The 125072-nt window shown below is 40.9% G+C and overlaps 9 protein-coding genes, 2 long non-coding RNA genes and 1 pseudogene across 18 annotated transcripts; 5 read left to right on the top strand and 7 right to left on the bottom strand.

The window, feature by feature from the left end:
• Window positions 1-9302: 9302 nt before the first annotated feature.
• LOC103469073 (xylosyltransferase 1-like) lies at window positions 9303-33353 on the bottom strand. The gene is made up of 11 exons (XM_008416563.3): window positions 32948-33353; window positions 25127-25625; window positions 22661-22824; window positions 22098-22300; window positions 18973-19053; window positions 18248-18464; window positions 17652-17828; window positions 16751-17019; window positions 12786-12981; window positions 11671-12007; window positions 9303-9793 (listed from the first exon to the last, which is right to left on the bottom strand). Exons 1-11 carry the CDS (start codon window positions 33239-33241, stop codon window positions 9471-9473), a joined length of 2760 nt encoding a protein of 919 aa, XP_008414785.1. The 5' UTR covers window positions 33242-33353; the 3' UTR covers window positions 9303-9470.
• On the top strand, window positions 22765-28143 carry LOC145552650 (uncharacterized). The gene is made up of 2 exons (XR_014088788.1): window positions 22765-22851; window positions 27383-28143. It is a non-coding gene; the product is annotated as an uncharacterized LOC145552650 (long non-coding RNA).
• A 659-nt stretch (window positions 33354-34012) lies between the features above and the next one.
• On the bottom strand, window positions 34013-37015 carry LOC145552648 (uncharacterized). 2 transcript variants are annotated; one of them, XR_014088786.1, is made up of 5 exons: window positions 35299-37015; window positions 34824-35014; window positions 34582-34719; window positions 34373-34474; window positions 34013-34282 (listed from the first exon to the last, which is right to left on the bottom strand). It is a non-coding gene; the product is annotated as an uncharacterized LOC145552648 (long non-coding RNA). The 2 variants fall into 2 exon arrangements; XR_014088785.1 differs by having other exon boundaries at window positions 34582-35014.
• Window positions 37016-37938: 923 nt separating this feature from the next.
• LOC103469086 (uncharacterized) lies at window positions 37939-41182 on the top strand (annotated as a pseudogene). Its single transcript, XR_014088783.1, has 4 exons — window positions 37939-38078; window positions 38193-38352; window positions 39211-39695; window positions 40745-41182. The product of XR_014088783.1 is annotated as an uncharacterized LOC103469086 (transcript).
• A 2472-nt stretch (window positions 41183-43654) lies between these two features.
• Window positions 43655-47140, bottom strand: LOC103469072 (uncharacterized). The gene is made up of 2 exons (XM_008416562.2): window positions 46800-47140; window positions 43655-45678 (listed from the first exon to the last, which is right to left on the bottom strand). The coding sequence occupies exons 1-2, from the start codon at window positions 46993-46995 to the stop codon at window positions 43763-43765; spliced, it is 2112 nt and encodes a 703-aa protein (XP_008414784.1). The 5' UTR covers window positions 46996-47140; the 3' UTR covers window positions 43655-43762.
• Window positions 47141-47890: 750 nt separating this feature from the next.
• LOC103469071 (RAB40c, member RAS oncogene family) lies at window positions 47891-62546 on the bottom strand. The gene is made up of 6 exons (XM_081610339.1): window positions 61478-62546; window positions 54305-54365; window positions 53375-53430; window positions 53212-53294; window positions 50818-51040; window positions 47891-50461 (listed from the first exon to the last, which is right to left on the bottom strand). The coding sequence occupies exons 1-6, from the start codon at window positions 61617-61619 to the stop codon at window positions 50187-50189; spliced, it is 840 nt and encodes a 279-aa protein (XP_081466465.1). The 5' UTR covers window positions 61620-62546; the 3' UTR covers window positions 47891-50186.
• A 2654-nt stretch (window positions 62547-65200) lies between these two features.
• pigq (phosphatidylinositol glycan anchor biosynthesis, class Q) lies at window positions 65201-77506 on the bottom strand. The gene is made up of 14 exons (XM_081610337.1): window positions 77392-77506; window positions 76199-76364; window positions 75284-75470; window positions 74683-74876; window positions 73825-74021; window positions 72936-73064; window positions 72731-72851; window positions 71683-71809; window positions 71452-71605; window positions 68334-68445; window positions 67659-67739; window positions 67228-67342; window positions 67099-67160; window positions 65201-67010 (listed from the first exon to the last, which is right to left on the bottom strand). The coding sequence occupies exons 2-14, from the start codon at window positions 76349-76351 to the stop codon at window positions 66858-66860; spliced, it is 1785 nt and encodes a 594-aa protein (XP_081466463.1). The 5' UTR covers window positions 76352-76364; window positions 77392-77506; the 3' UTR covers window positions 65201-66857.
• On the top strand, window positions 76834-87296 carry eef2kmt (eukaryotic elongation factor 2 lysine methyltransferase). Of its 5 annotated transcripts, XR_014088782.1 has the most exons (12): window positions 76896-77129; window positions 78596-78727; window positions 78893-79057; window positions 79457-79519; window positions 79601-79681; window positions 79784-79885; window positions 80240-80373; window positions 84199-84443; window positions 84659-84799; window positions 85585-85681; window positions 85764-86042; window positions 86953-87296. XR_014088782.1 is itself a non-coding variant. In XM_017306173.2 (11 exons), the coding sequence occupies exons 3-11, from the start codon at window positions 78920-78922 to the stop codon at window positions 85777-85779; spliced, it is 1014 nt and encodes a 337-aa protein (XP_017161662.1). In that variant the 5' UTR covers window positions 76889-77129; window positions 78596-78727; window positions 78893-78919; the 3' UTR covers window positions 85780-87296. The 5 variants fall into 5 exon arrangements, 4 of the variants coding, with proteins under 4 accessions (XP_081466464.1, XP_017161662.1, XP_008414780.1 ...); XM_017306173.2 differs by having other exon boundaries at window positions 76889-77129; window positions 79787-79885; window positions 85764-87296; XM_008416558.3 differs by having other exon boundaries at window positions 85764-87296.
• alg1 (ALG1 chitobiosyldiphosphodolichol beta-mannosyltransferase) lies at window positions 85286-93050 on the bottom strand. The gene is made up of 13 exons (XM_008416559.3): window positions 92706-93050; window positions 91036-91113; window positions 90863-90966; window positions 90630-90778; window positions 89851-89940; window positions 88807-88920; window positions 88493-88608; window positions 88382-88420; window positions 88243-88302; window positions 88001-88111; window positions 87583-87697; window positions 86978-87053; window positions 85286-85923 (listed from the first exon to the last, which is right to left on the bottom strand). Exons 1-13 carry the CDS (start codon window positions 92995-92997, stop codon window positions 85789-85791), a joined length of 1479 nt encoding a protein of 492 aa, XP_008414781.1. The 5' UTR covers window positions 92998-93050; the 3' UTR covers window positions 85286-85788.
• Window positions 93051-93622: 572 nt separating this feature from the next.
• c8h16orf89 (chromosome 8 C16orf89 homolog) lies at window positions 93623-100018 on the top strand. The gene is made up of 9 exons (XM_008416556.2): window positions 93623-93773; window positions 93966-94256; window positions 95139-95291; window positions 96330-96480; window positions 96587-96704; window positions 97256-97418; window positions 97626-97730; window positions 98396-98485; window positions 99505-100018. Exons 1-9 carry the CDS (start codon window positions 93638-93640, stop codon window positions 99606-99608), a joined length of 1311 nt encoding a protein of 436 aa, XP_008414778.2. The 5' UTR covers window positions 93623-93637; the 3' UTR covers window positions 99609-100018.
• Window positions 100015-113448, bottom strand: ift70 (intraflagellar transport 70). Of its 2 annotated transcripts, XM_081610335.1 has the most exons (20): window positions 113229-113448; window positions 112852-112917; window positions 111654-111863; window positions 110736-110792; window positions 110457-110592; window positions 109735-109839; window positions 109532-109660; window positions 108622-108671; window positions 107409-107561; window positions 106272-106337; window positions 106152-106205; window positions 105979-106044; window positions 105169-105245; window positions 104400-104607; window positions 104273-104320; window positions 103089-103160; window positions 102697-102800; window positions 102493-102571; window positions 101326-101455; window positions 100015-100312 (listed from the first exon to the last, which is right to left on the bottom strand). In XM_081610335.1, exons 1-20 carry the CDS (start codon window positions 113274-113276, stop codon window positions 100176-100178), a joined length of 1995 nt encoding a protein of 664 aa, XP_081466461.1. In that variant the 5' UTR covers window positions 113277-113448; the 3' UTR covers window positions 100015-100175. The 2 variants fall into 2 exon arrangements, with proteins under 2 accessions (XP_081466461.1, XP_081466462.1); XM_081610336.1 differs by lacking the exon at window positions 104273-104320 and having other exon boundaries at window positions 113229-113445.
• Window positions 113449-115279: 1831 nt separating this feature from the next.
• Window positions 115280-124811, top strand: LOC145552645 (uncharacterized). Its single transcript, XM_081610334.1, has 4 exons — window positions 115280-115418; window positions 117238-117369; window positions 121040-121169; window positions 122840-124811. The coding sequence occupies exons 2-4, from the start codon at window positions 117252-117254 to the stop codon at window positions 123102-123104; spliced, it is 513 nt and encodes a 170-aa protein (XP_081466460.1). The 5' UTR covers window positions 115280-115418; window positions 117238-117251; the 3' UTR covers window positions 123105-124811.
• The last annotated feature ends 261 nt before the right edge of the window (window positions 124812-125072 follow it).

Genomic DNA, 125072 nt, shown 5'->3' with positions numbered 1-125072 from the left:
TATTATTGCTCCCATTCTCAATCTTTTATTCATTATATTTCTATATAAGCATTTTTTCTAACTTAATTTCATAATATGGCCATGAAATGACCACTGAGTGTACGGATTAGTTGTTTGGTTAAAGGTTTAACTAAGACGAGACGCAACATACAGCGACCTCTGTGAAGCCCAGGATTGGTTGCTACATGTTGGCAGCATCAGTTTTAATTGATCGGCCATTGATCAGTTTAATGAAAGAAAGATGCCTGATTCATAACCCACAGAGCCACCAGAAGAGCATCTATGTGGGCGAATAGCAGGGACCCAGCAGGGCTTTCAGATCACTTGTCTGACGCTTCCTTGAATGCTTGTGGTGTTTGTCATCTTTGAAAACATTGAGGAAGAAATCTTCCAGGAATTTCTTCCAGGAAGAAATCTGGTGCGAGGAATGTGACGGCCTTATGTACACCGGAGTTGAGAGAAAAACTGGATCTTCCAGTTGGACAATGTCCGACAAAAGGCATACTGTCAGACAGTGAGAAGAAGGAAGTTTCAGAGCCAGTGTCAAATTACTGAATAACTTTTATTGCCAAGTTAAACAGGCTTGATTGTTGAAGAAGTAATTTTCTGTTCCTTTAAGGTCCTGACAGCAGCATTGAAGTCAGATGTTAGATGTTACTTTGCTTTCTGTCCAGTTTATGAGTCTTTCAGTAGCAACAGTCTCTCACAAACATGAAGCAGACAAAATTGGAACATGAGTTCACACACATCTTGATGTTTTACTTTAAAAAGTTTTCTTCTTCCAGATCCCTTTGAGTGGCTTCATCTGGCTTTGTATTTGGTCCAGATCAACTCTTTCCTGATCTTAGTGAGCTGCCCTGTTTTAAACAATGAATGTTCTTGTTCACTGTTCTAATCCTGTGTGTTTCAGAGACAGGTAGCATCAGCTAACACTGAAGTATGTAAACATTTTATTTTGGACTTCTTTTAATAACTGGATCACTGTAGGAAACTGGATTGAATCATAAGCACAGACATAACTCAGCGTTGCTCTCTTCTAGTCAAGCAGCAGTGAATCAGCACTTTGTTCAGTAAAGTCACTGCAGGAAGGATTTAACAAAGTGAAGGAGTTTTAAAATATGATTGTCTTTTGTGAGATGGAGCTTCGGAGCGTGACGTCACTGCTCTAGTCGGAGGGGTATCGGCGCCATCTTTGTTGCCACCGACAAAAACGACTGTATCACAGATATTTTAGCTATGGCACAAACTTGCTGCGTTATTGGGTGTAATGTCCGATCACACGACCGAAAAGGTAAAAAGATTTAAAACGGACTTTCGTTTCACTATTTTCCTGCTTGGAAACAACGCGAGGAGGCTAAGCTATCGGAGCTAATTAAAAGAAGATGAATGTTGTGGTGTCAGCAGTTGAGACGTCCTGATATCGCCTTCTCCAAAATCCCCAGATGCCTACAAGTTTGTCGAGACATTTCCATTCTGGTGAGTGTCAACCTCATTTTAATTATCGTCTTTATCGTCTCTTCCGGCCTTTTTTTCTTTCTGTTGATGACACTGAATGAAAAAAGGCTCAGCTCCAGTGCTCTCCACTGACCCTCCTTTCCTCATTTCCTTAGTCTAATGTCCAGCCCACACTACACGAGTTGTCGGCCCATTTTCACACCCTGAGACATACATTAGCCGACTGAAATCCCAGGTATAACGGTTCGATCGGGTTCGATCGTGCCGTGTGGTGTCCAGCCACATGGGCACAAAATAATGGCTACAAGTCCAGTTAACTAATTTTAAAATCAGGCATTAATCAATGCTTTACTAGAATCTACCTGTGATGTATATGGCTATAGAGTCAGCATAAAGTCCTGACTGAATGAAAATCATTATAACCTATTTATGTCACGTTAACGAAGAACAGCTGAAAACTTACCGGGTTTATCAACTGAGGTAGCAATTTGGCTCCAACTCCTCCCCTTGTCATTTCTATATTCTTTGCACAAAATGTTGAATAAACATAATTGATAGCACAAATCATCTCCGATGTCCGCTGGACTTCGGGTTGCACCGTGTCAGCTGTTTGGGATTCCCCTCCGTAATTTCCCCTCAGAAAGCACGGAGGAGAATCCAGCTTTCTGATTGGCTACCTGTCACATTCAACGGGCTGCATTGGTGCTTCCAGTTGGGGAAAACTGATTTAGATCGGAGCGGCCGCGACGATCTAAGGGGGCGTTTACACGACAACGATCCAACAAAAACGAAACTTTTGTTCCGTTTTTGTTTGATCGTTTACACGAAAACGTTTTAATTACGATCTGTGTTTACACAGTAACGGTACACATCAAAAACGTGTAATGCTCTCGCTGCGCCTAGTTGGTGCTAGGTTCTTTGAAACTGAGTGCGCATGTGTTTAAAAAAAAGTTCAACTTGAAGGCATGTGGATTTGCGTTTCCCTATCAGGTACCGTTCTCCCATAGATTGGGAGAAAACAGGCATTGTGAGCGTCTGATTAGGGCGCATGCAGTTGGAAAAAGTGGGATAACTTTGCTGAATGAAACACGTTGTTTGAGCTTTCACGGTATCCGTAGCGGGCCCCGGACTGGAAGCTGTTTATTGTTTTTACCTTGGAATGGCCAACAGTCTGTTTTTTCTATATCAATTTGATAATAGGATATTGGTTGCTACTGTTGTTGCGCAACACTTCCTTCCCCTTCTCTCTCACTCTACTTCCCCTTCTCAGAGAAGGGAGATGTGCAGCCAGCTCTCCATCTAACGGGTAATTTGAGTTTTCTAAATCTGATGGGATTTTACCCTGTTCGGAACTGAGTAAACTCTGTTTAAGCTGGCATCGAGAAAGACTAGCTTGGTTTCTAACGACCTCCCCCTCCAGATGTCCCACCCTTTTTCACCCTGTGAATTAGCCAGATTGAGCAGCCAGCAACCAGCTAGCTTCACAGAGCACACCTGTTAACGGTCGCTCTTTCTCTTTATTACAACTTGCACTTGTTACTGAACCAGGTTGGTTTTAGTGACTCGGGCGAGTCCCAAGGGTGTTGTTTTAGTTTTGGCTAAAAGCAACCTATAAAACATTTCTACTTTTTCCTCCCAGAATCAAACTTCATAGCTATTTTACAACCATCAAAGAACTTTAAGGTGACTCATTAATTGAATGTCCACAACATCTTTTAGATTTTCTTAATGTTAATTATTTTATTAGTAAGGCAATTTTGTAAGGGTCAGTACAGCTTAATTCAGTAGCAGAAATAATCAAATAAGTAAAATCAATAATCTAGCCTATCTTTCCCTAATGCTGACACTGAGAGCTAAAAAAGGGAAACTTTGAGAGAGACGGACAGAGTTTGGCATTTTGAACCCCAGAACTGGCCTGATGATGAAGAAGGTGTTGCAGCAGCAGGAGGTTCCCAGTACAGGAAGAGTACTGACTTAGAGCGGCAGGTCTCGGGCCTCAGGGTGACTTCCTCATGCGCGTAGCGGTCCTCAGCTTCTTGTCTTGCAGCTCTGTAGCTCCCTTCTCCTCGTCTCACGATCTTCCTGGTCCCACGGAAGGAACACACCAGTTCTTCCTCTTTGCCTTTGTCTTTATCTTCATCTTTGCCTTGGTCTTTGTCTTTGGGGGTCTAAACCCAGCTGTTGAGAGAAGTGCGATTTGAAGCCACATGTTGCGGGGCTAACGGGTTGGTCCCCATGTGCAGAACAGTCTCCGGCTCTGTGGCCCCGGCTCTTCTTCAGCTGCAGAGTTCTTTGTCCATCTCCGTCTTGGCTCGAAGCTGCCTGAAGGATCCAACCAAAGATTCCTCTGTTGCACCCACTTTATAAAGGGTTTATCCACCTTTTGGTGTGTTTGCATTGGCTAGCTTTGTTGCTGTGCCTCTCATTGGCTGACTGCTTGGACAGATGATCTCATATCCATCACCCTGGAGACCTCATGACCTGATGTCTGTTCTAATGTCCCCAAGTTGCTCAACAGTTCCTCCTACCTCTGTTTCCTGCCCAACCTTTTCTTAGGCAAGTTGAAGTTTAGCAATAAGGCCTTAGTCACCTCCGCTATTCTATCAGTTCCTCTTTCCCCCTGACCTTTCACCTACCATCTACCTTCAACACAACATCAGTGACCTTTAATTACAGTTGCAACATTTTACACCTTTTCAAGTTCAATGTCAAAATCACATTTATAACCTTTTTGATTTAACATTCATTTATAATGTTATAATAACCATAACTTATTAGTTACTCTTATTACAATCATAATGTGAGTTATTACAGACACTTCTGAAAAGAAACCAAGAATACCCATTATTCTAATTATCTGATATCATGTTACAGTTTCTTGTTTCACCTTTAAGTACTTCCACAAGTGTAAGAGTAAGTGTAAATATTCTTATAATCAAATCAACATCAACCACTGGTTAAACCAATATTAATTATTGGCCCAATTATAAGTTATTATTAATTTAAGTATTTTACTTTGGGTTTTATCCAATCTCTCAAAATGTTTAGATTTTATTCTTTAAAAACCTTTAATGCTTTAAAATAAGGAATGGTCTGAATTATTTTTAGCCTGATGCAAAATAGAAACTTCCCCTTTCTTCAGAAAACCAGCTCTTCCTGTTTCATGACTCTCTTTCTGCCTGACTTTGATTTTTTATGATTAAATAGAAAAAAGTAGAATTAAAGCTAAGTTTGCAGGACACAATAACAACACACACAACCAGATTCATTTTATTACCGTCTGACTCTACTGTTGGGTCTTGATGTCACCTGTGTAATTAATTCTAAGGTAATTTTATTTATTATTACTATTAAACTAAAATCTCCAGCATGGGGAAGTGGGATGAGCTCGACTTTTCTCGACACTACATGTTGGCAGCATCAGTTTTAATTGATCGGCCATTGATCAGTTTAATGAAAGAAAGATGCCTGATTCATAACCCACAGAGCCACCAGAAGAGCATCTATGTGGGCGTATAGCAGGGACCCAGCAGGGCTTTCAGATCACTTGTCTGAAGCTTCCTTGAATGCTTGTGGTGTTTGTCATCTTTGAAAACATTGAGGAAGAAATCTTCCAGGAATTTCTTCCAGGAAGAAATCTGGTGCGAGGAATGTGATGGCCTTATCTAAAAGATAAAAATATAAATATTGGTATTTAATTTAAACTTTTTGATTATGCCAAGTTAAAACTGTAACAAGTTAGAGAACTGGATTCTTTAAACTAGAATCTGCTTTAATAATGTGCAGAATGTACTGCAGTGCTCTTCCTTCTGATCTTCCTCCAATACAATCCTCACAAATAATTAAAATTATGCTGCACATTTACTGATGAAAACAGGAAAGTGTTCAGTCTCTTGATTTGTATATTTTCTTTTCAGGGGATTTTCTGACCTGTGGAGTTAGTCTGTCTGTGTCGGGATCAATGTTCTGTAGCAGCGTTACAGCGCCACCCACTGGCCCACCTTTCCTATTACATCAGCTTCTGTGGCGCTGCATCCTGACCTGTGAGCACTTTTTTTTTACTATTTACATAAATATATCACACTCATCTCTGTGCACAAGGCTTCAGTCTGTTATGTAAATATAAAAAAACATAAAGTCAGATCAAAATGTAAAACTAAATATTTTGTCTCACCATAAGAAACCCTCAAATCCAGATCTGAACTGAATATTTATCTAAATTTAACTCCAGACTAAGAGGGCAGATACATTATGAGTAACATTATTAAAAACAGGATGCAGCTGAAGTTAATCTTCCTTAAAATAACTGTTGGAGTTGTTTATGGCAGCAGGTGAGAATCTCAGCAGCAAGAACCCAATGATTTATTCCACAAAGGACTCTGGCCAACCACCAGAACCAGAACTGTTATATTTCATGTGTTTAACTCTAATCATTTGGGTGACTGAGGCTTAAAGCTAATAAAAACTAACTTTTGGTTTCTTAGACAATTTGATAATTAACAAATGTGACCATTGACATGGATACATACTAAAGCTCTGGCTCCTTGCAAACTTTTTCCTTCCACTTAACTTTCAATACAGCTGTCAGTCAACAGCCTGATTCTGGCTTCTTATGTGACTATACATATAAGTTAAATGTTTTATTAATGTTTTCTAATTTAATACATGAAGATAATTTTATGACCATCAGTCTCTGTTACTTTTAAATAGTTTTTTCCTCACATTTGTATTAAGCACAGGCACTTTATTATTATTTTATGTTAAAATTCATTAAAGGTTTACATTACGTGCCATACTTTTTCCTTCCACTCAACCTTCCATTAATATTCCTTGATGTAGGACCCAGTCATCATGCTGATCATGATGAAACATCTTTTTTGGTGTTATCTAATAAGCTAATTGAATTTTGGGTCATAATAAATATCAATACATTTATAATAACTACTGGAATAATCTGAGGAGCGCCAGTTTCAGCAGCTCTTTTACTTTCACATAAGATCTTTTATTATTTTACAAATTAGTGTCTATAAAACAAAGATTACAGATTAACAAAAAGATGAATTGGTCTACAAAATAAATAAGACATTAGTTGTTCATGCTGAAGCGTTCAGATGTGATGCACTGAGAAACACATCAGCGTCATTTGTTGTGTTTTTTATTCAGTTTTCTAAAACCGGAGCTCAGCTAAGGCACAGCACGACTCCCAGCGAGAAAAGACAAAAAAGATGGAAACATGAAAGAAAAACAATCCTCTGGGAAATCCGGTTAAATAATCACAACAGAAATCTTGGACATTTACACTTTAACTTAAAGTCTGTACATCGTTTCACTTGTTTTTCTGTAATAAAATAAACATCCATCCAGAAACACGCTTGGCTCTGAGCTGCTACATCTGAAAACCAGTCGGCCTCCAGTTTGGTCCCAGTTCCATTTAAATTACCTTAAAATAATGCATGAATAAAACATAAATACATTATGGAAATTAACAAAGAAACAAAGATCTCAACCCACATTTCCAATGATCTGCCTTTATTTAAATTCTAATATTTATTTTATTATTTTTTTCTGTTGAAACAATCAGAAAATCTGGGTTTCTGTTTAAGTTTATTGGTTCATTTGCTTCAGTAATTCAGTTCAACAGGTGAAACTCAGATTTACATCACAGAATGATGTATTTCTAGTATTTTTCATTCCATTTTTATGATTATCACAGTTAATGAATAAAAACCCCAAATTTTATTTTTCAGAAAGTTTTAAAGTTTCTTTCACAGTCATGGAGAAAACGTGACCGATGTTCACCAAACTGAAATCTCCACAAGGAGGAGAAGCCACAAGACATGACTTAAAAAATGGCTGGTGGAAAATTAAGTGGAAGGAAAAAGTGTGGTAGAAAAAGATTCACATCAGCACTTCTTTTCTCTGCTGCCCAGACCAAGTAGAGAACAGATACGATACAGAAATATGACGGAGTTTTAAGTCCTCTGTTAGGATTTAATGCCATATTCTTATTTTCTGAAAACTAAATTTTGGGATTTATTATTAAATTATAACAGAGATAATTTGTGAATAAATCTCTCCGTCTTTATCCGTCACACAATTTAAACTTTTAATGATTTTCAAATCCAAAACATATAAAGAACATCAGATTTTTAAATGTCTATCATATTGTCATCAAAACTTTTACTCATTCCATCTTAATGTGACTGTATTTTCATGGTTTGTCCACATGATGGCGCCCTTTGTAAACAATGAAAAGCCTCCAGTATTTCTATTTAAATCAGTGGGAACCGTTCACCAGTTCTGTTCAGTTTAAACCTCCTGGTTCAGTTTGTTTGTCATGTTGACGGGTTTCACTTTTCAATCCTTCCTGAACTTAAACATCTAAAATGAGTTTTTCTCTTTCTTAGTTATCAAATAAGACGAGATTTAAATCCCAGGATCAGCAGGTTAGGGCTCCGCTGGACTTCAGCCTCCCACCATTGGGACAACAGAAATACAGACATCATGGCGTCCTGAAGTCTGTGGTCGACATCATTTAATCGTTTCTTCAGCCTTCAGAAACAAAGGCACACATTTTCCTCCTAAAGAGGAAAATTATTTATGTCAACTTTTGAATAAATTAGTTCAGCAGTTCTTAGATGTTTGACTCAGACAGAGAGATTTTTTTAAATAAAGGAGATGAATTTCTTCTTGGATGGCTCACTTCAAGTCTGAAGGATTTAAAAATGGCACATAGAAAACCCGACGTTGACAGAACAGAGCAGCTGGGGAAAAACTTTAAACAGGATAGAAGAATATCCATCAGGAAAGATCAGAGGCTTGATTTTAATCTGTGAAAAAATATCAGTTTTAATATCTAAGATGATTCCTCTGCACGTGAAATGTCCCTGTAATTCCAACATATAATGTAGTAATAGCATCTGGCCAGCAGGTGGCGATCATGGCAGCATTCTTTGCTTGTCGTGTTGGAGCGCAGCAGTTCTTCATGTTAATAAATAATGTGGAAACGCTCCAGCAGGAGGGCTGGTGGCCTCCTGCTGTGAGAAAACGGCTCCGGCTGCTGAGGAGCTTAAAGGTTTCTTACGCCCAGCTCAGGATTTCTACTGGGTGAAACATGGAGCTGGAGCTCAGTGTTTTCCAGACCAGGATAAGTATGGAAAATATGGAAACGTTGGTATTCCCAGATCTCAATTCCCTAAAGTACACGGTACATATTTCACCTTTGAACTCTAAAATATTGAACAATTAACTACAGATGCTGCAATTAACTCAATTAAAAACTTCACTTAAAGTCACACTTTGGATTTAAAACTGGATAAAAAAAACAACAGAAACATCAGAACAATTTGTTTTTGTTGTTTTTACATAAATGACAAGCAGCAACTCTGCATCTAGGATCCAAATAAGAAGAAAAATAAAATAATTAAAAATTGCTCTGAACCCCCCTTCTTTAATTCTCTGAAAAGAGATTAAAATCAAAATGTTCTAAAGTTACAGTAACTGTTGGCACTGTGGTCAGACTTTAATTATCTGAAAGCTGCAAAACCCTCACATTATGAACTTCAGGAAAGTTTTTCTTAAGGCTCACAGAACATTTTAAATGAAATTATAAAGTTATTTACAGCATCTGGTCTATATTCTGTAGTTTATTTTGAGAAAAGTTTTCAGTGTGGTCACTTACATGTCGGCGCCACCAGGGGGAGCTCTTCACCTAAAAACCCAGTTTTTTTCCATACTTATATCCTGGGAAATACCAGAAATAAATTCCCAGAAATCCTGTGGAAAGGCCGGAGTTGATTTTGGCCTCAGTTCAAACATTAAATAATGTCATAATTAGACTAAACAACTAATAAATAATCATTTTTGTGAACTCGACAACAAGAGGTATGAAGTTCTGGTTCTGACATTCATTGGGCCGTATTGTCCCAAACCGAACTGGGACCAGACCGGGTTCTGGTCCTCCTCCGTTCCTGCCACCTTCAAATAAATAAATGTTTCCTCCGTCCGTCCCGCTGCTACCTGATCCGGCCGTCCGCTCTGGGCGCGCTCAGTTCGGATTTGGGGTCGGGGCTGGCGGAGCTCCACGTGGTGCGGGCGCAGCGCTGCATGACGGGGCAGGCGCTGGGGCCCAGCGAGCAGACGTCCGCGGCGGCCCAGTGGCCCTCCAGGAGCCCGTCCAGCCAGCGGCGCAGCGGCGCCCCCGTCAGGCCGGAGTTGGCCTCGGCCTCCTCCACGGCGCGGAGGCTCACCGGCAGCCGCAGCACCGGGTTCAGGCCGTGGAAGCTCTGCTCCATGTAGGAGTTCCTGGGCGGGCCGGCGTGGAGCCGCAGCGTGTCCTCTGGGTGGACAGGGGGACAAGCAGGACATTCAGCTTCTAGGCACCACAAATCTGGAACAAACTTCCTGAAAACTGAAAAACTGCTGAAACACTGACTGCCTTTAAATCAAGGCTGAAGCCCTCCTGTTTAGAGCTGGCTGATTAATAATCAATGGAATATTGATCTACACCAGGGGTGTCCAAAGTGGGTCCCTGAGGCCCGGCATCCTGCATGTTTTAGTTCTCCCCCTGGTTTAACACACCTGGACTAAGTGATGGCTCGTTAGAGGCCGAAGCAGAACATTGACCTGCTGAACACGTTAGAACCACGAGGGAGAGAATAAAACATGCAAGACGCCTCAGGGACCCACTTTGGACCCACGTTGGACCCACTTTGGACCCCCTGGTCCACATATTCGATGCATATTCATGTTTTCGGCACTCATCAAATGTAATGTTTGTTAACAGTTTCTCACTTAGAGACTGTACGACGTTTTTATGACTTTATGTTTTTATGATGTTAAGCACTTTGAACAGCCTTTTTGCTGAAATGTGCCATACAAATAAACTTGATTGATTGATTGATCCAGAAAACAAGTTTAAGCTGTATGTATTAGCTGTATGATTAGGGGCGATGTAGCTTCCCACATCTCTTAGCTGGTTTTCCACGTGTCCGTCCTTCAGCTCCCTGACCTGCGGGGCTCTCTGGGCTCCATGACGCTGGAGACCAGAGAGCATCATGGAACAAGCTTTAAAAATCTTGTTCCATGATGCTCTTTGGTCTCCATCATGGAACAAGCTTTTTAAAGCTTTAAAAATCTTGTTCCATGCTGCTCTTTGGTCTCCACCATGGAACCAGCTTTTTAAAGCTTGCTCTTTAAAAACAGAACGGCTGCATTTAGTCTGAGATTAAACTGCACTGAACGGATGTCGTCTCGGTTACTAATCAGGCGACTTCAGTAACATTTGTTGCTCTGGATTTTTATTTAGAGCGATCAGAGTAAACGGAGTTGATGACAAATACACACCACACTTTTCAGATTTTTGGTTCTGGAAACGGATAGTTTTGCATCAGCTGCACTCTGGTTGTCACGCAACAAAACGAGGGGGATTTTTTATTTCATGAGTTATGTAGAGCCGTTTGGTTTCAGTTTTGTGGAATCAGTAATCCCACTTTCTGATTTTTTCTTGAGTTCAGCCGTAGATGGGACTCTGTTCAGGCTGAGAGTTCAAATCCGTCTTTAGTTCAGCAGCTTCTTTCTGCCTGGCTGACGTCTGTCTGGTCTTTAAAAAGTCCTGCAGTTATCTGTGGACCGCCAGCTGGGGTCGAACAATGAGGGGGTAAATCAGGCGGAGGTGACCCGTGTCGCCACAGAGCGCCAGGATGGACGGATATAAATACATCTGCTGCCGACAGCTGAGGCTTGAAGTGTGTCTGAGCGGCACCGGCTCGTCCGAAGCACTCAGACATTTTCATTTACAGGTCATGTGACTTCCTGTGTGAAGTTGGACCAATCACATTCCTCCAATTAAATGAAATTGTCAAAAAATTTCATTTGTGCCGCTATCACTTTAAAGATATTATGTTTTCAGGGATCATCAAAGGTCAACCTTTCACAAAATCAAACTCATTTTGTCCCAATCAACTGTGCTGAAAATATTTATCTGCACAAACATAAAAAATTATTTATATACATTTTGTTGTTTGTGAATGTGACCTCCGGTGACCTGTGGAAACTTTTTTATCTTAATGTAGCACAATTGGATGTCTCCATGTTTCCACTGATTTTGTGAATTGACCTTTGATAACCTCTGGAGACATTTGTTCATATCTTTACAATGACAGCGGCACAAACAAACATTTTTGCGGCACAAAGGTGTGACGTGTCGCCGCTCACCTTTCTGGATGGGCTGCTGCCGGTGGAACTCGAGCGGAGCGACGACGAAGCTGGTCTGGCCCAGCAGGTTCCAGTGGTGAAGCACTCGGAGCGTCCAGACGCCGGGCCGCAGCGGCGCCGTCAGCGGCGGCCGGTAGTGGGTCACCTCGGCCGACGCGTCCACCAGGATGTCGTAGGTGGCGGCGATGACGTTGGTGGGGTCGATCCAGACCACGGTGGCGGTCAGGTTGCTCTGGCTGCGGCTCCAGCGCTGAACCGCCACCGGCTCGTCTTCGGGCCCCAGCAGGCCGCCCCAGTTCCTGAAGAGCCGCTCCTTCGGGTCCCAGTCCGACCCGACCTGCAACAACACGACCCGGGTTTGGATCGCTTCGTTTGAACTGAACAGACTCTTTTGAAACCTGGGGTGTCTAAAGCGTGGCCTGGGGGCCATTGGTGGCCCTTGAAATGATTTTGCTTGGCCCCTAACCACAAGTCAAGAATGATGAATTTGGCCAAACAAATGGAAAACAACCGATCACACAAAAAAATTGTAAATTGTCCGTTTCTCTCTTAATAGAACAGAGTCTGAAGCAACTTTTATGTTTTGGATCTTTAATGATATACAGATTTTATAAAAGTTTTATTATTGAGTAGATAAAACTTCACAATAAATAAATTTTTGCATTTTTTACTTAAAGAATTTCATGGCCTGCCAGTAGAAAAACGGGGCCAACCACACCTAGCAACAGGGGGCTGACCACACCTAGCAACGGGGCCAACCACACCTAGCAACAGGGGGCTGACCACACCTAGCAACGGGGCCAATCACACCTAGCAACGGGGCAAACCACACCTAGCAACAGGGGGCCAACCACACCTAGCAACAGGGGGCCACCCACACCTAGCAACGGGGCCAACCACACCTAGCAACGGGGGGCCAACCACACCTAGCAACGGGGCCAACCACACCTAGCAACGGGGCCAAGCACAACTAGCAACGGGGCCAAGCACACGTAGCAACGGGGCCAAGCACACCTAGCAACGGGGCCAACTCCACACTAAGAGGATTTCCTCCCAGCAGCTGGATGAATCACTGTGAAGCTGAGGTGGAGCTCAGACTGGATGCGGCTCCTGACCTGGATGTGCTGCAGCCGGTTGCTGCTGTGGGGCTGGCTGGCCAGGGTGAAGTGGTCCCTGGGGGCCACCCAGGTCTCCAGCGTCTCCATCTGGGTGGAGGCTCGGTTTGTGGCCGCGTGGCGCACCAGGTAGCCCTGGAACTGGTCCGACAGGAAGTAGGTGTGCACCGACGTCGGGTGGCTCATGGCGGCGTACCTGAGAGACAAAAGTGGATAAATGTTTCTTTGTGTTTAATTACGGGGAAATTGGATTATTACTGATCATAAAGAGCAATAATAAGGCCCTGCAGCATCTTCTGCTGTAAATAAAAACATGACAGCAAGGATGAAACCTCTGAAACATATCAGTTTCTCAGGGGCCACAATTAATTTATTTTTAAATTCAAAATAATTTTAGTGTCAATTATTTTCTTTTTACTCGATCAGTAATAAATTAAGTATTTTAATTAAAAAGACCAGAAAAAGTTTAAATGTTGTACAGCTTCCTAACTTGTTGGTCAAAATATCCATTTCAGTTTTTTCCCTACAACAAAAATAAGATCTGTGTTTTCAAACCCCTCACTGTATTTAACCCATTTTAAATACAGTGAGGTGTGATTAAGTCTTTTTGAGTAAAAGGTCACCGACGGTTTGTGGCTCTTCTTACTACGACATTAAAATCAAAGCAAAACAACAAAAACGTGGCTCATAAAACACAAACATCTAAATGTTTCTATGTAAGACATAAATTTGTTGTTGAAAATCTCATTTTATTCATTCCTGAACTCTGACCAGAGGCCACAGAAAACTACGCAGAGGGCCACAGACGGCCCCCAGGCCACACTTTGGACAACCCAGGCCAAACTGATTTCATTTCGGCCCGCATCAAGGTCATGAACGTGCTGTAAGGGCTGGTTTTGGTGAACCCATAGATAACTGTTAGCTTTCAAATGAAAACTGATTTGATTTGACTGATAAAATAAAATTTAAGTAAACAGTTATCTTAAAGATCAATTTATGTGTAGACGGCCACATAAATAGCTATGGTGGCTGGATTTGGCCCGCGGGCCTTGAGTTTGACACTTTGGACACAATGTGATGGGGGATCCCGCCCAGAAGCTAATGCTGTTTCAGAACCCCTGATCTAGCTAAAGTCATTAAAAACATGTTTTTAACTCTGGAGTGGAGGAGGGAAAGGCAGCAAATGAAGGTGTTTCCAGATGAACTGCTGCTGCTGGAGCTGCTGCTGCTGTTGCTGGAGCTGCTGCTGCTGGAGCTGCTGCTGCTGGAGCTGCTGCTGCTGGAGCTGCTGCTGCTGGAGCTGCTGCAGCTGGAGCTGCTGCAGCTGGAGCTGCTGCTGCTGGAGCTGCTGCTGCTGCTGCTGGAGCTGCTGCTGCTGGAGCTGCTGCAGCTGGAGCTGCTGCAGCTGGAGCTGCTGCTGCTGGAGCTGCTGCAGCTGGAGCTGCTGCTGCTGCTGCTGGAGCTGCTGCAGCTGGAGCTGCTGCAGCTGCTGCTGGAGCTGCTGCAGCTGGAGCTGCTGCTGCTGTTGCTGGAGCTGCTGCTGCTGGAGCTGCTGCTGCTGGAGCTGCTGCTGCTGTTGCTGGAGCTGCTGCTGCTGTTGCTGGAGCTGCTGTTGCTGGAGCTGCTGCTGTTGCTGGAGCTGCTGCTGCTGTTGCTGGAGCTGCTGCTGCTGTTGCTGGAGCTGCTGTTGCTGGAGCTGCTGCTGTTGCTGGAGCTGCTGCTGCTGTTGCTGGAGCTGCTGTTGCTGGAGCTGCTGCTGCTGTTGCTGGAGCTGCTGTTGCTGGAGCTGCTGCTGCTGTTGCTGGAGCTGCTGTTGCTGGAGCTGCTGCTGCTGTTGCTGGAGCTGCTGCTGCTGGAGCTGCTGCTGCTGTTGCTGGAGCTGCTGCTGCTGTTGCTGGAGCTGCTGTTGCTGGAGCTGCTGCTGCTGTTGCTGGAGCTGCTGTTGCTGGAGCTGCTGCTGCTGTTGCTGGAGCTGCTGCTGCTGCTGCTGCTGTTGCTGGAGCTGCTGCTGCTGTTGCTGGAGCTGCTGTTGCTGGAGCTGCTGCTGTTGCTGGAGCTGCTGCTGCTGTTGCTGGAGCTGCTGTTGCTGGAGCTGCTGCTGCTGTTGCTGGAGCTGCTGCTGCTGGAGCTGCTGCTGTTGCTGGAGCTGCTGCTGCTGTTGCTGGAGCTGCTGTTGCTGGAGCTGCTGCTGCTGTTGCTGGAGCTGCTGCTGCTGGAGCTGCTGCTGCTGTTGCTGGAGCTGCTGCTGCTGTTGCTGGAGCTGCTGCTGCTGGAGCTGCTGCTGTTGCTGGAGCTGCTGCTGCTGTTGCTGGAGCTGCTGTTGCTGGAGCTGCTGCTGTTGCTGCTGGAGCTGCTGCTGCTGTTGCTGGAGCTGCTGTTGCTGGAGCTGCTGCTGCTGGAGCTGCTGCTGCTGGAGCTGCTGCTGCTGTTGCTGGAGCTGCTGTTGCTGGAGCTGCTGCTGCTGCTGGTGTTGCTGCTGTTGCTGGAGCTGCTGCTGCTGCTGGTGTTGCTGCTGTTGCTGGAGCTGCTGTTGCCGCTGGAGCTGCTGCTGCTGCTGAGGGAAACGACGCCGTGTTTCCAGCCAGCCGCTGCTGCTCCTGCAGCGCTGCCTCCACCCAGCCTAACCACCAATCCCCACCCAAACCAGCAACAACAGCCTCCTTGTAGCAGTGGGTCTCCGCCTGCAGCGCACACAGAAACCTTGAGTGGGCAGAGACTGAGGCCTGCTTGTGCTGCAGAACAAGCGCGCCTTATCTTTATATTTAATTTGGAGTGAATAAACTCGGCCTGCGGTGAGTTTAGTGGAAAGATGCGTCTCTCCGTTTCCCTGGAAACTGGAACAGCAGCTTCTCTGAAACCGCTGATTCTATACAGAATCTGAGTCTTTATGCCGACTAACAAAAATATGGGATTTTCCACAAGCTTTTCATTTCTATCAGCAACTTCATGGTAGAAAGTGTGAAGAAAGTGAGACACAAAATGATTTATGGCATTTAAAGCAGTTATTTATTTAAATTTAGATGATTATGTCTCACAGCGACTGAAGAAATCCTCTAAAAAAATCTTACATCAGATCTGTTGTCAGTTTATCGCTAAACAAGCTGGCTGAATCCAAAATATTACTAGAAAATTAAGTGGAAGGATGACATGGGATCAAAAGTAAAGTCAATTCAGCACCAATTGGTTATATATACAAAGAATGAAACAATTATTAATGATTAATCACTTATTAAAATAATTGTCAACTAATTTAGTCATTGATTAATTGTTAACCGGAGCAAACAGACTCATAAAAGAGCATTTGCTGAAAAGCCCAACATATTCAGAGCTGTAATTATCAATATTTTTTAACCAGAACTCCTCAGGTTACATAGTTTTAGCTTCACCTGCATCAAATTCAGGAAATTTCTTTTTAAGCAATAACATGCTTTTTTTTCTTATTTAAAAATAATTTTTTTTTTTACTTTGCATCTTTTAATGTATTTCTGATGCATAAAAAGGTTTAAGTGGTTGAAATGAAGAAAAGTGCAGAAAGTGCCTCTGTCTCTTTAAAAACTCCTCTTTCTGAAGCTCCTCCTCCAGGAAGTCATCCCAAAATGGATCCTTTATTAACCCTTTAACATCGTTTTCACCACAGAGAAGTGGCTCCTATAATGAGCTCAGAAGATGTTTGCTAATTGTTGCTGACTAGTCTGAAGGAGCTGAGTGGGGGAGGAGCTTTTGCCTCGAAGGCGGAGCTACGTCCATCTAGGCGCTTTGCACATCTTAATGGTTGCCATGGAGATGAAAGGATTCATTAAATGTGCATGAAAGAATCAAGGAAACACTCCAGGTTTGTTTCTGATGCAGGAATAAAAAGATAAAATGATGGAAAGCTAAAAAAGTGGATTTAAATGATGCTGCCCCTTTATGAGTGTCTGGATAAATTAATATTTGTGTCTTTGTGTTTTGCGGACGCGGCGTACCTGCAGCTGTGGTCGCCGGGGTGTCCCTGCAGCGACCCGGCGGCGCGCGCCAGGCCCATGCGGGCGAAGGCGTGGTGGTGGCTGAGCGCGGCGTCGGACAGGCCGGAGACGCCGTCCGTCTGCTGGTGGAAGACGTTCTCCCAGTAGGCCTGCAGGCCCGGCGTGTCGGACGGATACGCGCCGAACAGGAAGGCGTCCAGCTGGCTGATGATCTCCTGGCTGACGCTGGCCTCGAACTTCCGGGCGAAGAACGTCGGCCTGGAGGCCTGCTGCGGATCAATAACCAATAATTCACCATCTATTTTTTATCCTTATTTTATGTCAGCGTGTGCACATGTGTGGTCGAGAGCATGACTTCCAACCCCGACATTAGAGTAAAAACCTCAGCGGCTGCCTAGGTCCAAAAATACCTGCAGCGGCCTCCAGAACCAGAACTCCTTATAGAACCCGTCCGCAGATGCTGACCTCAGATCTGCCAACGCAAACGCTGCGGAACCGCCTCAAAGCGGCGCTGCTAATTTGTGAATACGCGTCTATTCTGGGCTCCTCTGCAGGATCGGTTTCATCCCAGAGAGAACCACTCTGCCTCACCGGGTCGGAGCAGAACTTCTTTCTGATTTGGTCTTTTTATAGATTTTTTCTTGTCTCTTTTTGTTGAATCATTGAATATTTGGACAATTATTTCCTCTGTGGAGCTGGAAGGATTTTCCTCTCTTACTTTTTTTACCCTCAAACAGTTGTTTTGATATGTAACCATGACAACAAACGACTTGTACAATATTTTTATGTGTAACTGCTTGTAATTGTTGTATAAACTTTGCTGCCTATAAACAAACATTTATTCTGTGCTTGAAGCGACTGAGTTTGGCATGACGGGCGCCTCCAGGTGAGGCGGACTCACCTGGAGGCGCGGCAGGTCAGAGGGCTTGAAGTCGTTGGGAGAGCAGCCGCACCAGTCCACTATGTGCTTGTACTGGCACTTGCATCCCAGTTTGCGGTTCCAGTTGGTGAGCCTCAGGTTGTTGTCCACCATCGTCTCACAGTGGACGCTGTTCTCCAGGACGGTGTGGAAAAACGACTGAAGACGGAAGAAAAAACGGTTTTACAAACAAAAAGAAGAGGGAGTTCCTTCCTTCACCAGATGAGGGCGCCAGTCAGCACAGTCAGCGGATTAACATCAGGAGAAGAAAACTGTTCACCTGGTAAAGAGGGAGAAGCAAAACAAACCAGACAAGAAACTGTTTTTTATTTTCTTTAAGATTTTAAATGTTAATTTGCACTTTGTAAAACACATAATACATGATTAATGCTTAGTTTTAATTAAAACTTATTTTTAATTAGTAAACTAAACACAATTTTAGGATTACCAATAGAAAAACTGTATTTTTTCTCTACACTCTTTATTTTTAAAATAATCTACATATCCTTTGAAACATTTTCTTTTTAATAAAAACTGAATGGCTGCTGTGAGCAAAAAGCAGTGTGTTGTGTCGGTACCTCGGCCGGCAGCAGCGTGTAGCCGTAGAACCGCTTCATGTTTCTGACCAGATCGTCCTGCGAGGTCACGACGTAATCCACAAACGGCCGGCTGAGCAGGAACCAATCAGAGCCTCCGTCCACCGACACGCCCTCCGGGATCTTACGGTCTCCCAGGCGCCACATGTGGGTGTCGCACTCGTAGAAAACCCGGTCCAGGCCCTGCTTCCGGATGAAACTGGGACAAAGCAGCGCCGGTTCTTAACTCCCGAACGTTAATCAGAGGCTGGATTCATGTTTAACTCAGTGGTCTCTGAACCTTTTGTCTCATGTTGGAAATGAAAGACTTAAAACATTTCTACCTGCTCAACAATAAACTATTTTAAACAAATACAGTTTATTTTACTGCAAATGGATGTCAATTATTGTAAATCCAAAGCTGAAAAAAGGTTTTGCACGTTTGCCTTATTAATCACTTGCAAAAAAAAAAAAAATCTAACAAAAAAAAAAAAACGACTTTAAAGACAAAAATATTTTTGTGCCTAAAAATGATTGTAAAACATTTAAAGGTTGTTTGCTCAAATTAAATGTAAATAATGTCCATTTGCAGGCCAGACTTGTGTTTTGAAAATGTATTTAGGGCCACATAAAATCACTCCAGGGCCGCAAATGGCCCCTGAACCGCACTTTGGACACCCCTGGTTTAATGAACGTAAAACAACTGAAGATGGCTGCTGCGTTCCTACCGAGCGTTGTCTCTGCCGTGAGACTTGATGAAGTTCATGTTGCGATGTTTGGAGAGAAACGCCACCAGCTGGTCGTTCGTCCTGAGGAGAAAATTTACAAATTTACAAATTAGTAAAAAAATTTTAAAAGCATCAGAGATTTCACAGCTGCAGGTTTTTATGAAGAAAGGATTTCCAGGCCTCTGCTCCACCAGAACCAGAACCAGAACAGAGTTACTGCGAACTGAGCCTTTTCCTCATGTCGTTTCATATGGAGGGCAGAGTCTGACATAATTTAGCAATAAACATTTAAATAAATAAAAGGCTTGATAAAGTGATTCATGCGGCAAACATTTCATCTGAAACATAAAAATAAGAATTTTCACAAATTATTTGATTTTCCAGTGTTGCATAAATTAAAGTTTAGTTTTAACGGCATTAATTTAATATAATCACTAATCAATTTTCACTTCTATCTAATCTTATTGCTTTATCAGTTTTCTTTTTCATTTCATTAATCTTGTCTAATTTTTTAATACTGTGTATTAATTTAATTACATTTTTAAAAAATCACTTGGTGTCACATTTTATTGCACTATTTATTTTTCCATATTCTGTTTCTATTATTTGTCATTTATATTTATTTATCGTCACCTCCATGTCTTGATGGATTTTACTGGAGTTTGGAATGTTTTGCGCTTTGGAGATTTTTTTTTGTACCCATCCCCTGACTGATACTTTTCAGCAACCTTTTCTCTGATTGGCTGGAGTGTCCTTCAGTCTTCATGCTGTGATGGAACCACTGATGAACCAGTGAATGGACCAGAACTAGAACCAGCTGCCCAGCCAGCACCAGCACCATCTGTCTGGACCTCTGTTGAATTAGGTCGATATTTACATAATCACTTGTTTTATGTTACATATTTTTATTTAATCATCATTATTTTGTAAAAATAAGCTTTAAATGTGAAATTAAAGGGTTTATAAATAATTTTTTGTTCAAAAAAGCCAAATTTTGTTGATTTATTGATTTGAAAAAGTAATAAAACTAATTGTTGCTTTGTTTGAGCATCAGTGGCTTCGTCCTGGGATCAGCCGCTGCTCTGTGTGTCCTCATGGAACAGGAAGTCGGATGCAGCTTCCTGTGGACGAAGCACTTCCTGCTCTGAAACCAAAACAATCTTCCATTAAAGGGAAGTGTGAGTTTCCTTGATTGGTCGCAGCTGAGCTGATTTATTTCATCGCCTGCAGAGCGAAACGCAAAGAGGAAACGGAAAACTTTGACAGATACTTCAGAGGCCGGAGGCGACGGCGCCGCCTGCTGGACCGTCCTGGTTACGTCCCACTGCAGGGATGTGGCTCTGCTCTGTTCCGTCTCCACGGAGCAGGAATTCCCTGATTATTTCTCTGATTTAAGGTCGGGGAAATGAAAATTAGAGGAAAAAATATTGACATTTTATTTCCTGTCATTTTGTCTGGATGTTGAATCTGCATGTTTCTTCCAGCTTGATTCCCTTTTTAAAACCCGCAGCATGGAGCTGAAACGATCAATCGGATTAATCACAATTAATCACGATTAACTGATTATTGATCAACTGATTTAGAAAAGATTGTTATGATTATTAACATTCAGACTCAGAAAAAAGCTAGTTTGCTAAAAAAGCAACAGAGCAGAAATTAAGCCAAAACTGTACCAACATTTAAATACGTTTTGGATTTATAAATGTAAATTTGTCTTATGTTTGGTACTTTTAACCCATTTTTCTTTATTTTTAAACCTTTATTTTTAAATAAATCTGCAGAACGTGCTAATTTTTTTTATCTGTTTAGTCGCCAGAATAGTCGATTATTAAAATAACGATGAGCTGCTGCAGCAGGCTAACAAAGTGAAACATTTGGTCCGTCTCGCTGACCTTCGCCTGTGACCTCAGGCATCGACTGATGGTGGCGCCGAAGCTGCGGCCCAGTTATGGATTTTAGCTGGAGGCGCGTTCAGACTCTGCTGACGCCCATCCTGTGTGTGACCTGCTGGCTTTACGTCCTTATGAGGACAAACAAAAAAAAACCCAAACACAAACGAGGCGCAGGAAACGTTTCCGACTTCAGGAAAAGAGTCGCCTCCAAAATAAAAGAGTTAAATTCAGAAACAGCAGCTGCTTCCAGTGAGCAGCAACTAATAATCATGTTTAGTCTAATTTATTTATACTTTCATCTTTTTATGCAAAAGATCAATAAAATATCCAGATGCAAAAATATTAGTGACATTCAGTCATTTTCAATAAATTACAATACATGTTCTTTGACAGTAACTATTCATATTTCTGTGTTTAAAGTATTTTTTATCCGTCTGATATAATATTATTATCTTAAATGCAGGTTTTTATTAGCTGTAGGCAGAAAATAATCATAATTAACAGAAACAGTCTGTGTGGAATAATCTATCAAATTATCTTCACTTTGTGAATTGAATTTCAATAATATTCTAATTTACTGAGCAGGTCTGCACTGCAAAAACACAAAATCTCACCAGGTATTTTTGGTCTATTTTCTAACACAGACGTCTTGATGAGCTGGAAATAAAACAAAACTAACTTACAAATAACTTTTCTGCAAGACATACAAGATTGTTTTACATCAATAATTCTTAAATATTGATAAAAAATATACGGGCAGATTTTTTTCACTTAGATCAAGACATTTTTCCAACTTTTAAAGTGTAAAATCTGCCGCTGAAGCTAGTAGTTATTATCAATATTAAGTTACTATTGAAGTAAAACAGGCTTCTGTGACTTGCAGAAAAGTTATTTGTAAGTTTTGTCTTGTTTTAAGTGTTCTAAGATATTTGCACCAGAAAACAGTGAGATTTTGTGTTTTTACAGTGCAATTATAGTGGCGAAAATGGAAATCTTTCTAATCCTGTAATTATTCTTTTTAATTTTTTTGTAGATTTCTAGGATTTCTGAAGGGCTTCTTTCCATTTCCAGTGTTTTTCTATACTGATAAAATCCAAATAAAATGTTTGAAGGGGTTCAGAAAACCTTGAGGACAGAAACTAGATCCGCTCAAACCACAGAAGAAGAACCGATAAATGTTGGGTCGAGAATCAAAGCAGAATATGTTCTGAACGAGAACATGTGACCTCTGACCTGATGGGGTAGTCGGCGGCGCTCAGGTTGATGAAGAAGTCCCAGGACCAGTCGGCCATTTTGAGGAGGTCGTCCATGCTGCGCAGGTACATGGTCAGGAGACTGGCTCCGCCCCAAATGGTCGCCATCCTCCAGGGCGTCACTCTGACGTTGGGGAACCGGCCCGCCAGAGACAGAACCTCTTGGTGGAGGTAATCGGACCTCTGAGACGAACAGAAACCGCCAAGACGGAGTTAAACTGGTTGGCGTTAGTTTTATACTTTATTAATAATTTATGCAGATTTAATTTAATGAACTTAGATGTGCTTCGTAATAAAAAGCTTGGAGATATTTATTTTAAAAAGCATGAAAACACTTGGGGAGCGTTCTCTGTTTTTATATCATCTTTGTATTTTTGATTTATGGATCTTTTTCAGCCTGACTCCCCCCGGTTCTGCCGGACTCAGCCGGTCCTGCCGGACTCCCCTGGTTCTGCTGGACTCCCCCTGGTTCTGCCGGACTCCCCGTGGTTCTGCCTGACTCCCCATGGTTCTGCTGGACTCCCCCGGTTCTGCCGGACTCACCTGGTCCACGTGGATGTAGTAGAAGTGCGATGTGTGGTAGATGGCCTTGAAGAGCCGGTGGAACTGGCGCACGGCGCGGCCGTGGACCACCAGGACGAAGGCGACGCGGACCGGCGGCGAGCCGGTGGCGCCGCCGTCCCACTGGACGTTTATGTTAGCCTTACCTGGACAAGGAGGAGACGGGGTCAAAGGTCAGTCTGCATTACAGCTATACACTATAATTACACTGAAAAAACACAAAATCCAGCTAGTTTCTAATATCTTAGTGCACTTTAAATATGACAAAATTACAGATAAATAAGTTTGTAAGTCAATAATTCTTGAATATTAGATAAAGTGCCAGTTTCATTGGGAAAAGACATTTTTCCCATAAGTGAAATAATCTGTGGGTGAAACTAATAGTTTTTATCCATATTAAGGAATTTTTGACTTAAAACGAGATTCTTTATCTTGTAGAAAAGTTATTTGTGAGTTTTGTCTCATTTCCTGTGTTTTCAGATATCTGCACTGGAAACTATACAAAAAATAATCAGAGATGCAAATGTCACATGACTTTTTGAAAAGAGACAAATATCCACTTTAGTTTATAATTTTTGTAATTTTTAAAGAATTAATGTTTTATTTCTTTGTTTTAGGCTTAAAGATAAACATAAAACATGATGGATATTGAAAAGGCACAACCTGTAAAAACATTACTGGTATGTTTTGTCTTTCTTTGTTTGTATTTGGTGCAAATGTTGCAGGAGAAAAATGTAAAAATGTTTAAAAACCTGCATTAGTTATTACATCTGTACTTAAAATGTTAAACAGTTATCAAGAGACTTTGTGAAAGGTCCAGTAAATTGATCTTTATAAACTTTAGATCTGTTTTTCTCAGGCTGTATTTGGTTTTTAAAATAAGAAAATAAAAAAAAAATCATGATCTTAAAAATGAAAAAGAACAAATTAATGATTTTAAATTCAGATATAATAATAAATGGAAGTTTTAAACAAGTTTTTGGACATTTTTTCCAGTATTTACACTGAATTTCCAGGAAGAAGTGATATGATTTTAGATCCGATTAGGTTGGAATAGATGTGCCACTTTATCTTGTTTTTATGTTTATCTATTTAAAATTGGCATTTTTTTCTATTTTAAATTAGTTTAAATTAGTTTCTGAGAGAAAAATTGGGTAAAAGGTTGTAAACTGTTTTACTTTGGGGTCAAACCAAATAAAACCTGTGGAAACCGGGTTTAATACGTTCCTGAAGCTCTAAACCAGAACAAACGCTCCGTTTCCGTGTTTTAACGGCTGATGTCGCTCAGTGAAACGGGCCGGGTCGAGGTTTGCAGAACAATCGAGCGACCTCCTGGCTGCGGGCCACGCTGGCTCCAGCTGCCATCAGCTGAGCCGAACGCCCTCGACGTGGCCCGAAAGCCTAAAACCGTCTAAGGAATCAGAACCAGCGCCAGTCCTTGGACCTAATGACTACTGTGTCATCAAAGGAAGCTGTAATCATATAAATGAAGCGTGGGGCGGCCCTTACACCGAGCCATTAGTCAGCCTGTGCAGAGTAAGACTACAAACGGGTTGTTTAATTAGGGTGTAATTACCCAGCATCCTCTCTGCGTCTCTTCGTACTACAGATCCTCAAAATAGAGCTGCCAACCACAGAGATGGCTCTCTCTCTGCTGCTTCTGCTAAAAATGTTCCTCAAACGGTACATTTAGAGAAGAAGGGGGCGCAGCTGGTTTAAAACCCAGAGACCTGCTGCCAGGCGCTGCAGCCATCAGTCGGATTAATCAGATTAATCGTCAGATAATTTGGTAATCTATGTGCTGTTTTTTAGTCTAAAAAGCCATTTCCTGAAAGAACAACAAACTCAGAGCAGATATGGAGCCAAAACTGTACAAAATAAAAACACATTTGTCTGTAAATGTTTCCCCAAAACTTCTAAAGTTGCAGTTTTAACTTCGCCGGGAAATAAAATGTTTATTTTCTTAATTTAAAATTAACTTAAGTTTCTGTTCATATGCATCTTGTATTTCTAATATTACATAAAATGCCAAAGTCCTTGATTGAAAAATGTGACAATTTGTCAGAAGAATCATCAGATTAATTGATTACTAAAATAACAGATGCAGTGCCGGCCCAAGGCATATGCGTGTTAGGCGTCTGTTTAAGGCCCCCACACCACCAGGGGGCCACCAAGAGCAAAAACAAAAGATTTCAAATTTGGACTTTTTTGAGTTTTTTTTTAGAAAATGTTCAACTTTGCAATCTCTGAATCTGGTCTTCAATTTGTTTGTCTTGAATTTCTGAGTTGGAAAATCAAAAATCTGCTAGAAAAAAAGTTTGGGAGTAAAAATTTCTAGAACAAACTTGGAATTTTCTGATACTGAAAAATCAAAAATGTTTGAGTCTTAAAACAGAACGCTTTGACAGTAAAGTTTTGCCTTTTGAAACTCTGAACCGTGGTTCTGACCTTGGATCGGACAGTAGCGCGGGACTTTCTCCGGCATCAGCTCCCGCTCTTTGTGCTTGCAGTAGACCTCGACAATGCGCTGCCGGCACTCGCGGCTCTTGGCTCTGGACAGGGCGGAAATGGCCTCCTTTCCGCTGATCTCGCACTGCGGCCGCTCCCTGTTGGGCTCCGGACCCGGCGGCAGCGCGGGCGACCCGGGCCGCTTCGTCTGGAAGAAGGGGGCGTCCTGGTTGGAGCCCTGGGCCGGCGCCGGGACGGTCAGGATGTGGGTCTGGTTGGGCGCTTTAGGGAGGACCGGAGCATGCTTTAGGACTTCATTTCCCAGCATGCCTTGGTTCTTTTCCAGCTTTCGCTTGCCGTTTGCAGCGGAGAGACGCTGACGCTGCGACCGAGCTCCCAGGTTGCTGTTGCTGTCGATGTTGTCAAAGTCTTTTTGGACCGAGTTCTCGTTGTTGTTGCTGTCGGGCCGGAGCTTTGGACGGTGGGGACGGTGGACATCCTGCAGGCGGGAGGACAAAACATCAGGAAGACAAAAACCATCTGCTAATCCACAGCGACACATTACAGAGATACAGAAAATATAACTTCATTTAGAACAAAAACACTCAGAAATTTTATAGGAAAAACAGGAAAGTTTCTGAGATGAAAAGTAGAAAATCTGCTTGCAAAAATCTCAGAAATTTTGATTTTAAACTCAGCAATTTTCTAGACAAAACGTTGAAATTTCAGAGTTTGAAACATTAAAAATTTCAGAAAATTTTTAAGGAAAAAAAACTTTCAAAAGTAAAAACATTTAAAATGTTGGAAATTTTCAGAGTTTCAAAAATAGAAAATATTTGACATATTAGAGAAGCAAATTGTTGAGATGTTTTTCTTGTTCAGTATCAGTGAAACATCAGCAGTAAAGTTTAACTTTGGCTTTAAATTGTTTCTGGTCCCCATGAATATGAATGAAAATGTGTGAAGAGCCGCAGAGCATTCAAAGTGTTTGTGTTCCAGCAGCTCAGCATCGTGACCTCGATGGGTTTCTAATCCCACAAATCGCCCCATTTCTGTCTTTCCCAGAGATAAACGATGCGTTTGAGTGTGTGGGAGAAAGCAGCGGTATCAGCTCCGACCACCTGCTCCACAGACAACCTCTCATTATCTCATCTCTAATATCAGCTTAGAGGAATGCGTGAGTGCAGAGAAGCGGTGAATGTTCCCGGCTCTCCATGCAGCACTGTGATTAAAACAGGAAGAGATAAAAACCTCAGGACGAATTAAACTCTGAGGATTTATTCTCCTCCTCCTGAGCTTTCACAACCTGAAACTACAGCAGCTAACATGCTGGTCATGTTTTAATTACTCACGATGACCAAAAACTACAGACTTCCTACCAGTGGCGACCCAAAAAGGGGGCCACAAGGGGGCCATGGCCCTCTGGAAAAATCCTGCCCACCTCAAGTAATCATGCCCAGTTCATACAAACGTACACAGAATACTTTGAAATCTGAATAGTTAAAAAGAAATATAACTTAAAATTTGAAAAAGAAATGGGGGTTGGTCTTCTTTTGGACTCACAAAAGTGGAACCTTTGTATTCACGTGTTTCTGGTACACCCATGAACGTGATGCACAGCACCAGCTGGCGTTGGCTGGCGGTTGACTCTTACTTCTAAAACGATGTGATTGATCACCGGAAAATACCACTGAAAACCAGAAAATGACTAAATAAGTGATATTTTAATTAACAAACCTTTTTTGCTGCTAAATTATTGAAGACATGCATGAAGGAGCTCAAAATTTAATATTTAAAGTTTTTAATCTGTTCAAGTTCTTCATCTGATTGGAGCAAAGAGTTTCAGGAAGTTCAGATAATTCACGGAGCGTCTATAGAAATGTGAACTGTGGATGCTAACATTAGCACTAGCTGCTACATGATTAGCATTTAGATGCTATTTTAGGCTTGAAAAGCTAATTTAGCATAACTTGAACATGACAGTCGTCTCTTCCAGCGTCCAATCAGATTGTTTCTAAGGCAGAAATGAATTAAACCCCATCAGACGTCGCTTGTGCATCAGATTTGTGAGGGTACCGGAAACACGTGAATACAAAGGTTCCGCTCAGAAAAAAACAAAAAATAAAACAACAAAAACTGTTAATTACATTAAAATGTTTTACACATTACAATCAAGTCATAATTGCAAACAAAAAGATGTTTTTAATTGCAAACTAAGAGCTCTTGACAGAAAAGGTATTTCTCCTTCCTTCACAGAAAGACAAGCTCTGCGTTTTTTCCCAGCATGCCGTGCAGTCCTTGGAGACGGTCTGCAGCCAAAATACCAGCGTTTACCTACAAACACATCCGTCTTTCTTCCAACCAGAGTCGGTGTCGTCCTGCTGGGAGACGCCGGCCTCGCCTCCCAGCAGGATCCCACTGAACCACCTCAGACCCCCTGCTGGTCGACACAAAGGGCAAAAAATCACAAAACGCAGGAGAAACGAGTCCTGGAGGCAGAAAGGGCAACAAGACGAGAGACGGAGGCTTCAGGGGGAAAGAGTCAAGATGGTGGATCAGGAAATAAATGTTATTTATAAAACAATTCAAGTTAAATAGAAATACCTGAAATATTTTTATTTATACTAATGGTCTAAGAGGAGTCTGGGAACTTCTACTGATGCATTTCATTGTTTCTCTGGGTGTAAAAATGATGTGACACAGAAACATTTCTGAGTTTAGAACATATTTCTATTAATCTTTGAACAAAAAAGATAAAAAATATTCAGAGTGAACTGATAAGTCGAGCAGGTTGATGCTCAGCTCTGACTTAGTTTTGATTTTGATGGTTTTCAGACAGGAACAACGTTCTAGACAGAACAAAAGAACATTTCAACTAAAAGAACTAAAAACTTTTTACATTAATCTCAGAAACTCTGGAAAAAATGAAAATAAAAAACCCCAAAACAATTACTTAATCTGGAGATATCACAGTGATCCTTTCTTCCTGGGAACTGAGTTAACGCAATGCATTCTGGGATTCAGAGTTTTTACGAATCTCTTTTCTGTTCAGTCCTTTAATCTGGTTGAGGCCAGAAAAACTGATGGACTGCAGGTGAAACGGAAGATGTGTGTGATGTTTTGGCAGGTCGTTGATCCGTCTGATAGAACGTCAGACGGCAGCGAGGCGTCGCCTGCAGCTGCAGTTATGAAGTTTATAAAACATAATGAGCTCTTTCATCGGGCGTACACTGCCGCTCTGTAAGGCAGCGATTCATTAGAAAAGCTCCGGGGACGACGTGTTTGCACTCCGGGACCCTGAAGGTACTGAAAACAGAGCGGTTCAGACTCCGACCTGCAGCTGGAGAACCAGAACCAAACTGGTTCAAATGAGACTTCAGACCCTCGGGGGGTTTATGTCAAACTCACAGAGCTGCCCTCCTTTTCTAAAGGAATAAATCCACATTTTTACCAACATTTACGGAGAATATTTATCTGGTTGTTAGATTTTGGAGCTGGAACCTGAAGAAATCAGAAACTGACGGCTCAGCAATGATGTTTATTTAGATTTATGTCTGAGTTCAGAAACACATGAAGGCTTGGAAATGACAAACATCTTTAAAAAGAAAACATTAAGTCAAAAAAACTTGAAGAATTTAACTCACATCAGGATTTTAATGTTAAAAAGTGTTAATTTGTCACATGTAATCAAATTAAGTTGGTCAAACTTACTTTATTTACGGTCGTTTAACATTTCAGTTTAATAAGTTTTCTTGGATAAACTTAATTTGTGGCCAGTTGATGTAATTTATGTAAGTTGGATCAACTGTTTCTTTTTTCAGTGGAGTTTCTAACATTAAATGTTAAAGCTGCGGTTTGATGCCGACGGCAGATTTATTTTCAAAAGGTCGTAATGTGACGGTGAAACCTGCAGGGATTACAGCAGCGATGTTCAGGAATAATGTGAACAAAACATTAAGCAGCTTTTTAGCTTTAATATCCGTGTTTGAAGCTGATTCACCAAAAATAGAAAAACAGATTTCCATAAATAAACACTCATTGTTTTACCTCCATTTCAGTTGATATTCAGTAAACTTTCCTTAAATCTCTGGTTTTCTCCTGCAGAATAAAAAACACTAAAAATGTTTTTCTTTTCAAACCTCTGGTTATTTTATTTTCAATTATGACAAAAATGATTACAGGCGAATTAAAATCTTCTGAGTAATTAAAGGAAACGTTACTCAAAATCAGACTTTGCTGAATTTAAACTGCTTTTTATTTAATTTATTAAACTTGGGGACGTTTTTTAAAAAGTGACTCAAATTTATTCTTATTGCTGAGAAGAAACTAAACAATTTGCAAAATGAATCGTTTTCTTTTAATCTGCAAACTCTTCCCTATAAGACTGACTGCTTTATTTATGAAATATTGCATCTTAGTAACATAATTATAATTTTTGTTGATTTTATTGTATTTGATTATTTCATCCTTTGTTTTGAAGTTTGGATGATTTTTCGCTGCACTAACATCCTGACATCATCCAAACGGACGAAAACATCACATGAAAGTTCAAATATGATGCAACAAATATCGCTCCAATGCAATATCGATATATTGTTTTGGTCTAGTCAAATCACAGAGTCTACAAGCACAACAGGAAGCCGTTAAACAACAAAACCAAGAATCTTGGAAGACAAATTTAAACCAACAAAACACAAAACATCGGATATTAATGAAAACATAAAATCTCAAAACTTCCTGTTTCATGTAACTTTATTTTATCTGGACTTTCAGAATCAGTTCACCGGGTTTCTAAACCCAATCAGTGTTTGAAAGTTATTAATCACTAAAAGTGACTTAAAAAAATATTCAAACGACTTTCAACGAGCAAACAAGTATTTAAGGATTAACGATCTCAGCTTCACTAGGAAGCAGAAATCCCATCAGTCAAACCGGATCGGAAGTAATCCTTTAATCTGATCGGACCCGGCCGTCAGGTTCTGACTTTACCAACAAACCGGTTTCACTTCAAAGCAACTTTAGGACGAAACCAACCGGCCTGCAAACTCAAACTGTGGTAATGGCCTAGTCAAAGTCCAGATGTGAAGCTGGATGTGTCATAAAACTGATGACTGAAGGTTAATCTCAAAACTAATGTTTTAACTGTTTATTCATCCTATCATGCAAACAAAACTCGACCTAAAGAAACATTTTCTTTCAGGTTTTCTAGGAGTTTATTCCAGAGGAGCAGAGAAACTAAACGCTGCCTCACTTTGCTGTATATGGAGTAAAAAAAGTGTCTAAAAACCTGAAGCGTTTTCACCACAGCTGATCAGAAAAGCACCCAGACTCAGTGATTTACAGACCGACAGCAGAAATAGTTTATAACAATAAGTCATATTCTAAACACAAACCTGAAAACCTCCACAGTGTAAAACATAAATAAACTACAGTGGCTCATTTTGTGGTTCTATAAAACAATTTTCTACCACAAAGAGTCTCTGGAGCTGGAAGGCGCGACCATCTGTGGACGATCACATTGTTGCTCTTTACGTCTGCAGACGGTTAACAGACTTTTCTTAAAATGAAATATTTTTCAACAGGAATACGTCAAATGTATGTGGAGCCACTTAGGCTGCGTTCACACTGCAGCCTGAAGTGACCCAATTCCGATTTTCTTTACGTAATGTGACCTGTATCCGATCTCTTCATGGCAGTGTGAACAGCTCAGGTCGGATTCTTTTCAGAATGTGACCCATATCCGATACGTATCCGATTCAAATGCGACCATAACGTTCAGGTCGCATTCATCCGAACTGAACGTCACTGATTCTCAACAAATCTCATTATTCTGTGTCCTGATGCGCAGGAAGAAAAACAACAACCATGACGGATTATATGAGGATTAAGTTGTTAATTTGCTGCTCCGACTGGACAACAACTTCAAATATATAAGCTAAGCTCCACCGTTAGCCTCCATGTTTAGGAACACTGAGCTCTTCTTCTTCTTTTTATGGCGGTTGGCAGAACACTGAGAACGCTGACGCTATGGCGCCCTCTACTGCGCATGTGGGACACTTTCAGGTTGTTTCCCCGTTTACACTGCAGAACCCATACAGGTCGCATTTACTGGCAGTGTGAACGGCCCTGGCAAAAGAATCGGAATTGGGTCCCTTCAGGGTGCAGTGAGAACGCACCCAAAGAGACACAGAAAAGGAACCGGATCAGGTGTTGTTTGTGAGCATAAAGTGTATAAAATATGAACAACGTTCACACAGTCTGAATGATTCAGGTTTAACCAAATTCTCGTTAATATTCAGTTTAACGTGACTAATGCAAAGTGACTCTATCTGTTAGCAATGATTTGCATAAATAATATGCAGGAGAAAATGATTTTACCATTTGGGAATAAAAACATTTTGAAATAAAAGCTGTAAGTGAGTTGCACCAGCTGCTATCTGATCGTTTTTTTAAACCGAGATGAGGTTCAGAAATGCTCCATAAAGCATTTCAGCTCCTTTAGATCTAAATTTGTCTCACATCACGTCTCCTCTGATAAAACTAGAGCAGGATCAGAGGAAGAGCTGCTGGTTCGAGTCTGGACCCGTTTCTGCTGGGGGATTCCAGCTCCTCTTCAGCCGTAAACACACCAACGCACCCTGAACGCCTCACGAATAATCCCATCACTTCGGGTTTCACTTTAATGTACAGAATATTAATTTACTGTTGGAGAAAATCGACTAACAGAAGCTCTGAAAACAGAAAAGTTTGTGTTCAAACTCATTTTAGATGACAAAGTTAGAATTAAAGGCTCACAGATGGACAAATTTTTTATTTTTAAAAATCAATTTTCATATCCAGTGTTTATCCAACCCATATAAATAATAATATTAAAACCCTAAAAACTTCTGTTTTTATCTTTTATCACATTTAAACGCCGAACATTCAAAACAGTCAAGAAGCAAAAAATAAATTATCAAATTAAGAGCAGCAGTTCAGGAAAATCTGAATTAACTTAGAACTTATTTCCAATATATAGAAAATGAATATAGATGTTTAAATAAATGAATTATCTGAATATGTTTCTGATATTTGCTTATTCTTTGCTTATTTAGTTTGATGTCTCAGTGTCTGAAGCCACGTTTCCAAAAGCATCAAATCATCTGATAAATATAACCGATCTGATCAGAGAGTCAGTGATTCCAATTATAATCAATCAAAAACATCAAACAGCAAAAGGCTTTCTGAAAGTTTTAAAAATTATAATAAATTCAGTCACGTTCAGGTTAATCCTCTAAAATCCAAGCAAACTCAGAATAAAAACTGTAAAAAGTTCAACCTGCTGTTGTGATAAAAACAAAATCTGAAGCTGTCAAACATGGTGGTGGCAGCATGATGCTGTGGAGAGAGGAAGATTTCCTCAGTTTTCCACTGAATCATCCAGTTCAACCTGAGCTGCTGTTTCCTCCAGTAAAACCTGCAGCGTTTTAACAATCCGGGCTCGAAGTGGGAAGATCACAGCCTCACTGCGTAATGAAAGGACAGGAAAGTGGATCCCTGCGATAAAAAACCCTCCGTGTTTTTCCTCTTACAGTGGATTCATGTTCTGAAAACATAACACCTGGAAAACACAATCTGAATCCGCGCTGCAGCACAAAGAGAGCAAAACCTCTGAAATGTTCCGGCTTACAAAACAATCCGATGTTTAAAACAAAGACTGAATATTTAACACAGAACCAGAGAGGCGGCTGGCGCCGCTGCCTCCAGGAATAACATGCAGTCTGGCCTCAGACAGAACAGCAGCAGCATTAAACACGCGTGGAAATCATGAGTGAAACCCACCGGCTGCAGCTTGAGTCGAGCGGCCGCCTTCCCGTGCAGCGCGGCGGCTTCCCGCGGCGGCTCGTCCCTCCGCTCCGGCCCCCTCCACCGGCGCTCCGTGGCGGCTTTGTTGAGCAACCCGCTCCGCTCGTCCCGCTTCTCCCGGCTCCTGGTGCCCGCGTCCCCGCCGGCAGAGTCCAGGCTGCTGAAGTTCCACACCACCAGGGTCTGGATGAGCAGCAGCGCCGCGGCGGCGAGCAGCAGCGCGGAGCGGGAGCGGCGCGCCAGCCGCCGGGCGCACGGGGTGCCGACCATCTCCCTCCGGTTCACCGAGAGCCCCGTCCGCTAAACGCAGACAGCGGGGTGTGAATGCTCCCCTCCGCGGCCTGAGAGGGGCTGCAGGCGGGCAGACAGGAGGAGGAGGAGGAGGACGAGGAGGAGGAGGAGGAGGAGGAGGATTTGGCACATGATCGGGATGAGGAGAGGACTGGAGGCAGAGAGGAGGCCCCCCTGTGGTCATCCAGGGGTCAGCAGCGCTGATTCTTGAACTGAATGACGTCCTGGGGCAGAAATGTTCCTGATTACCTCCACTTGCCCCTCACTTGCCCCCCTCCCCCAGGTGAAAAAAAGTATACTTTAGTATACTAAATTTTAACATACTTTAGTATACATATACTTTTATCGAAGTACTTAAACTGTACTATTTTGGAACAACTAATTTTATGCTTAGTATACTTTAGTAGTATTTAAATAGTATTAAATTACAACTAATAGTATATTTTAGTATACTATACGTACTTATTTGGAACAACTTCAAGTGTACTTAAAGTATACTTTTAAGATATATTTCAGAGCTTTTAATATATTTTTGATATAATTATTATATTTTGAGTGTAATAATTCTGTCTCAGAATTATATTAAAATATATATTTAATATACTTCAAATATATTTTAAATACACTATTAATATATTAGTACTGTATTTAAATTACACTTAATTTTTATTTTTGATTTCCTGCTATTGATAATAACCTACAATTTTAATTACTTGTCAAAGTCTTTATTCCTACTTTCCTATTTTGTACATGACATGCATAACTGCACTACACTACTTACATTGTTTTAGGCTAAAATTACATGGAAAGATTAATTACACAAGATGTTCAAGGTAATTCAAATATTTTGTTTTATTACCGACATTTTAAAATTGTCCAATTTTACTCACAACGTTATGAACTTGACATAAATGATCAGTTTACACATCAAAAGTGAACACATGAACATGAAGTGTGACAATAAAACATAAAGTGAGGATCAACGACAGAACATTCCCGTTCACTGCACCTTACAGGAGCCTACGAAAAAGAACAACAGAGCAATGAAACAGAGAAAGCATTTCTATTTAAAGATAACAGAAAAATGGCAAATAAAAAAATAATACTTACAATTTTAAGACGTTGTGGACTCGCCATGTATGTGACATCATCACAACTGATGATGATTGGGACCAGATGCCTGGGGTGGAAAAACATTTCTGGGTTCTTTTCCTGTTTGTTTGAAGTAGAAAAAAAATAGTCATTAATGTCATAGAATCAGTTGATGTTGGCATCAACTATGAAGCTGTTTTAAGTGTGGACTTAAGGAGACAAACTACCTTAAAATCTTTCCATCCATGATCTGAACACACTGATCCTTGCAGGGTGGTGAGGGGGGCTGGTGGTGCCCGTCTCCAGCAGCCATCAGATGAGAGGCAGGGTTCACCATGGACAGGTCACCAGTCCATCACAGGGCCCTGAAAGCCAACAATAAATAAAAAACATCAAAGATAAATGTTAGATTAACAAGGGGAAAAATTCTGTCCAGTTATCTTTAAATCAAATCATGTTTATTAAGCACTTGGTGTTGGTAACAGCAGTTTTTGTTGTTGAAAATGTAGCTAGCTCCTCATAGAGACGATGTGGAGGTTCATCTTCAGAGCTGGTTGGTGATCTGGATCTGGTGGAGCTTCTTCTGAGACAGAAAGTCTTTAGGTTTTCTAACACCTGATTTCTCTGGCTTCCTCTTTCATCTTCATTTGCTTAGTTAGACTGCAAACATGTTGAAGATAAAATCATTGATGAACGAGTTAGAACAACAACCTCACAATATCAAAGTCTCTTTGTCTTATGGAGTTTAATTAAAACCAGGTTAGTTTATGAATTAAAGTCGCAACAAACATGCAGTTATAACATGAAGCTGAATGATTGCTATAGTAATAATCATACAAGTCACAATAAAATTGATAAAATAATTATTTAAGAAACCAACTTAAGTTATATTTTTTTACTGCGCTGTTTATAGTTAAATGAATATAATTAATAAGCAAACTTACCACCAGCTAGCAACACTTAGCAGCCTTCGTCCCTCTGGGCTCCTTTTGTGACGCACATTTCATGTCCATCGGTTTTTGTCCCGTTGTGTTGTCGTCTAACTCTGACGTCACCAGCTTGAATTTACCTAAATTAGTAACTATTGTCAGGGACCTCTCTACTGTTAAGACAATATTATGCGAGTAAAAATGGCAAATTTGAACAGCGTTTGTTATCTTCCCTGAGTTCAAGTTTTTTCTTCTCTTTGTGGCGCTTTTTTTAATAAATGAAAGTGTGCAATACCGCCACCATCTGGTCTGGAGTATGAACTGGAGCTAATGCTTTTGATTATAAGGTTTTACGTCACACATCTGAAAATTGAATGGGTACTTTCTTAAAAATTACATCATGATTATCATTTTTTTATTGTATGCAATTTTAATAAATAGTAAAATATTATTAAGGCACTTAAAAATTCATACATATTCATTCATATTTTGTGTACTTTCACAAATTAAGTATGTTTGAAGTACACTAAAGTATACTTCTTTTTCACCTGGGTCCTGTCACACTGCGCATTAATCCAGCATCCAATCAGAACCCAGCAGCTGGAATCATCGTGTTATGATTTCCCAAACAAGGTTATTATCAGAGGTGAAATACCATAAAACTGGACTCAGGTAAGAGTAGCGCTCCTTCCAGGGCCGGTCCAAGCCTTTATGGGGCCCTGAGCTGATTTTTATTTGGGCCCCCAAACCAACATATCAATTTGCTTTATTGTTCCTAACCTACTATGTTATCATTAGCATCATTTGTAATTAGCTTCCATTATGATTTTAAACATTTTATTTTGTTTTCTAAATGGTACGGACTACTTTTGGTCTCGAAATAAAATGTTTTCTATCTGAGTGTTATTATGTTGATTTCAATGCTACAGCAGAAATAAACTACATTATTCTAACTATTAGAACATAACATCCGTTAATAAACACTAAACTTACAGTAAACAAGTTTGATATTTTATTTCCCCAACAAGAACTAACTGGAATCATAACGAGCGTTTAGAAAACTAAAACATGCTGAAATTATAGATATAACATCTTTTGTTGTTGTGATTATGAATCTATTTTTTAGCGTTTCAAACTGATGTTTTCGTCAGCAATCAGCAAAATACGGCGCTACGGAGAAAACGCCAGAGTCCGTCGGTTGTTCAACAATTACTGAATAATTTTAAAATAATATTTTCTGGTGAGTATTGATCACCCAATCAATGTAAACATAATCACAACATGTCAACCTTTTTTTAATTCTGCTGTTATAAATGAACCAAAATGAAAAAACAAAATCTATAACCAATAAACACGTCAGCAGAACAGCTGTGAACTTATATATCTTACATGTTTACTGATGAGTCAGCAGCTGAACGTTAAGATCATCATAAAGCCTGTGAACAAGTTAACCTGCAGATTATTTTGTGTTTTTGTTCCAGAAGTTTTTGATGAACTAAAGCTGCAGTCAGCTGCTGCTTGTTGCTGTGTAGAATCTTAGTTTCCTGTTTCTGCTCCTCCTCCTCTTATTCTTCTTCTTCCTCCTCTTCCTCAGCAGATGTTCAAACTTCACAGGAACGTAAAGCTGCTTTAGCACTTTTCTGTTCCCAAACAGAAACTCAGAGGTTTCCAGTTTTCAGTTTGGTGACAGTCGACATGTTGACTCTAATGAAGAGGTCGCGGGGTCAAGGCCCGTCTGACCCACTTTAAATGATTCTAATTACAGTCATTTAAACAAAAAGTTTTCTGGGTTTTAAAAGTCATAATGAAAAGGCAGAAAAAACATATTTGTTGATTCTTCTACTAAACCATAGAAGAAGCTTTTCTTCTTCTATGGTTTAATAAGAACATAAATACAAATTGGCCAAAATCCATCCATCCATCCATTTTCTTTACACCCTTGTCCCTCAGTGGGGTCAGGAGGTGCTGCTGCCTCTCCAGCCAACGTTTCGGGCAAGAGGCGGGGTCACCTGGACAGGTCGCCAGTCTGTCGCAGGGCAACACAGAGACACACAACCACACACACACACTCACACCTAGGGGCAATTTGGAGAGGCCAATTAACCTGACAGTCATGTTTTTGGACTGTGGGAGGAAACCGGAGTACCTGGAGAAAACCCACCATGCACAGGGAGAACATGGAGACTCCATGCAGAAAGACCGGGAATCGAACCCAGAACCTTCTTGCTGCAAGGCAACAGCTCTACCAACTGCGCCACTGTGCAGCCCACAAACTGGCCAAAATGAAATATAAAATTATTGACAGACTCAGTATTTTATCTAATAAAACTCAATTATTGAGAACGTGGGGGAGTTTCTGTGGGGCTAAAGGTCAGGGGAGTTTCTGTGGGGTTAAAGGTCAGGGGAGTTTCTGTGGGGTTAAAGGTCAGGGGAGTTTCTGCAGGAACATCATCCAGCTTTTTGTACCGTTGGGTTGAAGAGGCAGCATCATGTGAAACTGGCTTTTTTAGCTTTACATCCTGTTAGAATGTTATTATATCTGGAGTTTTGCTTTTTGACTGTATATATATATATATATATGTGTTTATAAGTTTTACTTTCTGAAATAAGGGACATAAACTTACTGAACTTCTTGATAATATTAATGTTTTTCAGGCGTATTGGTGCATAAATCCACGTCTTCAGGTTCTCTTCCTCTGACTCAGGATCCTAATTTCTGAGCGAGTCGTTGGGATTATTCACCAGAAATGAAACTTAAACCTGGAATCTGTCCGGCCGTTTAGGTGTGTTTACTGGTAATAAACTCTTTTGTTCCTGCACATCAGAAACATCCAAACTCACTCGACTGTTTTAAATAACAGGAAAGTCCTGAAAGGTCCCATTATGTCTCTGATATTTTTATCTGGCAGAAACGAAAGTTACATCTGGCCGACCACACCTAAAAACACCCGACAGGCAGGAGAAACAAAAGTGAAACAAAGCAGGTCCATGTTTGGAGTTTCCTCCTGAAGGGTTTTATAAGAAGCGGGTCGAGATTCAGGCTGCAGACTGAGACGGACACAAACAGAGGTAAGTCACAGGCCACAAACGTTAACATTTCTCTAAAAATGTTTAATTCAAACAGGAAATTTGATCAGCAAACGTTCAAAACCAAAAGATAAAAACGGTTTGATGTTCAAAGGACATGACGATAAAACTTTTTTCTGAGTTAAAGAGAAACAAAAGCAGCAGAAATCTGGGATTTATAATTTCAGCAAAATGTTATTAAAAAGCTGTTTTTAAAGCAAAGCTGTTGTCTTTACTGTAATTGATTAAGTTCCTAAAATATTTCCTGCAAATATGAGGTTAAATTTGTTTTCACTTTCAAAAGTAGATGATGTTTTCAGAACAGGGTAAAAATTACTCCAGTTATTAAGGATATGCTGTTTATTCAGCTTTAAATGTAACATGATTTCCACATTAAAAACCATTAGGATAACAAAGCTTTTGTAGAAACAAGAGGTCTCACTTTAACAAACTTTAAGTCTCAGTATTTTGGTTAAAACATGTTTCTTATTCCTTCACTGAAGTTACTCACAGAAATATTATAAAATATAAAACTTACTGTGTAGAATGACCACATTTTAAAGTTACTGAAGTAACTTTTCTCCAGTAACTTGTTGCTCCTCTCCTCCGCTCTGCATGTTAGGCGGATCTTGTGAACATAATCAGCAGCCTGCAGGTGCCCGTTTGTTCCAGCAGGTGGCGGAGTTGTAGCATTTTTTTTAACTTTATTTTCTCAGGAGCAACATTGTTATAAAATAAGGCAAAATCTTTAACTGTCATTGAGTTTAAGAAAAACTATAGGACACAAGAACTACTCTTTTTTTTTTTTTACCATTTAATCATTAAAAACGTGAATGAATTTAAACGTTTCATCTTCTGCAGGGATTCTGACACCATCATGAGCAGAGTACAGTGGGCTGAAGTTGACTTTGATCCTCCTCCCGGAGCGATTCGGTTGCTCACCCCGCAGCCAGCTGACGGAAAAACCTACGTCATGTACCATGGCACCACCAAGGCGAGCGCTCAGATCATCCTGTCCTGCGGTTTCCGTCAGTCTAAAGACGGGATGCTGGGCCGCGGGGTCTACCTGAGCAGAGACCTGGACAAAGCCAGTCGCTATCCTATTGGTCATCCTGAGTGGGACAAGGTGGTCATCAAGGTTAAAGTCAATGTGGGGAGGGTGAAACGCATCGATCATCAGAACCACAAAATGCAGAAGACCTGGCATGACCACGGGTACGACACCGCCTGGGTGCCGCCCGACTGCGGGATGGTGAAGAGCGGCCTGGAGGAAAACTGCGTCTGGGATCCCAGTCGAATCACCATCCTTAGGTTGATTAATCCCACTGTAGTCCCAAATGTTTCAGGTGGTTACATGTAAAAACCAGCAATGATTGATGCATTTTATACAATCAAATATATTTTTATATGTTTGTATGAAGAAATAATTTTGTACGCAGTCATTTTGACCTGAAAAATAAAAGTTTCAAACTTGTGACTCTGATCATAGATTCAAATTTATCACTCTCTGACATGGCTAAAAAAAGTTCAGCTGTTGATACTGACAGCTAAAATAACGGAAAATAAATTTTATATCTGTCTATAAATGTAGGTGTAACAGGAGGGCTTTAGGACCCAGCAGGGTCCGAAAGTTTAAAAAGGGAAGCAGTTATCGATAAAGGAGTAACCAATAATTATACTTTAGAGCAGCCCTAACACAGTTTTACTCAAGTAAAAGTAAAATTCAGCTCCATACTGCAGATTTACCGGTACATCCTGCCAGGTTTTCACAGCTTGACTTTTTCATTCAGAAAGTGAAACTATGTTAAATAAAGCTGACATCAGATTGTTGATTTTTTTTTTAACTGATTGTACATCAGAAACAATCAAACTCAACCAACAGGTATAAATATTCTGGAAACTCCAGAATGTGCTTTCTTATTTACAAAGTCATTGGCTGGCAGAGGGGAGAAAAGCTCCACCTTGGTCAACCTGTAGAAAACAGGAGAAACAAAATGAAAACTAGTAAGTCCATATTTGGAGTTTCCTCCTGAAGGTTTTTATAAGAAGCCGGAGGAGATTCAGGTGAAGCAGGGCTGAAAACCTCTAATATTTCTCTAAAAATGCTGAATTTAAACAGCAAATATGATCAGCAGATGTTCATGATTAAACTTCCTGAAAGATAAAATCAGTTTGATGGTTTTATATATATTTATATATATATTTACTTAATTAATTTATTTATTGTACTAAAATCTGTTTTGGTACGAGTTTTGACAGTAAAATAGACCTAGATGAATAAATTTAGTCTCGACTGTCTCCCTCCTCTCCTGCAGGAATTCTGCCAACATGCCACATCGGTGCGACACCTGTCTTAATTCTTTTGGAGAATTTTATTTGAACAACAAACAAGCAGCAGAGGGCTGTTTCTACACCATGTACCCTGGCACCACCCAGGCGAGCGCTCGGAGCATCTGCACCTTCGGTTTCCATCAGTCTGAAGACGGGATGCTGCGTCGTGGGGTCTACCTGAGCAGAGACGTGCGGAAAGCCGGTCGCTATCCTATTGGTCATCCTGAGTGGGACAAGGTGGTCATCAAGGTTAAAGTCAATGTGGGGAGGGTGATAGCTATCACTAAACTGAACCACCGTCTGCAGAAGACCTGGCATGACCACGAGTACCACACCGCCTGGGTGCCGCCCGACTGTGGGATGACGGAGAGCGGCCTGGAGGAGGACAGCATGGGATCCCCGTCGAATCACCATCCTGGGGGTCATTTACCCCGTTATGGTCCCAGTCCAGCTTGGATATCCAGGTTGTTCACATGGCTACATGTAAAAACAACCAGTGATTGATTCATTTTGCACAATAAAATCTATTTCATATATTTGGATAATGAAAACCATTCTGCATCATTCTGACCTAAAAAAACAAAAATAAAAGTCTTAGAATTGTGATATTGCTGAAAGACAGTGTGGCTGATTAATCATCTGAAACTGCATGATAAAAAATGATATGATCATGATTCAGTCCTCTCAGATCGTTCTTCATAATATCCAGTTTGTTGTGGGATTGAGATTGAAAAGAAAATGTATAAAATTTATAGCTTTTGGTCTCCAGACGGGTCGGAAGTGGGCTGGCTCCGTGTGTTATTTAATCCAATCATGTTGAGTGAGAACAAAAACTGGACTCAGTGATTTCCTTTAAACCTCTTTGGGGCCCAGTAAGGACCTACACTGGGTTTCCACCTGTATTTACTCAACCTAAGCGGTTCTGACCCAGTTAGCGCCCGTCCAACCTGAAGGAAAACGCTGAATAGAAAAGCGTGTCGATGTTACACAAGTGGCTGTTCCAGCTGGTACATTACTGCCACCTTGTGGTGGCAGAAACACACTGCAGACAGTTGACTAACCTGCCAGGCTTATCTGACGTCGCATAGAGCAGAGGTTGTTGTCCTATTGGTCATCCTGAGTGGGCAGCACAGTGGCCTTGCAGCAAGAAGGTTCTGGGTTCGATTCCCGGTCTTTCTGCATGGAGTCTCCATGTTCTCCCTGTGCATGGTGGGTTTTCTCCAGGTACTCCGGTTTCCTCCCACAATCCATAAACATGACTGTCAGGTTAATTGGTCTGTCTAAATTGCCCCTAGGTGTGAGTGTGTGTGTGCATGGTTGTGTGTCTCTGTGTGTCTCTGTGTTGCCCTGCGACAGACTGGTGACCTGTCCAGGTGACCCCGCCTCTCGCCCGGAACGTTAGCTGGAGAGGCACCAGCACCCCCTGACCCCACTAAATGGATGGATGGAAGGGCAGAGGTTCCCAAACTGTGGGGCGCGCCCCCTAGGGGGGCACCGTGCCATTGCATGGGCGCGTCTGGATGAAAAAAAAACACGAACGTTGGGTTTTTACCTTAGAATCGCCAACTCTGTTATTCCTCCGTCAGTTTGATACAGTAGGGGCTTCCGCACTTCCCATATCTGTGTCCTGTCACTTTTATCAGCAGTTAAAGCTGTTTAATCCATTGTCAACATGTCGTAACCTGTTTTTCCGAGTCGCCTTTAAACGCAACATGAGCGCTACGACGCTGGGTTTACACCTGCTGCTGCTGTGCTGAGCTGCTCAGGTGTTAGAATCATGGCAGCAAACCAGCAAAACACTAAGAACTTTTCAGTTTTTCCCCCAAACTAACCGACTGAGTTGAGTAAAGCTGTTGGATGCAGGTAATGTTAGCTAACAGATGACTAGCTAATACCAATACATCACCTTAAGCTTAACAAGTAGCCTGTAGGCTACAGATGTTGTTGTCTATGTTCAGCTACGTAGATTAATTTTGCCCCAAAAAAGTCGATTACTCCCCCTGAACTAATTTAAGCTGATTTTAGCATATGCAGAGCTGTTAGCATACTAGCTAGCGTGTGTAACTGATGGTCAACATGCTGCTTAGGCATGTTTCCCATTCCGCACACTTGATTAATTGGTCTTTAGCTTCAGCTCTTCAGTCATTTGAATCAGCCGAGTCTAAAACCTGGAGGGCGACACCGCTGGGCTGATTTGACCTCCAGGTCAAAATCATTAGATTCAATAATCAAAGGAAAGTTGATCCAAAACACAACAGAATCTACAACAGAACGACTGAAAAAGAACAGAATTGATCAGTTGTAATGGCCTAGTCAAAGTACATATGTGCAGCTGAACAAAAAGCTGTTTTTGGACCTTGGGAGAACTAAAACTCACGGATCACGGAGTGTTTTCAGCACCGCTCAGACTTCAGAACCAAGTCCTGGTTCTGGTCTCAACATGCTTTAGCTGCTTAATCCGTTTCCTTCACAAATCACCAAATTACATCACATTTTATTCAAATTCTCTTTATTTCAGGAGTCTGGAATAAAAAAAGATTATTTTAAAATTGGATCCATTTTAAGGGGAAACAAAAAATATGATCCAATTTAAGGCCAAGAAAGAAAAATAATTTTTTTTAGTTTTAATATCTACATGTAAAATTTCTCACTTCACGAGATTCCAGTCCAGGAGGAGTTTATGGTCCAGTTCGATCCGACTGGAAGAGGCTTCCTGAACCGATTTAAACTGGATCTTATTGATGCAGAGAAGCAGCAGCTCTAGATATGATGGATCAGAACCGGGCCAGCCTAACGAGGAAGCTCACTCGGGTCTCTAGGATCAGGACCAGGTCCGTTTCATGGAAGTCTTTTACATCTTTGGATTTTCCCAACATGTTGTCTCATTTCAAACCACTAGAGGGTGACACTGAGTCTTTGCCTGATTTTAAAAGAAACAAAATCATTCACAAATAAAAGTAAGAGGAGATTTCAGTACGTTTGTTCTTATGTTGTCACAGTTTTTAATCTACATTCAGAAATGCACAAACACCAATTATTCCTAAAAATGACTAAACTTCTCCGCTGGATTGGCAGTTCTGGCTCAATCTTCCAGCTTTTTCCGGGACTTCTCCGAAGTGTGGATCTTCATCATGTGGAGCCGGACGTATGTCTTCCGGTTGAAGGTCTTCCCGCACACCTGGCAGCGGTGGCGTTTCTCCCCGGTGTGCGTGTTGCGGTGCTGCGTCAGGAAGCTGCGGTCGCTGAAGCCGCGGCCGCACACCGTGCAGACGTGTGGTTTCTCCCCTGAGTGGCCCCGGGCGTGCCGCAGCATGTTCTGCCGGAAGTTGAAAGACTTCCCACAGTAGCTGCAGCTGAACGGCTTCTCCCCCGTGTGGACCCTCAAGTGCACCTTCAGGTGGCCCTGCGAGTCGTAGCACTTCCCACAGACGTCACACACCCGCTTGCTGAGATGGGTCTTCAGATGGAGCTTCAGGTTCTCCTTGGAGTCGAACTGGTTCCCGCAGACGCCGCAGAGCTCTGAGGTGTGAGTCTTAGCGTGATTCACCAGAGAGACGATGGAGCGGAAGGTCGCTCCGCAGACCTTACACGCCACCTGCGGGCGTTTTGGTGGCGGAGACGACTCAGTCTCTTCGCTCTGTGTTGCAGTTGGGCTTCCTGGGTTGCAGTCTTTGATGTGGATCAGCAGGTGGCGCTTGTGGGTGGTGTAATCGTTGAAGCTTTTGCTGCAGAAATTGCAAGTGTAGGGTTTCTCACCGGTGTGGATCCGGCTGTGGCGCACCAGGTGAGGCCGGGTGGTGAAGGATTTCCCGCACTCGGCGCAGGGGAACGGCTTCTCCCCGGTGTGGATCCTCATGTGGATCTCCAGGTGGCCCTGCGAGTCGAAACACTTCCCGCACACCTCGCACACCTTCCCGTTCTTGTGGGAGTCCAGATGATCTGCCAAGCTCTCTGGGGAGTCGAAGTGATTCCCGCACACGCAGCAGAGCTCCGTCTTGTGCCTCTTGCTGTGATTCAGCAGGGAGAGCACAGAGTGGAACGTCAAGCCGCAGACTTTACACGCCGTCCGTGGTTTCCTTGCCGGTGGACTCCTCCTGCCGCCGTTTTCCGGCGAAGACTCACCGAGGCTGCTGTTCTTCACGGAGTGGACGAACAGGTGGCGCTTCAGGGTTGTGTAGTCATTGAAGCTGCGGCCGCACACTGTGCAGGTGTATGGTTTCTCCCCAGTGTGTATCCGGCTGTGGCGCAGCATGTTGGCCCTCGTGGTGAAGCACTTCCCGCACTCGCTGCAGACGAACGGTTTCTCTCCCGTGTGGATTCTCATGTGGACCTCCAAGCCGCTGGAGCTAGAGAAGCACTTCCCACAGACTTTGCAGCTCTCCGCCTTCACGTGCGTCTTCAGGTGGGCGTCGAAGCACTCCTCGCTGTCGAAGCGCTCGCCGCACACACCGCAGACATCCTTGGAATGCGCCTCCATGTGGTTGACCAGCGACACAGCGAGCAGGAAGGCTCGGCCGCAGACTTTGCAGCAGATCTGAGTCTTGTTCTTTTTGGTCGGGTTGAGTTTAGGAGCCACTGGGCGACGAGGAAGCTTAATCTTCAGCATTGCTACCCTTTTCTTTTTCTTCTTCTTACTGCTACGTTTGCCTTTGGACTGGGAGTTGGCCTTCCATTCTTCCTCACTGTCAGCGTCAGAGCAGCTCGTCGAGGCGCCATCGGCGGCGTCCGGCTGCGTCGACGTGCTCGGGAGAGGCTCCTCCTCTTCCTCTTTAACCATCGCCTCGCTGAACTCTGTTGAACTGCCGACGTTTCTGACAAAGGGAGGCATGAAGTTGACCTTGATGATGCTGCTGTCCTCCAGCTCCTGGCTCCGCCCCCCGGGGCTGCAGGGATTGCGGTTTGTGTCCAAGCTCCATTCCAGCTCGTTGGGCTCTTCTTTCTGCTGATGGTCAGAGGTGAAGTCCTCGTCCCAGACGCACAGCGTCAACTGGGGTTCCTCTGCAGGGAAATACAGAAAACCAAATTTAGCAATAAAAGTTGCTTCTCGACCGGCCACAATAATTCATTTTGCTGGACGATACATTTTCCCAAAAGTTATTGCGATAAACGATAATATTGTTGTTTTGAGACCGTTTTCAAGTAATATAATGGTAATGAGATGACTAATGAACTCTGAGTTCAAATGAACATGTAACACTGGAACTTTAAGACATTTCAAAATGAATAAAACAAATAAAATGACTCATGGAGTCTCTGTTTTCAAGAAGGGCTGGTTGAGACCAAAACACCAGACTCAAGACTTTTATGATCCAGTTTTTGGAAGAAATAAAAGAGTAAAATGATAAATCATGCAAATGGAAATGACAGTTTCAATTTATCATGCGATTAATTGATTTACTGCTTATTGAGACAAGCCTACCTGCTTCACATCATTAGAAAACGCATCTTTTTAACCGCAAAAAATAATCAATATTCATGTTTTACCATAAATCTACAAGCTTTCTGGAGTTAACATGTTATTAACATGACGTCTTTACAGTTGCTTTCAAAACAAAAGTAACGAACAAATCTGCAGACTTTACAGCAAGTTCATAAGTTTTATTTTAAAAAAGTGACTTTGCTCAACTGTTAAAACACCTGAAAATTATCGGGGAGTTTTAATTAGTTATCGTTTTAATTTCCTGAACGTCTGTCAAGAGAAAGTCGTTCATTTCTTTATAAAAAGGTTCACCGTGATTAAAAACAGACGGAGAATGTTAAGGTAAATTAGACTTTTTAAAAACTTATTAGACTTCTGTTCTAGGTAATTATCAAAAAACAAAAATAGTTGATTTATAACGGTTTGTAAGTGGAGTTTGGGATAGTGGTTACATAAGTCATAAAAACGAGTAAAGTCATTCTGTTAATGGAGCTTTGGCGTCAAATTTGGGGAAATTATTAACATAATTTTAGTAGAAATGAAAAAGAAGAGAAACTGGACAAAACTCTGATTCTACTGTCTAAATTTAGTCAAACAAAAATCGATAACGGGCCTCTAGCTGCTCGAGATCCGGGAATTAGACGGAGCCGCAGCTCCATCCGGAGGCCCGTGTTTAAATCCACGCCGAGAGCTCACGCACCTGAGTGTCCACCTGGACTGCCCGGAGGCTCGGCCACCACCTGGAGCATCCTCCGCTGCCGGTGGAGCTCCTGCTTGGAGAGCAGCAGCTCCTCCTCATAGTCTGAAATGGTTTTCTTCACCGCCTCGAAGATCTCATCTGCGGCCGCGGAGAGCCGCTCGTTCACCAGCACCCGGAGCAGCTGGATGCTGGACATGGTGCGGGCGGAGACACTTTAATATGGGGAAAATTGCAGCTGGGGAAGAATTTTCTTGGTGTTAAAACCGAAACACGACATTAAACTGCAGACTAGGGTCTTGTTCTTCCGAATCCTTAAGGCTGGTGCTGCCACCTGGCGTACCGGAGAGGGAACTGCAGGAGCTTTATCAAAGGTTTAGGAGACAAAATGTATCATTTTTAATCTTGGTATAGCACAAAATGAAAAAAATAAAAATAGAATAAAAAATACAGTGAAACGTTGAATTGTTTAGTATTTTAAGTGGCCCATAGATTCTACCTCCATATAAATTAATCTAAAAGAGCAACACCTTAGTTTCTAAAATCATTGCTATAAACTACAGACTCCTGTAGGAGTTCTGCAGTGTTATGAGGCTCCCTGGGATCATCTGGACCTTGTGCAACCAAAGCAAAAGCTGGGTTTGTGTCCAGGATGTGTGGGATGTGCAGAGGCTTTTCTGACCCTCGACCTGTCGGCCTTAACGATCATCTCTTTAGACCTGATTGTTCAGACCTGTCCTGTTTTATTAATGAGCCAAACCTGAAATGAAAGTTCAGTTATTATTTGAGCTTCTGAGATGCTAATCAGCTGCTCACGGCAGTAAGAACACCTTGTTGCCACGGTTACACGAAAAGAAGAGAGCAAGCAAGAAAAGGATGTAGGGAACAGAATAAGTACGAGTTGATTTTATCACAACCGTTTTCCCCCCTTCAACTTTCCACAACTATGACTATTACTGTATTACTGAGTTTTAAGGGAAAGTTTAAACGGAAACCTTTTTCATTCCTGGCGTGTCCAGCAGGTGGCAGCATTCTCCCATAAACTCATCACGGCGCAGAATAAACAGAAATGTTGAAAATAAAACAGAAACTCAGACATTCAACAGTTTTATTGTGAAAAAGTCTTTTCATACACGTCTTGAACTGTACAATCAATAATTTAAAAACATCATCATCATCATCGTCACAGACGTCCTTGTGTTTCAGCTCAGCAGCTTCTGCGAGTCATGAATGAACGGGAGTTTGTGCAGCAAAAATGTTTGTTTGTGCAGCAAAAATGTTTGTGCCGTTATTGTTTTAAAGATATTAATAAATGTTTCTAGAGGTCAAGAAAGGTCAACCAGCACCCCACCTTCTTCAAACAAATTTTGTGCTTCGTTTGTGCTGCAAAAATGTTGTTTGTGCTGCTTTTGTTTTGAAGATCTGAGTGAAATTTTGAAGGTCAAAAGGGCAACCAGCCCAAAAATCTAATTTGGTCTCAATCAACTCTGTTACGTTTGTGCAGCAAACAAAAATCATCACCATCTTTAAAATGATAGCAGCACAAACAAAACATTGTCAGAACAAATATTTGACCTTTCGTGACCTCTGGAAACATTTATTAATATATTTAAATGGTGCGCCAACGCAGCACAAACACCAGTTGTTAGATTGAGAGGTTGACCTTTAAACTTTAATATATTCAAAGCAAAAGCAGAACCAACTTAAATTTTTGCAGCACAAATGTTTGACACCAATTTGAAGAGGGAAACGTCACTCAGGTGAGCAAACAGCAGCAAACGGGTCGCGGGTCACAGATCTGTGGGATCTGTGCTGGAAAACCCTCAGAGGAACAGGAACAGCAGCTTTTCTGTAAAACAGGACAATTCCTGGATCCATTTTTACAGAATCAAAACAAACAACGAGCCAGAACCAGAACCGGACCGGGAAGATTAGTGTCTGCATCTCTGGAACAAGCAGAACCGGGTCAGAAGAAGCAGGACTCATCGATCAGAACCTGCAGGGAAACGTGGAATAAAGAGAAAATAAAGTGGCAGCAGCAGGAAAAGAGGAGAGACGAGATGAAGCCCTGCAGAGCATCTATTATTAAACAGCAAGGCATCATGGGACGGCAGGCGGAGGCGGCGATGCGGATCACAGGGAGGAAGAAGAAGAAGAAGAAGAAGAAGACAACAGCGATGGATCCCCCAGGAGATCCGATCAGACGAAAAGCAGCGGCTCGGAAAAACTCACGTGTTCCAACTCATTTAAGCACGAGCGCACTGCAAAAACACAAAATCCTACCAAGATTTTCCTCCAGTTTCTACTGCAAATGTCTGAGTAGAATTAAAACAAGGAAACTAACTAACAGGTCAGCAAGATATAGGAGAGATTATTTAAGCCAATAATTATTTAATGTAGTTAACAGAGAACTAGTTATTTCATTTATGACATGAACATTTTTATAAATGAAATAATCTGAGTGGAACTGGTAAAATCATTAAGAAATTATTGACTTAAACTCTCATATATGTTTCAGAAAAATTACCTGTAAGTTAATAAACTTGAAATGAGACGAAACTGACAACATAGAAACTAGAGCAAAAATTCTGTGTAAGATTTTGTGTTTTTGCAGTGAACAGAGAGTGAAATGTCCTGCAGCACCTGAACGCAGCGCAGAGAGGACATAAGGAAGGAAGGAAGAAAGGAAGGATGGAGACATCAGGATCTAAACTTAAAGTCTGGAAGTATTTTAACATTTTCATTCTGGACGGGAAAACAGTGAAACTCCGACTGTTTTGGCTTCATTTGACTTAAATAAATGTTTTTTCTTCATCACTGAAACTAAAAAAGAAACTAATAAAATCTGAAATTTCACCATTAAGATTCAAAGTGAAGCAGATGAAGGCAAAAACAAACCTAAAAACTTTAAAAACGGGTCAGTTTTCCCTCATTGAGGCCCGGTTCTGTCTGAACCCGTCCAGCTCCTCCGATGTTCCCAGACATCGACCCAGTTTTTAGGTTTCATCCGAGGTATTTCTAACAAAAATACTGAATCTGATCAGGTCTGAACGAGGGAGACAAGTGGGGAGATGAACCTGAAGTAAACAGAACCGTCCGACCCAGTTAAAGTCCCGTCCAGTCAGAACTCAAAACGCTTCGATTTACAGCAAAATAAAAACCATAAACGTAAAACCCGAATCTGGGATCCAGTGGAAGTGGAACCGGACTGTGTTAGTGATAAAACGTGGATCAAGGCACCAAAGCGAGCCTGGACCGGAGTCTGCTGTGGTTCTGTAGTGTGAAACGTTGGTTAGCTTATCGGGAGGAGAGCCGTGAGGTTCTGTACATGTAGTGACGCCTCTGCAGTCCGGCTCTCCGCCCCGCGGTGAAACGTCGCTCCGCCGTCTCCTAGGAGATCTTGCAGTTGCTGCGGGTGCAGTTCTGCGGCGGGCTCTGCGGCGGGCGGACGGGTTTGGAGCGCTTCAGGCTGTTGGCCTTGGAGCCGCCGGCCGGGTTGGCCAGCGAGTACGAGCGTCCGTGCATCATGACGGCGTTCATGCCGTTGGCCATGGAGAACGACTTGAGGTGGGACTTGATGGCGACGGGCAGCGGCAGCTTGTCGATGAGGTGGACGGGCGTGCACGACACGATGGCTCTGCAGCACAGGTCCTGCAGGCTGAACACTGAGGGAGGGAGGGAGACGGGTCAGAACGGGTCAGAACCACAGGACCGGATCGCTGAAGGAAGCAGCTTCATTCACACAGGTGAACCTGGCACCTTAACAATAAAATGCTCCAGAAATTATTGGAATAAATAACATTTTGAATCCAGATTCGATTAATAATAATAATAATTATAATAATACGGCCATTTTTACTGCCGTACTCAGCGAGGCTGTGGAGTCGTAAACTGTTCCCACATTAGCAGGATGAACGACCACGCAGAAAAAAAGATTTTAAAAACTCTGAACTGATTAAAGGTTTCGCTGCATGGCTGGACCCTGAGCCGCTAAACAACGGCCCCCCCTCGGCCCACTCACCTCTGTTGGGCCTCCAGAACTTCTCCATGCCGTGCCGCATCAGGACGATGCGCGACAGCTCCGTGAAGGACTCGATCACGTTGAAGTTGCAGAGCGGGCTGACCTCGAAGAAGGTCATGCCGTTCTTCTCGGCGTAGGCCCGGGCCTGCTCCGTGGGAACCTGCCGCTTGAAGGCCAGGTGCAGCCGGTTCCCGACCAGGATCCGCGGCACGCCCGGTGCATGCTGGGAGCACAACGCAGCCGGTCAGTCAGGAGGTTTGGTATCAACTCAACACGCTGCAGGTCTGTGCCTGACTGAAACACAAGACTCTGGATTTCCTCTGAAGGTTTCAATCATCTAACATCTATTTCATGGAATCTGGAACCAGCAAAGAATCGTTCAGTCAATAGGTTCTCAGTCTAAGGAGCCAAAATAAATGATGGAAAATGTTTCTAAGTGTTTATATAGATAGAAAACAAATAAATAACCAGAATTAAATGGAGAATAAGTCTAAAAACCTTTTGAAAAAGTGAAATATCCCTTCAATAGTGACAAATGATGCTCCGATGAACAGGTTAGGACGGAGCCATGGTCTATAGCTACAAAACATTTTTTCCACAAAATTCTTCCTTGATAATGAGATTTTATTCTGCTCGATTTTTTGCATCTTCAGCTATTTTAGGGCTCCGTCACTTTAAATCCAAATGAGCTGCTGCTAAGCCACGCCCCCAACTCAACGTTTACTCTCACACATGAAAATGTTTGCAAATAAATGCACAATTATAAAACCATACATTTCTGAAAAGCAGAAGTGGAGCCTCCTGCACAATCAACATGAATGCAGCAAGTGGTTCATGGATGGTAAGTCAACAACAAAACTCTCTCCTTTTCCAGCAGCCATTGTACAGCGGTAAAACCAGCTGACCAAACGTGCTGGAGCGCTGTTTGGGTTGCTAGGCAACAAACGGGAGGTTTTTGAAACGGCTCATTTTCCAGACCCCCCAAAAAAACACGTCTGTTTTTGAGAGTTGAGATCCAAATGTTAGAATAAAAACGTTCAAAAAGTGAATTTTGCATAACAAACACAGGGTTTGGCGAACAGAGAGAGCGACGCCCCCTGGTGGAGTGGCTCTGAGTGATGAGCCTTATTCCTGATGTCTATAATCATCTCTGACTGAATGATCCGGATCGTGAAAGCGTTGCTTCATGCCCTACATGACTGGGAGAAAATTAATTTATGGAAAATAAAACAGGAGTTTTGTCTCAGAGAGGAGGCGACAGGAATGTTTCACTTCCTCAGACGTTTTAGATGTTTTTCTTTAACATCTGATCCAGATGATTTCAGCTCGGCAGAATCTCATGTAAAAGCTGCAGAGCCTTCAGGCCCAGAGAGTCAACATCCACAGAGAGTCAACATCCACAGAGAGTCAGCATCCACAGAGCGTCAGGAATAATTCAGACAGGTTGCATAACCAAACTGAAGGTCGGTCTCATCATATTTAACATTTATTCACAATTAAAACACAAAAACTAATTATTTTATGAGGATTTGTTAAGATCCTGCTAGAAGAGGCACTTTATATTTTGTACATTAAATCCACAACTGGCTCAGAAATGCCAAGATTTAGTCAATATTTACTGCAAAAAGGCAGTTAGATTACATCAAACTGTGTAAAGGGCCATAAAAAGCAAAGCAGATTTACGACTGAGAACCTTTATAAAAGATTAAATTCAGACTTCATGCAGAGAATTAAACCATCAGGTATTTTTAACAAACTTTGAAATATTTCTGCTTTGTTTCGTCCATTAAAGGTTTCAGAAGAGCCAGGAGAGCCGAGGTGGAGCAGGAAAAGCAGAACTGGAGCCCACATTCCACAGACCAAAAATACCACACACACACACACACACACACACACACACACACACACACACACACACACACACACACACACACACACACACACACACACACACACACACACACCGATGCAGCAGACATCCTCTTTGTTTCCATGTCAGCAGGAAGGACACAAAGCAAGAAGCTGGAATTCCCTGTTTGTGTCGTTTAGCTTCGCAGCGAAGCAGCAGGAAATATCAAAGTTTTTCCTGATCCTAATCTCATCCTTCAGGTTCCTAAGCATCAAATATTTTGTTTAATGCAGCATAAAACATTTTACAACAGAAAGAGACAGAAATATCTAACACTACCTGAGATCTATGCAGGGCATAAATGATTAGAACATTTATGTTAGAATAAATGAGTAAACTAATTCAAAACTTGCCCTGTTTTGTTGCAGCTACTTAAACAGAAACAAATCTGTAATTTTAGGCTGCAGGAATCACAGCTGGAGGATTTTCATCAATGAGCAGAAAAACCTCGATTGTCTGGTGATTGTTGGTGCAGCGTCTCTCACCTCGTCGATCTCCCTGATCCAGCGGTCGATGCCGTCGAAGGACCAGCGGTTGGTGATGTCGTACACCAGCAGGATCCCCTGAGGTTCAGACAGAGTCACCAGAATCAGAACGAGTCAAACGGTACCTAAACGTTAGCTTAGCAGGCGCTAGCCCTCACCTGAGCGCCGCGGGAATACGAGCGGAAGATGGTGCAGAACCGACCCTGACCCGACGTGTCCCTGTGGAGCAGCGCAGGGCGTTAGCACGACGCCGAGGCGGGAACACATCAGCACGATAACGCAGGAGCTCATTCTATAAACTTTAAATTCTAATAAATATCTAACACCGGAACTGGAAGACGTTTTAAATATACAAAATAAATAAACAACAAAATGAATTCTTTCAAAAACAAACAGACTGAAGACATTTATCATCCAGTTTTTGGTAGAAAGAGAGAAACAATAAATCGTGCAAATAGAAATTATAGAGCTTGTTTTAATTTATCATGCAATTAATTGATTTGTTTATTGCGACGGGCTCAGCTGGAACCATTAATACCCGATGTGAGCAGTTCACACGCGTCAAAGTTCTGCTAATGATGATAATTTGATGCCGACACTAAAAGATGAAATGTTTCTTTTAAGCATAATTTGTAATACGTACAAAGTGAAAGGCCACAAGATGTTCAACATGCCTCATTAAAATTTGTTATTTTTGTGTTGGAGTTCTCACAAAATCGTGACTTTTTTCTGGTAATGTAATATTTTGATTCTATTTTCATACGCCTGTATTTTGGAAATATTATGATTTTACCCCTGTAATACAAAAGAAAACATTCAGTCGTAGAGTTGACCTGAATTAAAAATAGAAACTGTAAAACAAGATGGCCGCCCTGACATGTTGACATCTGAACTAAGGAAACCCAAAGAGCTCATTGGTGGAAAAAAATAATAAAATTCCAAGAATTAAATCTCAGTTTCTTGTTGAATGACCAAACGGCTCTCTGGAAAATATTTCCTCCAGAAACTGAATCCTTTCGGCGGCAGCATCAGTTTTTGTTGACCACCGTTTTCCTGTACGGTTTTCAAACGGCAGCGGTTGGTGTTCGCTCACCACAGCTCCAGCTTCACCCTCCTGCCGTCCAGAAGGATCGTGGTGGTTTTGTAGTCGATCCCTGCAGAGAGACAGGAGCAGCTGTTAGCGACACGGAGACGTCCGTCAGGAAAACAGTGACTCAGCACCAGCAGGAAGCATTTAAATGCCACAGCGCTGCAGGGTTTCCCCCAGTGGATCATCAGCCTGGCGGGCCACCAGGCTTGACTTGTGCCCCCACCAGGCTAAGCATTGATTATTTATTATTGTTCGTTTTTAATGTTTGCCTTTTTTAAGACTTTATAGTTGGTTTTCAGGTATTAATCTTCCAATAACGTGTCATCACATTTTTATCACATTGTTAAACATTTTAAACTTAAAAAATGGCGGCCGTCCAGCAGCCCACCGCCGGGTTTAGAGCGTTTTCTGGGGGAAAACCTGCACCGTCAACCTAAAACATGTCAACAAGCCCCAGAAGCAGCTGCTGCTGAAAACTTCGCTCTCTTCTCGCGAAGCGACAGCTAACGTTTCACCAGAAAGCGCTGACGCAGCATTTTTCACAGGAAGCTGGATGTTAAAAATAATTCACTTTCCAAAACAACGTCTATGTTGTTCAGGTGACTCATGTTGACTTTCACTGCTGCTGACTCAGGATAACGGAGCAGGAAACTGATCTCTGCCAAACCCGTCTGACCTGCTGCTGCGGTTTGTATGAAGCACATGAACACCTGAGGACAAACAGGTGCAGAGCAGAGCGGCCCGCTCACACCTGGGAAAACCTTTAAAGACTCAAACTGGGACTTTAATGCTTTAATTGAATACATTTTCACCTGTTAAAAATTTTAATGCAACTGCATTTATTGTTGTTTGTGTTTTTTTAATAACCTTTCTAGTGGAACCTTTCTACTCGTATGTTTCTGGTACGCCTGTAAGTCTGACGCACTCGCTACATCCGCTAACAGCAGCGATGGAAGCTGCTTCTCTCGGCCTGATGAAGGTCAACGTCTGTTTCAAAACCATCTCAGTGGAAAAGACTGTGGTTGTGCTAAAGTAAGCTAGCCTATCAGTGAAGCTATTCAAGCCTAAAATAGCATTTGAATGCTAAACACGTAGCAGCTAATGCTAATATCAGCGCCCACATTTATAAAGGATTTATTGAAAGAGAAAATCAGATGGTTGTATAACCTGAATAAATTAAAAACTAAAAGTCTCTGTTGTTGAGCTCATGTGTCTATTTAGTAAATAATTTATCAGGAAAAATGGCTTTAAAATTTAAAATGTTGCTTATTTTGACGATGTATAGTTTTAGATTAAAACACGATTAATTACAGACTCTAATCAACTTGATTGTAAATGTTACAATATGTAAACAAACAATAGTAGTGAAATGCTATTTGTCTTGTTAAACAGTGAATTTTAAGTCCTGCGTTGGGTTTTAGATTTCCAGTGATGCAGAAAAATGCTTTTTTAAATAAAATATGTATTTTACTATATAAATATTTGATTATTAAAGCATTATTAAAGCTCAGATCAGTTTTACAAACAAAATCTTTGGTCAGTGCAGCTCTAACTTTCTATGAGGTTCAGATAAATAATTAAAATGCAGCCAAATTTATGCTTAATAAATAGAACAGAGGATTTATTCTTATGTAGCTTAATTTCCCTCCCAAAGTGAGCGAACTGGGTTATCTGCGTCTAAATGAAGCTGCAGGAAGAGGAAGTTAGAAGGGAACATGATTTATTATGAAGGTCAGAGAAAATGTCTGCAGCCATGAAGAACCAAGTTCTTCTTTACGTCGGCTGACGGAGAAACGGATCATTGATTCTTAAAGTTTTAATATTACTGCTTCAATTGTTATTTAAGGTAAACGACTGTTGAATCCTCACATCAACCTGCTAATTCATGAGGCTTCACAGCCTGGATCTCCTCATCAGTCGGGTTCTGACGGGTCACCGCTTCTGGCTAACAGCATTAGCAACATCTCACAATTTCCAGGCAACCATAAGTGCTGCGCTCGCAGCCTAATTGAATTGGAGTGAGTGCAGGGCGGCGGTCCAAGAGCCGCCTTTCCTCTTAATGCCGGACCTCACTTAGAAATCCCAGATAATCGATATCCTCCTGCGGTGCCTTCGATTGAAGCCGCTTCCATTCAAAAGGAAAAGAAAATAAAACTCGGACGGCGCTCAGACTGGAGCAGATTCAACTTTGAGGTGCATTTATTAGATTTTAGAGAGTTCATGACGTTAACGGAACAATTTAAAAGGTGAAGAGAAAATCTGAAGGCCATCAGACATTTTGACAGATTTTGATTCACAAACAGCTGTTTCCAGCTTTTCACAGAGTGCAGAGGAAACTAAATCAGTTATTAACACTAATATCCCATCCGAGTGTCTTCTGACACATTAGGACGAGTTCAATGGCTTCAATCTGAGGAACGTTCCCGACTTTCAGACCTTTGGCTAAAGTGCCGCTTGTGATCCCAGTGTCCAGTAGAACGTGGATCCAGATCATCATATGAAATTAGTTCAAACAGGTGAACAATTCATGTTCATATTTAAGTACAATTCACATTTATTCATCTGTTCAGCTTGCTGAACATTAATTAAACCAAATGAAATGTAATTGAATGTCATCACTTTAATTTTAAAAAATGGTGGGCAAAATATTTTTATTTTTGATTGCCTCTGTCAAAATGATGGACCACAAACATATAGTTTGATTACAGCCACGCGCAGCGTCAGCATCTGACAAAACGATGCTCCATTTGCTGGTTTGAAGCGAATTCAAACATCTGACTCACATTTTGTTCCCCAACATTTCAAAGTTCACCCAAAATTCACATGTCAATTGGATGGAAACGGTGATAAATTTCTCATCACAGTAAGATTTTGATTCATCATTATCATGATAAATTCTAATTAAAGTTTAAGGTTTATTGTCAAGATTGTTATTTTTCCCATTTTTATCCAGAGTTTCTTCAATAAACATATGATTCAATGTAAAATATGATTTAATGCAGTTAGTGATACAAGTTACAGACCAAGCATGTGGAGTCGACAGCCAGAGGCTCAGGCAAGAAAATACTTTTATAGCATTTCTTCCCACTTTCGATGCGTCAAATATCAGCACAAAACATCTGCTGATGTCAGCATATCGCATTAAATTAGTAGCTGTTTGCACTAAATGCTTCTCCTTCACATTTTCCCGTGACATTTAGCTTTAGCTGCAACCATTTCTTCCATGCGTCTGAAACAAATGACGGGAAAAATATGAGACCAACCACCAGCAGGTGTAGCATTAGCTACGACTCTTAAGGCTAAACAGCATGTTGCTGTGAGAAGCTGCAGATGAAATGGTAAAGAGTTTGAGTTCGCATTGATACTCGGAACCAGAGCAGAAATACAATATAAATACCACTGGTTCAGATTAGAGCTCAGAGCGCTTTTAAATCCTGCAGTGGGGTGCCGGTTTGTTAAGTCTCTAAGCTACCACTGTCAGACAACTGCCCACTTTTCTGTCCCCACGTTTGTTTTTATCATTTTGTTAAAAACTGATGGCACAGATTCCCAACATGACACATTAATCAAGTGTTTCTTCCGTTCTACATTTAACTTTCTTCCAAATTAAAGCATAAAAACAACTTTAGGTTTCACTAAAATGGTTTGAAAAAGTAGACATATTTAAGTAAACATTAAAGCAGATTATATTTTGATTCTACCAACCAAATAATGTTTTAAAAAGTTTCCATAATGAAAATACTCATTTCTGCATAAATGTTTTGTCATTTCTGCAGAACAGGAACTTGAGTCTGTACACAAATTAACTCTGGTTTTCTGGCTCTGCTGTGTGGAGTAAAGCATTAAATCAGGTGAACACTTTGAGATTTCCTCGCATTCTGGGTACAAGTCAGGTTTCTTCTGTAGGAAAAACATGAGAATGAGAACTAGAGCAAATTCTCATGAGTAAGAAAAGAAATGTGTTGCAATAACAGCCTGGCTGCATCTTTAAAGAGGATTAAAGAACATTCTGCTTTTCATTTAGCTCCAGCTCTCAGTTGAACCCACTAAAGCTCCCGTTTTATCTGGATCCAGTGATAAATGCCACCAATAAACTTCTCCATTAAACAACTGAACGATGGAGCAGAAAGCCAAACTGATTTGATTATTGTTGCACATCAGGAAGAAATAGAAGCTTAGTCAAATGATCTATGCAGCAGATAAACTGAAATGCATCACTTAAAGCTGAAATTACTCTAAATTTTTAAACAAGATTCATACTGGGATCACTGGGAGGGATCATAACTTTCTAATATTCTACTAAATTCTGAAAAACTTGGCGGGACATTACAGCATACCGATCATTTTCTCAGAAAGTCTTTAGATTTTGTGGTTTTATTCCTGGAATGGGTGGAGGCAGCGTCAGCTAATATAAAAGTTTGATAAAAAACAACTGGTTCCACTGGTAGATTATTTATTTGATGAGAAATGATCCGTTTTTATCTCAATTAAGGAATTATTGGCTTGAAACAAGCTCCTGTTTCCTGCTAATCAAAATCACTTCTAGTTAGTTTTGATTTATTTCAAGTGTATCAGGACATTTGAACCAGAAACTAGATAGAAATACTTGGTAATATTTAGTGTTTTGCAGTGTAGGGAGTCATGCTTCAACTGGAACCCCAAAAATCAGGACCAATCAAAGCCTGCGGGCGGCCTCAACCAATCAGAATCTGTTCTCCTGAAATATTCAGGGTGCACAGAAGGAAACACGCACACACACACACACACACACACACACACACAGACAGCCCGTCTGCTGATGGAAATCAATAGCACCGCCGTCTCTGAGCGCGTTCAGCTGCGATCCGCTCAGCCTCCATATTTAATGAAGCCGTTTGATCTCCATCGCTGCCTCCTACCGGGTTCAGACGCCGATCCGACTTTTATTTATGTGGAGAAACGAGGAAATTATCCAGAAACGTCCAGAAGTCAATATCAAATGCAAACAGTCAGACGGAGCGATTTCATCTAAAAACAACTGGAAACTCTGGATTTTTCCTCTATTAGTCACAGGAACAACATTCCAGCTCAATCACTGTTCAGCATTTACCAATCAAAGCCAGATCATTATTTATACTGATGCGATTAGGAAAACAAACAGATTGTAGGTTGCTGGAGTTCCTGGGGGCGCTGCAGAAAAAGCGGCCAGCCTGCAGGCTGATGCATTTTTCATGATCTGTTGCCGTTTTTGCAGAAAGGAGGAGAGAATCCGACTCATCTGCAGCAGATCAACCGTTTCCACACCTGACCATGACATCAGCCACGCAATGAGGAGGAATTAGGATTAATTAGTCTGAGTGTTTGTCCAGCTGTGCTCCAGCTGTTCACTGCGTTCCTTCCCTCCGAGCTGCCAAAGTGTTTCACACGTCCAGGTTTCCCGATGGAAATCATCCGTCAGCGGCTGATTCATCCAGCCACTTCCAACTCGTTTCATTTTTTAATTACCTAATTCTCAAATAGCAAATTTCCAAATATCCCAGTTCATTTTTAATCATATTTTCCAGTTTGCACCAGTCGGCTTCTTTAGCCACCAATCACCTTCCAGCTGGATGTCTCACCTTGAATGCAGGTCAAACTGGGACAGATGATTTAAACTGGTTCGCTTCCAGTCAAACCTTTCAGTTTCTATTAACTGAGCTTTTCTTTGTATCAGCTTCTTTCGTCTGGTTCTGATCTGGTGACGACGCCGTCGGCTCTGAATAACTTCAAATCCATCTATAGATGGTGGCGGCCATCTATACTGCCATAAACAGAGCGCTGTGGTGGCCATCTTTACTGCCATAAACAGAGCGCTGTGGCGGCCATCTTTACTGCCATAAACAGAACGCAGTGGCAGCCATCTTTACTGCCATAAACAGAACGCAGTGGCAGCCATCTTTACTGCCATAAACAGAACGCAGTGGCAGCCATCTTTACTGCCATAAACAGAACGCAGTGGCAGCCATCTTTACTGCCATAAACAGAACGCAGTGGCAGCCATCTTTACTGCCATAAACAGAACGCAGTGGCAGCCATCTTTACTGCCATAAACAGAACGCAGTGGCAGCCATCTTTACTGCCATAAACAGAACGCAGTGGCAGCCATCTTTACTGCCATAAACAGAACGCAGTGGCAGCCATCTTTACTGCCATAAACAGAACGCAGAGGCAGCCATCTTTACTGCCATAAACAGAACGCAGTGGCAGCCATCTTTACTGCCATAAACAGAACGCAGTGGCAGCCATCTTTACTGCCATAAACAGAACGCAGTGGCAGCCATCTTTACTGCCATAAACAGAGCACTGTGGCGGCCATCTTTACTGCCATAAACAGAGCGCTGTGGCGGCCATATTTACTGCCATAAACAGAGCACTGTGGCGGCCATCTTTACTGCCATAAACAGAGCGCTGTGGCGGCCATCTTTACTGCCATAAACAGAGCACTGTGGCGGCCATCTTTACTGCCATAAACAGAACGCAGCAGCAGCCATCTTTGCTGCCAAATAAGTCACTTCGGAGACGTAAATTATTCCTACAGAAATCTGATTGCATTTTAATCAATAGCATGAACGAACAGGCAAAATAAAAATGGAAAATAAAAGTCTGTCCTTCAAAAACAAAGGCTAGTTGAGGCCAACTCACCAGACTGAATACTTTTGTCATCCAGTTTTTGGTGAAAAGAGAAAAACAATCAATGGAAGTGAGTTTGTTTTAATTTATCATGCGATTAATTGATTTATTGCTAGTTACAGCAGACCTAATCAAACAGTGCAGACATTTTCCTTTCTGGGGTTCAATGCAAACAAAGACCCCAGTTTGTGTCGATCCAGAGACTAGAAAAAAAATCATTCAGTATTTTATTAAGCTATATTTAAAAACTGCAGTCAAGCAACTTTTTGTGAAAATTAATTAAATCATTTTGCTCTAAACACTGAGGATAGTTTCCACCTTTCCATCAATCAGATAAGGTGGAAATTACACCCAGTTTTGACTATTAGTTTAGACACTGAGCATCATGTGCTACTTTGGGGATGTGAATGAGAAGCATTGTTTACTCTGCCCCACTGTGACATCCACACACAGCGCGAATGTTCAGGACTTTTCTTGCCAAAGCGTGAGCCATCAGAAAAGCAGGTTTTTCGGCCAGCAGTGACTCACCGCTGCTGTAAGCATACGGAGACTCTGCAGATCCGTCCTGCAGGCTGTCCAGGATCTCCCCTTTCCCCACGTCGCTGTCTCCCACCAGGAGGAACTTCAGCAGGTAGTCATAGCTCTTCACCGGGCTGCCCTGGCTGCCCATCTTCACCTCTGACCTCAGGAGGCTCAAAATGTGTTATTTCCCTCTGGCTTGATCCAAAACAAAGTCTGTTTTGCCATGAACTACCTGGATGTGGGTCCAGCTGCAGAGGCTTTGTTTTTCTCTATTTCCGGCTAAAATTTTTAAAATAAAGTGGGTGTCATAAATATGTTAGATACCGTGAAGCTTGATTAAAGGTAGTGCACATTGGGAGAAACAAATCCCATGTAAATAAGACATTATGTAATCAAACTGAAGCCGAGCCTGCCTTTAAATATCGATTGAAGAAACTGATAATTCCATCAGAATCCGATTGGAAACTCTAAAAAAGCAGCAGAAACATGTCAGTAATTATATCAAACTTCTCATTGCTTTGTGGTGAATTTGTTTTAAAACGCTCTCAAACTAGAAATGCGTCGTTTCTCTTTTTCATTCAGGAGACGCTTTCGTAGCAACGAGAAGCTAGCTCTGCATGGGAGCTAGCGGGCTAGCCTAGCTCTCCCACAGCTGCTTTCAATCAGAATAAAATTTACATAAAACACAGCTTCGGGATATAACCCTAGATGAGTTGAAATTAGACTTTAGAGTAAAGCTAAAATATATAAAGTAGCGCTATTTCAACGAGCAGTAACGTTTTTTTTCCCCCAGCTAGCCCAACTTCCCCCCAACGTCTGTATAATTTCAGGCCCCCCTTCCCTTCATTTACTCCGGGAACAAAACAGTCCGTAACTTCAAATCCAGGGGAATGACCCGAGAAATGGCTGGAAATCACGCAGCCGAAAGGTTGTTGCGTCCAGTCCAAATCCGTGTGGGTGCACTTGGAAATCTCAGCCCGCGATGTTTCCATTTCTCTTCATGGTTGTCTGTCATAATCACAGATGTTCCTCCTCCACGAAGCGCCACAACAACACTGCCACTCACTGCTCCGCCGCTCTCCCTACGCAGCACTAGCCACGCCCTCTTCCCCGCCTATCTCTCATGTGATTGGACAGTGGGTTTCGCGGGGGTAGTAAACAGGCGCGTCTATTGGACAATAAATATGTCTATCACAGATTGTTGTCAACAATGCGCAGATGGTGGAGGGGGTATGTGGACACAAAAAGATGTTCCATTCTTCCCAGAGTGCTGTTAGAACAAAGACAGAGACATTTCATCATGTCGATAAACATGATTAAATTAAAGCCTACTATGGCTTGTAAACGCACAGTCTATTTACACGATTAATCTAACTTCTTACTCATCTTTTATGAACTGTTTCAGTTTAAATAATCACCTCAATTTAATAATGTTTATCAGCACCTAAAATAGGATAAATTGAGATTAAAGGAGGTTATAATTCCATTCCAGTTCTTTTTATATTGTTGCCTGATGCGATAAACCGCGTTATCAGAGACAATGTTACCCAAGAACAACTAGTTCCCAATCAGTTCCCATACAAATCCAGTAACAACCAATCAATTAATTTTATACACAATAGTCAGGATCATATTCGAATCCAATAAAAACCAAGTTAGTCAAATATTTTCTAAATATGAAAACCAGAAAATTGAACTGAAGCTTGCCTTTTCTATTTGCCATTGAGAGCAAGCACAGGGTGATGGTAGAGAGGAATGGTTCCCTTTGAGCAGGATGCAACTTCCAGCTGGACCAGACCCACTGCTGCATTTGGATCAGCCAATTTTATTTTTTTTACTAGCGATCTAGTATATTCTGATAAAGAAGTAAGAAATGCATGGAAGAGTTTTTGCCGAATCACCCTTGAATATTATATTATTTAGACAATGCTGTGAAAAAAAGCACAGAAAACTTTATTTGGGATATTTAAATAAATGTTCTGGGGAAATAAACTGACTGGATTCATTTAGTTTTATATAACTGATGACATGTTTGATCTCAAGAAGTTCAAATAAATATTTTTCCCCTTGAATTGAATGGGATACCTGTTATATTATTTGTGAAAAATAATTCAAAAATTATCAATCATGGTTTCATGTTTTACTTCACAAAAACCTGGGATTTAAAATGAGGTGCCACTGTAAATCACTATGATGGGTTAGCTAACGCCTCTGCAGACCCCACAAATCCTGGACACAAACCGTCAGGTTGGCGATAGACAGGTTTTTTCTTTTACACCATACAGCCTGATAAATCAGCTACTGCAAACAGAATAAACATATTTCCACTACCAAAATGTAATTTTTTTTGTGTCAAAATGGTCAACATGGAGCGTTAGCATTGGCTTCCATCCATCCATTTTCCTGCACCCTTGTCCCTTAGTGGGGTCGGGAGGGTTGCTGGTGCCTCTCCAGCTAACGTTCCGGGCGAGAGGCGGGGTCACCTGGACAGGTCGCCAGTCTGTCGCAGGGCAACACAGAGACACACAGGACAAACAACCATGCACACACACACTCACACCTAGGGGCAATTTGGAGAGGCCAATTAACCTGACAGTCATGTTTTTGGACTGTGGGAGGAAGCCGGAGTACCCGGAGAAAACCCACGCATGCACAGGGAGAACATGCAAACTCCATGCAGAAAGACCGGGGCCGGGAATTGAACCCAGAACCTTCTTGCTGCAAGGCAACAACTCTACCAACTGCGCCACTGTGCAGCCCAGCATTGGCTTCCATCTGTGTGGAATCAGTATTTATATCATCATGACTCATCTCCCTACCCTCAGCTCAGCCAGAACACCTACACACATAATAAATGAAGCATGCAAACCTGCGCTGACAGCAGCAGCTTTAACAAGACTCCTAAGATGGAAATCTAGGAATTAAGCTGCAGTTAGAGCAGTAAACAGCTTTAATATTTACTCAGCAAACCCAGGTGATTTTCCCAAGTCAGCAAATAATGAATCAAAACAAATGTGTTTGCTGAGAAGGATGTCAGGAAATATAGTTGGATTTTTATTTATTTACCTGCGTTGCCGTGAGGATTACCAACATTTTTAAGGTGCTTTAACATTTCTGGAAGTTCTTGTTTATAGAAAACCTAAAAGCTATTGAGATTCATTTAAAAACATTGATGCATAAATGCCACCCTGGACGAGCTGATTTGTTTTACATCTATTAAAAAAAACATCAGACACAAAATGAGTGACTGCATAAAAAGTGACTGACCTAATTCAACAGCAGTCCAGTCAATTGGTGCTAGAATCAAAAATATCTTGAGGAAATAAGAAAACAGAGGAAATGACAACCCAAAGCATTCAGCTAAAGATTCACAGACAACAAGATGGAGGCTCTGCAGTGGCCTAATCAAAGCCCAGACCTGTTTACAGATGATGTCCAGAGCTGGAACAGTTTAGCAGGAAGAAAACTGCAGCGTCCAGATCCACACAGACAAGCTTAGTTAATCATGAATGATTTGTAAAACATCCAGCAGACCTATCTCTCTACGTCGCCCTGTAAAGAAATGCCACCCTGGGTGGTGAGCCACATCATTCAAATTAAAGTCAATCACTGAAAACGACAGAAACAATCAATTCTACCTTTTGATTCCTGACGATCGATCTTGTTTTGTAACTGTAATTTACCAAAATAAAATATAATTAGTAATGGAAAAAAGGAAGGAGAAAAATAAAAATTTTATTCAAAATAAGTTTATTGATTAGGATGAAGCTACTGATCAATTATACACAACATCAAAGAGGACCAACATACACATTATCAGGAAAAGCATCCGAAACTCAAACTTCCACCTGAAGGGCTGAGAAACTTCTGGTGCTACTCGTTGATGAATACGAAAAAAAAAACATTCAAAGAACAAACAGCAAACATCCTTCCACAGAATTTTCTCTGCATCCGTTTCAGATGTTTTCAGACGAACTCTGGTGGATCAGCTGGAAAAGTGTCTTTAAAAAAAACACCCAGGTTTTACACAGTGGAAATCTGCTCACAGCGCCACCTACTGGCCACATTTTGGAGCGGTGAACAGAGGGAAATCTTTTCACGTAATTTATGAAACTATGAGTAGTTTTAGGGAAACATCTACCAGTTTGGCACCAACTGGTTTTGCTGCAGGCACAAAACAAGTTAAATCCAAGATGATTTTTTAAAATAGAGACAAAACCATCAATGCTTGGAGTAAAGAAGAACCGCAGTTTGTTTTCCAGCAGCAGAACAAAACAAAACAGACTTCGGTGCTGCTTTTCCCGCCACAGGATTCCTCCACATCGTCCATCTGAACACCTCTGAGCTGATGTTTGGATCAGTTTTCATTTATTTTCAAGAATAAATTTTTACATGTCATAAAACAGGTTAAAAAACAAACAATTTAAACTAAAGAATAAAACAGGAAAAAGTATGGTGGACATTTAGCCAACTTCACCAAACCTGTAACACGTTTATTCATCCGACCACCGGGGGCGCTGTTACACGCTGAGTGTTGCGATTAGATTTGGATAAATACACTGTGATGCAAGCATTAGATTCACGTTTTTTTGTCTCTATCAAATAAACAATAAAACAAAATTTAAAAAAATAAATAAAAGTTCTGCTGTTTGCCTTTTACATTTTTTGAAAGATTTATCTTAGTGAAGTGCCTCTGATGACTGGGCTTATTTTCAGTTGTATTTAAAATGTTTTTAATGAACGACTTGATCTTTTTAGTGCAAATGTAATCAAATTAAAGGCTGGACTTGATCGATATTTTAATAAACAAGAGCCACAAAAAATGTGAATAATTAAAGTAACGGGGATAATTTTCTAAGACAATTTCAGATTTTCATCACATTTCCAGCCCTGGAAAAAGCTGAGTAGGAATCCTGCACGGCGCGTTGTGTCACATGACCCAGCATTCTGTCTCTGATTGGCTGAGACGAACAGCTATGCAGAAACGTTGGTTCTCTTTCAAAGTTGGCTTTTCCAGTGAAAATCAAACTTTTAAATAAAGACACATAAAAAAAAATCTAAATATTTGTCGAATAACTAAAATTAAGAAAATCTTGATTAATTTTCAATCAGAAATCATCTTCAGTCCTTTAACAATCTAAATCTGTAACATTTTGTTAGAACAAAATCCTTTAATTTGTTAAAATTTGATAAATTTTTACTCCCATTAGGGTGAAATTAAATAAAATTGTTATTGTTCTGTGAAGCAGCAGCACTGAAACTACGTCAGGAGTGTTTCACATCTTTCATAAGTGTGGACAAAAATAAAAATATGTACTAAAAAAGATGGAATGAGTGTTCATAATCGATCATTCAAGTTGCTCAGAATGCTTCACAGTTTCTGCCGTCAGTCAGACTTGGTGGTTTTGTGTCTCCAGGGATAAATCAGCTCCCCGATGAACAGCTTCTTGACAAGCGCCGCCCAGGAGTCTCTGGGGTAGCAGCTGTAGGTCGGCGTGCGGTAGGTCTGGACGACGCTGCTGCACTTCAGAGGGTTGATCTGCAGAGGAACGGCAGCGTCAGGGAACAGCCTCCACCTCCAGCACCAGCTAACGTCCAAAACGGAGCGTCAAACTGGGAAATCTCACCTCCATCAGCAGGTGGAGGGCGGTGCCCGGCTCCTCACACAGCACCCTGAACTTCACACCCTCTGAAAATGGAATAAAAACAAATTTACACGCGCCAAGGTTTCTGCTTGCAGAAGCAATGAGATTTACCAGCCAGTCTGTAGGGGCGACAGATCCGCAGCGCCATGGCGAACAGAGGGAAGGAGTTGATGAAGTCGACGCTGAGATGCAGGACGCCCTGGAACAGCACCACCACCAGGCGCAGCTGCCCCACACACAGGCACACAGAGGTGTGAAAAACAAACCAACACCACAGCTTTAACAAACGTTTCTGCTTGTTCTCAGAGAAACCTGCAAATAAAGTCAGTTTAAGGTATGGGAGAAGTTCCCAAAGCTGTTCTCCTGATTGGACCACTGGGGATAAACAAAACAAAAAAGATCTCCGGGAAAGGAGAAACAGAGCTGGGCTTCAATTTATCTATGATTACATGAAACATGATTCACTAAAAAGTGTCGGTTAAGTTATTAAAAGAGTCACTCAGGTGAAAACGTTTCCAAATCCCAGCCTCGGCTTCTCTTACCAGTGTGAAGACCAGGTAGTACAGGGCGGTGGTAGGAAGCAGGAACAGCAGGATGGTGAACAGCAGCGTTCCGATGAAGAGCTGCAGCAAAAACACAACAGACCTCAGGACTGAAAATGACTGAGAAACAGCAGAAAGTCAGGCAAACTGCTGATTAACACCACCATTAATGAAGAATACTTTATAAATCTGATCGTTGACTTCTCCTAACTGCTTTCCATCACGACTGGACTGAGTTTTCGGCTGTTTTCACAACAAAATTGCAAAAACCAAACCATTTGAGCAATCTGTTCCGCTCTTCGCCTGTGGGGGCGCTGCACCAAGAACCGCTGAAGGAAACGACTTGAAAACCTCAAAATAAGGTGCTGAGCGCAACTTCCTTCTTCAAATTTCAACAAAAAAGGAGTGGCGTCATATTTTAGTGTTTAGAGTATTTCTCTTTTGTCTTTAGCTAAAAACCATGAGCCATTTCTCCAGCTGGGGCTAGGCTAGCGTGTTTGTTTTTATCGTATTTACCCAGAATGCCTTTAAAGAATATTACCTTCTTTAAATTTGTGATAAAAAATCTCTTCCAGTCATCCTTCTGAGCAGCTTTTCTGACATTATGTGATGAATTTTGCGATTGAGATAATTCAGGTAGATGTAGTACATCAGGAAAGTTGAGGGAAGACTCACCTGGTCCAGGTCGTAGGAGCACGAGTCGACTCTCTGCCGCAGGACGTTCCACTTCTTCCCCCTGAAGAGCCTCCAGAGAGACGACAGGCCGTAGATCTTCAGGCAGTAGAGCCTGACGGAGACGCACAGAGACAGAAAATCACCGTCCAACGTTTCCATCCACTCATGGAGATCATCAGTTTTGGGCATTTATATGTATAAAATATAACATAAAACAATCTTGACACCTTGAAATTGAGCCTCTGTGTCTTTAAGTAGCTTCTACTCTTTCTGCCTTCAACAATGGTTCTCATTATTCCGTTTACAACAGTTTTTTAAGGTTATATATAATCCCCCCTTTATTCAGAGCAGAGAAGTCTTGATCCATCCTGACCATGAGAAACTCAACCAGGATCAGAGACAGGAAGACAAGTCCAATCCGACAGAACGAGTTGGACTTTCCTTATTTTATCACTAAAAGAAATCTCTGTGCTCCTTATTTCTGGCTCAGAATCAAAGAATAACAAACATTTCTAAACTTTATCTGCAAGAAGCAGAACAAAGGCTGATTTTCTGTGGAGGAACCTTCAAATGATGCATAAATAACGGTTCAGCACAAAAAGCCTGAGGAGATAAAAGTCTCTTCTTTGAAGCTTTTAATGTAAATTTCCAAATTTGGTTCATCAGAGTTCCTGGAGACAGATAATCTGCTCCCAGCCATCATAAAATAATCATCATGAACTAATTTTCCATGAAGCTGCCTGAAGTCAGAGGCAGGCGGCTCCGTCCTCCTCCTGCTGAGATCACTGCAGGGATGCTGAGAAACTCTGACAAAGCTTCTCAAAGCGAAACTACACGCGCTGTGGGAGATGGAGCAGCATTAGCATGCAGCAGGAAGGGGGAAACATTTCAGCGTGACGCAGGCGAGGAGCGCTATCTTTAGAGCAGATGTTTAATTCAGAGGTTCCTTCCTCTGCTCTCATCAGGATCAGGCGCCGATTCTCCAGAACCGAACTGGAGCTGCAGACGGGCGAGCAGCTGAGAGGAAAACCAGGAAGTAAACATCAACAAACAGGAAGTGATTAACTTCCATCACTTCCCGTGTTTCAGAAAATCTGCGACATGTTTAGGACTTTAATTTTGTTTTTGGGAAATGATTTGATCAAAACGCATCAGAATCAGAGAAACAACATCCAACCAAATAACCAACCAACCGACCAACCAACCGTTCGTTCTGGTCTTATATTTTAGGAAGCTTTCTTCAGTCCAACTAATTATCCAGACTGCTCTTCGGATCCTGATCAATAACTGATAACCATTAGAGAGAGCTGGACCGTCGATTTCCCGTAAATCAAAGCTTCAAGTTTCCACTTAGCTCCGTCAGACTGAAGCATGAAACCTCAATCCGTCTCTGCACTTCCTGACAGCAGCAGAGGAACCGAATATCTCCTCCAGTCAGAGCAAACATCCACCATCTGCCAGATGGAGACGTCCAACGTTTTCAGCCTGAGCTGCTTTTCATTCTGGATACCAGACAAACAGCAACAGAACCACATTCTGGGTCATTTCCTGATTTTCCATACAATGTTTAGTTTTAGAGCCAGTAATGTGGAAACACAGCAGACTGGTGAAGGTTTAAACTAGAAGTCATTTCACTTTAAAGCTCTCTGTATGAGTATTCTTCATATCTGCCAGGTTTACATGGTGGATTTAAGATTCTCGGCTCTTTTTTTAGCAGAGATGCTTAAAAACCCAACAGGTTTAAAATACAGATACTGACTAAATGTATGTAAGCTTTTAAATTCAAGAAAAGTTGGGAAAAAACTCTAAAAAATGTTCTTGCCAAGTTTTATGTTTTTTAGTAAAGAGAAATACTTTTGGTAATTCTCAATAAGCTACAACCAGAAACGTTTAGTTTGATTTAACTTCAGATGGTGAAAGACACTGTGTCTTTTTATTCAGAGTATGTAAATATCTGGTTTCAACGGCATGTGTGCATCACCACGTCTCTGTTTGCTCCTGGTGCTTGTAGGGATTTTAGACAGGAGGCACATAGTCCTCACAGTTGGCCACAGCTGGGTCGTGTCTCAATAAAAAAAAAATGAAATCCAACCCAAAAATGTGAAGAAAACATGCAGCTCTGCAGGTCAGTTCTTGTAATTCCAGAAACAACAACAACTACGGTTCTCCTCTGAGAATAAAGTCAAACATCTCTAAAATAACTCAGTTATTTTATTTGGACAAGTTTAGAATCTTCTGAACCAAAATCAGATGAAAATATTTGAGTTTTACTCAAAGAAAACAGAATTAGTCGCTTTACAGACGCCCGTAATTAAAATGTCTGACAAACTCTGCCCCCTGCAGGCTCTTAAACACATTACAGGTTTTATTACAAATACAGAAACTGGATTAAAATCAGAAAAAATCTGATGTACAAAATGTACAACAGAGTATTGGGCTGAGAATGTTTTTAGTTTTATTATTTAAAGATGCAATATTACCAGAAGAAAAGGGTTAAAATTAAAAAAAAGTCGTTTGATAGTTATGAATATCAGACATGATCAGTTCAGTAATTCAGTGATTCTTTCTGCGACTCCGTTGTTTGGATGATAAAGTGATAATAACTTGATGCTGATGTGATAAGAGATTAAATATTTCCTCATTTGTAACTGGATGCTCAACATTCCTGATTTTAACCCAGCAGTCTGACTGGTTTTTCTTATAAAATCACTACTTTATTATCCTAATATCACAACTTTACTGTCAAATTGCCATAACTTTATTCTATTAATTTAAAAACAAATATTTACTTAGCATGGCCCTGATAATCCGATGCAGAAGGGATTTAATTCCAACACGTAGCTGGACACACACACCGACACACAGCTTTTCATTTGTTTAATTAATTAATACATACATACATACACACACACACACACACACACACACACACACACACACACACACACACACACACACACACACACACACACACACACATACATACGAATGAACGAACGAACCTCCATCCATCCCTCCATCCATCCATCCATCCATCCATCCATCCATCCATCCATCCATCCATCCATCCATCCATCCATCCATCCATCCATCCATCCATCCATCCATCCATCGTTACCTGGCTCCGTAGACGTAGAAGCAGTAGATGTGAAAGGTGAACAGCGCCACCATGTCAGACAGCAGTGAGAGGGCAAAGGTCAGGCCGAGGCAGGCGGACAGGCCTCCGTACCAGAGGATTCCCTGGATGAACGGCGCCATCAGGTGGATGTAGCCTGCAGGGCGACAGGCAGAGATGAGCCTCATGTTGGTGAACGCTGCTGGTTCTGGTCGGTTCTGGTCCGAGACTCACTGATCCACAGGTGGATGTGGTAGAGGAAGAACCGGCCCAGAACCTGGTCCAGGGCCCGGTTCATCTTCAGGCCGGCCGGAGCTCCCATCAGCCACTGCAGCAGCTCCTCCAGCTGCTGCGCCACGCGCTGTGGAGTCAGAGCAGGGCATGCTGGGAAATTACCGGCTACGAGTCACAGGAAGGAACATTTACAGTTTAATGACTTGAATGCAAAAATTTTAAAAAACTGAATACCATAAAAAATATTATCTTAAATGTCTCATCATAATTTTTGCTTTTCAGTCATTTTTAAAATGTATTTAAATGTTATTTCTGATTGGCTGCCAGTGAAATTCATGAAGTTATTTTGCTGCTCAAGCAAGAAAAAGCCCAAAGGAACCAACACTGCTGCAAAAAGCTGTAAGAACAGAGGCAATGAAATTAAATCTAACGTGATTAATATAAAACATTACACATTTTCTTACAATCAAAACCGTGGATCGTGTTGAAAAGTAGCATCATCTGGCAATAAAATAATTACATATAATCTGCTTATACATTTTTCTGCTACAGAACTAATGGCCGTCTAAAATCAGACAGTAGGAGGCAGCATTTATACTAAATAAATAATTACTCAATAGTGAATAAAAAACATTCTAAATTTGATGTTTATTTACGTGCTTCGTAGCATTGTCTGTGGGATTGCTAAGGAGGTCAGAGGTCAGAGGTCAACGCTGTTTGGAAAAGTTTGGGAACTCCTGGTCTAAACTCACTGACTCTTTGGTTGGTTGGATGTTCAGACATCCAACCCAGACCCACCATTCTATATCTACAGTATATCTCTATATAATCTCTACATAATCTCTACATAATCTCTATATAATCTCAACATTTGCGACAGACTGGCGACCTGTCCAGGGTGACCCCGCCTCTCGCCCGGTACGCTAGCTGGAGAGGCACCAGCAACCCTCCCGACCCCACTGAGGGACAAGGGTGTAAGAAAATGGATGGATGGATGGATAATCTCAACATAATCTCTATATAATCCCATATGTCTGCTGTGACTCACGTCGGCGGCCGGCACCACGTTGCTGGCCAGCATGGCGATTTGTTGGTCTCTGTAGAGCCACGACATGAGCAGGACGCCCAGCGAGACGTCCACCAGGACGGACACCAGGACGTTGGCCTTCCTGCAGACAGACAGGGGGACAGGTGAGAGGGACGGACCGGTCTGACCCGGCCCGGCGTCCCTCTGGGACAGAACCTCCTCCCACCTCATGAAGTCCATGTGGGCGTCGGCCTGCGGCGCGCCCAGCGTCTGCAGCCGCTCGGTTCTGTAGCTCAGCTGGACGCAGGTGGACAGCTTGGAGGACAGGAAGCGCAGCGGGAAGACGCTGAGGATCCTGGGAGAGACGGCAGGAGGTCAGAGGGAAGCAGCAGGACCAGAACCGGAACCAGAACCGGACCGGGTTCAGGCTGGAACTATGACTCATTCAGGCTGAAATCGGTTCAGACATTAAAAGGTTTTCAGGGGATTTTCTCCATAAAACGACTCAATTTGGACGAGAATAAAACCTGATTAACAACATGCAAATAAAAACTCCTGGTTTTATAAAGAATCTAATTTATTTCTGCAAATCATAACAAGACAAAAGATGTTTATAATATTCAATGAGATTATTCACAAATGTTATCTTTTACTAACAACTGGAGAAAAAAACAAACGACTAAATTAATAAAATTATTCATATTTTATTATATTATTAAGCATCTGTTGTAACAAAGAGACACATTCTGTAAAAAAGTGTGGCAGCCATGTTTCAGCCAGCTGAATGGCAGTGTGCAGAAACAGGTGGGGGAGGGGTCTCTGACTTTTTCCTGGCTTCTCATTTAAAGGCCATCAGGGAGAAACCAGGAGGAAATTTGACCCATTTTTACTTTTTCAGAACCTTTTTGTACAGTGAAGCCAGAAATCGGTTTTGTCTGTCGATTTGCAGGTTTTCTTCAAAACTAATAATCATTTTTATTTACTGTTGTGTTTATTTATTTTAACTGTAACTAATAACACTTTGAAGAAAGACGTAGCTCTTCCCAGTTCAGAGTGCATTTCTCAGCGGTTCTCCCTGATATTTAAAGTTTGCGCTCCGGCCCGGTTCTCCTCACCGGGCGCTGCAGATCCAGGTCCAGACGGAGAGCATCCGGCCCAGCAGGAGGCCCAGCGGAACCGAGGCCTGCTTCAGCAGCTCCACCACGATGCTGGCCTCCCGGCCCTCAGACTGCCAGTGGGTCGACCGCAGCGGCCCGTCATCGTACCGGTCCAGGACGAAGAGCGGCTGGCTGCGCGCCACCGTCCCAAACACCTGAGGAGGAGGAGGAGGAGGAGGAGGAGGGGGAGGAGGAGGAGGAGGAGGAGGAGGAGTGATGCTGAACTGCAAACCGAATAAAAGATGGCCGCCTTCCTGAACCGGCAGAGAGAGGAAGCTGCTAAAGATGATTCTACTGGTCTAAATGGAAAAGGCTCTGAGTGGAGAAAAACTAATATGGTGGTGGCAGCATTATGCTAAGTTGATGAATCCTGTTAGAGGATTTGACTTCCAGCTAACTTGATTATTTACTATATAAAGTGTGATAACTGTGTATTTATGAATTATTGTGCTAACATTGTTCCTGACATTAAGCTGAGTTTGTAACTGGGTTTGTAATAAATGTTGTTTTTATGAAGAACAGCCGTTGTTATAGCAACGGCTACTGGACATCCAAACAAACCATCAACCAAACAAGCTGGATAATGACTCTAAACAAGAAGCCAGAAATATTGTGGGATGGTTGAGATCAGAGCTGATTCTTGTGTTAGAATGGCCTAGTCAAAGTCCAGACCAAGATCCACTTTATACACAGACCTCTGCTCCAGATGATCAAAGCTGGAAGAGGCTAAAGGCCACAAAAACACCCCACACTTTTCAGAAAGACAAGAACCCTTCAGAACCTTCAGAACCCGGATCGTCTCTGGTCCTCTGGTACCTGTCTGAGCTCAGAGTGAGGTTCTGATCCGCTCCCAGACTCCTGGGCCTCCACAGGATGAAGCTGCGACAGCATCACCTTCCTCTGCTCGTAGTGGACGAAGATCACCTTCTCCTCATCCTCACGCTCTGCGTCGCCATCGTCCTCTTCGCTCTGCTTCTTCTCTGCTTTTTCTCCTGAATCCTTCCTGCAAACTGGAGGAGAGAAAATGTTCCAGTTTTCATAGCCAAGAAAGAAATTTCTGAATATGAGATGATTTTAGTTTGACTGAAATAATAAAACTAAAATATTTATTAAATAAAAATCAAGCTAACAGTTCTGAGTGATGAGCATTATTTCTGCTGCTTCTCCAACTCATTATGAAGGTTTTATTCTATGTTTTATTATTATATTTTTTTTATCTGTGTTTGTTGTTAAAATGTTTGAAATATAGATTTCCAGATTATCCAAAGATTATCCAGATTTTTCCAGACTCCAAAGTCCAGTTTTCAGGAATCTTTCAGGAAGGAAGGAAACAACATTAATTTTAATAAATGAAGGTTCTTTGTAAAGCCGTCTCTGACTGCTGCTCTTTTCCTGAACTCCAGCAGGGGGCGCTCACTCTGGTCCCGGCTGAGCACCTCGCAGCTGAAGCCCGTCTTTCCGAACTGCCTCTTGATCTGGAGCCAGCGCTCCTGGGGGAAGATGGTGCTCAGGTCCCTGAGGAAGCTCTCCATGCCCTCCTGCCCGTCTTTAGGGAGACTCCAGGAGCCGAGAACCGACAAATCAACGCCGCTCTGAGCCTGCATCTGGGACGACAGCATAGAGGGTAGAAGTCCAATTAGTTACTGCGGTTTATTTAACCGGACCCTGATTCACCCAAACAAGTCTTAAAGCTACAGAATGTAAATTAAAAATATATTTTTTTTTACATATTTGTTTAAACTGTCACCATGCTGAGACAGTTTAATATCAAACTGATAATCCACTTTCTTCCAGTGACTAGAAACAACCAATCAGAACAAGGAGGCGGGTCTTAGCGCTGTCAATCACTCAGATTATATCACTTATAACAGGACATTTTTCCCATAAGTCACTTTATCTGCCAATGGAATAAGTACTTTTTATTATTATTAATGAACAAACAAGCCTCTATATCTTGCAGAAACGTTACTTTTAAGTTATTTTGATTTGTTTCAATTTGCACTAGAAACTAAACCAAAAATACTTGGTAACATTTTGTGTTTTTGCAGTGTAGCTGAGGGAGAAGGTGGAGGAGATCCATCTTTTCACAGATTATCTGTCTCATAGCAAACTGTCACAGTTTTAACTAATATGTTAAAAACATATATTTTTTATAAAAGTTACATACTGCAGATTTGGTTCGTTATCAATCATATTTCCAACATTAAAGTCTCAACTGATCGTAAACACACCCAGACAGCAGAAAGAGGTTTGGAAAATCAGCACATGAAAGTGTAATGAATTTATACATTTTTTTTATTCACCACAGGACAGTATTTAGTGTCGCACCGACCTGCTGGATGTACTGCTTGACCTGCGCCGGGATGAACGGGTAGTGGATGACGGCCAGCACCACGGCCGAGTCATGGCCGGAGATCCAGCGGCCCACCAGCAGCCCGCTCTCCGCCCGGTTGCAGCACTGTGGGAAGAAGATCTTCAGCACCATGGCGTCCGCAGCTCTGAAGATAAACAGAAGAAATATTCAATTAGTTCAATGTTAACAAGTTAAAAACGTTGGATCAAACTTTACACTGGAATGAAAGAATATTTCATATATTATTAATGATTTTTAAGTGAATTGTTTTAGAAATAAATACCTAATATTTATAAGTCTGTTTGCAATAAAGATGTATGTTTCACTTCTTGAAGTAAATAACTGTAATAAATTGATTACATTTCGATTTAATGAGATGAACAGGTTTTTGTCTTTATTTTTGTAAATAAAAATAAAAAAAACTAAACTGAAAACAGGACAATTCATCCTTCTTCTACTGGGTTTAAAAGGTTAAATCTAATCCAAATCAATCAGTAATCTTCATTAGCAGCAAAATTAATAGCAAAAACGAACGGTAGGAAATGTAGGATGTGCTAGGCAGTCATAAAAACGTCAAAACAACTGCAGACATCTAAATCCTTTTAGGAAACATTATTGATGAATTGAAAACAAATGGAAAGGAGGTTCAGATTAATGTAATGACGAATTGCCGAATCAAAGCTTGAAACATTCATTCGTTTAAAGTAAACTGTGTCTATTGACAGATAATCGCAATCTGAGGAAAGCCTCCAAATCGGACAGTATTTGAGTGGAGTTTGGTGAGAACGCTGGCCTCCTTTCGCCCTTCACTCGCCCCGTTGTGGTTGTCATGGCAACACGGGGAGCCCTGGGCCGGAACCTCATTGATTTCTGCGGCAGTGATCTCGATTTCGCAATCCAGGAGCAGAAAGTAGGTCAACTGTAGTGCTAGCTGATAACAAAATACGAAGCTGTCACCCGAGAAATATTTATTAGCAGAAGTGATTAAAATGAATAGGCAATGTTGGTATATTAGGTTCTTCCTGTCAAACTCCTGCTGGCAGCTCATCGACTTAAAACGCTTAAATCTACGCTAAATTAAAACGCAGAAGCTCCATTAAACAAACAAACTGTTGAGCTGACAGGGAGCATGACGGAAAACGAGATGCGAGTGTGATAGACTTTAATTTTACCTTCCTTAACACAATTAAACGGTGTCTCCTTCAGAGTCCGGTTCTTCTACTTCAACATCGCCGCCATTTTATTTGTTTATAGTCCGTCACTTAAAGTGTCCGAACAGAAACAGGCGTGTTTGTTCTGTTCCCGTCTATAAAGTTAGGTGAAAAACCATAAAAATCCACGGAGAGAATTTTGTTGACTGAAAAATACATTTTAATATATGTTTAAAATAACTTAAGGCAACATACAGAATCATAATATGTCTGCAAAATCTGATATTTTAAAGTATAATGAATAAAACATTTCTATAAATAAATTACATAATTACAGAATGATAAATTCAGGCTAAATTATAGGGTGTCTTCTCCAAGTCATTTTTTTTCTTCAATACCAAACCTACGAAACTAATACTTAAAGTCGGTAATATGTATATTTGTTAGAACTGAGTGAAATACTTACAGGGTAATATTTATTCTTTTGTTAATATGTATTTTATTTCTGAGTTCTTGATTGAAATGTATTAATCATTTTTATCAAAGACATAGATATTGACTAAACTCAGTTTTTAATTATTTATTGATTGCATTTATTTTATTATTTTTTGACTTCTCAATATTGCCACTAATTTTATTAATTGTTTACTATTTTAGTATTTTCTTATTAAAGTTACTTTTGCTGTCATTTAATTTAATTGGTTAACCTATTTAATATTTTTTTAACAAAATTGTGGCCTATTTCTTGATATGTATTTTTTATTCCTTCACTTAAATCTGATTATTTTACTATTTGCTTAATATAATTGATATATTGTAGTTACTATTAACTACATAATAAATTATTCTAACAATTTTACTGATTTTTAAATTATTAGTAATTGTATTATTTGGTTTACATCAGGCTAGTTCTATAATTTTCTTTGAAAAATAATCTATTGTGTGTCTTTGTAACATCTTTAAAACTATGGACAGACTGCAAACTGCGATGTTATACAAAACAACAGTTTTATTATTGCAATTAATAAATTCCAACTGATTTGTTACACCTATATATTGACGCACATGGTGTTAACAGCCTTGTCTGTTTCTGTAATACATTTTAAAGCAGTTGCATTTGATATTACAGAATTATTATCTAATATTTAATTTTATATTAAATGTAAACTATTTTTACGTTTATGTAAGAATGAATAGAAAGTTTGATCTGTTTTTTACTCACCAGGTCAGGCTGCTGCTGTTAACATCCAAACTGTAAAGAGTTTTATCGGCTCCCGCAGTGACACCGCAAAAAAAAAAAGAGCGGCAAGGAAACTTTCAGCAGATAAAGAAGATCTTAAAGCTCCGTTTCATGCAGGTTTGTAATTTCACTATTTTATTTTAAATGTGTTTGATTTAAATGTCAGCATTTAATTTAAAAAACAACTAAAACATTTTAATGACAACATTTACCTATTATAAACATCATTAGTAAATCATTTTGATGTAAAAATATTAATTACATTCAAACTACATTACCCAGGAGCGGTAGTAAACCTCGCATTGAATTATGGGTAAGCAGGAAGTAAACAAACACACGTGGAAGATGGCGCTTTCAGAGCAGAAAGAGCGGAAACCTGAGGATATTCTACGGGATTTTCGGGCCTCGTTTTTCTCCATGAACCGCTTGGCTTCGTTTAATTGGACGGTGAGTTTGAGGCGCCGCCAAACTCCGTTGAAAATCAGCCTGATTCTGTTGCGAGGCGATAATTTAAAACACCCACTGAGATCAGCTGCTGGGCAATAATCACACATAAAATGTTTCCGTTTCTGAAAGCTCCGGCTGCGAAAACACTCAGCAGTGGGTTTATATTACACAACTTTCTTTATATCCCTCCATAGCATTTATATCAGATTGAGGTCTGGACTTTGACTAGGCCATTACAACAGTTTGTGTCTCTTCTGTTGCATTCTAGCTTCTGTGTTTTGGATCATTTCTGATTTAGTTTTAGGCAGTGGCTCCAAACGTTATGCATCTTTGCAAAACAAAGTCATGCAGCCATTTTGTTTTTAAAAGGATGAATTTTTCTGTCTTTGATTTTAACAGTTTCTAGACAACGAGCTGCAGAGCAACAAGTCATCAGAGTTCATCTCAGAGCTGCTGAAGCAGGTGGGATGATCCTCACAGAACTTTACTCTCTGATTAATCTGAATTAAATCTATAATAATCCAGTGTTTTTGTTTTTTACAGACTTGTCTTCATCCTCTGTGTGGAAAGTTTCCACCATCGGTCCGATTCAGGAGGATTTTCCTCTCTGAGCTCATCAAACGGGTCAGTTTCATTAAGTTCACAACAACAGAAATTATTTTCTTTCCCAGTAATTTCTGATTTTCAGTGATTTATACTAACAGGCGTTGTTGTGTGTCTGTGCAGCAGGAGGCTGCAGGCTGCGACCCTCTGGATGAGCTGTACGACGCCCTGGCGCAGGTGGTGGGGGTGGAGGAGACGCCGCTCTGCCACAAGAGCTACTTCCTGGTACTGATGGCCTCCGTCACTGGAGCGGAGAACCAGGAAACAAACTAACAGCTTCAGTCCATCCACTGCAATAAGCTGCACAAGTTTTTGTCATAATTTAAATTAAATTTGAATTAATTCAATATTTAATAACTTATGTAATAATTCATAATCATTTGAGGAAATGTACAAGTTGTGTAATTAAATAATAACATTTGGACTTTTAATTTAATTAATGCCTGAGCTTGCAGTTAATCATGCTTATATGCTAATACTTACAAATACATATAATCTAAATGATGAATTTAAATGTAGTCATTTAAACTATAACTAAATGCATTCGGTCGTGATCAGAGTTTGGTTTTTGTGCCGCAGCCCAGCGGAGACGCCGTCAGCCTTCTGGAAAACGTGGCTGTGATCTCTGAGGGAACGACGGGCCTGGTGACCTGGGAAGCTGCTCTCTACCTGGCAGAGTGGGCTCTGGAGAACCCGCAGGTGTTCACCGGCAGGTGTGACCTCACCTGAACCTGAGCCGTCTGAAGCTGCCAGTGGTGGGAAGTAACGAAGTACAAATACTTCGTTACTGTACTTAAGTACAATTTTCGTGTATCTGTACTTTACTTAAGTAGATTTAATAATGGGGACTTTCTACTTTTACTCCACTACATTTTACAGTAAATATCTGTACTTTCTACTTCACTACATTTCTACAAAACTGTCGCGTTACTCGTTACATTCAAGTCCGTTGAGTTTTGTCCGTTAAACTGCGAAGTTCAGAATCTTAAGTTGGCGCAGCAAAATACAACGAATATCTTCTTTTTGGTCTGTTGTCACCCATCGGCTCCACCTTTACTTGCATGCGGAGCTCCAGACACGCGCAGTGGTTTCCTATGAGACGTCTGATCGTCAAATATAATAACGCTGCATAAATCATAGATATGGCGACATGTAAAATCAGCAGCGCTCGCTTTCACAGACGGTGGACTTGGTCCAACTTTAGCGTCACTGGAAGGAAGCTTAAGAAGGTAAGATTGTGGACTGATGCTAGCAAAGATAGCGGACGAGGATACATATGTTGCTCCGCGATGAAAAAAGTTGTACTCGTCACTGAATTACTGGTGGAGGTTTGACTGAGGTGTCGCATATATGGGACAACGCTGTGACCAAAGTGCAATATAGTAATATGACATTAAGGAACGATCCGATCTCCTGACGGTCTTACTAAGATTGATGGACGAAGCCTCACTGAGAGCCGTTCTTTGTATTGTGTAACTGCAGTATATAATTATTGTGTGTACATACACACATTTATTTATCGCGGAAAGTAAAGTTGAATGTATGAATCAGAGCATGCTCATTGATTGATTTCGTCTCCTGTCATGGTGGCAAACGTTGCAGCAGGAGGGAAGATAGAACAGTCACGGTGCCATTCTGCTTGGTTACTTCTTGCTTGTTGCGCCATTGGACAGTGTCATAGTTGAACGTTGTTTACCGTAATTGGTATGTTTCATGGTTTATGGTACAGGCAGTTGAGGTTTCTGACATGAAGCAATATGGCAACCGCCAGGCGTAATTTTATAGGGATGCCAGGAGACCTCTGCGATTGTAGCTCAGCGATGAAAGCAAAACGGAATGAAAATGGTTTAATGTTACTGGTCAGCTCTAAGTATTTATATCTAGGTTTCTATGGAATGTGATCTTTCAGATCATCTGGAACCATTTGATTGGTAAGCTTAATTTTATTGTGCATTAGCGCAGGCGCTGGTCTCGGGTTCGGTGGTCTGACTACAACTCTGCTACATGGCTCCTTGGTTGCATATCCTCCACCCCGCCCCCAACTTCTTACATCCCCTTTCAGTTGATTTCTTTCTAAATAATGCCACTAATAAGTTCATGCTATGTTAGGACAGGGAGACGAGATGTTTCCATCCCTGAAATTATGATCATAGAATCGCATATCTAGTCTAAACTGTTACAGAGAATAAACACATAAGAACATGTTAATCTGGGCATTGTTTATTACAACGGCACATTTCTGATGTATTAAAATTAATTACGATCGGCACACTAATCGCTAACCTATTAGCGATTAGTTATGTTATTCAGCGAGTACTTTTACTTTTAATACTTAAGTATTTTTAAAGCCAGTACTTTTTACTTTACTTAAGTAAAATGTTAATGTGGTACTTTGACTTTTACTTGAGTACATTTTGACTGTGTATTGTACTTTACTTAAGTAATTTTTGAGTACTTTCTCCCACTGGTTGTCACCCATCGCTCCACCTTTACTCGACGCGGAGCTCTAAACATGCGCAGTGGTTTCCTCTGACGTCAGTATATAATAGCGCTGCATAAGTCATAAGATATAGCGACATGTAAATCAGCAGCGCTTCGCTTTCACAGACGGTGGACTCGTCCAATTTTTACGTCACTTGGAAGGAAAGCTTAAAGAAAGGTAGCTCCGTGACGTATGCTAGCAAAGCTAGCTGTATGACTGAAAGGTGTTGCATCTGCGATGAAAAAAGTTGTCACTCATGCGCTAAATTATGTGTGGAGGTGTTGGCTGAGGTGTTGCATATATGGGACAACGCTGTGACCAAAGTGCAATATAGAAATATGACATTCAGGAACGATCCGATTCTTCTGGATGGATCTTGACCAAGTCCTATAGTACTGAAGCCTCACTGAGAGCCATTCTTTGTTCTTGTAATGCTCTGTGTACACTGCAGTAGCTATTTTATTTCATTAAAATATCTTTATATTTAATTGGCGAATAAATAAAACAAGAACGTAAGAACGCAGAGCATGCTCATTGCTCTTTGTTTTCGTCACCTGTCATGGTGGCAGACGTTGCAGCAGGAGGGAGGATGAGAACAGTCACGGTGCTCCTACTGCTTGGTTACTTCTTGCTTATTGGGCTTTGGACAGTGTTCATAGTTGAGCGTTGTTAATTGCTATGTTTAATGGTGCAATTTCTGACATTGGCAATATGGGCAACCACCCAGGGTGTTATTTTTTTAGGGATGGCAGGAGACCTCTGCGTATTGTGGCACAGAGATGAAAGCAAAACAGAATGAAGAAGAGTTTGAATTGTCACTGGTTAAATTTATTTCAGCTCTAAGTATTTAATGTCTAGGTGTTTTTATGGGAAAGTGAATCTTTCAGATCAATTTGAGAAGCAGTTTTGATAGGTGCACTTAATTTTATTGTCATGTAGCACGGGGTGCTGGTTTTGATTTGGTCTTGGGTTCAGTGGTCCAGACTACAACTCTGCTACGTGGCTCCTTGGTTCCATGTCCTCCTCTGCCAGTTGGATTTCTTTCAAAATAAATGTGTGGCAAAAAAAGTGAAGTTCATGTTATGTTAGGACAGGAGACAAGATGTTTCCATCCCTGAAATTATGATGCATAGAATCACATATCTAAGTCTAAACTATGTTACAGAGTAAACTCAATAAAAACATGCTTTATCTGTGGTATTGTTCATTAAAATGGCACATTACTGATGTATTAAAATTAAATACGATTGGTACACTTAATGATATTAGTGATTAGGCAATGCATTCAGCAAGTACTTTTACTTTTAATACTTAAGTATTTTTAAAAGCCAGTACTTTTTTACTTTTACTTAAGTAAAATGTTAATGTGGTACTTTGACTTTTACTTAAGTACATTTTTGACTGTGTATTTGTACTTTTACTTAAGTAAATTTTTTGAGTACTTTCTCCACCACTGCTTATGCATTTATAAATGTCAGGGTTTCAAACTATTTAGCTACAAAATTTAATATTTAAATATATAACTCTAAATAGTCAGTTTACATTTTTAGTTCTAAAAATGCTAAAAACAGTTTAGCTTAAGCTAAATATTTACTTCATCAGCTCAATATTTAGCTTAGAAAATATTAAGTTAGCAAACTTTATATTTAGGTTGAAATTAAGCATATAACTATCTAATTCCAAATCAAATGTTTATTTTAAATGTTTAGTTCCAAAGTAAATATTTAGCTTGTGAGTTAGATATTTAGTTGAGACTTTAGTTTGGACTAAACTTTGCAAACTTAATGTTTAATTTGCAAACTGTTTAACTATACAAATAGTTCCAAATTAAATACTTATTTTCCAAGCTAAATATTTAGCTTTTGTGTTTTTTACAGTTGGACTGTGACTTTTGTAACTGAGTGAACAACATGGTGACAATGACTTTCCAAAGTGAACTCCAGTTTTTTCTCTGACTGGATAAACAAACCAAAGTATTGCTGTTATTACTGTGTAACTTTAGAAACGGTTCCCTTTAGAACTCTGGGTTCTGTTCTTAACAGACTCTCTCGTACAGGTCGGTTCTGGAGCTGGGAAGCGGCGTCGGATTGACCGGAATCACCGTGTGCCGCTCCTGCAGCCCGGTCCGGTTCGTCTTCAGCGACTGTCACGCCACGGTTCTGGAGAAACTCAGAGAAAACGTCCGTCTGAACGGGCTCGGCGGCGGGAAGAGTCCATCCGTCACGGTGGACCAGCTGGACTGGACGACGGCGCCGGAGGAGCAGATCCGCCGGATCCGACCCGACACGGTGATCGCTGCAGGTTCGGTCCGGCTCGGTGCGGGTCGAGGGCTGTTGTTATACTGAAGTGCTTACCAAGTCTTCTGTTGCCCTTGGTTACAACAGTAAGCTAAAAATAAAGCTTAAGTGAAAGTCCGGTCCCAGATAAGTTAAAAGCAAGGAAACAAATTTGGTCCAATCAGGTGTGGTCCTTTGTGTGGCCACGCCCCTCGGTGACTCTCCTCCCGTCTCCTGCAGACGTGGTGTACGATCCAGAAGTGGCAGGAAGTCTGGCGGATCTGCTGCTGAAGATCCTGAAATGTTCAGCGGCAGCCGAGATCCTGATCTGCTCCACCATCAGAAACCCGGAGACGTACGGCGGCTTCAAGCTGCGGCTCGGTGAGGATCAAGACGCTTCAGACCCGGAACCGAGTTACAGTCCCGGTCCGGTCCGGTTTCACAGAACTGGGTAGAGGATCTAAAGTAAGAAGAGTAGCACTACTTAACATATTTCTACTCAAGTTAAAATAAAAAGTAGACGTCCAAGAAGTTACTCATTAAGTATTTGGTAAAAAGGCAACTAAAGTACAGAGAACTGGATTGAAAAATCAGATTCACTATTTTACAATGTCATCAGATTACAACAAAGTATCAGAACCAGAATAAAAAATACGGGGAAAGTCGTAATAATGTGAGAAATCATAATGATACAAAAATAAAGCCGTAATAATATGAGCATAAAGTCATCACGAGATTACAGACTTAGTTGTCATAATCTGACTTAATTCTTGTATTATTTGGACTTTATTCTCATAATGACTCTTATTCTGGTAACATGGCTTCTTATTATTACAACTTTAATCTTATAATGTAATTTTAAAAACATTTTTAGCAAGGCCCTGATTTTTATTAAATTAGGCATAAATTCTGATATTAATACAAATAATTACAAAATAATTAAATCAGAATCAGCACTTTTCTGTTTCCATTTTTATCAATATAAAACTTATAAAACTAGTACTTACAGTCTGTAAAGTCTATACAGTTTGTTAAAACTAAAGTACTTACAGTGACAATATAAGAAATTTAAAAAATAAGGTGCAGTAAAATTACTCCTAAAAGTTTTATTTTCTAAAAAGTTACTCTAAGTGTAACTAGTTACATCCAGCGGTTCCTCCCTGCAGAGGCTGCAGGTCTGGGCCACCAGGTTCTGACCGGACCCGTCGGCGCCGTGTTTCCCTACAACCGGTTGGCTCCAGTAGAACTCATCAAAGTGTTCAGGTGAGCCGACGCTGCAGGATCAACGTTTTATTTACAAATTCACATAAATCAGGACTAAAGCAGGTTTTCCTGTTTCTGTCAGAGTCCAGGACGCCTGAAGCTCCTCTTCATCTGGGAGCCGCCAGCAGAGGCAGAACGTTCTGGTCCCAGTTATCGTCCCAGCGCTGCCCCCTGCTGGCGCGGAGGTTCCTCCGGAAAACTCCCAGTCTGCCGTCCGAACTGGGAAACTGTGAGAGGAGAGACTGGAAACCAGCAAGGAGAAGAAGAAGAAGACAGACTGAGTCACTTCCTGGGACCCGAGTGGAGTTTCCCCCAAAACGTCTTCAAATCTATCAAAGTCAAACGTTTGTGCTGCAAAAAGGTTTTGTGCTGCTATCACTTTAAATATATTAATAAAAAAAGTTTCCACAGGTCAGAGGTAAACCCAAACCCAAATTTACAAAATCAGATACATTTGGTGTCAATAGACCAGAGAAACCAAACATTTACTAAAGTGAGTCTAAATATTACTTCAATATATTTTACTCAAGTAAAAGTAAAAAGTAACCATCCAAGAAATTACTTCAGAGTAAAAGTATTTGGTAAAACATCAACTCAGGTCTTGATCAAATTATTGATCATTTACTATTTAAAAATTACATCATCAGATGGACCAAAATATAAAGTGGAAATTTCTGTATTTTAAGGACAAAAATCAGAACAATTCATTTAATAAAAAAAAAAAACAAAACAAAATCAGGCAAAAATAAAATTTTCTTATTCAGTTTCTTTCAATGAAAAACTTCAATAAAATCTGCAGGTGTGTGTCTGAATCCGGTGAGTTTTTGGTTAAAACATGTTTTTCATTCAGTGGGAAGAAAATCCAGAAATTTGACTCAAGAGTAAAAAGTACAGCGTAGTAAAAGTACTACTAAAAGTACATTTTCCCCAAAAAGTACTCAAATGTAATTGAGTAAATGTAACTAGTTACTGCCCACCTCTGCAATCAGCTACACTTGTGCAGCATAACATTTTGCTTGTGCTGTTTTTGCTTTGAAGATAATTGATGACCTCTGACCTTTGAAACGTTAATATTTTTAAATAATAGCGGCACAAACAATGTTTACTGCACAAACCTTTGACCAATTCTTTTAGACGTAAAGAAGGAGCCGACTTCACTCAAACGGTCGACTAATGATGCTGAAACTGGATTCTGCTTCATTAATGTTGCAGAAACATGTTTTGGGTTTGCATCAGTAACGTTGTGAACGCAGCTGCGTTTGGTCCTGCAGGTGCAGCTTCAGCGGATCGTCTCACCTTGAGCTGCTGGGCGAGTTCTGCAGAGTCCCTGAAGATCAAACCGTTCACTTCATGCTCCACCAGCTCCTGCAGGCTGCAGGACACATGGACGCTTTTTAAAATCTAAACTAGTGTCTGTGTGTGCAAACATGAAGGAAGGAAATAGGAAATGAGGTTTGGAAGGAAGGAAAAGCAAATTAATGAGAAAGAAAAGGATGAGAGAAAAAGCAGAGGAGGAAAAATAAAAAGAAACCAAGGAATTAGGGAAAACATGAGACAAGGAAAATGGGGCCAAAAGGATAAATAAGGATATTATCTAGGAAAGATGGAGGGACAAGGAAGAAACGTCCAGCTGGACTAAGAAAAGAAAGACATGGTAGAACAGAAAAGAGGGAAAAAAACAATTAGGGGAGAAAAGATGAGAAAGGAAGAAAACAAGAAGGGTAGAAATTAAGGACAGACGTAAGGAGAGACAGTAGGAACGAGGACAAGGAAGGAAGGAGAGGGAACAAAGTGAAAAACGGATTCAAAGTTAGAAGGGAGGAAAAACTCAAAGGAAAGTGGGACAGGAAAGGAGGACTCAGAAAGGAAAAAGACGCTGTGGGTTCTGTCCGGTTTCTCACCAGTGGAAGTGGATGGCGCAGACAGGAAGACAGCAGCCGAACATGTCCACCACCTTCATGGGCAGGTCCAGACCGCTGGACGACTTGTGCAGGCAGACGCCCAGATCTGCTGAACCTGGAGGAGGACAAGACAAAAACGACGACGAGGGACGAAAATACACGATGAGGGACGGCACTTTTTACCAAAACTGATTTTTGATAAAGAAAAAATAAAAATAAAAACAATGTCTTGGGCAAAGAAAAATCACTTTAGGTGAAAAATGACTTGTGTCATTATCTTAGGATATTCAAACGAGGGGCGGGGCTTTCTGTATGGAACAGATCCTCAAATAAATAAAACTTGGTAAATAAAAACATTGAATGGGACATTTATTTATTTATGTGATGAACCAGGTTTTGACTCCAGAGTTTTTCCTACCCAGCAGCAGCGGGTAATCCTCGGCCTCCAGCCACGGCGTGCAGATCTTCACGCGCTCCAAACGCAGCGAGGCGATCAGCTTCTTGTAGTGTTCCTTCTGAGGTCCTTTTCCTGCACAAACGCACCATCAGACCCGTCACCAGAGCTTCAAACTAACTTATATTTAATGAAATGTAGCTGAATTAGTTTGAAGTTTCTGCATTTTTCTTGCATGTGGATCTAAAACGATGCTCCGGTTTCACCTGTGATGACGCAGACTAGCGACGGCAGCGGCGCTCCTCCTCTGATGAAGCCTTCGTACTCTGAAAGAAACCGACCTGGTTCAGGTATGTCAGAATAAACCCGTTTCGGGTCGGCTCGTTTCAGAAACCAAACCTGTACCTTGCAGAGAATCCAGCAGGATGGAGAAATCTTCGTCCTCTGCAGAGAGAAAACGTCACCAGTCAGGAAGGCTCCTGGCTAAACATGAAAGGTCACTGGGAGGTCATTCACCCGTCCAGCTGGTGCTGCTGATCAGCAGAGCCGGCCGGTCCGACCTCAGGGTCACGCTGCCGTCGCCCGGGTTACGGACGGTGAAGACGGTCGCCTCCGTCTCCTCAGAGTCGGACCTGAAAACGGATCAGGAACGTTTGAACGGATGGATGATTGTTTGGATGCTCAGCTTCCAGGAACAAAACTGAATGTTGAGACAAATGGATGGATGAATAATGAATGAACTGATGAATGAACTCTTCTCCTGTCATTTTCTCCATCCCATAATATTAATAGTGATGATAATAATAATGATGATGATCTCCAGCGCTCACCCTGAGGCTCTGAACTGCGGCTGCGTGTCGGCCATCTTGAGGAAGAGTTGGTGCTGCAGATCCAGAGGAGTCTCTCTGAAGATGGAGGCCGGCCGGTCGTACAGAGTGGTTGCCCTGGAAACCACAACACTTCATCTGTCTGTTTTAACACACGGCTTAAAAACTAAAACTCAGATTTATCATAACAGCCGATTTTAATTATTCATTTTTTCACTTTTTTTCTCTAAAAAAATAAATGACAGAATATTAGTGAAAACCTGCAGGAATTTCAGTTTAAGTACAAGAATATAGTCGTAATGTTAGCAGAAAAATCTCGTAAGATTATGAGGAAAAAAAAGTTGTTTTAATGAGTAAAAGGTTGTTTAATTCGTATTGAGTTAATTTATTACTTTATCCTCCAAATATCACACATTTATTTTTGTAATAAGACTTTACTATTATACTTTTTCATCTTCTGGAATTACTGACCGTTTTCTTTTAGCGTTATGATTTTATTCTTGTAAAATAATCGTTTTAAAATGTAAAAACGCAGCCTGACTCTTACATTTCGTCATAGCTGCCTGAATTCAAAGTCCAAATAAACAGAAGCTACAAAACATGTTTGTCAAACCAGATGGCTGCCTCGGTGGAAAAAAGACAGAGCAGACTGTCAGAAAATTTGAAATTAAAAAAAATGTGATTAATCAATACAGCTGATTGATCGCCCAGCCACAGGTTATTAAATAGGAACAAGTTATAAACTACAACATTTAATATTTAACTCTGTATTTGAGTTAAACATCTGGTAAATCATTAAAATATTTAGACGAGAGATTAAACTGCTTCTATCTGTAACATTTCAGTTTTTAACAGTAAAGTGTTGCTAAGCTAATTATTTTTTTCTTGGTTATGTAAGCTCAGGTTTTCCTGTTCTACTGATTATTTGTTTTCTTAGTTTTTAAAACCCGTTTGAAATAAATAAAGGTTTTAAAAGTGCAGATATGAAACGGATCAGAGGAAGATGAAGATGCGACACCAGGATCTGAAGCTAACAGTCTTTCTTACTCGACGCCCCAGTTTTTCTGCAAGTCGTCCTTCATGGCGTTCGTCACACACAGGCTGTGGGAGGCCAGAGGGCCCAACAGGTGTTCATACCTGAAGAATAAAAACAAAACTCTGAGCAGGAGAGACTGGACAAACATTATCCCAATGTTTTCTCATCTACGTTTCAGAATTTCAGGCTGCAGATAAAACCGACTCTGAGTTGTTTTCAGTCTTTATTCTTTTCTGCAGTGGAGCTGCAATAAAATCCAGACTGCATTCTCTACCCGAGAGCCTGGATGTAATGACTGGTGGTAAAAACACTTCATGCATCACTCTGCATGCTGTCAGCTTATTAGGTGGAAAGACACGTGGTTTAAATCTCACTGCAAAAATACAAAAGGTATTTTTGTCCAGCTTTTAATGCATATATCTAAATACATTTGAAATAAGATAAAACTAACTTACAAATAACTTTTCAGAAAGATATATGAGATTGATTTAAGTAAACAATTCCTTAATATTAATAAAAAGTAGCAGAATATTTAATTTATAACGTGAGAAAATATTTTAAGTGAAATAATTTGCCACCAGGGGGCGTGCCTGAGTTTATCTTTCCTCTGCCTACATCTCCCAGAATGCTGTGCGATTCTGGATCAAGTTCAGTGAATATTCTATGTATTGAATACTCCATCAGATGCATCATCTATTGATATTGAACCTGTGTCTATGACGATTGATTGTTATTGATTGATTGTCCAGCCCTGTTTGCAGATAAGCAGAGTTTCAGCTGAGGCGCTGACCGCTTGGCGAGTCGGACCAGAGGATGCGACGCTCCGAGGCTCAGAGCCATGATGGTGTAGCCGTAGTTGTGCCAGTCGATGATGAAGGTGCTGCCACGCAGAACGCACACGAGCCACGCCACCGCAATCCCAGGCAGCCCAGGAGGATTCTGGGAAAAATAAAACTTTACGTTTGTAAATCTGCAGCACATTTAGAGCCAATCCTCCTCTGATGGTGATGAGAACGAGCTGACCTGCATCAGGATGTGAGCCTGCAGCTCCAGGGACAGCAGAACGTGAAGCAGCTGCACCGACTGGACCACCGTCTTCGTCACGTACGTCAGGAGTTTTGGTCCGGCTGGAAAAGCAGCAGCCAGTTTTTATTTCTGAACTTTTGCTGCAGGAAAACAAACACAGCTCTGTTTACCTCGAAGACCTTTAACCTCCGAGATGCCGACTATCCGGATCTTCTCCTCCTTCAGCACGTCCTGATGGGGCTTTGAGTCTGAAAAACATCCAGTTTCATTCTTAAACTGGTTTTAATAGTTTTATTAACTTCTTCTCAGATGTTTCTCCTTATGAGCCAAGAAAAAAATTCACCATTAAAGGGATTAAAGTTATTTCTGCTTCACAAATACTACAAAACAAATTGGTAAAAGTTCAACAGCTGCTGTAAGGGAAATATTCTGCAAATTGACAAAAGATTCTGTTTCAAATTTCATACAAGAACTGAGATTTACCAATAAGTAAAAGCTGAGCTGAAAGATGACGAATACTCAAACCCCTCGCTGCTTCGATTATCAGAAATTGACCCAATGTATCGTTAAAAACACTGATCCTGAAAAAATGGGTTGATATTAGCATTGTTAGCGGCGTCCAAATGAGATAAATGTATAAATATCGTTTCGGTCGCAGCAGCAATAATGATATCAATATTAGCTCAAATTGTCGACATCCTCTAATTTCATTAATTTAAGATTGTGTTTTATTTTACAGAGGAAAGAACATGACATATAGTAGCATAAATTGTTGCAGAAATGATTATAATAAATTACAATATTTTTTAGACCATTTTCAAGCAATAAATGGATAATACTGCAAATTCACCCACTCAAAAACCAATAATAGTTTTGTACAGGAAGATATTTTAAATATATAAAACAAAACAACCAAAAGAAAAAAAAAGGATAGTTTTCCAAATACTGCCTACGAATGATTGTGACATTCGTAGGCAGTATTGTATGATGTATGCACAAGCTAATACTTTGGTCAGAAAGTTTAGTATGTGTTCATCCTCTGTGAAGATTGCTCTTTTTAAAGCTTTTTGCACTTCACTTTACACGGCCCATCTGTGGCGAAGATACAACAAAAGTAGCCTGCAGAAACTTTATGTGGCCTACAATGACGGCATGAGGCTCCTACTCAGAGTGCCTAGATGGAGCAGTGCTGGCCATATGTTTGTACATAATGATGTTCCCACATGTGCAGCTGTGCTCAGGAATCTCATGTATAGATGTGTAGATTTTCTGTGTCATTCAATAATATAATTGCAATTTTAGTAAATCCTGTTTTTAGTACAGTGAGATTTTCCTCAAGATTGTGGAAACATTGGTGTCATCATTTATTTGTGACTCAGTGAATGTCATGTATTTATTTTTTATATATTTTTTCTCTTATTTTGTTTTTACCTTTTTTTATGGACCGTTTTGGTCTGGAATAAAGATTGATTGAAATAAAACCAACAATAAACCTCAAAGGCCATCGTATTATTTAATCTCATGTGAACTCTATTTACTAGTTAGTTGATATCTGAAGGCATTACTGGGTTTTATTTAGAATAATCGCCACACTTTACAGATTTTTTATTTATAAGTTGGATAAATACAGTTAGTTATTTAATGTAACAAAAGCGGATGTATATAGTGTGAATTGTTTTCCGACAGTTTTTCGCATCTTTTCAGATTTTAAACTTTTCAAAACATTTAATCATTGAAGTTTTCCAAATATTAATTCATTGTAAACTTTCTCTGTCTTTTTCCGTCTCATTCAGCAGATAAAATGCTTGTAATTCCAACAGGTGACAGTTTGTATTCTCACCTAAAAACCCGACAAAAGTGACCTGGTACCCGTGTTTGCTGAGGGACAGAGCGTGATACTGCATCCGAGGACTGCGTCCGATGTCCCCCAGCACCAGGACGCAGACCCGCCGGTCCGAACCGGCGTCCCGCTGCCGCAGCCCCCGCCAACACATCGACAGGATCCCGGCTGCCACAGCCAGGCAGACACCCGGACCGGTTACACCGCAGTCCGCCACAAAACACGAAACAAAGACCGCAAAAACGACAGAAAACACGGAAAGTAGCGCCACGGTGGAACCGCACGGCGCCATGTTTGTTTGAGAGTCAGGAAGTGTGTAAAGGGGGCGGGGCTTGAGATTTAAAGAGACCGCACCAATCAGAAATACCAAAATAAAAGCCCTAAAACGAGATAATTTAAGTATATATTTGCTTTAACATTCTGTTAAAGCAAATAACAGGATGTTTTAAAAACATTGTTGTTTTTGTTGTTTTTTTTATACCGTTATATTAGTAAAACATTGAACTTCATTGTTTAATATCATTGGCAACTAAAAGTTAGTTTTTCTGAATGACTAAATATGTAACTTTTATTTTTGACAGAGTAGTAGCGGCTGTAACTTCTACCACTTTTGTTGTTTACTTAAATCAGAAGCTGATTTTGGTGCGTTAAAATGACCTAATTATTTAACTTCTGGTATTTATAAAAAAGGCCACAAACATATTTATCTGAAACTTGGTAATACACGTTGCACAAGATTATCAAAACAAAGTAAAATGTTTTCTTCAAGGCCAACTGACCTGAGTATATTTGAATGGACTTTATTAGACTCGGATTAACTTCAGTGCTTTAATGTAAGAAAAGATTGAACTCTTTTTTGTCACATAAGTTATGAATAAATACAATATTTCTACTTTAAAGTTCGTATATACTCGGATAATTTTTGATATCAGATGAGTTGCTCATCTCAAATAAAAAACTACAACGCCTACAAAACCTTCAGGCGGAAGAGGTGTTTCCGGTGGTTATTGGTCCGCCTCCCCCCATCCCCCTCTAATCCCGGAGGAAACTGGGACACCGCATCCACATGTGAATTAATAGTTTAATTACTTCATAAATGTAATGTTGACATTTCTGGTAATATCTTCATTGTCTTTTTGGTCTTAAATTTGTCTCATTTGTGTGTCTTTTAAGTGTAAAACAGCAGCAGAAAAAAAATAAAGTTTATCTTTAATTATGAGTTGGGGAAATTGAATATTAATATTTTGACCATATGTGAAGGTCCGGCTGACGTCACCGCTGACCCACCCCCTGTTAGAGGACACCAGACCATCTGTCCTCCTGGTTATTGTCTCACCGTCTGTCCCGGAGCCTGCAGGCTGCAGAGGAACATGCGGACTGCGGCGCTCCGACCGGCCGCGGCGCTGGTTCTGTTCGGCGCAGCGCTGTGCGCCAGTCGGGCCGAGGTGATCGATGACTTGCTGGGCAGCCTCTCCCGCGGGGTGTCCTTCCTGGAGCGGCAGCATGAGCACATCAACCTGGACGGGGCGGTGGGCTTCGTCATGCTGCAGGGTAGGTCTGCAGGAGCGCAGCTGGAAAACAGGCGCAGCTGCTGTTTACTTGGTAAACCTGCAGCTTCAGGGGGAAAATATGCATAAAAATACAATTATGCATGTTTTAACCTTTACACTATTCATGAAGCAGGAATTCCCTTCATCTTTTACCAAAAAAAATTACAAAAACGATTCATGTTTTTGTCTTTTGTGTATTTTCACAAGATTTGATTTTGTCAGCATTTGTTTAAAATCTTTAGGTTTATTTTAATCACTGCAGCTACAAAATCCTAAAATCTGCACAAGAATCACCTAAAATCAGAATTCTAATTAAATATTTCAATTATCTTTTTCGGATTTTTCTTGTAAAGCAGTAAACACAACAAATGAGATAACAATTGCAACATGTTATTCTATTATTTGAATAATTATTTGAATAATTCAGGAAGTAATTCATTTAATATCTCCATACTACTTTCACCTTGAAAGTTTTAAGCCATAAGAAAATAAATTTATTTACTAAGTAACTATATAAGGTGAGCTGGACAGGCCAAAACACCTCATGGATCAAATTACGAAATTAATTAATTAATTAATAAAAATAAATATCTCCACCTAGTGGTATGACTCTGTAACGTGACATATTTTTCATATCTAAGTTATATTTGGTCCCTTACAGATTTCTTTTGTTTTTATATCTTATTTATTTATTTGTCAGACTGAAATATTTTAGGTTTTTTAATATCATACCAAGATCACCTGAGTAAAGCAAATTAATATTATATAATTAACGGACTGGTCATTAAAGCTCTCTGACCATCCCAGAGTTTTCAGTCCAAACTCTAACATCTCCCTGTGAAACCTGGGATGAGCTCCTGTGGATTTATTCTGCTTGTTCCAGCCGAGCTGAAGGAAGCGGTCCGGACCTGGCCGCACACAGACCCGGTCAGCTGGGCTCAGAGGACCGCCGCCGTGGCTCTGCTCAGCCGCCTCGATCAAAGCCTGGACAAGGCCGTCGCCGCCCTGAGGCTCAACGACCCCAAATACTACAGAGGTCAGGAAGGCGGCGATAAAATAAATGAAACTTTTCTATAATTCTTTCTCTTTTCAGTTAATCAGAGTAAGAATGTTTAATCAGTAATCAATCACTTCCTGTTTCCCTGGGGTGTGAATATGACGCGACACAAGCCCATTAAGTTAGATGTGTGTGTTGTGTAAATGTTGCTTTAACACAGAGTGAGGGAAAACTGTTTCAATGTAAGAATATGTTCTTAATCAGCATTCATTCAAAGTCTCTGCTGTCATGAGAAAGAGCCTGGAGCCGAACTCAGCTTACAGAGGGTTTCATTCATTCATTCATTCATTCATTCATTCATTCATTCATTCATTCATTCATTCATTCATTCATTCATTCATTCATTCATTCACATAGTTTGATCATCTACTCGGTTACAGAACAGGCAGCAGCACATGTCTTCAACCCAATGACTGCCTGGTGATGTTAACTGAACTCTTTCTTCTTCATGAGCTCTTGCGTCACCCAAGAACCATAATAATTACTGCTGTGCATAGATTCAGCTAATTATCACAGAAACATTAACATTTTTCCACCACATGTGTAAAAACACTTCTCTGTCCTCAAACCATGGGGTTGCTAGGTAACAGGCTGGGCTTTTGCTGGGGTTGCTAGGTAACAGGCGGGGCTTTTGCTGGGGTTGCTAGGTAACAGGCGGGGCTTTTGCTGGGGTTGCTAGGTAACAGGCGGGGCTTTTGCTGGGGTTGCTAGGTGACGGGCGGAATTCTGCTGGGGTTGCTAGGTAACAGGCGGGGCTTTTGCTGGGGTTGCTAGGTAACAGGCAGCGCCTGCTGATTTATGACGGTTCATTCTGAAGGTTTTTGAAACGGCTCATTTTCCGGACGCCAAAAATTATTAATTTATTCCCAAAAACTGTCTGAGTGTTTTTTTAAGTGTTTGGTCTGATTTTCAGAAGCAGTAGAAAAATAATACATGCTCTTTAACCAGGTTGATATTTGAAAACAAGCTGATCAGAGTTGGCTGTCGCTCACAGGAGCTCACATCGTTTGTCCGCAGAGTTTGAGCCGCTGCTGACTTGGACGTTTTGGATGATTCCTCAGGAGTGGCGCTCCACGGATCCCAGCCTGGTTTATCCCTCAACTTTGACCTCTGAGTGTTACGACGAGCAGCTGAGCGATAAGTGCCTGACGCTGCTGCTGGGGACCTGGTACGACCAAAATGCTTTCGATACGTTTGAAGGTTTTGTAATCTGGGAGATTCATGTTAAATACGTAGTTTGGAGTCAATCTGTTTTTGTGTCTGTGGTTGAGCAGGAAGATGAACGGGACGCCCTGCATCGTCACCAAGCCCTGCCGGGACACCATGACCCGGTTCGGCTGCCCACATTACTCCCTGTCCCACCAGCTCCTCTACTTCATGATTGGCCGGATGGTAAAACCACCTACAGCCTTTCACAAAACCATACATTTAAGTCTGATTGATCTCTGATCGGGCTGCACAGTGGCGCAGTTGGTAGAGCTGTTGCCTTGCAGCAAGAAGGTTCTGGGTTCGATTCCCGGCCTGGGGTCTTTCTGCATGGAGTCTCCATGTTCTCCCTGTGCATGGTGGGTTTTCTCCGGGTACTCCGGTTTCCTCCCACAGTCCAAAAAACATGACTGTCAGGTTATTTGGCCTCTCCAAATTGTCCCTAGGTGTGAGTGTGTGTGTGCATGGTTGTGTGTCCTGTGTGTCTCTGTGTTGCCCTGCGACAGACTGGCGACCTGTCCAGGGTGACCCCGCCTCTCGCCTGAAACGTTGGCTGGAGATGGGCACCAGCACCTCCTGACACCACTGAGGGAAAAAGGGTGCAAGAAAATGGATGGATGATCTCTGATCTCTGTGTACACAGTGAATTCCAGTAGACCAACACCGGAGCCCTGAGGGACTCCACCTCCATCTCAATCCGTCTTCATTGTTGTAACTGGTTTGTATTTTCATCACAGAGAGGTTGCAACAACTTGTTGAAAGGTGACACCCGAGCGTCCCGAGCCAACATGACCGAACAAAACTACCAAGACATTTTCTGCTCCAACATGATGAAGGCTAACCAGGACATCGTCGCTAACGGTTTAACCGAACAAACGGTCGACATCTTCATTGAAAACAGTGAGTATCAAGAAACATTGATTATATTTTCTATTTCCTCTTTTAAACTGGATACTTTATCGACCCTATGCTGCCTCCACACATCCACAATCTGGTGCATTTGTTAAGTATTATAGTGGTTAGTCGTCTAATTTGAAGTTTGTTGCATAAAATACCTTGAAGAAATAACAAATTAAAGCTTCGCTCCTCTTCTGTTCTCGTTGACAGTCCTGATTTGTGGATTAGCTGGTTTTTCCGACTTCCACAAAACCGACTGGCTGCAGCACATTCTCAGGCTGCAAGACGACGAAGTCGGCTGTTTTGGGAGGGACAGTGAGTATCTGCTGCTACGTCCTGGCATAAGAACAGCTGCTTACATTTTCACAATAACAACAAATCAATTAATTATGATAAACATGATAAACTAAAACCAGCTCAATCATTTCCATTTGATGATTTATCGTTTCTCTCTTTCTGGATAGTAAAAGTCTTCAGTTTGGTGCTTTGGTCTCAACAAGCCTTTTTTTGAAGGACAGTTTTGTTTGCAGATATAATTCATAATTCATTATATTTTTTGTTGTTTCTGTTGTTGTGTTTATTTATTTGGGATATTTAAAATGTCTTCCAGTTCCAGTGTAAATGTCAAATAAAATAAATCTTGTTCTCATATTTGTTTAAGGAGATAAATATATATATCCTCTGCATTGTCCGGGTTAGTTTGTGCAGCTTAAACAGAAACTCATCAAATATAATCTGCATAGCATTTGATTACAATAACAGTTACTTTGTAACCAAGTTTAAAATTATAACTTAAAACAAATGTGATATCTAGTTTTGCTTTTATAATAGTTTCTCAGATTCGGTTCAGAACAGCCTTACTGTATAAAAAGCTGCTTTCAATACTGTATGCACTTTGTTTAATGGTTTAATTTTACCCATCATTATCTGTCAGCATGTTAAAAAGCCTCTGAGAGCAGTTTCCATGTTTGTTTCTCCAGAAAGCTTCATCTCGCAGATTATTGGAGATGAGCTGCTGGAGCAGCTGCAGCCTCACCGGAGAGTAAAACGGAGGGAGAAGATACTTCCAGGTCCGTTTGTTTGGTTCTCTGATAAAAATCCACTGCAGAGCAGAATCAAATAGCAGATTATCAGCATTTACACCCAAATATTCTCCACTCCAGTTATTTTACAACTGATGTTTTAACTTCAATAATTTATTTAAGAGATTATGGTCATGGAAATAAGAGAAAACGTTTTTTTCCTTCATGCTAACATGTTGTTTAGGCGATGGACGACAAAAGCAGCTTCTTTTGGTTCACTGGGGGTTAATTTCTGATCTGATTGGTTGCTGGAAAAGTTGTGTTCAGGTTGTGCTAGGGGTTAGCATAGAGTTAGCATATCAGCGAAGATAAAACAACATCTCAGCTGCAACATGCTAAACATGTAGCAGCTAATGCTAATGTCAGTGTCCACAGTTCACATTTCTAAAGAAGCTCCATGAATGATCAGGGCTTCCTGAAACTCTGGAAATCTTATTTTTTAATTTCTTCTCAATCTCTAATATAAAACGCAAGTTAAAATAATTTATTAAAATGTTATTTGCATTCTGATTGGCTGCCAGTCAATTTCCTCAGGCTGCTTTGCTCGTGAAGCTAGCATAGCATAGTCAACTGAAATCAGAAGCAGCATTTGTGCTAAACGATTATGAAAGTAATTATTGAGTAGAGAAGAAAAGTAAGAAAGACATTATAGAAGTTGTAGAAGTTTACTTACATATTTAGTAGTAGGTTTGCAAAGAGAGTAACTGCCCAGAAGCTAATGCTGTTTGTGGGGTTTGTTATGGTAAAGTTTGGGAACCTCTGACCTCAAGAAGATTAAAAACAACAAATATTTTTATGTCTGAGCTCATATGACTATTTATTCAATAATTTAGCAGCAGAAAGTTTTTGAATTTAAAATATTGTCTGTTTTGTCGATTAAATTAGTTAAGATGTGAGTCAAAAAGTACATAGGTAATTAGTGTCCCTTCACTAATTGAGCTCCGATAAGTAAAAGCCGGATGTGTTGATGAATTATCCTGCTGTTGTGCTGTGGTTTGTGTTTCCAGACGGCTGCTCCAGTCACATGACGGCGGTGGCGGTGGGCGCTCTGGGAGGATACCTGAACTTTCACCTGACAGAGCAGGACATAACGAAGAGGCCGCTGTCCTGAACAGACTGTCCACAACACCTGCTGTTGATGTTTTAAAAAATGCTGGAAGTTTGTCTCTTTATCCACTTTGTAAAACTGGATTAAGGTCAGATAATGTAAGAGCACACAGACACACACACTTCTGTACTGTAAGTATAAAAACTATTCGCGTCTGTGACAGATTTAAATTCATATTACAAATAATCCTGATTGTTACTGCATGAATTCGTCCCTGATGCCGAGTTTGACCCATTTTATTCCTGTCGCTTTGAATTATTGCTGAACAGACGTTTTCTGACTCCAGAAAACATTTTGTTTTTACGGACAGGATGTCGTTAAATGTTGTGTTTTATGGAGCTGAACAGAAAAGATCTGCAGGAATTTTCTCCAACGTGAAACTAATATCAATTAAAAACCTCCAGGCATCTGTATTTGAAAAGCGTGTTTTATTTATTTTATTATTATAAATATCTGTTTATTCTTGATAAATTATAGTTTTACATTTATTTGTCTGAGTATAAAGCTAGAAAGAAGTTCAGGAAGCTGAAGCAGAGGTCGTCGCTGTTTGCAGGGAGGAAAGCTGAAGTTTCATTTGTTCCAGCCGGTGACCTCGTGGAACAGCGCCTTGAGCTGCCGCGCCTCGTACGTCACCGTGTTCTTCCCGATGTGGGCGTGGCTCTCCTCCAGCGGCTGCTCGATGATGGCCGGCACCCCCTTTCCGTAAACTGCAGGGAGACGGGGAGGAAACAGGGAGGAAACGGTTTCGAATCCGTACTTCCTGCTTCTCAAATGATGATCTCATTTATGAAAGAAAAGAATCAATCCAAACCAACTTCTCCTTATTGTTTATGAACCTAGATGGTTCTATGGAAGCAAGGCAGCTGCAGACCATCACAGTGCCACCACCGTGCATTAGTGGAGATATTATAATCTGTTTCTGAAATGTTTTTTTTTTTAAAAAAAGGAAGAAAAAGTTCACTTTTGTCTCATCTGTCTTGGGGATTTTCAAGATGTTTTTGGTAAAGTTTAGACAACTTTCATGTTCTTTTGGTCAGCTGTTGTTCCGGTCTTGAAACTCTCCCGTGGAGGCCATTTTTAACATGACCTTTGACCTTTCATTCACACCAGTCCTGTTTAGTTCACTTTAGACCAACTCCGGTCAGTTTGTCCAGAAATCCGATTCATTTAGGGAGGCGTGAACGCAAACCAAACAAAAAAGTAAACTGACCCTAAAAATCTCAGTCTGAGAACGTCAGCGTGTGTATCGCTAGGTGTGTAGTTCTAGGTGTGTACCTCTCAGTGTGTATCTCTCAGTGTGTAGTTCTAGGTGTGTACCTCTCAGTGTGTACCTCTCAGTGTGTAGTTCCAGGTGTGTACCTCTCAGTGTGTACCTCTCAGTGTGTAGTTCTAGGTGTGTACCTCTCAGTGTGTATCTCTCAGTGTGTAGTTCTAGGTGTGTACCTCTCAGTGTGTACCTCTCAGTGTGTAGTTCCAGGTGTGTACCTCTCAGTGTGTATCTCTCAATGTGTAGTTCTAGGTGTGTACCTCTCAGTGTGTATCTCTCAATGTGTATTTCTAGGTGTGTACCTCTCAGTGTGTATCTCTCAATGTGTAGTTCTAGGTGTGTACCTCTCAGTGTGTATCTCTCAATGTGTAGTTCTAGGTGTGTACCTCTCAGTGTGTACCTCTCAGTGTGTAGTTCTAGGTGTGTATCTGTCGTTGTGTAACCGCGGCTCACCCTCGCAGTGCTCCAGGAACTGAATGCACTCCTTAACCATGGCGTCCCGCAGCATGACCATGTGTTTGGACATGTTCTCCAGCAGCGAGAGGAAACAACGCTTGGCGTAGAACCATGTGTCCGTCCCGAGCTACACACACACACACACACACACACACACACACACACACACACACACACACACACACACACACACACACACACACACACACACACACACACACACACACACACATGCACACACAACGAGAAATTAAGTCATTGTTACAAACATTTTGTAATTAAGCTCTTTAAAAACAAGCCTCTGTCTGAAGTGAAGCCAGTTTTCCTGCTTGACTTCACATTCCTGAGTTGATTGTTGTGTTTCCAGCTGCAGCTTAGCGGACTCAGCTGCAGACAGAGTCTGGACCGGATCAAAGATCCCAACCAGAACCGCTGAGTCCTGCAGAGCCGCTCACTTAAGCTGGAAAACAACCAACCTGCAGAAGTTTGTATTGTATTTAGAGGCAGAGCAGGAATCTGACCAGCCTCTAAACACACAGTTACATTGGAAAATATTTCAGAAGTTGACAGATTTTTTATAATTTCTTTGCTTGTGAATCTGAATATTCAGAACCAAAGCTGAAAAAATATATAATAATAAATATTTAAGGCAAAAATTATGCCCATTATTTGCTACATTAATTGTTCAGTGAATCATTTGCATCTAATTTCAATATTTCCTTCAGAAAACATGATTGTCATCAACAAAGAAAAATATCTGAAAAAAGTGAAGAAAAAGCAAATTTTAAGCAAATAGTAATTTCTGATTTGAGGTTTCTGTCGCGTGTTGGAAGAAAATTTCTGTTACCGTTAGAAACAGCGGATAAAGTTTGCATTTCTGTCCACTTTGCACATGATCAGTCCCACTTTTCTGTGGAAGCGCCAGTGAAGCACATTTTGAGTTTCTCCACATTAACCTTATTTGTCCTGATTTTGTTTCCTTTGAGCTGCAAACGTTGATGATGAGGAGAAACCAGCCAACTGTGTAAATGTTGGGAGAACCCAGCACTGCGTTAGCCGTGCTCAGGATGTTCTTCTTTGATGCAGGTTTAATGTTGGAAATCTTGGCGCTACCGCCCCCTGCTGGCTGAGTTCATCAGGAAACGACAGAATAAAATGACGAACCTTCTTGTTATACGGCTCCAGGCTCTTTATGACTCGGGAGATGCCGAAGTCGTAGTTCCCTTTGGCGCAGTACAACGTCCTGAAAAACGGTTCAGAAAACGAGTTTAAAATTCAGCAGAAATGACCAGCAGTCTAATCTTTTAAATGATCTCTAATAACTCATAACATTACTCCTGCTACGTCATAAAGTCCAGCCACACTGACCCGATGACCAAGTTGACGATGCAGAGGTGGAAAACCTTTTTGTCTGGATCATCGTAGGAGATCTGCTCCTCCTCTTTCTCAATCTTCCTCATCAGCTCTTCAGCCTGGAAAACAACGATAAAATGGAAAAACTGAGCCGATCAAGAAAAACTTTAATGTCATGGCTTCATTTTACTGCACCATTGATTAATGATTATTAATTATTATTGACGTTCAGCTGTCAGCAATTCACTGTGATTGGCTGCTTGTGTAAACGTATTTTTATCTGGAGAAACAAGCAGACAGAGCAGAGCCTGCTGCTGGCAGAGCGCTGTCCTTTACACAGAGAACATCTTTAATCCTGGTGACCTTTAACCTGAGAAAACTATAAATATGAAGGAGAAGATTGTCACCTCTTCGTTCTGGCTGGTCATGATGTAGGAGACACACAGGTTGGCCAGAACCACGGCGCTCACGTCCAGGATCTACAGCAGTGCACACACACACACGCACACACACACACACACACACACACACACACACACGCACACACACACACAAAATTAATCAGCGGCAGTTTGTTTGGAACCAACAAAATGCAGGAAAACTGTTAAAGGACTCAGCTAGTTACCTAAATATTTACTTTGGAGCTAAATATTTAGTTAACTATCCAAAAAATTTAGCTAGCTAGCTAATTATTTAGCTAGACAAATAATTAGCTAGCTAACCAAGTATTTTGTTTGGAGCTAAATATTTACTAAATTAAATACTTATTTACACTAGTAAATAAGTATTTACTAAATACTTATTAAGTAAATATTTAGTAAGAACTTATTTCACCCACTAAACTTTTAGTGGATGAAATAATTATCTGACTCCAAGCTAAATATTTTGTTTTCTAACTAACTAGTTAGTTTAAAATGGGACATTTATAACTTTTGAAAAGTCTAATTTTTTCCTGTTATTGGAGGATAAACAACCCAAATTATTGCTGTTAATTTCTGATTGTGTAACTTTCCAAACCCTCTGGACCTGCATGCCTGAACACGACTGGAAGATAAATCCATCCATTTTCTAACACCCTTGTCCCTCAGTGGGGTCAGGAGGGTTGCTGGTTCCTCTCCAGCTAACGTTCCGGGCGAGAGGCGGGGTCACCTGGACAGGTCGCCAGTCTGTCGCAGGGCAACACAGAGACACACAAGCATGCACACACACACTCACACCTAGGGGCAATTTGGAGAGACCAATTAACCTGACAGTCATGTTTTTGGACTGTGGGAGGAAACCGGAGTACCCGGAGAAAACCCACCAAGCACAGGGAGAACATGGAGACTCCATGCAGAAAGACCGGGGCCGGGAATCGAACCCAGAACCTTCTTGCTGCTAGGCAACAGCTCTACCAACTGCGCCACTGTGCAGCCCATGACTGGAAGGTAAACGGCTTAAAATCAGATAAAAAAATCTGAATTTGTGTCAAATTAGTTTTCTCCTGGTGCAGCGGAAGTGAAACTGGACCCCAGAAGCAGAAGAACCCACAGGAACCAAAGACGTCACGCTGAGAGGAGGAAACGCTGCAGAGCAGTGATTTGGATTTTACCGGAGGTTTGCATTTGCAGGGACACTCCTGAATGCTGCAGTGCTCCACCTGGACAGAAAGGCAGGCCGTCATCGCCCCCCAGCGCTACCGGCCCCCCCTCCTACCAGCCGTTGCCATGGTAACTCACGGAGTCGTAGAGCGTCTTGACGATGGGCTCGTAGAAGCTGATGGCCTCCTTGTACTTGTTCTGCATGAAGAGGACGTGAGCCACGTTCAGCTTCCAGGTGTCGTCGTCGTTGCAGAACTCCACCGACTTTCGGAAAATCTTCTCCACCATCTGGAAGTTCTCGCGGTTCCAGTAGATCTTCGCCTGCGCCATCAGAACCACGACGTACCTGAGAGTACAACCAAGATAATTCACAACCTTTCACTGAAAACAGCAGAAAACAAACAGATTCACTGATTTTCATCAGTTAAACATGAGACGCTGTGTTGATGTTAGAAATGTGTGATTATTGTTATTACACTGCAAAAACAAAATATTTCCAGGTAGTTTTGCTCCAGTTTCTAGTGCAAATATCTCAGGACACTTGAAATAAGACTAAACTAACTTATTAGTAACTTTTCAGCAAGATATCCAAGCTTGATTTAATTCAAAAGTTCTTTAATGTTGATGAAAACGTTAGTTGTTCTGTATTGGCAGATTATTTCACTTATAACATGGAAAAATGTTTCGTTCTAAGTGAAATAATCTGCTAACGGAAATATCAAGGAATCACTAACTTAAAACAAGCTCCTATATCTTACAGAAAAGTTACTTGTATTTCAGTTTTGTCTGACTTCAAATGAACTAAGATATTTGCACTAAAACTGGACCAAAATTACTTGGTAATATTTTGTGTTTTTGCAGTGTACCTGGTGCAGTGGTGTGTGTGTGTGTGTGTGTGTGTGCTCACTTCTCCTGCAGCAGGTCGTAGTCCTGCAGCGTTTTGCTCTGGACCTCGTCGTCTCTGGTGTGCCTGGTGTCCTGAACCTGAGCGAGGACCAAACTGAATTAAACTCTTTTCTAATTTTATTTTGTTGCTTTCTTTAAAAAAATCTCTTTTTAACGTCTGATTGATAATATTGGATCACAGAAGTTCTCCACTCGATCAGACTGAGTTTGAGTCTCAGTCTGGAGACGTGCAGAAAACCCACCAAAGATCTTCGGCTGCATCTACAATAAAAGCTGCTTCAAAATCAGTCAGTTTTTTTAATCCTCAATTGTGGAAATTAATGTAAAATTAACAGAAACGCACATTTTTCCATGCTAATGCATAATTGTGAGGGTTATTTTTAAAAATCTTCAACAAAAATGATCAAACAATCAGGTTTCAGTGATGCTAGGTGCCACCTGCAGGGGGCAGTATTTCTGACTTCACTGCTGCCTCAGCCTTATAGTCTGTAATCGTACGACTTTATTCTTATAAAATAATAACTATTCTGGTATTGTTACGACTTTTTTCTCATATTTTAACAACTTTATGTTATGTTATGACTTTAATCTTGAATTATTACGACTGTTTTATTGTAATATTATGACTTTATTCTGGTATAATTTTAACTTAATTCTCATTGGACAACTTTATTCTGGCATTATGACTTTAATCTTTTATTATAACAACTTTTTTTCTAGCATTATTATGAGGTTATTCTCATGATCTTTTTCTTTTCTTGGCTTTTACACTCTGTTGCAGGATTTAGAAAGAACCAGAGGAAAAATCAACCTGCTTTGCCAGCTTGCGAAGTTGCTCTGTTAATTTGCTGTTCATCTCTTCAAACTTTCTAAAGGCCTGAAAGAGAATCAGAAGAAAAGACGAAGCTGAACACCAAACCGTAACGTTAAGATGCTTTCGGGGTTTATATTCTCTGAAATAATGCAGTAAATGGTTTGCCGTACCTCCTCTGGTGCCGTCTGGCAGGTCAGTAACGCGTCCAGGAACTCGTACATGTACTGGGAGTAAAGAGAGTCGGTCAGCGATCGGTGGAAAACACGCGGCAGAAACACGGGGAAACTCACCGGAGAGAGGAACTTGTAGGTGAGGTGAGCGTTTTCTGCCAGGACGTCGGCCGCCAGGTCAAAGTACTGCGAAGGAAATCCAGCCGAGACGTTAAGGCTGATTAATGAAACCACAACGTCTCCATGCTGGGAAATCACAACATGAACACAAAGAATCACAGAGAAAACCCGGCGCTCACAGGACATGAACAGAGTCACTCAGACATGAACAGATTCACTCAGACATGAACAGAGTCACTCAGACATGAACAGATTCACTCAGACATGAACAGATTCACTCAGACATGAACAGATTCACTCAGACATGAACAGAGTCACTCAGACATGAACAGAGTCACTCAGACATGAACAGATTCACTCAGACATGAACAGATTCACTCAGACATGAACAGAGTCACTCAGACATAGATTCACTCAGACATGAACAGATTCACTCAGACATGAACAGATTCACTCAGACATGAACAGATTCACTCAGACATGAACAGAGTCACTCAGACATGAACAGATTCACTCAGACATGAACAGATTCACTCAGACATGAACAGATTCACTCAGACATGAACAGATTCACTCAGACATGAACAGATTCACTCAGACATGAACAGATTCACTCAGACATGAACAGATTCACTCAGACATGAACAGATTCACTCAGACATGAACAGATTCACTCAGACATGAACAGATTCACTCAGACATGAACAGATTCACTCAGACATGAACAGATTCACTCAGACATGAACAGATTCACTCAGACATGAACAGATTCACTCAGACATGAACAGAGTCACTCAGACATGAACAGATTCACTCAGATATGAACAGATTCACTCAGACATGAACAGATTCACTCAGACATGAACAGATTCACTCAGATATGAACAGATTCACTCAGATATGAACAGATTCACTGAGATATATTTAAAATATATCACATATTTGTCTTCCATATTAACTTTAGTCATAGTTCCTCTCAGAGGCAGAGAGTAAAAACTACAAGCTGATCAATAATTTAATGATAATTAAGTGAATTATTGGTCGAGCACGTTTCACTTGTTCAATGCAGCTGAAATGAATTCAGGTGCCTCTTCCAGGCTGACGGTAGGAACGTTTTGTTCCTGGTTGCTTCTGTACCTCGTGTTTGCAGTAGAGCAGCAGCAGGTTTCCGAACGTGACCCGGGGGAAGGACGGCTGCTGCAGCAGAAACGCCATCTTCTCAAATCCCTCTGAAGGCTTCTGCTCCATGTTCACCAGAGCCTGGTTGTGCAGCGTCACGGGGTCCAGCTCCTGCGGAACAACAGAAAGTAATCATGCATGTGTCACAAATCACTTTCATTTTGTTTTGCTTAAAGATTTAGTTGCTTTAATTCACAGAAATCAGACAACAGGGGAAAGACGTGCAGTACTTCTACACCAGATGCAGACACCAAAATCAGATTTTGTTTTATGAAATGTTTTCTATTGAGAAAACATTTTTGTTTACAAATACAAACCAAAACAAAGAACACAGAATGTGAAATAAAATATTCCAATAAATGCATTGATACCAAAAACAGTATGATAAATAAAAAAATTTTAATGACATTCATTTGTGATTACAGCTTTTTTATTAGCATTATTGGAAATCTTGGATAAATACAGTTAAATTTTATTAGTCAAAACTGTAAAAAAGGCTGAAAATAATGAAAATGTACAGTTGTGGATTGAACATTTTCTAAATATAAGAATTTCATTAATTACCTTCTTTATGAATTTATATTCTTTACATGAAAACTAAAATAACATTTTTTTTATATCTTGGTGAATATTTGGTATCGACATTACAAAATATAAGGTTATCTCAGACAATTCCAGAACAAAATGACTGAATGTTCTTTGCAGAATTTACCATTGGCATCTATTGTTTTAATATATTTCATCATGTGTTGATTAGCAGAATAAGTTCTGAGTAACAGTTTAGATTAGATTTCTCTCATTCTGCAGTTATTATTATTATTATTATTATTATTATTATTATTATTATTATTATTATTATTATTATTATGTAATTTATTTAATTTCCCTTTGGGATCAATAAATTATTTTTGAGTTGAATTTGAATCAAGACGTTTTTCCTGTCACTATCCAACGCTAGGGGGCAGCATTGGCTAGTCATTTCTCAGCATTAGCATCTGGTGAAGCGAAGGAGAGTAAATTTATCTCAATAACAGCCCGGTATGAAGATAAAGTGATCATTCCTGCCATGTTCTGATGCCGAGCTGCTGAGGAACAAGTCCAAGCAGCTTCAGATTAAACCTGAACCTGGTGACCTGAGGAGGAGACGGTGATGAAGGGCGATGAAGGTTACCTCCTCTGACCTCGGCGGCATGTCAGTCAGCGCCTCCTGAGCTGCTTGCCCTGCAGGAGCCAACAAGCAAAGAACCCAAAAACTTTACTCAAGTAAGAGTGACAAGCAGTGACGAGCAGTAAAAATACTCCTAAAAGTTTTTATAAAAAGTTACTCATTTAGCTGTAACTGAATAAATGTAACTAGCTGCTACCCAACTCTGCTGCCAACGAGAGAGAGAACGTCAGAGCGTCAGGCTCCAGAACACCTCTGCCCCAAATGATGACAGTAAACCAACCCAACCCTGAAACCTGTTCTCCGTTTGACCTTTGCAACTATTCCTGAAACGTAAATCCAGACAGGAGAAGGAAAGAGAAGTCCTGAGGGCGGAGCCGCTTGGTGTGGGACTCATGTCTCCTCTGATCGCCGTTCTTTAGGCTTCGCTCTGATAATGTGTCAGAGAGGATTCAGGATAAAAACAGCATTTAGGAGTTTTGTTTTCTCAGATATTTTGTTTCGTTTTTTTGTCATTCTGGAAGAGACATGAAAGACGAACAGGCAGCTGCATGAGCAGAACTCTGGAAAATTCCCTCTGTTGGTGATTATTTCAATAATCGATAACGATTAAGTCGATTAACTGTTTCAGCTCTGTGGATAACAGTTTGGGTTTATGTCGAGTGTCCCGGCATAAACCCAAACTGTTTTGGGTGAAAATTCCTATAAAGAAAATGTGTCAGCTGCTCCACTTCTGACTTTTTAATGACTTTAGATATGAATCCTTCTTCCAGCCAGCTGACGATAGAGTGCAGCAACTAGTGGGGGAGGAGCAGCGTTACACTCCAGACAACCAAAACAAGCTCAGGTGTTTCTCTGCATCGCGTTAAAACTGTTCAGTTCTTCCTGGTCTCTAAGAACCAGAGGTTCTTCTCACCGTTCTTCATCTGATATTCGATGGCTGCTTTGAGGTTGAAGGCTTCGATCAGAGCCGACTGATGCAGGACCAGAGTGTTTCCCACGCTGTGAACGTCGAAGCCTTCCGTTTTCACCCCGACGTCCAGCTCTGCCGCACAAACAAAACACAAACGAGTCAACGAGCTGAAGAGGTTCACAGAGAAAAGCAGAAAGTGGTTCCACCTGGGTGTTCACTCATTCCTCGGTCTATGACCTCTGTGATGTATTTGACGGCCTGCGGATAGTTCTTCATGCTGTAGTAGGCCAGGGCGATGTTGTAGGACAACGCTGGCACAGAAAACACATGAACAAAGAAACACAGGAGATTTATGGTCATTATGAACGGACTTCTTCAGACAGAGGTCCATTTTTTGTCTGGTCGTTCAAACTACTAATTAAATGTGAACGCACTCAGATTTCTGTGTGAACGGTTTACCACGCCGGATGTGCAGAAGAAGAACGCTGACATCACTCAGCAGTGGTCTGTTTACAGCAGTAAAAATGGCTGCCAGAGCTCAGCCAGAGCTCAGAGTGGTGGGGATGTGGTGCGTTCACTGACTGCTTTCATTAGTTCATTATTGTCATTTTCATCCCTCGTTTATGTCCAGATTTACCATCTGGATTCTTCTGCTGCAGAAATATGCCGCATGTCTCCCATCAGGGTAAAAAACAACACGAATGAAGACGCTTTGAAAACGATCAGATTCGATTTAGTTCCACATTTTTAGGTGGAACAGACTGGACTTTATTGTGGCTGAAAAAGTCGGATTTGGGTCGCATTCGCCTGCTGTATTCACCTAACAAAGTTATTTTAGTACCAATCAGATCCTGTGAATGACAAGAGTGACAATAAAACCACAGAGATAATCAGGTTTCCTGCCTCCTGCGTGTGTCTGGCTGATCACCTGGGACGTATCCCAACATCTGCATGGCTGTCATGAACTTCTTGCAGGCCTCCTCGTACTTGCCTTCCTGGTAGAGCAAGCAGCCCATGTTGTAGACGTAGTCTGGGTCGTCCTGTGGCAGCTGCTCCAGCAGCAGCTGTCAGCACAAAGAGATGGAGAGAAAATCACTCAACAATATGGCTGCTGGTACCATACCAACTTTATTTATAAAGCACTTTGTACACTGACCGGACCAAAGTGCTGTACACATAAAATACAATGCAATGGAACGAGCTTCACCTTGGCTGCAGAATAATCCTCCTCACAAAATTTGATACATGCCTGGAGCTTCACCATCTGGGACAGAAACAGCAGGAATCAACAACGGAAACAAATTTAATGAAAAAACAGATAAAATAAAGTATAAAAAGATATTTCAATTTATTAGAGCTGTTTTCATGGAGAGCTTGGCGTCTGATTGGCTGCTTCAAACACCAAGTCAACAACTTATTCCAGATTTATAATTCAGCCTAATGAATTAATTCCTGATGTGCTTCAGCACAGGAACAAGAAATTATTTATTAAATCATTAAATATTTATGTCTAGTTTTTTAATGAAATTGCAACACATTTCCTGTTTAAAAAAAATTAATGACACATTTAAATCAATATTTCATAAGTTATGTATTTATTGTAATTTGGCGGTCTTAATTTTCCATACTTTACTCATGAAACAGAATAAATATTACAAAAATACATCTTTTTCACTGTACTGTTTCATCAATATTAAGGAATTATTGACTAAACACAGGCTCCTGTTTCTTGCTGTAATGTTACTTGTGAGATAGTTTCGCTTTATTTCAAATCTACTAAGAAATTAGACCAAAATTACTGAGGAAAATTTTGTATTTTTACAATTTTGTTGTTAAATTACTGAATAAATAGACATATAAGCTCAACAACAAACATATTGATTGTTTTTAATCTGTTATTTTGGTCATTTAGTGCTTTTATAACCTCTGATCATTCATGGAGCTTCTTTGAAAAAGACACTTTCTATATTTTGGCAGGAAAACTTGAACACAATACTCTGGATGCTCTTCTTATCTCTCCTTTTATTACCGTTCTTCAACATGTTCTGTTTTGGTCTAAAGTCTGCGCCGGCAGCTCAGAGCTTTGCCTCGACTAAACATGAGGATCGGATCAAGCATGAGGCACCTTGGTGTGGCTGCTGGGGTTGTCCAGGACAAACGAGGCCTTGGTGGCCTCAGAGTAAGCCCCGGCTTTGTACAGCGACTGGGCAGAGTACAGCTTGTACTCCTCCACCTCGGGATGCAGCTGGGTGAGCTGCTCGTAGCACTCCGCGGCGCTGCTGAAGTCCTGGATGTGGTAGTAGCAGAACCCCAGCAGGGACAGCGCCGCTCTGGACTGAGACACACAAACACACAGAGTTACTCCAACGGGACGTTTTAACATAAAAACATCAGAATGTAGGTAAAATAATCCTGAAACCCTGGATTAAGTTTTAGTTATTGGCACTGACTGGCAGACAGAAACAAACAGCTGGGTTATATTTGATCCAAATCAGAATTTCTTACATCACAGTAAAAATGTTAGGAACAAAGTCTTTTATCCTCTAAATAATATTCCTAGAGTGTGACCCGGTTCTGATCCAGAGATGCGTTAAATGCACAACCTGCCAAACTGATGACTGTAACGTTTTGCTTTCTGCCGTCCTACGAAGAGATTAGCTCCAGTTATTATAACTCAGCTGCAGAAACACTGAGCAGCTCCAGCCTGATCGGCCTTCTGGTCTGCTGTTGAGTGAAAACTAAAACTAATTTTGAGACATCTTTTACTTTATTTAGCCCTCACCTTCAGCTCCAACAACCTCTCAAGGGGTGAAACTTTTTCACTTCTGATACGATACCAATATTGCAGTTTTGAGCATTGGCCAATACAGATATTAACCCGATATCAGCCCAAATAATTTATAGTTTTATTACTTATTTTGTAATGTGGAATGTTAGAAAAAGCTTGATCAAATGATACGTAGAGATGATCTATTGGTTATTTTTGGATTAACTAATTAATAATTAGATAGCAAAAGGTTCTTAATAGTAGATTTTATTTTATTTTTTACAGAATTTGAACCATGTGCCTCTTAAGGTGTCCTGGATATAGCAGATTTACAGACAAAACTTTTTAATTTTTAATGCAATTTATGACAATTTTTATTAGGTTTATTTGATAGGGACAATCACATGATAACATAAATAAATCAGCAGTCCCAAGCATCTAACGTTGTCAGAGTTCTGTTTGTTATAGACTTTAAATTGACAATATAGTGGCTCAGTTTGCTTTTGCATCCCTGGATATTATGTTGGCAGCTTCTGTGGATCATTCAGCCACTTACCTTGGTGTGTTTCTGAAGTTGGCCGTTTAGAATATGAATTGCCTCTACATATTGTCCGTCTTTAATCTAAAACAGATAAAATAAGCAGAGGTGTAATATCTATCAACACACTTTAACAAACTATTAAATTAATGAAAGCAAAGCATCTTGTTGTATTTGAACATACGGTGGAACATATTTATTTCAAATTTGTATGCCGAATTACAGAGATGATAGTTAAGATCGAAAAAAGCGTAACTAAGTTGTGTTTCCCTTTTCAGTTATGGACGTACACTAAATTTAGTACAAATCTAAACGGAGTTTGGCCTGGCTTTATCACCGCTAATGTAGCCGTTGACCTGAGAAACTAACTTCCCTCCAAACAACGAGCTTCTCACCAGTTTGTAGATGGTCGCCGTGTACTCCCCATCTTTAATCGCTGTCATGGCTCCCAGAAAGCAGCTTTTGAAAAACACAAACTGCTCGATTTTCTCCGTAAACTGTAGCTGTTTATCATAGCATTTATGCTAGCTCCTATAACGGAGACGAGAAGGAATGCATAGGAGCTGTTACCTAGCAACGACGTAGACCGGAAGGAGGAGAGTTGGCAGACGTCTTCGGCAACCAATAAAGTAAAATGATTTGTTTAGTTTAGTTTATAAAATATATTAAACAGCGTGTTATTTTACTCCTTCATAGTCCAGTGCTGCAGCATATTGTGAATTTATTTAATTTCTAAATTTTTGCCATAAATTTTAGTAGGCGGCACTAACACTGCTACAGAGGAAGCGATTGGTTCACAGTTAAGTTGCTGTGCAGGTTAACCAATCAGATGCTACGTTCTTTTTCAACGGCCATAGCGACGGTGTAAGAGTTTTTTTCGGGCTGGGTTGTAGCAATGGAAAGGTGAAATAATTATTTACTGAAATAATAAAATATATTTTAATAAGTTTTAAATAATTATTTACACATTTTTTCACTTGTATATTTAACAAGTTACAAACTCAACTGTTAATAAACCTGTTTTTATTCATACCATTTTCCTTTCTATTAAGTGTCAGTTACATAATGTGGAATGTGAATAATAAGACAATTAATTTGAGTCCATTTCTTTTTTATTTAAGCAAATATATAAAGTGATAAAGTGAATATTAATGTAAATTAAGTTGCTAATTGCTAATTACTCTAAGCAAACAAGCTATTAGCAAAATATGTTTTCACATTTTATCAATTCAAAAACTGAAGGGATTTAGTCAGAGTTAGAGATTATACATGGAAGTGTGTGTGGGAATGATTTATCCAGATACAAACTGCAAAACAAGAAAATAAATCGCTTATAACAGCAACTGTCCCTGTAATTGATGTCTAAGATGCCAAAGAGAATAGATTCAGTTTTTCTATATAATATTCAATCAAAGAATAACAAAGATACAATACCTTCTTTCTTTAATATTTCTTTTTATATCCTGCTCAGTTTTCTGCCGTCAGACTGTTGTTGTTGTTGTTGCCAGTTTTTGTAATTTTCTGAGTTTTTCAGCTTGTGTTCACTGCAAAAACACAAAATCTTACCAAGCATTTTTGGTCTTGCTACCAGTACAAATATTTTACTACATTTGAAATAAGACAAAACCAGCTTACAAATAACTTTTCAGAAAGATATAGTAGCTTGTTTTGAGTAAATAATTCCTTAATATTAATGAAAAAAGATCCATCTGCAGATTGTTGCACTTATAACATGGGGAAAATGTTGTTATAAGTGAAATTATCTGCCAATGGAACTAATACTTTTTCATCAATATTAAAAAATAACTGACTTAAAACAAGCTCCTATATCTTGCTGAAAAGTTACTTAAAAGTCAGTTCTGTTTTATTTAAAGTGTACTAAGATATTTTAAATAGGAAGTAGGTAAAAAATACTTGGTAAGATTTTGTGTTTTGCCGTGTTGGAGGAAATGCCTCAGCAGCAGCTGATTCATGTTCAAAATGAAGCAAAATGTTTTTCCTCTCCCAGCTGCGTCTCGGTTATTTCCATTTCTCTCTGCTTAATCAAAGAGATTCTGCCTGTTTCAATCTTTCTGTTTTCATCATATTTTTCTCAAACAGCAGCACAAGAACAGACTGGAGAGCTTCATAAAAATGATCTCATAAGTTAATCATGTACGACTTAAAGTAAAGAACACACCCACACACACGCACACACACACACACACACACACACACACACACACACACACACACACACACACACACACACACACACACACACACGCACGCACACACACACACAAATAAAAAACAAACCAAGGTGCTGGAGGTTTGCCTCCGACCAAAACCACACTGCTGACCACCGGGCCTCCATAATGATGGGGGAACGGGTACATGCCGTGTGAATGTGCTTGAAAGTGAGAGTTTACATTTCTCTCTGTGTGTGTGTGTGTGTGTGTGTTGCATATGCATACATGTCTGCAAGCTGCAGGGATGTGTGTGTTTCTTCTCCCTGTCTTTTTCCAGCTCTTTCTGCATGCTGATCACTGAGTTCAGTTAGAGCGAACGGGAAGCCTCAGTGTACAGGAGCTGCAGAACAAAAGGTACTGATCAATAATTTTAATATTTTACAGACGTTTCACTCAGAAAAACCATTAAAGGGGAACTGACCTACCATTTTATTGCTTTATTTTTACCTTAAAGTGAACCAGGGTAGCTATTCTTTATTTTATATTTAAAAATTGTTTGGTTGAGACGAAGATTTTGTAAGAATTTAACCTCAAATAATTTGTAAAATTCTTCTTTGTTCCTTATGCTACTTATTTACAGATCATCTGAATATCTGAGGATTTGTTAATGAACTGAATTTGTTCCACACTTGTTCTTGTTGCAACCAAAAACTTTTGATGTATTTTATTGGGATTTAAAGTGACAGACCACATGTGAAGAAAACACAGAAACCTACCAAGTATTTTTGCTCTAGTTTCTAATTCAAATATCTTAGTACACTTGAAATAAGACAAAACTGACTTGGCACTAGTTTCATTAGTAACATGGGGAAAATGTTCTAAGTGAAATAATCTGTCAATAGAAGAAGCATTCATACTGTGTTTTTTTGGTCATTTTTCTTCTTGACCTTTGACCTGGTGGTGTGATCATAGTGAACAGGGATTTTAATAACGTTAGCAACACAGAGGAACAAAAACTGGATCTTTATACACAGCAGAAGATGTGACAATGACTGAGACATATTTACACTTAATACTTACTGCCTGTAACGATGCTACATTAATAAATCCAGCTGTGCAACAGTAGAAAAAATGATTTTCTCATTTCTAAAGACAAATCTGTTACTGACACTGCACGGCAACCCGACCCACCGTGTTTGTCAAATATATATATATATATATATATATATATATATATATATATATATATATATATATATATATATATATATATATATATATATATGTCTTATACTCATTCTACCTTTAGAGATTCAAGGAATATTTTCAATATCCTCAGAAATGTGTGTAACTTCAGTCATTTGTAGCTTCTCTTCTCCAACACATGAGCTTTATTTAGTCTGCTGATGCTTCTGTGTATTATTGTTGGCACATCTTGAATAAATCCTGACATGAAGGTGCAGTTTTCCCCCCAACATGCCTCTGCAGCTCCTTTCTGAAATTTCCAATCAGTTCAGGTTTGTGCATCAGCTCTCCGACTCCAGAGGCTGAGAGTTTTCCAGCCCTGGGGCTTTTGCCTCTTTCTAACCTCTGAAAGCCTCTGAAGTGTATAGAACAAGGAATTAAATTTCTTTTCTTTGGATTTGTAGCCACACAGACTCTTTCAAGCAGGGAAAATCCCTGCAGACACCTGATTGAAGCAGTTTGGTACAAAACTCAGCTTCTAAAAGTTATTCAAGAAAACAAAGCAGAAAACAAACTGATGCATGCAGCTGTGGACTGCTGATGATGAAGCATGTAGAAACATCAAAGGTTTGGATTTAATCAGATTAAACTGCTGCTCTGCCTCCATTAAAATGTTTCTTCCTGGAACCAGGACATTCAGGTTCATCCAGAAGTGAAATGTGTCAAAGCTTAACACCTTTAAACTAAACCAAATGACTTCTGGAGAAATGTTTTATAGTCATCTGTCACAAACATCCACCTGCAATTCTTTAAAAGCTAAAAGCACAGCACCAGTTGTGGCAGTGACAGCATCATGCTGTGGGACAACAATCAACCCAGTACAAACTGGTTTTAGACTGGAAACAGCAGGCTAATGGTTCTGAATTAACCTTTGACCTCAGCGCTGTTTAAAAAGTGTGGATGCTGAGCGTAGAGTCGCTTCAGATGAGTTTTTCCAGCCGGTGGTGAAGCCGTCAGAATCAGGATGGAATCTCGTCTCTTTCTCCAGGCGTTGACCTCATAATGACCTTCAAACTGAGCGCGCTGCTGCTGGTTCTGGCCGCCATGACGGTTCTGGCGGCGGCCCAGAAGCGACGCCCAACGACCAAAACCAACAATGAATGGAACTACAGAGACGGAGGTGAGCGGCTTCAGATTCCTGTCTGATTCCACCAAAACAAACTCTGATGTTCCCCAGTAAACACTGTAAAAACACAAAATCTTACCAAGTATTTTTGTCTAGTTTACTGAAGATATCTTATTACACTTGAAATAAGACAAAAGTAATTTAAAAGTCACTTTTAGCAGGAAGTAGGAGCTTAATAATATATTTTTTTGTAATTTGCTCTAGAAAGAGGACAAAAATACTTCATAAAATTTTGTGTTTTTGCAGTGTACATTTACTTTACATTATCTTTGATATATGCCGAAGGGTGGTAGAATACCTACACATTTCACTCAAGTAGAAGTAAAAAGTATTTGATAAAAAGAAAATTCATAACATCTGAAGAATATTTTTAAAATATAGAAAATAATTAAAAATTAAAATAGAAGGTTACGTGCAAATTATGGTATTTTAAAGACTAAATTTGAAACAACAATATAAATAAATTGCATAAATGCAAAATAACACATTTTAAACAGAAAAAACACTTTTACAAATAAATTATTTTCAGAACAAAATTAATTTGATTTGAAAAAAGCTGGTATATATATATATATATATATATATATATATATATATATATATATATATATATATATATATATTAAAAAATTCTCTTCTCACACTCCGCGAGTGGTCTGTTCATCCTCTGAGCTCGGGTCCTCTACCAGAGGCCTGGGAGCTTGAGGTTCTCCTCCAGTATCTTGGCTGTGCCTAGAACTGCACATTTCTGGACTGAGATGTCTGATTGTTCCTGGGATCTGTTTGAGCCACTGCTCCAGTTTGGGGTGACTGCCCGAGGCCCGATGACCACAGGCACCACTGTGGTCTTCACCTTCCAGGTCTTTTCCAGTTCCTCCCTGAGGCCCTGGTATTTCTCCAATTGCTCATGCTCCTTTTTCCTGATGTTGTAGTCACTTGGTATTGCTACATCCACCACAACGGCTTTCCTCTGTTCTTTATCCACCACCACAATGTCCGGTTGGTTCGCTATTACCATCTTGTCTGTCCCACAGGATCTTAGCTTGGTCATTCTCCACCACTTTTGGGGGTGTTCCCCACTTCCAGTCCATATTCTACAGATGTTCCTGTACACTATGCCCGCCACTTGGTTATGTCGTTCCATGTACGCTTTCCCTGCCAGCATCTTGCACCCTGCTGTTATGTGCTGGACTGTCTCAGGGGCCTCCTTGCACAACCTACACCTTGGGTCTTGTCTGGTGTGGTAGATCTGAGCCTCTATTGCTCTGGTGTTTAGGGCCTGTTCCTGGGCGGCCAGGATGAGAGCCTCTGTGCTGTCCTTGAGTCCAGCTTTCTCCAGCCATTGGTAGGTTTTCCTGATATCAGCCACTTCAGTTATTTGTCGGTGGTACATCCCATGTAGGGGCTTGTCCTCCCATGATGGTACTTCCAGCACCTTGTCTTCTGTTCCCCATTGCCTGAGACATTCGCTGAGCACATCGTCCGTTGAGGCTTTGTCCTTGATGTATTTATGGATCTTGGATGTTTCATCCTGGACAGTGGCTCTCACACTCACTAGTCCTCTGCCTCCTTCCTTACGGCTCGTGTACAGTCTCAGGGTGCTGGATTTGGGGTGGAATCCTCCGTGCATGGTTAGTAGCTTCCTAGTCTTAACATCCGTGGCCTTCATCTCTTCCATTGGCCAGCTAATTATTCCGGCAGGGTATCTGATTACTGGTAAGGCATAGCTGTTTATTGCACGGATCTTGTTCTTGCCATTGAGCTGGCTTCTCAGGACTTGCCTTATTCGTTGGAGGTATTTGGCTGTGGCTCCTTTCCTTGTGACCTCATCGAGGTTGCCATTTGCTTGTGGTACTTGTAGCTGTGCTCTATGTCTGCTATTGTTCCTTCTGGGAGTGAGACCCCTTCTGTGTGGGCGACCTTCCCTCTCTTTGTGACCATCCGACCACACTTCTCTAGTCCGAATGACATCCCAATGTCAGTGCTGTAGATCCTGGTGGTGTGGATCAGTGAGTCGATGTCTCGCTCGCTCTTGGCGTACAGCTTGATGTCATCCATGTAGAGGAGGTGACTGATCGTGGCCCCATTCTTGAGTCGGTATCCGTAGCCAGTCTTGTTGATGATTTGGCTGAGAGGGTTCAGGCCTATGCAGAACAGCAGTGGGGACAGAACAACTCCTTGGTATATTCCACATTTGATGGACACTTGTGCAAGTGGTTTGCAGTTGGCTTCAAGGGTGGTTTCCACAGCCCATCGAGTTTGCAATGAAGGCTCTTAGAGTCCTATTGATGTTGTACATCTCTAAGCATCAATGATCCAAGTGTGGCATTGAGTCATAGGCTTTCTTGTAATCAATCCAAGCGGTATATATATATATATATATATATATATATATATATATATATATATATATATATATATATATATATATATATATATATATATATATATACACCCTGCCCCGGAATAATTAGCTGGCCAATGGAAGAGATGAAGGCCACGGATGTTAAGACTAGGAAGCTACTAACCATGCACGGAGGATTCCACCCCAAATCCAGCACCCTGAGACTGTACACGAGCCGTAAGGAAGGAGGCAGAGGACTAGTGAGTGTGAGAGCCACTGTCCAGGATGAACATCCAGATCCATAATACATCAAGGACAAAGCCTCAACGGACGATGTGCTCAGCGAATGTCTCAGGCAATGGGAACAGAAGACAAGGTGCTGGAAGTACCATCATGGGAGGACAAGCCCTACATGGGATGTACCACCGACAAATAACTGAAGTGGCTGATATCAGGAAACCTACCAATGGCTGGAGAAAGCTGGACTCAAGGACAGCACAGAGGCTCTCATCCTGGCCGCCCAGGAACAGGCCCTAAACACCAGAGCAATAGAGGCTCAGATCTACCACACCAGACAAGACCAAGGTGTAGGTTGTGCAAGGAGGCCCCTGAGACAGTCCAGCACATAATAGCAGGGTGCAAGATGCTGGCAGGGAAAGCGTACATGGAACGACATAACCAAGTGGCGGGCATAGTGTACAGGAAATCTGTGCAGAATATGGACTGGAAGTGGGAAACCCCCAAAGTGGTGGAGAATGACCAAGCTAAGATCCTGTGGGACTTCCAGATCCAGACAGACAAGATGGTAATGGCGAACCAACCGGACATTGTGGTGGTGGATAAAGAACAGAGGAAAGCCGTTGTGGTGGATGTAGCAAAACCAAGTGACTACAACATCAGGAAAAAGGAGCATGAGAAATTGGAGGTCTTTTCCAGTTCCTCAGAGAGGAACTGGAAAAGACCTGGAAGGTGAAGACCACAGTGGTGCCTGTGGTCATCGGGCCTCGGGCAGTCACCCCCAAACTGGAGCAGTGGCTCAAACAGATCCCAGGAACAACATCAGACATCTCAGTCCAGAAATGTGCAGTTCTAGGCACAGCCAAGATACTGGAGGAGAACCCTCAAGCTCCCAGGCCTCTGGTAGAGGACCCGAGCTCAGAGGATGAAACAGACCACCCGCGGAGGGTGAGAAGGGAATTTTTTTTTTTTTTTACATACACAAAATATGTCCTGTTATAAAAATATTTAACTGGATTATTAAACAGTTTTAAATAATTTTTCTTAGTGTAAGCTTACAGTTTTTTGTATATCCTGTCTCAGCGGAGCGGGTCAGCATGCGCGGCGTGGCCAACCTGACCCAGGTTCTGGACGACTGGCGGTTCGACATCCTGACCCAGATGAAGGGTCTCCTGCAGAACGACCATCAGTCTCTGCTGCCCGACTACAGCAGGTAGGAGGCCGGGCACAACCTGCAAAATAAAACTAAATAAAAATGTTTCTTACATATTTATTTAAACAGAAATGTGGATAATATGTGAAAAAGATCGAGCTGCTCTGTTTCCTGCTTGTGGTTCGACTGCTACCTGCAGAAATGCTTCCACCCATTTTCACAGTTGAAGAAGTAAAACATCTTTGAAAAAGAAGCACAAACATCCAGCTGTTTTCTACTGAAGCACTTAGGATTAAACTGGAAAACATATTTTAATCTTATCTATGAAAATATTGGCCTGATATCGAGGATTTATCCAGATTTCTGCCCTTATATGTAGATTTTAAACATGTGAACTTCAATAAAACAAACAAGGATGAAAACAAAGTTAAATAAAGTAAATAAAAGCGAAAAAAAGAAGATCTGACAACGTCTGACTCAATGAGGAGCTGAACAGACAGGGAGTTTAATTTAATGATACTTAGAATTAAACTGGAGAAACATATTTCAAATTTAAGTGAGAAAATGTTGGCCGTATGTTGAGTTTTTGTTCTTGTCTGTATTTTGAAAGCACAGACTCAAATAAACCAGCAAAGTCGCTGAGAGACGCCGCAGGAATTTGGTTTCTCTTGTGGTTGAAAGTGAAGTTTTCCATTTTTTCCTGCAGCCGATGTCGTCATAAAGAGCAGCAAACCAAACTGTGACTTAAACCTCAAAACAGAAGCAAGCAGGAGTTTTCCACAGGGATCCTGCTGCTTCTGAGACGTCAGTTCGGTCCAAAAATAAACTTTTAAACACCGGAGAACTCATTTCAACGTTGTGAGAGTTTCTTTCTTTTCTTCCACCACACCAACAATTTTGGAAGCTGGTCTAAACCAGACTGAGGAAATAAAAAATGTTCTTGTAAGAACATTTCATTTGGTGGTTTGATCGTTGCTACAGCATATGAGAGAGACGCAGAAAAACATTCACAGAGTCCATAAACACTCACATGTAACTGTGATTTACCGTGACTAAGCAGCCTAACATGTGCGGTGCAAGACTTTAGGGAAAATAAATGATCAAACCGCACAGATCCGCAGAACGAACCAATAATCTGTGAGCCGTCTGTTCCTAAAGCATGCTGTAAAAACAAAATAAACATTTTCAACAACGAGTTTAAATAACGGTGAATATCCCCGAAAATACACAAAACTCCATAATAAATTATTAAATTATGACAAAGGGAAAAATCTGAAAAAACAAAAAATTACAATAATGAGAACAAACTACATGAGCATGTTTGATTTTATAACTTTAAAGCAAGAAGTCCTTTAATACACTTAAAAACCTCAAACATGTCTTATTATTATTTTATAAAAAAACAACGTTTTGAAGTGGGAAGAAATGTTCAAGATTACCAACAGTTTTTACTCATAAAAATCTGAAAAGTGTGGTGTACTTCTGTTTTCAGCTCCTCTGAGTCAGTGGAAATGTGGCTATTAAATGATTCTGTTCAAGTAAAATTCTCGTTTTCTAAAATCCAGTTTTGTGAATCTGCTTGACGGTTTTGATGCCGACATTTGAGAAATTATCATGTTTATTGCTAGTTTTCTATGTTTTTCTGAGGTAAATCCCTTCGAACTGCCTCGCTGCTGATGTGCGCTGCATAAATAAACCTGACTGGAGTAAAAGTCTCTTTCCTGCCTCAGGATCAACCCGCTGTCCGAGGCCTTAGACGACCTGTACAAGGAGTTCAACGCCCTGAAGGAGCGCCTCGGCGACCTGACGGAGAAGTTCACCGCCATAGAAAGCTTCATCGACGAAGTGAAGGCCAGTCGAGCCAGTAACTCCGGAGCGGGTCCGGCTCCAGGTCCGGCTCCAGCTCCGGTTCCGGGTCCGGGTCCAGTCCAGCGGCAGGGTGGACGGAGGGTGATAAGGAAGAAAACCACCACATCAACCTCCACCTCAACTTAAACGCTTTGACTTCTCCTTCCTTCCAGCTTCAGCAGCTCAGCCACCCATCCTCACTCCCAAGGCATCAAACTCTGAGCAGCTCCTGCAGAAAGACTTTGTCATCTTCACACTTTGAGAACCGGAGAAAATCCGTCAAAATGGCCGCCAGGCAGACCTGGACAGAGAACCCAAAAACTGTTCGCAAGTAACAGTAGAACCACTTCAACATGTTTCTACTCAAGTAAAAGTAAAACGTACAGCGTAGTGAAAATACTCCCAAAAGAACATCTTTCAATTTGAGTAAATATATATAGTTACTACCGAACTCTGCCATTAAATTACACGCCCAATTTTTCCAAAGTGTCATTTTGTCAGAATGCGGACAAAATAAAATCATCTCACTCACTTTTCACACATTTTTAAGGAAGAAAACCTTTAATTGTTTGTTATTGTGGAAGTTTCTGGACGGTTTGACCATAAACTGTCAAAACAGGAAGTGAAGCGTAATTTAATGGCTACACTGCAAAAACACAAAATATTACCAAGTATTTTTGTTTAGTTTCTGATGCAAATATCTTAGTACACCTGAAATAAGACAAAATTAACTCATAAGTAACTTTTCAGCAGAGCTTGTTTTGAGTCAATTATCTCTTAAAATTGAGGGAAAAAGTCAAGTTTCACTGGCAGATTATTTTACTTATAGCATGGGAAAAATAACTTGTTATAAGTGAATTTATCTAACAATAACCTGCATTTTTCATCAGCATTAATGAATCATTTAATCGAAACAAACTTCTGCATCTTGCTGAAAAGTTACTTGTAAGTTAATTTTATCCAATCTCAAGAAACTCGACCAAACTTACTTGATAAGATTTTGAGTTTTTGCAGTGTAAAACCTTCCTGCGGGATTTAAATTGAAATTTTACCTTAGAGATCTCGTCTTAAAGGCATTAATTTATGTAATTTTACTACAAAAGCTACTTAGGAAAGGGTAAAGTATTTTTGAGCTTTTCTTTGAGATTATTAATCAAATAAATGTATGAATCTGTTTCAGAAACCAAAACATTTGAAGAATCTCAGCTGTTTTGTTGGTTAGCTCTGTTAGCTAGCGCCTTTGTTTGGGTCCTGAAAGTTGAAACTTCTCCAGGTTTTCAGACAGCATGCGATGCCTTGGGAGTGATTACAAAGCACAATTTTATCTCGTTTTTCCAGAAGCCTGTTCTGTCTCATTTATTATTAACAAAAGCAGAAATTAAAACAGAAGAACAGATGAGAAACCTAATTGGCCACGAGCTTTAAAAGCTGTCAACATGGCTTTTATCCCTGTATTCTTATTAAATATTCACATGCTTCCCTTTTGTTTACTACTTAATGCAGCCGGAGGACACAAAAATTCACGTTGTTCAAAACAACGTGAATTTTAAAAATACTTTATAAGGTGAAATGATCACATGCTGGGCTGCAGTTTTGTATATTAAATACACAGTAAAAGCTTTCTTTGCTTGGTATAACCTGAGACTGAATCAAAAGCAGCAAGATGAGGGAATAATCCTAAAAAGTGATGCTCTGCATATTAAACTGCACAGAGAAAACAAGTTCATCTCTGAATCTGTAACAGGAGTATTTCCATGAAGCTGTCAGGTTTCCAGGCTCCTGAAATGTTCTTGAGGTTCTGCGCCTCGTCTCTGTTCCTCCATTGTAACCAAATAAACTCGTTTGTTGCATTCATCCGGAGTCCAGCAGCTTCTGTGATCTGAAAAGCGGAGAACCGCAGTGCTGCTAATCACGTCCGAGTGTCTGAACGTGATGCGGAGAAAAACCCAGAGGAGAAACTTTGATCCTGAGACGACCGACGAATCACGAACCGGTTCGTGTGAGACGTTCATCTGCTGCAGGAAGGACGGAAAACATAAAGCACATTCTGTCTGTTTGTCACATTTTACAAAAACAGAACCGGGTCTCAGAGCCGTGACCCAAATCACAAGAACA

The sequence above is a fragment of the Poecilia reticulata genome, chromosome 8 (assembly GCF_904066995.2).
Source record: "Poecilia reticulata chromosome 8, P_reticulata-male-v2, whole genome shotgun sequence".
Taxonomy (NCBI): domain Eukaryota; kingdom Metazoa; phylum Chordata; class Actinopteri; order Cyprinodontiformes; family Poeciliidae; genus Poecilia; species Poecilia reticulata.
Note: the sequence above shows the minus strand (reverse complement) of the source record. Positions and strands in the feature narration are given on the sequence as shown.

Excerpts from the sequence above, each read along its gene's own strand:
- LOC103469073 (XM_008416563.3), bottom strand. The coding sequence starts at position 33,241 with ATGGTCGGCACCCCGTGCGCCCGGCGGCTGGCGCGCCGCTCCCGCTCC. Across the intron at positions 18,465-18,972 it reads CACGGCAGAGACAACGCTCG|TTTCATCCGGAAGCAGGGCC; the intron begins GTAGGAACGCAG and ends GCTTTGTCCCAG. Across the intron at positions 17,020-17,651 it reads CTGACCTGCCGCGCCTCCAG|CAGGCCTCCAGGCCGACGTT; the intron begins GTGAGTCCGCCT and ends ATTGATCCGCAG.
- eef2kmt (XM_008416558.3), top strand. The coding sequence starts at position 78,920 with ATGGGTAAGCAGGAAGTAAACAAACACACGTGGAAGATGGCGCTTTCA. Across the intron at positions 80,374-84,198 it reads CCGCAGGTGTTCACCGGCAG|GTCGGTTCTGGAGCTGGGAA; the intron begins GTGTGACCTCAC and ends TCTCTCGTACAG. Across the intron at positions 84,800-85,584 it reads CGGCTTCAAGCTGCGGCTCG|AGGCTGCAGGTCTGGGCCAC; the intron begins GTGAGGATCAAG and ends TCCTCCCTGCAG.
- alg1 (XM_008416559.3), bottom strand. The coding sequence starts at position 92,997 with ATGGCGCCGTGCGGTTCCACCGTGGCGCTACTTTCCGTGTTTTCTGTC. Across the intron at positions 89,941-90,629 it reads CTGGTCCGACTCGCCAAGCG|GTATGAACACCTGTTGGGCC; the intron begins GTCAGCGCCTCA and ends TTTATTCTTCAG. Across the intron at positions 88,609-88,806 it reads CCGCAGTTCAGAGCCTCAGG|GTCCGACTCTGAGGAGACGG; the intron begins GTGAGCGCTGGA and ends ATCCGTTTTCAG.
- LOC103469072 (XM_008416562.2), bottom strand. The coding sequence starts at position 46,995 with ATGTCCAGCATCCAGCTGCTCCGGGTGCTGGTGAACGAGCGGCTCTCC. Across the intron at positions 45,679-46,799 it reads CAGTCCAGGTGGACACTCAG|AGGAACCCCAGTTGACGCTG; the intron begins GTGCGTGAGCTC and ends ATTTCCCTGCAG.
- pigq (XM_081610337.1), bottom strand. The coding sequence starts at position 76,351 with ATGGTGCTGAAGATCTTCTTCCCACAGTGCTGCAACCGGGCGGAGAGC. Across the intron at positions 74,877-75,283 it reads GGTGCTCAGCCGGGACCAGA|TTTGCAGGAAGGATTCAGGA; the intron begins GTGAGCGCCCCC and ends TCTCTCCTCCAG. Across the intron at positions 67,740-68,333 it reads GCTCCTACGACCTGGACCAG|CTCTTCATCGGAACGCTGCT; the intron begins GTGAGTCTTCCC and ends TTTTTGCTGCAG.
- c8h16orf89 (XM_008416556.2), top strand. The coding sequence starts at position 93,638 with ATGAGTTGCTCATCTCAAATAAAAAACTACAACGCCTACAAAACCTTC. Across the intron at positions 96,705-97,255 it reads ACTTCATGATTGGCCGGATG|AGAGGTTGCAACAACTTGTT; the intron begins GTAAAACCACCT and ends TTTTCATCACAG. Across the intron at positions 97,419-97,625 it reads CGACATCTTCATTGAAAACA|TCCTGATTTGTGGATTAGCT; the intron begins GTGAGTATCAAG and ends TCTCGTTGACAG.
- LOC103469071 (XM_081610339.1), bottom strand. The coding sequence starts at position 61,619 with ATGGGCAGCCAGGGCAGCCCGGTGAAGAGCTATGACTACCTGCTGAAG. Across the intron at positions 53,431-54,304 it reads AGGGTGAAGCTGGAGCTGTG|GGACACGTCGGGTCAGGGTC; the intron begins GTGAGCGAACAC and ends GCTGCTCCACAG. Across the intron at positions 50,462-50,817 it reads GTTCTGGAGGCCCAACAGAG|TGTTCAGCCTGCAGGACCTG; the intron begins GTGAGTGGGCCG and ends TCCCTCCCTCAG.
- LOC145552645 (XM_081610334.1), top strand. The coding sequence starts at position 117,252 with ATGACCTTCAAACTGAGCGCGCTGCTGCTGGTTCTGGCCGCCATGACG. Across the intron at positions 117,370-121,039 it reads ATGGAACTACAGAGACGGAG|CGGAGCGGGTCAGCATGCGC; the intron begins GTGAGCGGCTTC and ends ATCCTGTCTCAG. Across the intron at positions 121,170-122,839 it reads CTGCTGCCCGACTACAGCAG|GATCAACCCGCTGTCCGAGG; the intron begins GTAGGAGGCCGG and ends TTCCTGCCTCAG.
- ift70 (XM_081610335.1), bottom strand. The coding sequence starts at position 113,276 with ATGACAGCGATTAAAGATGGGGAGTACACGGCGACCATCTACAAACTG. Across the intron at positions 106,206-106,271 it reads CCTACAAGTTCCTCTCTCCG|TACATGTACGAGTTCCTGGA; the intron begins GTGAGTTTCCCC and ends CTTTACTCCCAG. Across the intron at positions 102,801-103,088 it reads TGACCAGCCAGAACGAAGAG|GCTGAAGAGCTGATGAGGAA; the intron begins GTGACAATCTTC and ends GTTGTTTTCCAG.